This window comes from Miniopterus natalensis, chromosome 2, assembly GCF_054644295.1.
Source record: "Miniopterus natalensis isolate mMinNat1 chromosome 2, mMinNat1.hap1, whole genome shotgun sequence".
Lineage (NCBI taxonomy): Eukaryota > Metazoa > Chordata > Mammalia > Chiroptera > Miniopteridae > Miniopterus > Miniopterus natalensis.
Window position 1 is genome coordinate 53,224 of NC_142082.1, and position 142,297 is coordinate 195,520.

General features: G+C 49.3%; 5 protein-coding genes across 12 annotated transcripts; all 5 read right to left on the reverse strand.

Moving 5' to 3' along the window:
- Positions 1-1,438: 1,438 nt before the first annotated feature.
- LOC148093615 (disintegrin and metalloproteinase domain-containing protein 20-like) lies at positions 1,439-3,667 on the reverse strand. The gene is made up of 3 exons (XM_087815022.1): positions 3,079-3,667; positions 2,044-2,193; positions 1,439-1,551 (listed from the first exon to the last, which is right to left on the reverse strand). The coding sequence occupies exons 1-3, from the start codon at positions 3,665-3,667 to the stop codon at positions 1,439-1,441; spliced, it is 852 nt and encodes a 283-aa protein (XP_087671148.1).
- A 9,830-nt stretch (positions 3,668-13,497) lies between these two features.
- On the reverse strand, positions 13,498-40,565 carry FBXO25 (F-box protein 25). 3 transcript variants are annotated; one of them, XM_087814048.1, is made up of 11 exons: positions 39,654-40,565; positions 36,520-36,623; positions 35,562-35,611; positions 33,108-33,200; positions 25,160-25,253; positions 23,779-23,963; positions 22,177-22,356; positions 21,211-21,354; positions 19,527-19,553; positions 18,566-18,798; positions 13,498-13,918 (listed from the first exon to the last, which is right to left on the reverse strand). In XM_087814048.1, exons 1-10 carry the CDS (start codon positions 39,785-39,787, stop codon positions 18,709-18,711), a joined length of 1,101 nt encoding a protein of 366 aa, XP_087670174.1. In that variant the 5' UTR covers positions 39,788-40,565; the 3' UTR covers positions 13,498-13,918; positions 18,566-18,708. The 3 variants fall into 3 exon arrangements, with proteins under 3 accessions (XP_087670174.1, XP_087670175.1, XP_087670176.1); XM_087814049.1 differs by lacking the exon at positions 19,527-19,553; XM_087814050.1 differs by lacking the exons at positions 13,498-13,918; positions 18,566-18,798; positions 19,527-19,553 and adding an exon at positions 20,107-20,177.
- A 9,516-nt stretch (positions 40,566-50,081) lies between these two features.
- ZNF596 (zinc finger protein 596) lies at positions 50,082-68,041 on the reverse strand. 6 transcript variants are annotated; one of them, XM_016219166.2, is made up of 6 exons: positions 67,998-68,041; positions 58,223-58,305; positions 56,036-56,162; positions 55,237-55,332; positions 53,694-53,782; positions 50,082-53,239 (listed from the first exon to the last, which is right to left on the reverse strand). In XM_016219166.2, exons 2-6 carry the CDS (start codon positions 58,232-58,234, stop codon positions 52,004-52,006), a joined length of 1,560 nt encoding a protein of 519 aa, XP_016074652.2. In that variant the 5' UTR covers positions 58,235-58,305; positions 67,998-68,041; the 3' UTR covers positions 50,082-52,003. The 6 variants fall into 6 exon arrangements, with proteins under 6 accessions (XP_016074652.2, XP_016074651.2, XP_016074653.2 ...); XM_016219165.2 differs by lacking the exon at positions 67,998-68,041 and adding an exon at positions 65,525-66,754; XM_016219167.2 differs by lacking the exon at positions 67,998-68,041 and adding an exon at positions 59,132-59,162.
- A 10,960-nt stretch (positions 68,042-79,001) lies between these two features.
- TDRP (testis development related protein) lies at positions 79,002-97,839 on the reverse strand. Its single transcript, XM_087815023.1, is given in 7 exon segments — positions 79,002-81,487; positions 82,724-82,951; positions 83,565-83,634; positions 86,665-86,749; positions 97,189-97,295; positions 97,298-97,502; positions 97,732-97,839. Coding segments are annotated over 7 exon segments (1,149 nt in total). The 3' UTR covers positions 79,002-81,141.
- Positions 97,840-108,227: 10,388 nt separating this feature from the next.
- On the reverse strand, positions 108,228-125,963 carry ERICH1 (glutamate rich 1). Its single transcript, XM_087814053.1, has 6 exons — positions 125,898-125,963; positions 123,329-123,460; positions 119,818-119,967; positions 112,145-112,564; positions 110,777-110,968; positions 108,228-108,726 (listed from the first exon to the last, which is right to left on the reverse strand). Exons 1-6 carry the CDS (start codon positions 125,917-125,919, stop codon positions 108,653-108,655), a joined length of 990 nt encoding a protein of 329 aa, XP_087670179.1. The 5' UTR covers positions 125,920-125,963; the 3' UTR covers positions 108,228-108,652.
- Between the last annotated feature and the right edge of the window lie 16,334 nt (positions 125,964-142,297).

Consider the following 142,297-nt stretch of genomic DNA (forward strand, 5'->3'; position numbering starts at 1 on the left):
CCTAGTCTTCCTGTGGTCGAAAAGCTCCCACACAGAGAGACCAAGCGCAGTCCAGGCACCTGTGTGCTGAGCTCAGGCTCTCTGACCCCTACATGCCCACCTGTCCCCACTGGTTTCCTTCCTTCTGACAGGCACACCTGGCCCCACGGAGGTTATGATCATCCCCCAGGACCTCCACCCCCAGGTGTCTGCTCCCTGCCACACGGTTCCCTCTTGCTCCTCACTTACTGGGGGGGATGTGGGAACCACCTCCACAGGACCCAGTCATCTACTGTTCAGTTCTCACCAACTCTGACCTAGACCCTGGGCTCCAAGGGCCTGGAGCCCTGCTCACTCTCCCCAGCTCCCTCCACCATGACCAGTCACAGAAGAAAGTGTCAATAAATATGGGGCCAACACGCATCCCAATTTCCTCTCCTAACGACCACCTAACGTGTCTGTCCATCAAGGTCACCCCGGGTCCTTGAATTTGTGGGAATTTTTGGCTTTTAAATTCCACACAATGTACCTGTATTGCATGGAGGAAATATCTAATTTTAAATCTTGCTGTGAAATTTGTTTCATTTTTATTAATTTTACATTACATTAAAAATTAACATAATAGCATTTCTTGGAAAACTGTTCAGACACAGAGGTATGCTGGTTTCCAGCCCCACAGGCCTGTTGTGAAGACGATGTCATGACTCCCCAGGACTTAGGCGCACTCACGGCCCTTCTCTGAAGTGCACAGGCAAGGAGGGGGGGGCCACACGCGCAGGCTCCCCTGAAGGCCAGGGTCCCTGATCTCCACGTCTACCTCATTTCCTGATTGAACAACACTGAATGATCGCAGCCTCCCCACAGGGAACTTTGCTCTCCAGGGTGAAACAGGTGTCACTAGCCAACAATGAAGCCTGGCTCTCAGCCCGCAGCCCCCTGCCACCCCCGGGTGAAACAGGCAGGGTTGGTTGGGAGGAACATACCATTGCCCTGAACCCAACCTGTTTAGAAAAGGAGAGGTTACATGGAGACTGAGGGAAAACTTGGTGCGCAAGGGCACGATTGTGGGGAACTGCCATGAATTGGCCCTAAAGGAACTTGTGACCACTGCCACTAATCCTGAGACATGCATCCACAGGTCAAGAACAGCTGCTGACCAGGTCTCCTCTCCAGGCCCAAGACTTGGGCTCAGTTAGGGCTCCTACAGACTTACAAAAACTATACAGGACACCAACATGTGGCTTTCAAGCTTTAGTTCAGAGTGCTGGGCAGTGAGCTGTCAAAGAGAGCTGGTGTGCAAATGCCCACGCCGCTCGCTCACCCGTGATGAACAGCAGGACCCCTGCAGACACCCAGAAATGTGGGCTTGAGCTCTGCCAGCTGGTTATGGTGACATATCTTTGGGTGTTTCTTCTATGTTGCCTATAGTTGTACAGGGGCCGGAAGGCTGATTGCCTGTTTAGGCTTCATCTTCTTCTGGCACTCCTGGCACTTCTTCCTCTCTTTTCACTCCTTCGACCTCAGAGGTCTTGATAGTTTTCACATTTGTGGCCATTCCGAAGAGGACCGAAGCTAGGAGAGCATACAGGCGACCAAAAACCACTCTCAAATAGATTATGGACATATCACTTGGCCGTACTGACCGCCTTCTTCTTGGAGGGGGACCGCTATCCATACTGCCTCCGGGACCTATGGCTATGCACCGAGGAGGGTCCCAGCCTACATGGCAATGGCAGCGATTTTTACTGTTGCAAACTCCCCTAAAATTGCATCTCGAAGGAGTACAGTTGTACTTTATTGAAGCCACAATACCACTGCAGAGGCCCTCAATACAGAACTTTCCACCACCACAGGGGGCGCCAGTCTTCACAGCACCAACATCAGTTGCTCCTGTCCCGCGGTGTGTACCCACCCCAAAACACATGGTCCCGCTGATCAGAGACTGGTGGAATCCCACGTGGTCCTGCAGCCGAGGCAAATGAGTGACGTTGACACACTGTAGGCGCCCACACTTAACGTCAGGGTCCTTACAACCCAGTATGTACATTGTCCGGGTGAGCTTACAGTGTCCAAATCGGTGGCCCTTTGTGTTGATGCTGTAGCAGGCATCTGGACCGTTCCGAGCACTTGTGCCGAAGATCTCCTTGCAGTGCATGTTGAGGTCAGTACAGTTTCCATGATAGCAGTAGCCGTCTTCAGAACATGGGGTTCCATCTTGCAGATAAACATCCTCAGGACATGTGGGTCTCGACCCGGGGCAGTACTCCGGAAGATCACAGATGTTTTGCATTGATCTGCAGAGCCACCCCGCAGGTGCATTGGTACAGTTTGCGCAGCACCTGCCTGAGTTACAGACACTCCCAGACGTAAGTGTGCAGTCATTGTTGCAGCATTCATTGCTATAACACTGCTTGAAGGATCCACAGTCACACTGCTCATTGTTGTCCACCACGTAGTTTCCACATCGTTCCTCTGTCAGGCTTCTATTAAACCATACGCTTTCCACTTGGAATAGGCAATCTAATTCATTTAACATGAGCTCGATTTGAAAGTCAAAATAGGAACAGTTACTGAATGCATCTGTCAACCCAGGGTATCTGGACATAATGCATGTGGTTCTCCTCTGGCAAATACAATATTCTTTATCATATTTTATACCCATAGTCCTCGCAGTCTTCTGGGTGGCTATAACCCCTATCAATAAAACATGTCTGCCTAGGAAAGCCATAAAGATAATAGCTGTAGAGTCGCAAAAACTGTAGGGAACTGATTCAGCCTGAACGTCATTGGGTGCATCTCTATTCACAATTAAGCCTGTAAATGGACGAAGAGGCTCATAAATCATACGTTGGTAATTCTGAGCAAATCCGCCACCTGGCACTTTATAGTCACGCATATTGGCTGGCTCTCCCTTGTTATAAACGATTAGGACGCTGACATAGTACGTTGTATCAAGACCTCGGAACAAGGAGTTCATTATACTACCTAACTTTATTAGGAATTCGACACATCTTGTCACATTGTTTTGCGCAGTGAAAAGTGAGTGGGCAATCATGAGGCAGCCTCTTATCTTTCCTCGGTGGGATGCGTAGAGCTTACTACTGACCCTGGAGACTAAACTGAAGTTCACCTGAGACGACAAGGGGTGCCTCTCTTCCTTGTGTCCCAGCGGGAACATGGGTCCTATGGCATTGGTGTCTGCCACTATCTGAGAAACTATGTGTTCAAACCTGTGGGAATCCTTCAGGGGTTTGATTTCATAGGCAAGGTCATCCAACTTCATGATACCGTCCAGGCCCCCATAGCACGTGTCCACGGTGACCATGGAAAGAGGGACATCCTCCAGGTAGCCGAGGTAGTAACAGTCCAGAGGGACAAAGGGGTAATCCATCTGCAAGGCTCCCTGGTCATCCTGAGTCATTATCACCAGATCTCGGGGCCAAAACAGTTTCTTTCGCCGCATGTGAATAACATGTCTCTGGCCCCCAAAACTCAGGCTGTAGGAGACCCAGCCTGGAATCCGAACACCTTTGCCAAGGTGCAGCTCTTCCCTGGGAATCACCACCTCGGAGGAGATGTAGCGCCACGAGGGACGACCTTGAGAACTCTGGACTGGAGCCAGCACCACCCAGAGCCCAAGCAGCAAGAGGGGCACCCTCAGGGAGACCGAGCCCTCCACCAGCCTCATGCTCTTGGTGGAGGAGAACCGTCAGCGGGAATGGAGAAAGGGAAGGTCCTCAGTGAAGCCGGGTCCCAACCCTGTGCCTGGCCACTTCCTACCAAGAAGATACTGAAGGAAAACCTACCCTGAGTGGGTCAGCTAAGGGGATTAGGTAACAGTTACAGGGCGTGGCACTGGGTGTGGCTGCACTTGCTTCCAGCAGGGGTGGAGCTGGGGGAGGAGAGGCAGTGTCAGGTGGAAAGAAGAGAGGAGGAGGAAGCAGGGTCAGGTCAGGCTTCCCTAGAGCACCAGCAGATATGCTACATAATTACAGCACAGTAACATTCCCCTTCCCTCAAGCATGTGCGGATATGCTGCATAATTACAGCAGAGTTACATTCCCTGCCAGCTCGCTTTCTCCTTGGCAGGCGGAGCTGGGCTTTGTTAATTTTACCTTCATAGGTGTTCAAATTATTTAATTCTTTAACTACATGTGTCTCATTCTGGTTTACAACTAAGAAGTTTTCAAACTGTGAGCTCCTTCTGATTCCTGCTTGAAGCTCTTTTGGACTTAGTGAGGAAATCACCTCCTAGTGTCCTACCGGATGCTTCCTGAATCAGGAGGCTTTCCTTTTCTTCCCCCATCTGGTGATAACACGAAAGATTTCTGGCCCAGTGGAAACCAAGGGGGTGTTCCCTTGAGCCCTTCTGTGTGGTTCTCGCCTGGCCCTTGAGCATTTCCTCATCTGCATGTGCTGATCAGCTCTCAGCTGAAGAAACAACGGGCCTCTTCTGGTGCTCAATCTGAGGAACTAGTATTTTACAGATTCTTATCCAATTTTATAGCTCTTTAGTAAGGGATGGGAAATTCATGAGCAGGTCGTGGTAGGAAGTGATCATTATTTTCCCCATATAGGGGGGCCAGTTCCCCTTTATTTATAGTGTATTATAGTCACTATTTAAACATAATGTGACCACTGATACATTTTGAGGGTTGTACACAGTTTCTCTCTCTGCTTTCTAGTGTCCTGCTGGCCCCCATTCCTTCCCAGTTCTATGACTTGTGGGTCCTCACAGAGTGCTAACCTCCCCCCTCATACTGTGATGGCGACAGACTCCCTCACTCCCTCTTCACTGTGTCCACGGGGGGTGGAACGTGAGTACCTGGCCTCTCAAAGTCCAAGTAGATTTGCTCTTCCCTCTAGGACACTGTGGACGGGCTGAGCGTTGGCGCCACTTCATGCTCTTGCAGCAGCACGTGAAGTGTGGAGGCTACAGGGTGCCAGCACCCACGGGTACCCGAGTGAAGGGAGAAGCCTCCGCCTTCCACCAGACTCTGATCTCTGACCTCTCATCGCTGATCTCTGATCTCTGGGAGTTGGTGACTTGGCTGGATGAACACGTCAGCAGAAATTAAAGATGCCAGCCCTGTGCGATCTGCTACCTGCCATGCCCTGGAAAGGCCGGTAGAGACACCTTCTGCAATGGAACTTTGGCTGCCCGGAGATGTGTGTGTGTGTGTGTGTGTGTGTGTGTGTGTGTGTGTGTCCCTGAGAGATGCAGTTACAAAGGAATTTGCAACAGAAAAGGAACTGCCATAGCCCTGTAGGCTGGGACCCTCCAAGGTGCCCTCAGCAGGGTGCCCGTGGGAGTGTCAACAGTACAACCTCCAAGAAGAATGTGCTATTTGACACAAAGCCAGTCACCAATACTGTGTTTCTGCCTGATAGGCGCTCTGTAGCAGTGGCCACAAATGCGTGGCTATCAGGGCCACCAACGCTGAGGAAGTGACACACTCTGAGCCTGGATGGGTACTGTCAGCCTTCCTACCCTGGAGAACCACAGGCAGTACGGGGAACGATGGGTCTGTCCCAGCCTGTTGAGAGGATGATCTTGGCAGGAACCTCTGAGGCACCCACCCAGGACCTTGTGGCCCCACCTGGGCCAGGTTGTGCTGCACTGGCTCCTGTGGAATGTCATGACTGCAGACCCCAGCTCAGCAACGACCTTCAGAGGCTTGAACTACAAGGTCAACTTACAGGCAAAGGAGAGAACATGGCAGGCCCAAGGCCACACAGCGCAAGGGGAATGGGGACCTGGGGCTCTGCCCTTATGAGAGTACCAGGGTGGGGAAGCTAGGATTTCGAGGGTGAAGTTAAGGAAGGAGAGTGGGGGTTGGGGGGAGAGGGACAATCAGGGTCCTCAGAGTGAGGGTTCTCTGTTAGAGAGAACATCATCAAACCCACTTATGAGGCAGCATTACCCTGATACCCAACCAGAGAAGGACCCTCCAAGGAAACAGAACTACAGACCCATATCCTTGCTGGAGCCCCGACATGTGCAGCTTCCACCCCAAGCTCAAGACCCCTTCTCCAGGGCCTCAGACCCTTTTCTCTCTTTCTTTAATGTCGCAGGCAAAGTTTCTCTCCTCCTCCGGAGTCTCTGGAGAGCCTGGGTGTAACCAACACCGGGGTCACCTAGAGACGCAGATGTGGAAGGAGACGGCGGCTCCTGCAGGGAACTGGCTGATGCAGCTTAGGGGTCACTGAGCAGTGAGTCTGTCTCCACATGGGATGCCGGGTCCTGGTGTTCGGGGCAGGAGGTGAGGAGGGAAGATGACCAATGGGATGGAAACCCAAACTGGAAGAGTCCCAAGCCTGACCTGGTAACAAGGTGTCCTGTGGAAGCTGGGCATCTTTCACAGAGCTGACCTCATTCACCTGCCTGCTGCTGTCCCCCACCAGGTGACCTGGGAGAGCAGCCTCACCTGAGTCAGCCGACAAAGCACTGCCAATTTCTCCTCCTGCCCTTTCTCTGGTTTGTCCCCTCATGCAGGTTTGGGGTCTTCAAGGGGCTTCAATCTGTGGGCCCGAGAATGGTCACGGGGGACTCTGCTGGGTCTGTCCTCAGGTCTGGCCCAAGGCTCACCACCTGGTAGTGTCTGCAGTGTCCCGGCTGCAGTGGCCGCCACCCAGAGTCCTCTCCAGTCTCAGCCTCAGGATGGGTGGAAGCGAGTCCCAGGGCCCAGGTGGACGCAGACCCACCTCTGAGTGTGTGGGAGTGGCTACAAACCCACATGGCACTTGGTACTGTTTATAGGATAAAGGACAGGACACTGTCTCAATCATCTGAGACTCCTAGACACTACAGCACATGCCCACCCCACATGGAGACCTTCCAGGCCCTCCACATGCAGCCACGAGCTCAAGCCAGGAACTATTTTACCCAGGCCCGAAAGTAGACGCATGCCCTCAACTGACGCTTCCCAACTGCGGCTCTTCTGTCCTCAGGTAGGAAAACTACCAACATAAGTCAGTGCCCTCCACAGCCACACCTGCACAGGTGGAACAGGGACTCCGTGGCCAGGTCAGATGCCCGTGATCAGGACGGGGAAAGGAGACGACCATCTTGATGTTTGTCAGAGACGCTGACCCCTCCCCGAGGCCTGCTTTTCTGGGTCCCCTGTTCCTGTATCAGCACCTGCTTCTGCTTCTGGGGACACACCTTCCCAGTGTCCTCCATGGTCCTGCCCTCAGGGCTCCTGCCTGTGTTCCTGTGAACGGGCACAGGTGCCCACATTCTGGTGCAGCTGGGGTGAGGTGAAGAAGCGTGGGACCTCAGTGAAGGTCTTCTGCAAGGCTCTGGATACACCTTTACCAAGTACTACTTGCACTGAGTGGGACGGGCCCAGGGACAGGGACTTGAGTGGATAGGTGGATTAACCCTAACAGTGGTGGCGCTGGATATGCCCAGAATTTCCAGGGCAGAGTCTCCATGACCGCAGACACGTCCACGAGCACAGCCCATGTGGAGGTGAGCAGCCTGAGAGCCGAGGACACAGCCATGTATTACTGTGCGAGAGGCTTGGTGTGCAGACCCACATCCTGAGCCTGTCACAAACCCGAGGGACAGGGCAGCTGTGCTGGGCTGAGGAGATGACAGGGACCATTAGGTCAAAGGCTTTCTTAGAAAATCAAGTTAAGTAATTTCAGGAAATGTACAACAGGAACATGTATTCACCAATTTTATTGGAAATTTTCATAAACCAATCACGAGCTCAGTAAAACTCAGAGACTCAGAAATGCTGAAGTGCATGAAGCTGATAAAAGCCTTCACAACAAAGTATTTGTGGAATGTAGACTTGCCACCACAGGGTGACTCTGTGTTTAACTCTGTAAAAAATAGTGCAATGTTGCCCTGGCCAATTTGGCTCAGTGGTTAGAGCGCCAGCCTGTGGATGGAAGGGTCACGGGTTCGGTTCCCAGTCAATGGCATGTACCTGGATTGCAGGTTCGATCCAGCCCTGGTTAGGGCGGGTGTGGGAGGCAGCCAATCGACGTGTCTCTGTCACATCACTGTTTCTCTCTCTCTCTCTCAACCCCTCCTTCCCTTCCACTCCACTCTCTCTAAAAATCAATGGAGAAAATATCAACAACCAAAAACTGTCTGCTGTCTCCCACCAGACTGCTTGTCATTTCCACCAGCAAGTGGAAGAGAGTTTTGCTGCTGCATGTCTCTGCCAGGGTTCAGTGTTGTCCACGTGGCTCTTCAGTCATGCTCATGAGTGAGCCGTGGTATCTTGCTGTCTTATTTGCATTTCCATAATGAAAAACCAAGTTCAGCACCTCTTGGCAGCTTCTTCGATGAGGTGTATGGACAGATCGGTGCCCTTTTTAAATTGAATTGTTTTATTTTGTTCATCAGTCTCCTGTTTTACTCATCACGTGAGTTCTTTGTCAAAAACGTGACTTGAAGGCATGCCCTCCAAGTCTGTGCTGGTCTGTTCACTCTGTTCTCAGTGCTTTTCTCAGAATGCAAGTTCTTAACTTTAATGCAGTAAAATTTATTAAATTGTTTTCACAGACAATGTTTTCGGTAGGATATCTAAAAAGTGACTGTGACGCCCTAGCTGGTTTAGCTCGGTGGTTAGGGCGCTGGCCAGGGAATGAAGGGCCCAGGGTTCCATTCCAGCCAAGGGCACGTACGTCGGATGCAGGTTCCATCCCCAGCCCTGGTCCGGACGTGTGCGGGAGGCAACCGATCCATGTCTCTCTCTCCCCTTCCACTCTCTCTGAAAACCAATGGAAAAAATATTCTTGGGTAAGGATTAAAATTAACTAATCAATTAAAAAATTAAAAGTGACTGTGAAGTCCAAGATCACCCAGAATTTCTGCCATGTGTCTGAGCCCAGGACACAACATACAAAGAACATCAACGTAAGTGAGTTGGGATCATTCTGAATTGGAGATTTGTCCTTCATACACCAATCATTTTCTTTCTCTATAAATATTTGAAGTTCTTGCATATTTATTCTATAACTTGGGTAAAGAAACAATTTGTTGCAGATTTTCCAGATCTTTTGCCACTGGGAGCTCTCGGTTTGCTCCTCCACGGCCTTGGTTTCCACCCTCCTCAAATCTCCTCAGCACTAGGAGCACCTGCAGGCTCATCGTCCGTGTTCCTCTCCCCAGCCCTAGAAACAGACGGCTCTTGGATGGACTGCGGCTACTCTGTCGGGCAGGAATGGTATAAGGGACCGAAACCAGGGCATCAGGACAGGGGTGGTGGCATCACCGCCGTCCCGTGTTGTGGTCGCTTTGGAACCCCTTGGCGCTCAGTCCCAGGGGCAGTTGTGTGTACACTAACTCAGGGACATACAGGCACCTGCAGCTATTTCTACATCTAAACTTCGGTACTTAGAGCAGATGGATGTGTCCAAATTGAACCCAGGAACACAGGGACCTCTCTAGCCCTCCGTCCATGTTTGCTGGAACTGTCCATCCCAACAGCAATGGGCCCAGCTCCCACCACAGACCACGCACTCGTGTAACCGTTCAGTTCCAGGGGCTGGTGACATCGGAGCCATGCGCCTGCATCCCTGTTGGTAACCTTCATCAACTGGAACACAGTGCCGACGAACTGTGGCTTAGCTTCTGTCAGACATGCTGGCTCAAGTCCAGAGTTACTTAGCTTGGCACATTCTCACCCCATCTCCTTCCCAGAAGTCTTTTCATAGACTTGTGATTCAATTGGGTACTTTAAAACAGTCTGCGTTCCACTCTGGAAACACCGATCTCCTAAATAATTTTTTAATTCTATACATTCATGTTTCCCTTTGTGCTGTCAAGGAGCATGGTTTTTGACAAATTCATAGTACCATCAGAGTTTCACATGGAAGCTCCACCACCCTTTAAAATGCTCTTTAAAAATCTCTCTCCAGCCCAGTTGGCATGGCTCACCGGTTGTGCATCAACCTAGGATCCAGGAGATCGAGGTTCGATTCCTGGTCAGGGCACATGCCCGAGTTGGGGGCTTGACCCCCAGCAGGGGGCGTGCAAGAGGCAGCCGTCAATGACTCTCATCACTGGTGTTTCTCTCTCTCCCCCTCTCCCTTCTTCTCTGAAAACAAAGGTATTTTTAAGTCTCTCCAAATTCCTGGCAAACGTTGGTCTTTTCACTATATCTATAGTTTTGCCTTGGCAAGAATGCAATATATATATAAAAAGTCATACAGTATGTAACATTGTAAATTCTTTTATTTCGTGTAATTGGATTTCAGTTTCGTTCTTGTGTTCTCAGAGTTTTATTCCTCATGTAAATTCTTTTATTTCGTGTAATTGGATTTCAGTTTCGTTCTTGTGTTCTCAGAGTTTTATTCCTCATTGTTTAAACTGCCTCGTAGAGTTTGGTTCATCAGGTACACAAGAGATGGTCTGTCCACTCACTCAGGTGGAATGTGTGTGCCCTCGGTTTGGATAATTATGGGTGACTCCACGAAGATCATTCACGTGCAGTGTTGTGTGTGCCATGTTCTCAAGTCTGTTAGGTGAATACTGAGTGTGGTATCTGGATCATATAATAAAACTACGCGCTGTTTGTAAGAGTGTTCCTCAGCAGTGACTGTGACGGGAAGGCCGGTCAGCTGACCGGGTCAGGGCACACGCCCGGGTTGCGGGCTCCATCCCCAGTTAGGGTCGTGCAGGAGGCAGCCGATCAATGATGACTCTCTCTTCATTAATGTTTCTCTCTCTCTCTCTCTCTCTCTCCCTCCCCTCCCCTCCTCCTCCATTCCTCTCTCTGAAATCAATAAAGATATATTGATTTCAGAGAGAGGAAGGGAAAGGGGAGAGAGGGAGAAACACCAATGATGAGAGAGTCGGCATTGATGGGCTGCCTCCTGCAAGCTCCCCAGTGGGGATCAAGCCCAAAGCCCAGGAGTGTGCCCTGACCAGGAATCCCACCCTGATCTCCCGAATCCCAGGTCGATGCTCAACCACTGAGCTGCGGCCACTGGGCAGCTCAGCCATTTTCACGTGTAAAGTTCAGTAGTGTCAAGTACATTCACATTGTTGTGAAACAGGTAGATCTCCAGGACTTTTTGTCAACACAAGAAACATTCAAACTTGTACAGAATTTTTATGAGTTTATCTGAGCCAAAATAGTGGCAGTTTTGCAGTTTATTTTATACCTTACAATCAAAGGAAGAGACGGTAATGGGGTTACAGGAAATCCATTGACGGTAGATTAAAGAGGCAGGAGAAAGCAAAGCAGAGAGGTCTCTGAGATTGGATTAAAAACAATGGAGAGATACGTTCTTCTTTTGCATGGGTGGGTCCAGGACAGTAAACAATAACATTTTCAGCACATAGAGATGGTGTGCGGGAAACGAGACAACATGAGGGGCTCTGTGGCCCCTGCTCCCCGAAAAAGGGGATCCCTCCGGCATTCCAAGGTGTGTTATCACAGATGCAAAACGACGACAGACGGGCTTACCTAAGCTGAAAACTGCCCTTTGTCAAGGAAGCTGCAGGCCAGGACGTGACCAGCCAGGACTGACCGCAGTGAGGAGTGTACCTCCCGACCACGCTGTGCGGCTGCTGCGGGTCTCGGCGCCTCGAGGCCCCGCGCGGGCTTCCTGAGCCCTGGGGTTAGCACGCGGCCCCTCTGGTCCACAGGCTGTGTCTTGCGGAACTGAACCTCCGTCCCTACTCAGCAATAACCCCCACTCCCACCCCCCAGGCCCCGCAGCCACCATTCTGCTTCCTGTTTCTACGAATCTGACACCTTTAGATGCCTCATATTATACGTGGAATCCTATAGCATTCGTCTTTTGGTGACTTTGTTTTTTACTGAGTACAGTGTCCTCGAAGTTCACCTCTGATGTGGCATATGTCGGGCTATGTCAGTGTCCCTCCTGTTTACGGCAGAATAATATCACATTGTATGAATATATCACATCTTGTTTATCCATTGATGCACTTGGGTTGCTCCCACCTTTTGACTTTTTGCATTATTTTTGCTATAAGGAATATAAGTCGCGGTGCCGGCGGCGCGGCTCTCAGAGGAGCGTCGGGTCACCACCGGACAGCGCGGAGCGTTCCTGTGTTTGCTCAGGAAGCGCTCCCGGCGTCCCCGAGGCGCCCAGGGTGCCCGTCACGGGGGCTCCTCCCGCCCGCCCTGCCCGCCGCGGGCGACCGCACAGGACCCCTGGCGGGCGGGGCTCAGCGCCCACGTTACCTCAGAACCAACAGCGACGCCCAGGCGCCTGGGGCCGCCTCCACTTCCGCTCTCAGCCACTTCCTCTCCCAGGATCCCCGGTAAATCTCCGCCTCTTCGTAACCGGCGGAGCCTCTGAACGGACGGGGCGGGGCCAGAGGAGACTCAGCCAATCAAGGCCGCTCGCCCGTCTCCACGGCGACCGCGCCGCCCGCTCCCTTCCTGGCTGCTGAGCGCCTCTGCAGAAGGTCCCCGCGGTTTCTGAATCGTGTATAAAAGAATCTAATAAATAAAACAGACTGAAGAAGAAAATAGATCCAGAGACACAGAAGCACGGAACAGACTGATGACTCTCAGCGGGGAGGTGGGGGTGGGGGAGTGGGTGGGGGGAGATTCATCAAAGACCTTATGTGCATAACCTGTAGACGCAAGGCAACTGCGTGGTGAAGGACTGGGGGAGCCGGAGGGGGGGGGGGATCCATGGGGAGAAAAGGGAGGGATATATGTAATACAGCTCAAATAGAGTCAGAGCCGCTACCAAAAGCAAAGGAAGGTGCAGGATCCAGGCGACACACAACTTCACCACATGGGCGGGGAACCAGCAGGCTCAGTGGGCCCTTTCCTGGATCCTAGCACCGGGTGGGGTCCAACGGGTGGTCTTGGGGGAGCATCTTTGGAAGCCTAAGGACTGCACCAAGTAATGCCAATGTAAGAAATCATTCAAACCTGTGAAGATTTTTTGTGAGTTTATTGTAAATGGCATACATGCAATCCACTGGTGATAGATTAGGGAGGTGGGAGAAAGCAAAGCAGGGAAACCTCTGCGATTGGATAAAAAGTACAATGACAAACACATACTTCTTTTACATAGGTGAGTACAGGATAGTTAACAGCAGTGAAGATATCAATAACAATGAGAAGATTCCTGGTCTCTGCTCTATTGCATTCAGGGCCTGGAAATTACTTTGTTTTGCAAAGACATGTGTTAGGTATGTCACCTCAGATGCAAAAGACAACACGTTAATGTGAAAATTAACCTTTGTCAGTGAAAAATACTGCCTCAGGAAAAGGCTACAAACCATAAGACTCCAATTGCTCAAACCGTCTGTCCTCTGGCCACCAGGCCGGTGTTCGAGCGGTGGGAATGAAAGAGACAGACAAAGTTATGGGATCAGGAGGACTGCTCTCTGACAAGGAGCAGCCCCAAATGGCTTCAATGCCTTTAGTATATAGTAAGTGACAATTGGTAATGAGGTGAGGGTGATACAAAGTAGTGCCTTCAAGGCTGCATAAACACTCTTTCAGAGTAAACTCCCTGCCTCCTGCGTGAGCCCAGACCGTGGTAATTTCTTTGTCTCGGCTCCTCATGGGAACTTGTGGGGAGGGTCGAGTCCTTGACTTCAGACCCTCGGGTGACGTGGACCATGTCCAGACACATCACCAGCTCCCAACAGGCCGGAGAAAGGGCTGCTTTACTTTCCCTTCTTGTCCAGGATCGGGAGGGCGAGGCAGTAATTCTAGCTAAAAGAGAATAACTACAAGCTTAAAACTAAAATAACGCCTGGAGAAGATGAACTGGCACCAAAGGTATGAGACATGTCTTCCCTCCAGTCTGTGCAAGCAGACACTCTCAGGTGACTGAGGATCTATCTCCCTTGTGATGTGCAAGGGCCTCAGAGGGACTCCAGAGTACAATTGTAATTAGACTTTGACCCGTCTGGGGAGTGCATATAAGGTTTGGTCGCTCAGCATTCAGGATCCTCAGGGTTGTTTCAGACAGCCTGTGAGAGAAACCGAGGCACGTAAACTGAGCAAGGATGACCATCAGGCTTCGCAGCCCCTGAGAGCCTCCTACACAAGCAGCACACACTGACCCACCACACTGATCCCCAAGGATTCGGCTCACAGCTGTGACCCTCGCACCCACACTCCCGCCATTTAATCCTATCACCCATGTGTTGTTACGATTTCATAGGCCTCGCCTGCCCAAGTGGTCTGTTTAACCTACACTCTCGCAGGCCTCCTTGCTCCAGGAACACTGTTCCATTTGTCACTGGGTTCAAAACTGGACAGGAACCGTTAGACAGGAATCACTTTCTAGGACAGGAAATAGAACCTCCTCTCTTCACCTGTGCCCTAGTGACATTGTAGCGAACATCGCTGGGCTAGCTCTTTATTTTATTTTTAATATGCTTTTATTGATTTCAAAGAGAGGAAAGGAGAGGGAGAGCTAGAAACATCAATGATGAGTCATTGATCGGCTGCCTCCTGCACGCCCCCTGCTGGGGATCGAGCCCCAACCGGAGCACGTGCCCTGACCAGGAATCGAACGTCGAGCTCCTGGATCCTAAGTTGATGCTCAACCACAGAGCCACGCCGGCCGGGCTGGGCTAGCTCTTTAAACTGGCAACTGATAACCTATATCTGGAAGTGTTTAATGCCAAACTCTTTGCAGGAAAAGAATAAAGCCAGTCGTCCTCAACACTGTGGCTTGAAGGACAAGGTTAACTGTGGTCTCTTTCCTCCCTGCATCTTTTCATAACTATGGAATTCCCCCCCCCCCTTCTGCAGACTGCCACACTGTGCAGGCATGGGTGGAGTATTCAAGAGCCACTAGGCACTCGCCACTCCCGTGACTGGATGAGTTGGTCATGGACCAGGGAAGTTTGCACTAGGGACCTTGGGGACTGCAAGACAACGTCCATACACCCAGCAACACTGTGAAATCACACAAGGCCCTTCCCGCAGCTTTTCTCTCTTCGGTCACTAGTTCCAATGGAGACAGACTTTTTGGGTTTTTTTTTTTTAAATATGTATCTTTCTGGATTTCAGAGAGAGGAAGGGAGAGGGAGAGGGAGAGATAGAAACATCAATGATGACATATAGTCATTGATTGGCTGCCTCCTGCACGCCCCTGACTGGGGATCGAGCCTGCAACCCGGGCATGTGCCCTGAACCAGGAATCAAACTGTGATCTCCTGGATCCTAGGTCGACGCTTGACCTCTGAGCCACACCCAGCCAGGCTGGGGAGAGAGATCTTTGCCCTTTGGCTGGAAGGATGTTCTTTTCTTCACTTTCTATTCCGTCCTTTGCGTCTGTAGTTAAACTCAGATGAACTTCTTTGAGCTTTTTGAAATACTCAAGGTAGCGCTAAGGGTTAAGGGCTGAGAGACCCTAGGCTACAGGTCAGGGTCAAGAGAACTAAGAACGAAGGGGGGGGGCTGCTCTTTAACATTCACATTTCTGTTGGAGTTGCTTTGTGAGGGTCTGAACAGGACATGATGCTGGATAAATGAGAGCCTAAAATATTCTGACTTGGAAAATGAGGGACACCTGGCAGTTTCTAATCTTCCTAGACAAGGCCCACAGGGCTCACCCCCGGGGCCAGAGGTGCTGTCTCTGCCTGGCTGCCCAGCTCACAAGCAGGGAGTATGTCCACCCTCCTTGCGACTGGGCATCTGGGACTGTTGGGAGGTCTGCCCTCAGGGCACGAGGAAAGCTCCATATCCCCTGTCTCCCTGGGCTAAAGGGACCCTGCTGTGGTTCTCAAGCAACAGGACCACTGCCCGGACAGCCCAGAGACTAGCAGGGATGCCTCTGACTCTTGGCTGGGAATTTATGTCTCTCCGTAGATGGGGAGCCAGTCCACAGTGTCTCCAGATACCCCACTGGGGTGACATACCCTTGTGGGTGAAATGTGACTGAGTCCCTCAAGCTTTGGTTTTATCTGTTTCTTATTTTTTAACTTATCTTTATTGTTGAAAGTATTAGAGATGTCCTTTTTTCCCATTTACCCCTCGAGCCCGCTCCCTTCCCCTCCCCTGGCCTTCCCCTCACTATTGTCTGTCCCTTACATGCATAAATACTATTGTCTGCCCCTTACATGCATAAATACACAGATCTGCCGGTGAGTCTGCACTTTGGCCCTCATGAGGGCCAGATCACAGAAGATGAAGATGCAGCCAACAGCGGATACTCCTGGCTGGTGAGAAGTGTTTACCTCTTCCCCTGTCCTCTGGCTTCACACATCCCTCCTGTGGCCTGGTGGGAGCCCACCTTCTACATGCTAGATCATGGGTGGGCATAACATAGTTAGCTCTGTGTACTGAGTGGAGTTTGTATGAACAAGGAGCTCCTCCTTAAGGATCAGACGGTGAGGGGGAACAAGTTGGTACAGACACAAAGGAGTGGCTCCTCCCTGTGAGACTCCTGCTCTGAGTGGACAAATGGACTCAGACATATAGATGATAAGTCAGAAAAATATCGTGTGGTCACCATCGACAGTTGAATCTCCATGCAGGATGAAAGAATCCTAACCCTAACAACCCTAGCCCTAACCCTAACAACCCTAGCCCTAGCCCCTAACCCCTAGCCCCAACCCTAAACAACCGTAAATCCTAAACCCCAACCCCTAACCCTAACACCCCTAACAACCCTAACCCTAACCACCCTAACCCTAAACCCTAACAACCCCTGACCCTAACACTAACCCCTAACCACCCTAACCCTAACCACCCTAATCCTAACCACCCTAACCCTAACCACCGTAACCCTAACCCAACCCTCACCCTAATCCCAACCCTACCCTAACCCAAACCCTAACTCTAACAACCCTAACCCTAACCCATAACCCTAAAGCCTAACCTTCACCCTCACCCCTACTCTCACCCTCCCTAACCCTAAACCCTAACCCCTACCCTCACCCTAACCCCTAACCCTCACCCTCTACCCTTATCTTGACCCTGACCCCGGACCCTAGACCCTGACCCCAACCTTAAGCCAAAAACCCTTACCCCTAACCTCTAACTTTAAACCCTACCCTCACTCCCACCCTTGATCTCTGACCCCTGACCCTGACCCTACCCAAGTGCATTGTGGTACAGGACCTAATTATATCTGTGTCATATGGAAACTTCCTACCACAGCGGAAGAGCTGGACTCCTCTACTGACACTGTAACATTATTTCTGGACAAAAACTATGACTTCACAAGATTAATATCCTTTCAAGAAAAAATTAATACAAAATAGTCCAAAACCCCCAAAGTAAAACAAGTAAACACTTCAGGTAATTTAACAAAAACAAAACTAAAAACAAAAACAAATGGCCTCTAAATATGCAACAGAAACATTAATCCTCATAACCCATTCCATGCTAATTAAAATAGCACCAACAGCAAAGGGATAGTCACATTCAACGGTGAACAGTCACATTCAATGTACAATCTCTTAGAAAGAATGTAACAATTTTCATTCTCACGAACTATCTGGAAATATCCCTAAAAACTGTCTGACTCAATCTCTCTTCTCAACTTATAGATTACCTCATGGAGATAAGCAAGTGCACAAAAGTTTATTATAATGATGCTTATCACAGGGTTACTTTGTGAACAGCAAGACCCAGAAACAACCAGATTGCAGACTGTTCCATCTCTGTGATACTGCGTAGCCAATAAAAACCATGTTTCCACAAATGCTTCTGGGGAAAAGACTGGTTATGAAATGAATATGGCATCAAAGATGCTACTTACTGTTCCATGGGAGGCTTAACTCCAAGCACAGATGAAAACACACAATAGTGACTCTCTCCCTATGGCTACCTAGGGGTGATGTCCACATTCTTTCTTGCAAGCAGTTTCCTTTGGGTGGCAAGATTATAATTGATTTTATTTTTATACACCTTTATAGAACTTTTCTAAAATGGACACACATTATTTTAAAAATAAAGCAGTCTTTTAAAGGTTTCAAAGTGTTAAATAAATGTTATCAAAATCACTAACACTACATTTTCAACAAGATGCAAAACTGACGAAGTCAGTAAACATGATTTATTGTCTATAAAAGCAGTTTCAGTACAGAGAAGTCAGGCTGCCCCAGGCCGCTGCTGACTTGTCATTCTCAGTAGTTGTCTGTCCCTCCCCAGGGCTGCTGAGGACACCCAGACGGCCGGCGTCTGTCCAAGAGTGCCCAGGCAGCACGTTGCACAGTCTCAGGCTGTGGCCTGGAGGGCGGCCACACAACTCATACCTTTGCTGGTCACAAACACTTTGCACAATTCACAACCCAATTGCTAAACACCATAACGGACATACAAATATTTCCCTAGGGTCATTCTGCATTTAGAAGAGTCATTTGGTCACAACCAATGTGGTTAAAATACATCTTAAGAAAAATAAACATTCTGTACAATGTATTTACAAGGATTAATCGTCCTGCCCCCCACAATTACTGCAAAACCAGGAAAATATCGTGTGACAGTCAAGCATGTTAATGGCTGTTACTGTCAACTCAACACAGAACACAGGCTTCAAAACCCAGAGTCCTTTTTGAACCATATTTGTAAATACGCAGTTTCAAATTTTTATATGCTCAGAAGAAAATAACTTCTTAAAGAAGGAAGCTGAAGTGATTTCACCTGGATTCCCTTACCGCCTTTCAAAGATGAACAGAGCAGCTCCTACTCGTCCCAGCTTGAAGCCCGGCCTGAGGCAGCACTGAGTCACAGGAACACTGGCTGCAGCTCCAGAAGGACCCATGGGCCCAGCTCTGACGAGATGATGGGGGAGGGCCCTTTAAAACTTGAAGAGGTCGATGAAGTGCTGTGGGGACACGGGCATGAAGCAGCTGTCAGGGTCCGTGGCCGTGCAGGGGTGTCCCGAGTCCTGTGGGAGGAGGGAGAGGGTTACCCAGATCGGACACCGGCTGTTCGTTTAAACGGCCCACAGACCCGTCTCAAAGGCAAGGAGAGTCATGAAAACGGCACAGGCCGTCTCAGTACAGAAACCTCCCAGCAGATTTCTGCTCTAGTAGATGGACAGACAGGTGGCCCAGAGTCCGTCCCCGGCAGCTGGCCCTGCTTAGAGGAAGGAAACTTCTGGGGTTTCTGCCGCCCTCATCCTGGCCATGCTCCCCACCGGCTGCCCCTGGAACCCCGCTGTGCTCCCACAGCAACTGAAGGCCCAGGACTGCACTGAACAGGAAAAATGGGTTTAGTGTGAGGAGGCTGGTGAACCTAAGAGAACAAGGAGCCTGAAGGTCACAGCCCATGGTAGTCAGAGGCCACGTCACGTCAGCATAGCCTCTGGGTGGCTGTGGTTGGGACATGACCACCCAGGTCTGTCCAGTGCCTTTTACCAGAAGGAACTTCACTGGGCATGTCTGGAGCTTCCCCTAAGGCTGGCCTCTCGCTCAAGTGCAGGACTCTGAGGTGTTTCAAGAAAACCCTTTTGTGGTGGCTGAAATAAGCCCGACGGCTGCAGTCTGACTGCAAGTCACAGGTGCAGGCCGTGCGCCTGGCAGCGGAGGCTGCACCCTGGGTGTCGCAGGGTCCCAGGCAGGGCAGGCACGGCAGGGTTAGCCTCGAGCCGGGCGCGTGGAGAGGTGCGGGTACCTTGAACAGCAAAGCAAGGCGGCAGTCCTCGGAGGTGTGCAGACAGATCGGAAGGAGAGCGGGGGAAGGAAAGGAGACAGGTTAGGAGGAGCTGGCTGACACACGCCATTTGTGACAACCACCGAAACCACCAGGTAACACGTGGGCAGTAACAGTGTTACTGACAGCGCAAGACACCAGCAAATGCCCCCACGACACGCCCCTCAAAGACAGTCCTCAGAGCAGGACCCACGCTTCATTTCCCTCTGAGTCTCAACTGACCAGCCACGAGTGCAGTAACACCTGACCCTCGGGGTGCTCCCTGGGAGGACCCGAGGCAGAGCTGACATTTCCACGTAGAGCTAACCCTGGAGAATGTGGAAAGTCATTCGCGGCTGTCGTGGTCCCATCAGCCACCATGGAAACTCCGCTCACGTGGGAACCAGGCCCAGCACTGAGGATGACCACGCGTGGCAGTGACAGCGAGGGATCCACTATCCTCAGGGCCTCTCTATCCTCAGAGTCTGCTGCACACGGCGAGTGTGGCGCCAGCAGCAGCCTCGTCGCCTCCTGACCACGTGTTTCTGGGTTGTGTCCTCTCCCTTGTGCTGGACTTGACCTCCCACTGTTCTGTGCAGGACGCTGTCCAGGCTGGCAGCTGGATCATCGGATCTGTGATGTCCACAAGGACAGTGTCACCCAATGACACATTTCTCAAAAGGTGTTCAGGTCATTAAGCCGCACAGAACTAAACAAACAACTGTAGTGTTTACAGGTAGAAGGCCGAGGCCCCACCCCGAGGAAGGGGCGGGTGGGCCTGTAGGATGCCCGTGGGTCAGGCTCACACTAGCCTTCCCAGTGTCACCCTTTTCCCAGTGAAATATCACACCGAGCACATTCAGCACTAGCCCTAACCCTAACCCAAGGCAAACCATGGACAGCGTTCCAGGAGAGACGAAGCTGACGTGTGAAGCAGTTTGCCTGAGCGTGGGGAACTTGTCTTTATCAGACATAGACAGTGGAGAGTAAGGCAGGAACAGGGGAGTCTCGGGAGGAGGGTTCCTAATACCCTGAACAGGGAAAGTGCCACAGATAGTGTCCACATTTAGGTTTCTCACTGAGTTAGACTTGTTGATAAGCAGTCAGTGTCTGATTAAGTGTTGACCAAATGAGAAAATGCATGTTTACTTTAAAGCCTCTGATTCATGTGTGGAGCTGAGAGAAGCCCTGGGAGGCACCCTAGGGTGGGACAGTCCCGTAGAAGCTCCAGACGGCAGCCGGGACGGCTGCGGGGTGAAGGCCAGGTCTGGGGAAACAGATGAGCGGAGGTAGGTCTTCCTCTTTCTCAGGGTAAGGGTGGGAGAAGCCGTTAGCCAGGAAGCTGCATCCGCCCAGGATGGGGGCCTGAGGGCACCAGGCAGGCCTGCCCACCTCACGCCCCTCGGGACATGCCCCCACATGCTGCAGTCACCACAGGGGGACAGTCATCCAAGGGCGGGCAGTGGTCTAACGTCTGGTTTTCAACAGCTCTGACTCAAACCACAGGACACGTTCTGCATTCATGAACCTACCCCTGCCCGGTGTCTGGTGACAGACATCCCATCACCCTCTCATCACACAGAATTTCCCATGTTTTAACCACTGCGGTTAAAGTACAGAGAACTGCCCCGCCCCAGCCTGCACACCCACGCCCTGCGGGTGGTACCTTCCAGAAGAGGGTGCTGCAGTGCCGGCAGAAGTGCAGGGTGTCCCCGTAGTGCTCTCGCGCCGGGTAGCACTTCCGCAGCGCAAAGTACATCAGCTTCCACTCGACGTGACCGTTTTCCGAGAGGATCAGGTGTCTACAGAACTGGACACACGCAGTTCTGTCAGAATCAGCGGATGGTTTTCACAGCGTAGGGTTAGGTGCAAAACTATTAAAAGAGGCAGGTAGTGCATGACATGTTCAATTGCTGGAATTAAACTCACCTGGATCAAATCAAAAGGGCCAATCAAATACACCACGTGTCCCTACTAGGGGACCCATGCAGCCATACACAGATTTAAGTATTTGGATCTGGCATGATGCCCATGATATACTATTAAGTTTAAAAATAGGTCTAAGCACTAAGCCAGACACCTGAAACTAATATAATACTGTATGTCAACTGTAATGGAAAAATAAATTTAAGAACGTAGTAAGTTACACACATCCTATATCTGATATGGGCACGGGGGCTGCCCTCACCCCACACCCGAGGGTCAGAGGGCAGCACAGGCTCTAACCCTGGAGGCAGGAAAGCAGGGGCCTGGCGGCTGTGCTGGGTCTGACGGTGCAGGAATACACGCAGGGAGGAAGCGGAGAGCGGCATGCTGCCTGCTGGTCAGAGAAACCAAGGCTCAGGGAGGCGGCAGACTATAGAGGACACAAGTGGACTGAATCTGACTCACCATACGGGGGAAAAGACAGGAAGCCGGTGACTGCAACACACTACGCTTTCGACACAGGGAAGAAAACTGGGTCCTGTTCTGTTTCCTTTTGGGTTATATTAGACTCACAGTTCTTTTTAAGTATCACAAAAAATAAACCATACAAGCTATGGAAGGAAACCACAGCAATCTTCATAAATTCTGATTATTTCCGATGCTGCAGCTCTGCACCTGTGGGGCTGGGAGGGACCACCACACTCACCTGCTTCTCAGCAAAGTGATACTGACACAGCGTCTTCCACAGCCGCCTGTCCTCGCTGAGCGTGCGCAGCATGGGGCTCACCTGGCCCAGGGTCACAATGTCCCAGCCATCGGAGAGCCGGTACAAGATGTTGTTGAGCATGTGCAGGGGCAGGTCACTGAGCGTGAGGCCCTGGTTCACCTGCGAGAACCGGGACAGGACCCACGGCCGCCTCAGGCACCAGAATCTTAACAGCCAAGGAGACTGGTCTAACACCTCCCTGAACCCCATCCTCCGTGGTGCGTGAATCCAGCATCAGTGACCCCACGCCCTTCTCTCCGCAGCCAAGGCGGTGCTGGCCACATAGGGACAGCCAGCAAGAGGAGGAGCCAGAGTGGCATGAGGCTGCTCAGTGGTGACAGCTCCTCCCCAACCCGTCTGCACGAGCGAGATTCATTTACTGGACAATGACACTCAGGGGACACCTGGGAAATGTCAGGTGCTGAGGACTCGTCAGGAGACCACCGAGATGTGGTCAGGCTGTGCAATGGGCTCTGGGCTCCTCTGCTCTTGGCCCGGGACAGCCCATTGTCCACGGACATAGATTAGTCTGTCACTGAGGTCCCCACTAGCTTAAATCTCTGTGATTTCAAATTTATGAGCCACACCCTCCCTCACAGAAGCTGGTGAGTGAACACATTTGTCCCTCAGGAAAGCTGACACCATGTGTATGCTGGTCAGAGGGCAGTCAGAGGGGCCTGTGCCATACAGGGGACAGAAGGCCAGCCTAGGCTCATACCTTGTCCCTCACTGTCTGCAAGAGCCTCCTATGGACAGACAGTAGATATCTGCTTGGTCCCACCCAGCTCTGGCCCGTCGCCTGCTGCTGTCGCTGGGCGTCTGCCCCGTACCCCTGCCCAGGCAGAAGTCTCCCCAGCTGGCCAGACAATCAGCCCTGCACACAGCTGGCTCCCATCTAGTGCCTCTTCTCTTCTATGCCCCTGGACCAGGGACACTAGTGGAGGAATTAATGCCTCATTTGGTCCCAAGAGCATGGGGTGTGGAATGGGAACAGGGAGCCTTCACTCTGTCCTCTCATGGCTTCTGTCACCGTGCTCGCTGTGGAAATCCTTTCTCAGTGCATCAGAGAAACACTGCAGAGGCGTCAAGGCCCCATTTGTCTCCTCCAGGGCCTTGGGCTGCGCGTGACATGGGGCCTGCCATGGGGACAGTTCTGGACGTGACGGCATGACTGCCATATGCATCAGCTCAGTCCCTGTCAGCAACATGTGCATCTACCCCCACGCGGAGAGAGCAAGGACGGGAGTGCTCATCCTGCAAAAGCAACAGCAAAGGGGATGGAGAACTATGCAGGAACGGAGCCCTGATTTACTATGTCATTTGAGCCCAAACAACCTAATTTCCTTTAAAGGTGAAGTAGTATACTGCCTCATCGCCCACAGAATCAGCCCTTCCCAGCAGCAACTATAGCCCACTAGAGGCTCTCTGGTTATATACACCTTAAACCAACTTGATTAGCACTACGAAGGGTAAGGAAAAGAATCGCTCCCAGAGCTGTGACAATCTGTAGAAGAGGTCATGACCTTCGTGATAAATTCATACCTGAGTCATCTGAAGGTTCTGCAGCTGCTGCTGCCAGGTAAGGATCGTTTCTAAGCGGCAAACCCAAATGTTGATGTTCCCCACCAGCACGGACTTGCCCACCCCTCTAATGAGGATGCAGAGGGTGGAGCTCAGGTCTTGGAGAAGGTCTCTGATGAGCCGAGGGTTCTGGTGATCATCAAGAACTGGAACAAACACAAGCAAAACTACAATGGGCACAATCCACCTGTTAAAAAGGACCGAGTCCCACACCCCAAGTGTCATTCACAGATAAGATGTGGTACATGCACACAGCGGACTGTCACTCAGCCTCAGAAAGGAAGAAAGTCCTGCCACATGCTGCCACGTGGGTGAGCCCTGAAAACACGATGCTAAGGGAAAGGAGCCAGACAGAAGGACAGGCGCTGTGTGACTCTCCCTGCGTGAGGACCTAGACAAAGACAGAGGAGATGGTGGTGCCAGGGGTGAGAGAGGGTGGAGTGAGTGCCTAATGGGGACAAAGGTTTAGTGGGAAGATGAGACAGTTCTGGAGATGGAGGTGATGGTAGCACAAGTGTGAACGTGCTTAATGCCTCTGCACTTAAGCTTAAGTAAAATTGTTAATTTTATACTATGAATATTTTGCCACAATAAAAACAATAATCTAATTTCACTGCAACCCCAAATTGGCATTTCTGAGATATTGCAAATATGATGTAATTAAAAAAAATTTTTAAATGTTTCCTGACTTTTTTTGGGGGTCAAATATATATTTTGTCACAAAAAGAACTGATGTTTAAAAATGGCCATACACAGTCACAAACTCATATACAAGGTGTCCCCAAAAACGTATACACACACTTTGAATAATTATAAAGGCAGTATTTATTAAAATACATTTCATTTTCAAAACTGAGCTATAAGCTGTTAAGGTGTGTATACATTTTTTAGGACTACCTGCATATGCATAAAAGTTCCACTTATTAGACACCATCAATCAATATAAATGTTAAATTAAAAGAAAATTACAGGTTTATTTGATGCTAAAGCAACTAAGCCCCAATTCTCATGATAATACAAACATTATACGGCTAAAGTGACCTGTGACTGGCTAACCATAAAAAGGTAAAGTATCTTTCCACTTTTCTTTTTTGTTAGAATATTACAACAAAGTATTTCTTATTATAATAGATCCCCTCGTATGCAAAAGAAACTTTAAAAAAGTAAACAAGTCACTGAGAATGAAGACCTGAGGGACCCCGTACAACTGTGTAGACACTATCACATTATTAGACACTACTGTTTGACAACACTCAGACTGGGGGACCAAAAAGAAAATCCCTCTCCTTACACTAAATTTCATTAAGATTCAGACGATGAAAAAGATCGGTCATCCTCTTACCCTTTTGAACGATTTTATCCAAAATGTTGAAGTAATTCTTTTGTGCCACACCACTCAATGAAGTTAACTGGGATTTTGCAATTAGCTGCAATAGCTTAAAAGAAAGAGGGAAAAAGCTAAGCGTAAATCTACTTCACATGGAAACATAAACACAGTGAACGACAGCCAGCACAGTGGAGAACAAGTGACAGGAGGGACGGGCGCCTCGTGTTCTCCTACTTAGCCGTCCCTGAGCCACATGTGTGGCTGCTGGTGTTGCCCAACCTGACCTGAGTCTGAAACATCCACTCACATCTTCCTGTCAATTCCTGCACAACCTTGGCTACGTCTGGCAGCCTTACAGGTACTTTAGAATCTGCAGGTGACACTGCCTCCTAGCGTCTGCAAGTGGAGCCTTCATCCTTCCTTCACTTCTCCCCGTTGCCTCCGCTGTTTCCAGAGGAAAAAAGACGCTGACTCACATGCTCAGAGCCATGCTGGCTGAGGTCAACAGTAGCACTGTAACCATGACAATCACATGTAGTCTCGGGGAAAATCCTTCGGCCACTTCTAACACATTTAGGTAGAGTGTTCCCCACCTGCAGTGACTGCAGACGGCCCTGCAGCGCACTGGCCAGACCAGATGAGAGCCCACCCACACTCCTGCAGAAACACACGGCTGAAGCATCAGTCCTACTCCTTAATCCTTCCCCTATCAGCTATGTGTCCTTAAATGTCCTTGTCTGACCATCATGACAATGCTGAGTAATGCCCCTTCTCTCCCACCTACGTTTAGAACCAATAAGAGACAAAGAATTCAGAGATTAATTCTGAATTAATGAAGGCTGGACCTCGATGTGCCTGAGATGTGTCTGCAGCCCGTTGGGCTTCTGAGGATGGACGCTCAAGAGACTCACCGCCCAGCTGTGTGAGTTGTTTAATTACCAAAACCTCCCCAAGCCAGCCTCTGATTCAGACACTCAAGCATGAGGGAAACAGACCAGAACCTGCAAACACATTTTACTCTGCTCCTCAAAGGGATGAGGAAAGGGAGGTTTCACAGCCCTATTCTCACCCAAGAAGTGAGTTACTCTCAGAGTCTAGAGTTACTCTAATGCAGCAGTTCTCAGAGTGCTGCTGCCCAGGAACCCAAAGTCAAAGTTGCTTCTCCAGTGTCACTGATACACTAGTGGGACCAGACACTGTCATTACTCTCACCCTCGTAGGTGTGTGATGATGTGTCTCGGGGGCTTCATGACATGCAACCTCGAGGCAGACCTGAGGATTGAGGGTCTTCTATGTAGCACACATTAAGGTCTGCAAAGATGTAAAATGCCACCTTTGTTTTTAAATAAACAGAAATATTTTTAAAAGTATTTTAACTTCTATATGGTAAAGATTCATAGATATAACTAACAGAACCAGGATCTCTTTGGAGTCTAAGTTCACAGTGAAAGGGTCACAGAGCCCCAGTCTGAGAACTGCGGCTCCAATGGCTGGTCCCTCCCACCATCAACATAAACTACAGGTTTCTAACATCATGATGTAAAACTCCTTCAAAAAAAAAAAAGACATCGCTAGACAGCAGGGGTCAGCATGGCTGTCTGAGCTAGTGACCCAGGGACCTAGGAGGGTGGTGGGCCCCACCCAGGACCCCACCCGAGTGCAAACTCAGCACACGGGGGTGGAGGTGTTATTAGCAGGTGACCAGGTGAATTTTAGGTTAAAACAATAATTAAAATAAATGGGCAAAAGAAACAATTTACAAAGAAAATAGAACCAGATACTAGCGTCTATTTGGATATACAAAACATAATCTCTTAGAGAGTTAATAAAAATTAATGCAAATATTGAAGGAGATTCTTACATCTCTCTTTAACTTTGAAAGTTTTAAGGAAGGGTGTGGGAGAGGTAAATAACAGAACCATCGCCTTGTTTCACAGATAAGCAGAAAAGTTACACCCTTCAAACAGAGACCCTGCAGTTTTCTGCCAACAGGATATTTACAAAAATCACTCAAGAAAATGGCCACAAAGGAAAATGTAACACACTGCAAAGAAGTAGAGATCTTACAGGACAAAATCTCTGATGCTCATGTAATAAAGCCAGAACTAAATGGAAGCTAAATGAAACCATATCGTTTGGGACTCAAGGTACTTCCTGAACAGCCTCGAACCACACCTATGTTTATGACGGTGACAGGAGCTGGCAGAAAGGTGTAGACAGGTGACGAGTGACGTGCTGGTTTCTATTTTTAGTTAGCCTTACAGAACACGGGAAGTGCATCCTTCACTGGACAGACAGTTCAACTGTTCAAGCTCCTCTAGGTTTTTAAACCCACGATGAACAAAAACAAGAAGGACTATGAACATGGGCTGTCTGAAGGACACGACGTGATCAGCCATCTAACTTTCAAAACACCCCTTGGAGGCAGGTGCTACTACCCAGGTCACAAAGGAGAAAACCAAGGACCAGGGAGATGAAGAAGATGGCTTGAAAGTCACACAGCTCAAAGCGTGGAGCCAGGACAGGAACACAGGTGGTACCAGAGTCTGCACCGTCTGCCCGCCAGGTGTCTTCTGCCCATCATGTGCCAGTCAGTGCCTGGTGAGTAGTTTATGACAGCATCAATGATCTGACATTTGATTACTTCATTTTAGAAAGTTTTCTCAATTTTACTGCATTTAACAGAAAGGAAAAAATAAATGAATGTGACCTAAACTCTACACTAGCGGAAACCTCTCAACTAGATGTTCCGAAGCCCAAGCAGAACCATTCATGCCCAAACCTTGGTCACAAGCTCTGCAGGTGCTTTATTCCTGGGAGAGCTTGACAGTCTGATGACTCCACAGCCTGTGACCCCTGGGCCTCTGCCGAAGGTTACAGGACATCACACCACAGTCGGAGTCAGGCTGCATTAAAAACGACTTTCCCATTTTGGGAACTAGCCACGCAGATGGTCTGTGAGACGTGATTCCTACTTCTTGGATTGTCCCTTTTCTCCACCCTCCTGGGAATTGACAGCCCATGTGACTCTTGCCTTATTTACCGACTCCTAGCACTGGCAGAGAGAACATTATTTTAGGCCCTGGCAAGTTGCTCAGTTGGTTAGAGTGTCATCCCGATACACCAAGATTGTGGGTTCGACCCCTGGTCAGGGAACATACAAGAATCAACCAATGATGCGTAAATAAGCGAAACAACAAATCTATGTTTCTCTCTCTCCCCCTTCCTCTTTCTCTCTGATAATCGATAAAAGAAGAAAGACTGGTGAAGTTTATATAAACTGAATTGCTGCACAATTTGTAAGTTTAGTGTTGATGAAAGAATTCTTGGTTGCTGAGTCACACTCCAAGGTGACAGGATAAACATGCTGGAAGCTGAAGAAAAACAAAGAGGGTCCTGGGTGCTCCAGACCCTGACTAACAACATTTTGAATCCCTAAGTGACCTGGGTACTCGCCTAAAGAACTGGCTTTTGCTGGCGTGCCATCAACTGAACAAAGGCTGCCCTCCACCATAGCCATGGTGCTCACACCAGCCAAACACAGCCGCCCACCACGACCATCAACTTAGGTTGTTTCTCTCAAACACATCAGAGCTACATGTGACCTGCTGAGGTCAAGCTGACCAGCTGGCTGAAGAGCACTTCCCTCGACTGTAGGCAGGTCCCACACTGTGGAGTCTTGATTTCCTCCTTTCCCCTCACTTTCAAGGGCATTAACATATCTCACTGGTGCACTTCGTCCCAGCACTTTTAAGGGGAAAAATGACTGGGGTAGCGGCCAATTCTTGATTCAACAGTAAAAAAGTTTCTTTAAAAATTAAACATGTCTTTTTGTGCTAAGGAACTCTCGTGAACAATCTGTTTTACAATAAAGAATGAACTTGCTTCATTTCCAAAGACCAAGTTCTCTTGCAAAGGAGAGGTGCCTGCAGGTTTAGTAAACATCCGGCAACATGGGATCATGCGACGGTCCTGCCTCCCAGTTCAAGCTGCCAAAAGAACTTGTGGAGCACACTTGATGGTAGGAAGTGGGGCGACTCACAAAACAAAGTGTGCAAATGGGGCTCGTTCTCCATCCTTTTGTTCATTCCAGGAAGAACAGGTATTTTCAGGTCCTGCGTGAAGTAAATGACCACAGGACAGTGACTCTGCCCACAACTGGGTCCCTTCAAAGTTCAACACAGCCAGTGGAAGCTTGATGAGCAACAGGACGGGAATTCTAAGATTCCCTGAACTTGGCCACTACTTTAAAATGTCATATGACACATTTAAGCAAGTCACTGGATTCCCGAGAGGAAAAGTTGATAAAATGATGAAAATCTTAACAGGAGCACTTCTCTGTTGTCAGGACAACGGTGCTCCTCCCGAGACCTGACATCTCTGTCGACTCTGTCTCTTGGTACGTGACAGTTTGCACACAGCTGCTCCCCTTTGTCTAAATCACCTCCCGAGCTCATTCAAATGTACTGCCAGGTACAGAGCAGTGTTCCACCGGCTCCTGTGACGTCAGTGTCATGTCCTACCAGACGTCAGAGGTGAGGAGGCCACCATCCCTCAGTAAAGAAATGAGAGAGGGGTACCTTCCAGCCCCACCCACCGCCTCCAGGCAGGCCGTCCTGATAATCTCCATTTCTAGCTCCTCACTGTGCACCTTGGAGTAAGCTGTCGACGCTACACAGTCCTTGCGAGAAACTAGGAAAGTTTCAAAGTCTTCAAATAACCAGATAGTCTAGTCAATGTGTCTTTTTGTTGTTTGCATCGCTTCGTTGTTTAAAGGTTCCATGAAACACCTGGAAAACAGGGAGGAGTTCAACTCCAAAAGCGAGTAACGTTGGCAACACAGCTCTGGAACTAAAGGAACCAAGGCAGTGAGTCTCTGGAGAACGTAAGGAGCTGGTACAGGTGAGGCAGTGAGGAGACAAGTGACCCCCACCTGGGCAGAGAGGCAGCCTGGAGCCAAGTGCACTCCCTCCACAGGGCCTGTCCTGGTGCTGGGGGCATCACAGTGCAGAGCTAAACGCATCCCCGCTCTGCGAGCTCTTGCTCCAAAGGGAGTCAGACGGCTTGTGCTCTGAACAAAGATCAGACCAGCACATGGTCAGCTGGCAGCCAAGGACGGGCAGAGGCTGCTGCTGTCCTGCCCTGTGGTCAGGACACTCTGTCAGGAGTACCCATCAGATGGAGTGATGTTGAGAGGTCCCTGTGGCAGTGACCCGGAGCTGGCCTGTGACAGCCTCGGACCACGCCCCTAAAACCTGAGTCTTCTCCACTGAGGACCTGTCAGTGTGGTTTCCCTAACACATGTGACCAGTGTTAGGTGGGAAGTGTCACTGGAATTTAATTTCCTGACAATGTGTTTGGAATGACAGCGGACCCGGCACGGGACCTGGCTGCTCACGTGGGGCGGAGCAACCGCCCTCCTGTGTCCAACACCAGCATGGCCAGCACCACACAAGGAATGAGGACATTGCCATGAACTCTTCCCCAAACACTGCTGAAACCATTTATAATACTAACTTTTATTCAGAAACTACATATAACTATTGATTAGTCTCATTTTAAAGTTGCTAGTTTTAGATGAATGAAAGTCCTTTGTATAAAACGTTAACTGAAAAACACATGCTATTGGTATTTTCATATAAGTTCTTAGGGAAGTATTACAGAGACCACTGAAGACAGGAAAACTCTGTCAGGTGTTTAGAAAATGCTTCTCCACCCCTTGTTCACAGCTCTGCTAAGACCAGTTATGAGACACAGGCAGTCCCCTTGCTGAGGACTGAGAAGAGCTGTGAGAACCCTCGGGGCTGCAGGGCACTGGAGTCGAACACACAGGCCGCTCCCCACACAACCCTGTGCTGCAGCACTCAGGCCCCACCGCCCAGAGATAATGAGGACCAGGGCGGGATGTCCAAGCCAATCCACAGGTGGAAAGAGAACACTGACAGGAAGCAGAATGGCAGGTGTGGGAGGGGTGGGAGCAGGCAGGTGGCCCTGAATAGAGCATCACTGGGGGCTGGCCGGCTTCTGTTGGTCTTTGCTCTTAACAGAAGGTGGACATCAGCAATCAGGGTTTGGAAGGGACTTTGGTGGCTTGTGAAGGGTGTTTTAAGGAGCAGGAGGCAGCAGAGGGAGGAGGGAGAGGTGACATGATCTCCAGGAGGGATACAGGTGAACGCAGCACTGCTACAGGTAGGACAGCTTCCGTGGGTCCCAGACATAATACATGGAATTTTATAGTTCTGTATTTTACATGTATTAGAAAACAACCAGCACAAAAAAAAACCTATAATTTCACAGGTATTATTGTCTAAAGTGAGGTTAAAGTAGGCATTTCCATTTTAAAAGCTGTCTGAAGAAAGTCTCCTCAGTAAGTAATTGCAGGGCATGGACAGGACAGAAAATCACCAGGTAGCTCAGGTGACAGGATCAGTGACACCGGTGTCCATTATGTCCTCAGTGGCCAGGAGCTTGACTCCGTCTCCAGACCCTCCAAACCAGACCCAGGCTCCCCTCCCCCTCAAAGAATGAACCCGAGCGTGATAAGACGATGAAAGTGACATGTAGAACATCCACCGTAAAACAGATCCATGAGGACACGTGCTTCCCGGCTACTGAATTATTGACAGTTTCAACAAGACCAAGTCCAGTGTCAGTTTAAGCAATGGAGACCCATGTCATGTGTCTGCACAGAACTCAGGAGGCGGCCTCCAAGCAGCACCCCGCTCGGTACCAAAGGAGCCCCCATACCCATCCTGGTAACCAGGAAACCAGCTAAGACCTAACTAAACAGGTAAAACTGCCTCAGGCTTGAGGTTACCTACTCCCCAAGTTTGTTCTCATAAGACTTTTTTATCTCTCAGGTATTAATGGAAAATTTTAATCAAGATAAATATTTTGTAATTGGTACTAAAACCTTGACCCTAAGCACAAATGTACACCCATGTGGGGTTTTGCCCAGGAAACATATGCATTGCATTCTTTGACAATGGGGGGAGTCCTTAAAAAACAGATTCTACATGCCAGTGATGTCATTTGACAAACCGGTAAGATTCTAACCCGGCCAAGTCATTTCATAATCCCTCCACCACAGAAAAATGAAGAATACAGAATCTCATCAGTGCAGTTTTCCTTAATCAAACCTGCCTTCCTTAGAAAGAAAAGCTTCAGTTCTGTAAGAGAGAAAAGCAGGTCTACCTATTTGCTAGACTGAAAATTCTTTATGATCACAACCAGACTGTGATTTTTTTTTATTGCTGACACTATTACAGAGGTCCCCATTGTCCACCGTCCCCTGCTCTGGCCTTCGCCACACTGCTGTGTCTATGGGCTAATCTCTCCACCTTCTTTCCTCCAGTCCCTCCCACCCCCTCCCCTCTGACATCCATCAGCCTGTTCCTAGTAACACTTCCACTACCTAAAAGCCACAACAGGGAAAGTCTTTCCAAACCCAACAGCTGCAGGAGCCATCAGTTCCTGCTCACCTGTAATAGCAGGGAGGTGAAGAAACCACAGAGCAGGTAACCACACAAGTAAGAGCAAACTGTACATGGCTAAGAGCCTTTCTTTTTGAATGTAGGCCAAGATACAAACTTCTACACAGGTATCGGTAACACAGCTGGCTCTTGTGAGCTCTATGCTGTGCTAGTTTCCTGTTCTCTGCTCACTTGCATTCCCTGGGAGCAGGGCTCTGCTGGACACTCGAAATAGGAAACACAGGTGAGTCAGGTAAACCCACAAAGGACCATCTGCTTCCCTCATCTCCTGCAGTGCCAGGCACGGACATGTGGTTCAGAGAAGTCTCCTAAAAGCGCGGGAGGCCGACTGGTCCCACCAGAGCGCAGAGCCCGCCCCCCGAGCGACACCAGCCTATTTTCTCCTGAACCCCTCCTACACAGCCAGTAAGCGCAGGGTTATGCAGTTGCCCAAAGCAACATGAGTGTTTCACTCACAGCGAGATACTCACTCTGACCACATAACTGAACCTGCGGACGTCCTGGACGGCACTGGAGAAGTCCAGGCGGGTGAAGGCCTCCCCAAGAGTGCAGTAGCCGTGCCGCTGGAAGACAAGCAATATGTCAGCTGCGAGGCAGCCCCTCAGGCAAATGGACGGATGCTTGCTGCAAGTGAGTCTGTGCTCAATGGCTTTTAAATGTTGGCAAAGGACATTCTCTTCATTATGATTAGCACACATTTAGTGAGAGTTGAGTAAAATCACACCATGCTGATTAGTCACTCAAGCAGCATCAGGACAGGACGCAGGGACACTCTCACACCACTGTGGACAGACGACAAAGATATGCTTACTAAGCACCTCGCCCATTTCTTCTGTGGAACACATTTGGTGGGTGGGCAAATTAGGCCTAAAACCATAAAATAAGTGGGAATATTCTCGCCTACACAGCAGCAAACACGGACACCAGGCGCTCGGCACAGTCAAAAGTCCACTACAAATACATGGCTGAGAACAAGGCCCCTCTGCCCGCAGGTCTGCAAGTCGGCCCAACACTCAGGGCCAAGGCTGCAGGAGGGGCTCTGCAACCAGTGGCGGGAGGCGGTGGCATATGACTTCGGGAGAAGGGCCTGCCTAGCACCCACCCTGGGAAGCTGGTAATTAGACCCACAGGTCCAGGAGTCAAAGAAAACAAATGAACACACGTCATTGTTTTTAAGAGTGGAAACAGTGTTCTCCTGTAGACAGTTTTCTCTAATGATGCACCTGTATTCCAACTGGTTTGCACAGATGGGTTTGTACATTAGGTTTCAGGCATCACTTTAAACTCCATCTTTGTATTTGAAACACAAAGATATAGAAAGATATTTTCAATTCAGAGTCATGGGTCAGGTAAACTGGGGAACAATCACGGAAAACCACAGCAGTGGCAGGAGAGGGTCTAGGAGAGGAGGCTCGCCTTAGGCTCAGATAAAAGACGCACAGGAAAGGCTCTGTGGTTTGTGCCCAAGCCCCAAGAGCAGTCCTAATGTGTCCACAAACCAACAAAACTCATTTATTTAAAACAGTCAATACATATTTTTACTGAATGTACTATGTGCAAAGTATTTTCCTTGGGGCTGTGGGGGAAGCAGAGCTTAATTAGACAAAATCTGCGCTCAATCACAGCTGGTATTTCCACTTTAATGTCTTCTCAGTGAACAGAACCCTAAGTGCTGGTGTAGAGACTCCTTTCCAGGTAGTCCCCCATCTCACAACAGCCTCTTCTTTTGGGGGGAATTAAATCTGATTCATAGAGCAAATAACAAATAGCATGTCTGAACCACATGCACTTGCCCTTCTCATGGGGGCCTGGAACCATGCAGGTGGGTGCTCAGAGGCTGCAGGAGGCCACAGTCAGCCATGTGATAGGCAGCAGAGATAACTGGTCCACCCAGGTGAGCAGCCAGCAGAGATGATGCAGAGACAGTTGCGAAAGAAGGGGCAGCTCTCAGTTCCAGTCCTGCTCCCTCCCTCAGCCCGGCTACAACTTTGCTCCTCAGATCCTCGGATCCACAGATCCAAGTAAGACCCACAGACTACGTTGGTTCTCTTTTCTGTAATCAGTGTGGTGGCACAGAACAAGTGAAATGTTTAAGCCTTAAATAAGCTCACACGACATTAGATTCTGCCAAACGTCTTCTAACGGAGCATCAGACTGTGAGCTAAGGGCCAGAGTCCTTTTGGGCCCACTCAACAACGTTAACAGTCACCAAACAGGTCATATAAGTTCTGCCTTAGAGCCTAATCCTTAAGCTTCCAGGAAGCTAGGCTAGTTTCAGAACATCCATTATTAACAGTTCTGGAACAGTTAACTCATGCTAACGGAATAGATACTAAACAATTACTCCCTAAATTATTCCCCCCAGTGGCTACAAAATAAGGCAAGTGCTGAGTTTCTCAGACTGAAAATGCAAGTGAGCTTCCCAGATACCAGGGAGAGAAAAAGGAAAGACATGGCTGAGGTGAGCGGACCATACATGTCTCCAACTTGTCCAAAGAAAGGAGGGGAAAGGTTCAAACTGCTCTTGGCTGATACATAGTTAATTACGAATGTCCCATTAGCTCCTCGACATGTTAAATGAGGGTTTACAAAGGTTCTCACCATCCCAACATAGGAGACCTATGACAGCTCCCTACTAGCACTGAAGCTCAGCATTAACAGCTTTCGGTGGGAGGTGGACAGGAAATATCAAACTACCTAGGGGCCCACCCTGTTCCGCTGATTCAGGTTTGTACCAGGGGCACTGACCATACACACGTGCACACGCTCATACACAAGAGTCACTGTCTCAAAGATCCCCTATGTCTCCATCTGTCAGAGTGAACCACAGGTTTGATGCTGCAAAAGAAGTAATATATTTAATGAGATATTACAGTCAACAGAAACAACATAACATGTACACTTACTTACAAGAGAATACTTACTTCTCTTGTGCTTTCTTTATGGACATAGATCCATTTCTCACGATAAAAACCTAGAACAAAAATTAACTTTGTTTTTAAAATCTGGTGATTCATTTCAAAATGAAGATTTCCAGGAACTTAAAATAATCGCATGTTAATTAAATTATCTGATGTACAGCTAGAAGACGCTTTTACTTGTTAAACGTAAACAGAATTCTTTGTTTCCTAACATCAATTTAAGAGGTGCTGAAACATAACTCTACATAAAAAATGATTTTAGACAGTACAAACTCTTGGTAACTTAGAAGAAAATTAGTGTTACTAATGACTGTAGTAATATGAAAACATAAGTCATTATAAAAACACAATTATTAACAAATTATTATGTAATTAATAAAAACTTCTATTCTTCTGTCAGTACTTCTGTACTGTATTCAATTCAAGTAAATTTTTCATGTAATTAAATCCCAAAGCTTTAAGGGTCATGATGACTACCCCCACAAGGCCTGTCTTCCCTCAGCAGATGAACACAAGAGAGCACTTCTCATGGCTCAGGGTAGTGCACAGTGCAGAGCAGGACTGAACAGGTGAGTGGCTGCCTCCAGGCCCCTCCCTCCTACCCAGGTGCTAACCCAGCTCTAACCATGTTCATGTCCTGCTCTGAACAGCAGCGTCTCCTGCAACACAAGTCCAAAGTCATGACCCCTCAGGTTTGGCCTCACTGCCTGGGAATGTACTGATGGTGACCACCATTCATTCACTCACTCAGATGTGCAGGCTCTTTTGTGGGTTTTACTATATCTTTGTTTTGTTTTTGCAAATCTTACTAAGAGAATGGTTGATCACTAGGTCTATGGGCCACACTGGAGAACTCTGGGTAAGACACCTCCGTCTCACCTCTCCTAAGAGCATGTGAGAGCAATTTAGTGTGCAAACATACTCAAGCAAAACATACAATTTTTAATGAAAACAATCTTACACTGAGCACTGCTGTCATCTCTGAAATGATCCTTTTTCCGTTTTTTGGGGGCATATCCATGCTCTTCACTGGGGAATAGGTCTTCATCTTCACTACTTAAGAGTCTGAAATAAAGATACGTTTTGTTAAAATATCTTTACAGGGATATCTTCATTTGGCTTTTCATTTTTAAAAATGATAATAAAAATCTGGTTTGCAATTTAGGAGATCAAAATAAAAACCATGTCAAATTCTGAAAGCAAGAAGTTAATTTTCAAAGCAACACATCACAATTTGATATTATACAACTGATGTCTAATATATTCTTTTTGTTTTGAGAAACCTAAGATTTATCCTGGTTCTTTTGAGAATGGTATTTCAGGAAGTGCTGAACATGTTTTAGAGTGTCCCACAGGTTTTGACAGGCTCAACCAACACAGTTTCAGACTTCAAGATGCTTTGTTGAAAGAGGGAGATTATAAACAAAGTATAAACACTCTGGAAAAAAGTTAATGTGCCAGTATGATACCCGATATGACTAATAATTTGCCTCATCCCTGATCCAATGTAGTGTAAACACTGGCCTTAAATGACACGTTAGACCCATGGACTCAACAGACATACAGCATTTTCCATCCAAAACCAAGACAGCACACCTTCTGCTGAAGTGCACATGGAACATTTTCCAGGGCAGATCATATGCTGGGCCACAAAGCAAGTCTTTAAAAAGTTGAGATCGAAATTATATCAAGCACCTTTTCTGACCACGATGGTATGAACTAGAAAACAATTATAAGAATGAAATGGGAAACATCACAGAATGTGGAGATTAAACAATATGCTATTGAACAACCAGTGTGACAGACAGGAAATCAAAAAAGAAATTTAAAAGTACCCTGAGAGGAATGAAAATGAAATACACCAAAACTTATGGGATGCAGCAAAAGCAGTTCTAACAAGGGGGTTCACAGTGATAAATGCCTAGTCAAGAAACAAGAAAGTTTTCAAATAAGCACCCTAACATTACACCTCAAGGAACTAAGAAAATAACAAGGAAATAAAGATCAGAGCAAAAATAAACGAGAGACAAAAAAACCTACAGTAGAAAAGACCAATGAAACTAGGAGCTGTTTTTAAATAAATAAACAAACAAACAAAACCAGCAGACACCTAGCTAGACTCACCAAGAGAAGAAATAAGCCTCAACTTCAGAAATGAAGGGCGATGGTGCAACTCACACCAGGAAATAGGAAGGGTCCTAAGCACCTACATGAACAAGCCGCACAACTGAGAACAAACAGCTCAGCCCCAGGCACACAACCTACCATCACTGACCCGTGAACAGAAATGTGAACAGACTGACACTAACCTCCCAACAAACCAAGGCCAGGGCCAGGTCCGTTCCTCGTGGATTCTACCAAACACAAAGAATTCCTATCAGTGCTTCCCGAGCTCTCCAGGAGCTCAGTGAGCCTCACCCACTGCAGACCCAGGATTGCTTCCTTGCTTTCCCTCCACAGCTTCTCCAAATGTCTCACCTCACTTCAGTCCTTAGCAGTTGCAAGGATATTTCTTCTGAAGCAAATGTGTTTTCATTCCTTTTGTTTGGTAAATAAATACAGGGCTTGTTCATTCTTGCCTATTTTATTTCTTTTCACTCTTTCACAACCTGAAATCCATTTTAAAAACTGTAAATAATCTACATTTCTTCTGTGCAGAACAGGATCTCTGCTGAAAAAGAACTTCAACTCCTCCTACTACGAATGTCAAGGCTTCGATGTTCCTGCTGGTTTATAACAGACATAAAACAAAGCCAGAGACAGACCTTCTGATCCAAATGGAATCACCACCATTGAACAGGCAGTAACACAAATGCCATGAAACACACAGGACTGGTCTCACCTTGTGCCAACTTTCTAAGTCACATTTTTCTTTCTGGTCACTGAAGAAAAAAATATAAGGAAAGCCATCTGGGCTTTTACGGAAAGCTGTAACAACACTAAAGATCCTGAGAGAAAAACACCAACTTAACTACATAACAGTGCAGGAAAGTCTCGTCTAGGCACTGTGGCCTCGGGAGCACAGCTCTCATTTCAAGGGCCAGAAGATCCCATGCGTTCTCTGTCCCTCATGTTGACCAGAGACTGGTTTTGCATTTTTGTAAGGGAACCAAAAATGCAGTTTCTTTTCTTTTTTCCTTGGGGGACCTGCAATTTTATAATGTTTTTTTAAGAGAATTCCACTAATGGGAAATCTGGGACGACTAGAGTTGAGGACAGTTCTCGGGGACTCCCAGATTTACAATCACCTCCACTGCTATGCCCACCAAGAACCAAATAACCGAAATAAATCTTAAATATTCAAATCTGGATAGGAAATTGAATGTCTAATGAGATGTAAATAAAATGATGCAATAAAGTTGTAATACATTAAATGCAAAGGGGAAGCCTCAGAGCATCCCCTCAGGCAGAGTTGAGTGCGGCATGCCAGCGCTGGCGCCTTCACTAGTCCAGCGCTCACAGGAGATGGGCATGTCTCTCCACCCTCCTCCACAGAACCCCCCACAGCCCTGAAACCTGATGGGAAATGCCACGAATACCTCACAGACCGTGTCCAGACACTGCTCTCCAACGCCTCTCCTTCACCAAGTCACACAGTTCCTGCAACAGCTCTGTGAACAGCGCCATCTCCCCACCAAGACCTCAGTCGGGTCACCCTGGGACAGCCAAATTCCCCAAACATGCCAACGGAAACCTGCCCAGCCAGCGCTTCCGAAAACCAGCCTGTGCCCTGTGACCCCTTAAAACTTCCCTGGACCCTGGGTCCAGGAGACAGGTTGAAGCCTTGCCCATATCCTTGCTGGCTGACTTCACAACAAAGCCTTTTCTTTTCTCATAAGCTGGTGCCATAGTGTTGGCTTCTGTGAGCCTCAGGCAGTGAGCCCTCACTTGGGAACAAGAGCAGCAGCTGCATGTGGGCACCAGGCAACCCGCTGGCTCAGACCTTCGACAAATAACTTCTTTCCTCACACCAGCCTGTGTGGGCAAATCTCAGCCAGACGACAAGTTTCAGAGCTTTGCAGCAACGTGAAAAATAAATAAAACCATAAATGCTAAGCAGGCTCTTAAATGGTGCCCTGCTTAGCTCTGGCATACGTGCTGTGGTCCACGCTGTGCTGGTTCTCCTCTCTGTCCAGCCCCTCGCTCCAAGGTTCACATCTTTTCCAGCCGTCTTCCGTTTTAATCCAACTCCATCCAGGGGATCTCCAGTCCTGACCCAGAAATGGCATAGTTCTACAAAAACAGTTGATTTATGTTAAAAAGGTATGTGTAATTGGCAAGTTTCTTTTCACTTAGAACATTTATTCATTAATCTTTAAAAAGTATGCTGCCTAGACACTGGTGATAAAACGGTGAAGATAACGGTGCCTCAGTTGTACTAAAATGACCAGACAGTATGCGCACTGGTGGACTTACTAGCTCGATGCTGCACAGGCCACGAAGGGCTGAGTACAGGACACATCCAGGCTCACAGCTCAAGAGGGAGAGGGAGAGGGAGAGCAGGGTGCCTTCCCCAAATGGAACTCTCTTCTGCAGAAATTAGAAGCAACACAAATGAAGCATATTCATGTCCATCAACTGTACTTTGTTTGATCTGGTTGAAGCCTAAATGAGAGCAGTGGGAGGGGCTGGGAGTGAGAGTGGAGAAGTGATGGAGGACAGTCAAGGCAGAGGGGTCCTAGGGCGTAGAAAGGAACTTCCAGGCGAGTGATTAGGTCACGCCTGAGCTTTATAAAGAAATCAGGGTTACACCTGGAGAAAATATAGTTAGGACTAGAGGCTACTGAGTGCTGGCCTCTGAACAGTGAGAGGGTGTGGCTGCAACTGGAACAGCGAGAAGAAGAAACACTGCAGCGGTCAGGCACTCGCAATCAGGGCTTCTACCTATGTGCTCCCTCGGCTCTCCCACTGACTCCAAGGGAAACAAACGACAGTGTTCTGAGCTACCCTAGGAAAAGGACCGGGGCAGGGAGCAGCGCCAGATTGGCTGGATGTGTGAGGTGAGGGATAGAGGTGTCGGTTTCAGTTTTGGATGTGCCTGGCAGGCTTCCTATGCCTACGGTGACAGGCACTACAGTAGACTCCAGTTATAAAAATTATGCTTTAAAAAAGATGAAACATGCTATCACCTTCATAAAGCTTATAAACAGGTGAGCGCAAGACCTCGAATACTAGCTCTCCCACTGCCTTGCGGTGCTTTTCTCTGGCCAGTGGTTCTCAACCCTGCTGAGCATTAAGTCTTGGAAACTTTTAAAAATTACAAGTGCTTGGCCCCATCCCAGACCAATTCTATGAGTATCTGTGGTGATGGCTACATTTTTTTTAAGGTCCACCAGTGACTCTCCTGCACAGTGAGGGCTAAGGATGGCCCAGGTGTTCACATTACTGGTTCAGAACCTCACAGCCCCAGAAGGGCTTCCTGACCACCTGACCCAACACTCCCCGTGCTGCTAGAGTGTTCCCTCCCATGTCTCTCAGCCAGGACCCAGTGATGGCCCAGTAGTAAGTGCTGTCTAGAACACTTACACGTTTACTGTATGATTTCTTCCAAGAAAGCACAATGTCTTGTTCAACTCTGTGACCCAATTACCTTGAACAATGCCAGGCACACAACAGGAGCTCGGTAACGCTGAATGAACACATGCCCTATAGATCCATGGCCCAGAAGAGAGAGTAAGGCTGGAAAGCAGGACAGGAAAAGAGTAGCGCGAGCCAAGGAAACAACTCTAAGGGACACTGACATTTAGGTGACAAGCAGATGAAGATAAGCCAAGAAAGGAAACTGAAAAGAGACATACAGGTGGGGGAGCAAGTTAGGTGTCAAGACAACAATGTATTTTAAGAAAGAAACGATGTACAAAGAGGAAAATGCTATAAAGAAGCCAGTACTGTAAGAATTGAAAAGTATACATTGAATTTAGCTACAAAACAGTAGCTGATAACTCAACAGTTTCAATGAAGTAATATGTTATATTAATCTAATGTCCCAAAGTAGACTTGGCATATTTCACTAATGTGGACTATTTATAGAGTACATGAGAGATGAAAATGTTCCAATACCATCTCCCAACTATACTTAGTATAACTAACAAAGGTTATTCAATAGGCATTTGTAATGGTTTAGATAAGACAAAAATTTTCAGAAGGAAATTATAAGTCTTCAACAATAATGCTGGGTCAACTACAAGTGCTCAGTTCCTGAAATGATAGATGAAATGTATGATGAAGTAATTTTCCTTTGTACCAAGAGGATCGCAAGACCTTCCTAACCTAGTCTGCAAGCAGAACACATTTTCCCGTCATATATTATTTTAAATTCTTGCTGTAGAAGATACTTAAAAATTACTCCTTAAATCTTAACGCTTTTTTGACAAGCCTCCTCTTGCAGACTTGTTTCACAACCTGGTCACCCTAAAATGCAAAAGCCACCACCCATGCCCAGCCAATCTGCAGGATTATCTAAGACTGCTTCCAACAGCATGCATCTGATTTTTTATTTTCATGAAGCTTCAGTTATAGGCCAGACAACACTCTACAAAGTCCCATGATGTAACAGGTGATTCTTAAATGGCAAATTTAATCTCATAAAAAACATACATGAGAAAAATGTCTTTTAAGACCATCTTTGACTGGTGTCAAAGTGTTTCTCAGTATCATTCTGTGGATTCAGCATTCTGTGATTTAAAGAAACAAATCAAGTGGCAACGGTGCAGAATATTGCTCAACAGACCAAATACAGGATTACTCTAACGAAAAACAGGTAAGCACAGGCCAAATGCACTACTGTGCTATGTGCACCTTCCATTAGGGTGCACCCTCTAGCTGAGAAACTAAAGAACAGTAGCAGCAATATAAATGAGAAAGCCCACACACACAAAGTAATAATACACGCAAATATACGTAAAACATATAAAAATACATACACATGTGCAATTTTCTAACGTGGGTACTGAATGAGTAGTAGAGAATCACTGAAAGAAATTCAGAGAAAAAAAGCACGTGACCTGGGAAAACACTGAAGAGAACAGGACATGGGCTTGGCCTTAAAGCTCCGTAAGACCTCAAGTGAATGGAGGGCAAGGACAAAGCACCAATCACAGAGGGGGTGGGTGAAAAAATACGCAGATAGCAACGCATGTCCCTCGTGACTCCCGTGGGAATGATGAGCAGAACAGGTTGGCTGAACCGAGAAATCTACAGGAAGGCTGGCAGGTAAACGCCAAGAAGGCGACTGGAAGCCAGATCACAGACAATGCTAGTATCAAAGGCGCTTGGACTTTACTCTCTAAACAATGAAAAGCTACCAAGCTATGTAGCAACATTTGCAGTAGCTGTTTTGAGAATTACTTGCCAGGGATGGCAGGACAGATAAAATGGGAAAACAAGCAGAAAGAACTAATTAGGCAAGAGGAACTGCTTGCCGACACCTCCGCTAATACAATATTCTAAAACTTTATGACAGACCAACTTTGTACTCAGCTATTCAGAGACAATGTCCATTACTTAATACACTTATGTTCAGGCCTCATAAGCAAACCCACTAACAGAGTTTCCACTGTAGAAAGTCAGCTTGGTGTTCCCAGTAAGACAGTCGATTCCTTCACAACTACCAAAATGCTAAAGATAATTCATTTTGACTTTAAAACTCTTTGGAAATGAATACAGCTGGCCTGAATTTTTCAGCTGCTGAGTGTTTGTATTTCCTTGGGTTGGAAGAAGCAAAATGCATCTAAATGGACCACAGAAATAAATGTAGTACATTTCTGAGGTTTTTATTTTCAACAGAGGAAAATACTTGTCTTACTGTAGATGAATGCATTCCATAGATTTGTCACGTTATGCTGTTTGGATTACAATAAAGTTTTATTTTAAAGTATAATGTCATACAGATCACGAACTAAAAAGCGCAGACTTCATAAGCACAGTAATTCTACAACAAAAACAAAAAAACATGGGCTGTGGGGAGGGGAACAAAGACAAATTTCATCTGAAAGGCCTGTCTCAAATTTTCAAAAATATTCCCAGTCTGAGGCGTCTAACTTTGCAATTCAGTAAACATCAGTCAACTTTTAGAATGAAGATGACCCATCACTTTTTTGAGAATTAACGTATCTGTTCTGCCAAAGACCTAATTGCTAGGGTTTTATAAGTTTACTTTAATTAAAATTACCTTGTTTTGAGAATTTCAAAATGCAAAAATAAAAACTAGAAATTACTCTTGAAAATTAAATGTATAAAAGCAACTTTTCAAAGGGTGGCACCTCAGCTGTCAAACAGCTGGTACAGTTAACAATCTTATGCACATTTTATGCCAACTGATGAGAGCGAGCACATGCGCCAAACTAAAGCACACCTTCCCTTCCTCTATACTTCAGGTGGCAGAAGAGAGGGTGGAGCTGCAGGACATGCCTCACCAAGTTCATGTGCAGTGGAAATTCCTGACACGAGAGAGTCAGACTCATCCGGAAAGGTCTTTCCTTCCACAAGCATACTATTTGTTAACTAATGCAAATAACAGCAAACATATGTTAGATCTTCCTGGGGGCCGGCATTACTCTAACAATTTACCTGTATGATCTCCCTACAAGGTAGGAAATGTTCTCACCCCCATTTTACAGGGTTAATTCTCCATTCTGTAGGTGAAGAAACTGAGGCAGAGTTGCCTGTCACTCCACGGTCAATGCTGTCGCTGTATTTGTGTAGCAGCAGCTCCTGAACGCCCCCTGAAACAGTGTCATAAAACTGCAGTGTGTTTTTTTACATCATTTACCTGGTATTACACAGGTCACCAAAAATAACCTGAAGTAAGGATTGATTTAAATACAAAAACAATAAGACAAGGAAAACCAGACAGGAAACATAACTCTAACAAACTTCAAAAGGCTACATATATTTTGCTATTTGTTTTTAAATTAGATAGAAAGGAAACTGAGTAACCTTACAGCAGTTATGAAACAATAAAGACTGTAAGTGCTGAACAAGAGCTAGGCTATAAATATACTAAAAACAGAACGAAAGGTTCTGAGGACGGTAACAGTAAGGCACCTTCAGAGGAAAAATTGGCAAAGAAGTTCCCCCCCATTTTGTTCTGGCCACCATGGCCAGAAGAATATACCTAAGGAACTAACAGTACAGGTAGAACAAGATCCCTACTGTACAGGACAAGGCCCGACAAGCCAGCCCAATAATCACCGCCCCCGCCCGAGTTCCCATAGAAAGAACAAACCAGTCACGCTCCGCTCCGGCCAAGCATAACCTCATAACTCATTGTAAGACATTGTGTTTAAATCGTTCCTTTTGTGTTGCTAAAGGTTCCCCCTTGTTTCCTGTACCAAAAGCTGACAGCCTGACAGATTGTTGGAAACCCCTTTCCCGCAGTGCCTTTGTGGTTACTGAGCATAAAGTGAGAAGAACTGAGGGTCAGGGCTGCAGTTCGGCTCTCACATGGGTGAGACGCCGCAACTGTAGCCACTGGCCAGCTAATAAAGGCTCCAAAATTCAATCACAAACTCTGGTGGTCGTCTGTCGCGGGTGACCCCAGAACAATTTGTAGTTTTTTATCACAAATTTTGAAAAAATAAATTTTAATTGTCCTAAGAAGCAGTGACTGGTCCTCAACTGGATGAGCACTTGACCTTTCTTAATGCTTTGCTTTCCTTACAAAATTTCCAAGTAATTTACAGTCAAACAATCTAGGGTCAAATGTGAATATGGATTGTAAGAGCAAAAGAATTCGATCAAGAAAGAACATCAAGAAATGGCAAACTCGGGGTTCACTGCGGGGGGCCTGAGAGGTCACCACAGACGCTTCAAGGAGCGGAGAGCGTTTACAACGCGGGAGGGATGGAGTGTGAAAAAATAAAAGAAACTGCGTTTCCTGACCGAGGCGGTATTGTAGGTGCTTCGCGGGGGAGGAAGCGACGCTCCCGAATCCCGCGCTTTCGGGACGAGCTCGCACGAGCCGGGGAGGGACGGAAAGGTCCAAGCGGGGCTCCCGGCCCGGGACGCAACATTCGGACCCTCAGCTGCCGGAACCCCCGCGGAGAGGGCGGAGCTGCGACCGCGAGACGGAGGCGGGGGGACCGGAGACCGGCCCAGAGCGGCCCCGGGGACAAGGGTTCCCAGTCGGGGCTGGCGGGCGGGGTGGACGGCGGGAAGGAGGGGCCACCGGCCCGCGCAGCGAGCGGGGCCCACGGCGTGGGGACACCCGGGCTCCTCGGACGCCGGGCGGAGGGCCGGTCGCGGAAGGTGGGCCGAGCATGCGCAGGGGACCCCACCTGGCGCACCCACGGTCTGATTCCCAAAACAAGCGCGCACCTGGAGCTGCTACACCCTGTCCCTACCTGCGCGCCAAAAGCCCGAGCCCCACCTGGAGTGCGGACTCCCGCGGCGTCCCGCTGACCGCGCCGGCGCGTCCTGGCCTATTGCCGGAAGTCGCTGCGGAAAGCCCCGCCCTCAATCGCGCTGATTGGCCGGCGCCCTCCGCGCGACCTTGTTACCACCCAAGTCTGGAGGCAGACGGCGCGGGCATGCGCAGTAGGCAGCCCTAGCCTTTTTCCCCGTTCCCGGGGCCCGCGCAGAGCGGAGAAACCGGACATGCGCAGTAGGCCCGCGTGGGCGGTATGTGGCGAACGTCCGTGTACCCTGCGTGGGGCAGCAAAGGGGCCCCTGGAGCCTGATGACCGCCCGGACTGCGGTCAGAGGCAGATGCAGGGATTCCCAGCGTAGCTGAGTTTCCAACCCAACCGCTGAAACCCGGAAACCACCAGGACTTCAGCTCAGCTGGGATTGGCTTTCAGACCTCCCGCGCTCCTGGTTGTCTTTCATAGGTAGGTTTGCGGCTCAAGTGCTTTCTATTTACAAGCAATTCAGAATATTGGTCACATCCTTCTAGAAGGTTGCCCTTCATAGCAGGAACTGTCACCTGCATTCACGGCCACAGGGCAGGTTCCCAACCAGAAGATGCTGCCCCCTTGAGACTTCGGTGAGTCTGGAGATACGGTGGTGGTCGCCTGGGAGACGTGCTGCTGCCATCTAGTGGACAGAAGCTGGAGGGGCTGCTGAGCCCTGCGTGCCCAGGACAGCCCCAGACGTCGGCGCCGTCCAGTGGAAACAACCCAATGTTAAATTTTTTGGTGGCTGTAGTCGCAGTAAAAAAAAAAAAAGTGAATTAATGTTCATAATATATTTTACTAAATCCAAAATATAATTATTCCAACATGTGCTCAAAATATAGAAGATGGAATGTTTTCCAGTTTCATACTGTTGGCATCATGAAGCACCAATATCTGGTTAAAAATTTACAAAGAAAAGGAAACGTACCAGAAACACCCTAAATAAAATACTATGAAGGACTTCTACAAGCTGGTCAGGGCAAGTGCAGGCATATAAGGCTGCTTCACATAGAATAATTAAAGCTTTTATTATTATTATTTAGACATTTTGAAATATAACAATGGTCAATATCCTTATAAAAAAGAAAACATCTGGCTACATTAAAGATTTAACCACATAAAACTTTAAATCTTTATGGATCCCAAAAACCGTAAAGAAAATTAGAAGACAAAACAAACAAAACCCTGAATATTTTTGGTCTCCATGGTAGAAATAGTTATTAACATACCAAAAGCTCTTTCTGTAAGTATTCAGTTGCATGAAAAAATTGTAAGGAAAACAAACAATTCACCAAATATGAAATAAAAATTCCAAAGGTGCACATGAAATATTTTAACCTCTCAAACATAAAACAATAGTGAGATTTACTGTCTCTCACACTGGAGAAAGGTTAAGTGGTGGCAGTGCTCCGGGTGGGGAACGAGAAACTGACCCACTCGGCACGGGCACCCTGCGACCTTCAGGTGAGCAGCTGGCATGATCACTGCACAGCCACATAATTCTGCCAGTCTTTCATTCTAGGAATGTACTCTAGGAAATTAATATAATTGCACATACAGCATCTGCCAAAAGGAGTTTACAACCATGGGAGAGATGGAGCAGAAGATCCAGGAGTGTGTCATCTGTTGGATGGAATTTGTTCACAGAGACCCCATTCGATCTCTGCCATGCATGTACCTGTACCACGTGGACTGCATGAGAGCCACCACCTGTACATGTCCCACTGCACGTGGCCAGTGGACACAGTGCAGCCTTAGTCCTAGGAAATGGACTGAGCCAGGATCTCTGGTCTGATTTCAAGTGAATCGCCATCTTTAGAGATTTTGATCTTTTGTCACCGAGCCCAAATAGCCAGGAATTAAGAATTCAGGTCATCACGGTTTCCTTAAAATCCCTGAAGGGACTCGGATGCCAGAGGACAATTTTTGGTATTTTACAAATGTAGGAGAAAAGGAGGTGGTATTTTTATGTGAAACCTTGACCAAGTGCTCAAACACACCACTGTATCGCCCTGGCCAGTGTGGCTCCGTTGGTGGGGTGTTGTCTACTGCACTGAAAGGCTGCCAGTTCCATTCCTGGTCCAGGTACATGCCTGGGTTGCAGGCTTGATCCCCAGTGGTGGGCATGAAGCAGGCAGGCCATCTAGATGTTTCCCTCTCCCTTCCTCGCTCTAAAAATCAATAATCATTAAAAACATCACTGTCTCATTATTCCTGTACCTAGAAATTGTGAAGCGTTACAGCAGCTGTACATTTGTATGGTATGTTGAAAGTTAGGAAAGACAAGCGTTGTCTTTTTTCCTAAATGGAAAATACTTTCTTCTCTCCCACGCAAATAAATGCGTATCTTAAGCTGCTGGCATTTGGGTCAAGGTTTCACTAAAAGGTATGTTTTCTAAAACTGAACTCGAATGAGACCAAATATGTATAAAAGAAAAACATTACTTTCAAAATACCCTTCAAAATGGTCGTCTTTGTTCCCCATCGTTTAAAGAGATGTTTAACTTTTTTCCAATCAAGGAAGCGGTGGTGTGTCCCAGGGGAAGAAAGCCCTGACTAGGCTGAATGCCTGTGTAGTCAGGGTGTGTCCATGGAATTCAGCTGTGATGAGGTTTTCCTTTGTCTCACTTTCCCAAAGCTGGACAGTGCACTTTGGTGGAAGACCAGTGAGCTCCTTCCCTGTGGACTGTGCATCCGAATGTAGCTGGCCGTGCTGTGCCCTGCCATTCGGGGGTCTGATAAGTTCTGCATTAAACTAAAGGTCAGCCAGCTTCACTCTGTTCCCCTTGTACAAGTCTTATCAAGGTTCAGTTTTCTACCAAAACAGTAACTTAATATTTTATTTCCCCATTAATTTCATCTCCCATGTTACGTTATGATGCAGGGATTTTAAGGGGTAACTGTGCACAATGGATGCTGTTGATCCCACCAAACTAAGTCATTGAACTAATCAACTGTTTCATGAAATACATTCTAATGTCACTTGGTTGACAACCCAGTTATATGGAGACAACCAAAGTTAGTCATTAGCAAAAAGTCAGTTTTCTTATACTTAACCATGGGCAATGGGAGCTCCCCACACCCTGCGGCCCCCCTTTTTCCATTTTGGTTGGCATGAGACTGGGGAGACAAGCCCGGGTCAAAGAGGGTGTGGCCAGAGAGGCCTGACCCTGGAATGTGCAAAGGTAGTGTGGAGCTTCCACCCAGTGGTGTAGGGCCTAGTAGGGGTGGGGCTTTAAAAGGTGTGGCTGATATAACAGGCCCATGCCTCCTCTGCCTTACCAAAGGTATTTCTGGGTCTGCCCCTCATTCCTCCAACAACACATATCACCTTAGATTTTTGCCTTTGGATTGCTGCTTATAAGTGGTTTTAGTTCTTCCCCCTAGTAGAGAACTTAGCATCCTTAATCCACAAACTTACCAAGCTTTCAACCATAAATCTCCGTCACTCAGCCCCCTATCTTTTGCCTAAACTCAAGAACTCTCCCACTCAGTGCTGCAATCACTGATGCCCACACGTCCCTAATCTCTGAACCATTCAGATCCTGGGATCTAGTTTCCTATTGATAAGGACCTGGCCCCTCCTATCTCAAGTCGCATCAGGGCCCACAGGCATGACTCCACTGGTGCTCAAGGGGTGATGACTGGTGACCTGATGCCAGGTGGACAATGCCAGGTGGACAATGCCTCTCGCCCCATGCACCCTCTGAAAAGACAATGACCACACTTACCACAACATCCTCTCAGCACATGCAAACCCTGAGACACAGTCCAAATGACACACAAAACGTAAGTGTTCCACACTAAACACATACTTTCAGAGCCCATAAAGACCTTTACCCTCTAAGTCACATGAACACCAAGGAAGCACACCTATATGCAGATCAGGTAATGACCATGTGCCCTCTAAAGTCACTAAAGGAAAGCCCAGCTGTGCTAAAGCATTTCACACTTTAGCAGCAACAGGGAGACATATGGCAGAGGAACAAAATGTGTGCCGACTTTCATCAGGGCCAGCAGTGCTATATGGTAAAAGGGACAGGTGATGACAAAGGTGCTGCATAGGGGTGTTCGACACAATTGCATCAGCAAAACATTAAGTTAGGGAAGTATAGATAATTAAACCAGATTCCCATGAGAAAGCATCAAGGTTTTAATGTGAGTCCATGTTGTTGGTTGTGGACAATTTTTCCCATATATAGTCATTATTATTGTCAAAATTCTGATTTAAATATTTTATATATTAAAAATAGGGGTAAATCATTCTCTCATTTAAAATATTTCAATAAACATAACACTAATATTACAGTTAGAACATGATTTTGTATCCTGTATGTTTTAGTTCACATTTAATATTTTATAACTGACCCAAACACATGTATTCATACCAGCATAAGAAAACTGGAATTTAACCAACTTATGTAATTTTTACCACCAATTAATACTTGCATTTTTTCAGTATTAAGCATTTTAATTTGACCTTATTATTTCTTCCAAAATTCTGCATTCAACATTCCCAAAGTGCTACAATTGTGCATTTTATCCTACATGTTTTCAGTAACAAATCTGTGGCAAAATTATGAATTTTTTGCTGAATTGTACACTTAATAGTTCTAGAACTTTTTCCACTCTAAAATTTCTAATGTGAAATCTGCCTAAAGGTTTATCCACTTTCTCAGTGTGAGATTAGTGCTAAGTAATGAGAAGTCACTGAAAAGATTCCTTCATTTGTGACACTGTTTCACAAGTGTTGGTTAGTAACATTTTACCACTTTTCATTGAGTAACTTTTTCAGCATAGATTATCTCCTAATCTTCAAAAGACTTTGCCCTCCTAGCAGTGGATTTTTTCCACTTATTTATTGTTTTAGCAGTTAAACTGACACTAAATTTTCTTGTGCACACCAAGAGTGGTGCTAAATTGAGTAGTGCACAATGATTACAGAGCTAGAATCTCTCTCCTGTGCAGTTTACTAATTTGTTTAATGGAGCAATTATAAATCAAGGTATATCTACATTGATTAGATACATAAAATTTCTCTGACATGTGATTTCTCCCATTCCCCCCCCCCCCCCCAAGCACTCATGGGTTAGATTTATTAACTAAATCTTTTACCTAGCTGACAGATCTGAGATTCTGGTTCCTGCTCTGTCACTTCTAAGGGAGGACACAGCAGGATCTTGTAAAAGCACTTGCCCAGAGAACATCTCAGGGCACTAAGGGTCTGATTCATGCCAGCTGGCTTCACCTTAATCAAGTTAGCAGCATGCACTTGTTCTCATACCATGCCCACCCTCCTCCTGCTTAGTCCCAGCTGAGACTCAGGGTTTGGGCTGACAGATTTTCATTCGAGTCTTGATTCAGATCTCACTGATGTTTAGAAGTGGGTCCTGGTTCCTGACTGGGATCAGCTCCCAGCTGAGAACTTACTTACATGGAGTATGGTCAAACTGTGTGGTGGTGGCAGGAGCCATGAAGGAACTCATGTCGGCTCCAGCTCTTGGATGGAGTCCTGGCTCTGGACAGGAACGAGGGGTGGGGTCAACCCCAGGTTGCATTCAGAGCCAGTCCAAGTCTCACCATGATGCAGTCAATGGGGTACATCACACAGTGCTCCAGAATCCCTGCCACAGTGCCCACCACCCTGTGTGTGGTGACAGTGGCTCTAGCCAGCAGTGCCTTGTGGTCCAGGCTGCAGTCCAGATCCTGTTGTAATGGGGGCCTGCAAGCCCCAGCCTCCCTGTTCACCAGTCCCCTGACCCACACCCTGCTGCAGCCACCTGCTCTGCTTCCCCACCACCACCATCACCACACTGCAGGCACCACACCTAACTTCATCCGCCAGGGCCAGCCTCCAATTTCTCCATTTTGTTTAAGAGAACTGCGAACAAAGACCCGTACACACTCATTCCTTTACAATCTGAGTCCTCCAGGTCAGTCCACACATAGGGCTTCCCTCCATCTTGAATTAACTTCGGCTGAATGAAATAAGGATGAATAAAGGCTCTTCCACACTGATTACAAACTGGTGTGTTTTCAATGTGTGAGTCCTCAAGAGTGTTTAGAATTTGAAACAATGAGTGGTGAATCTTCCACATTTATAATCTTTACAGTGTGAGTTTTCCCATGTTGTCTAAGGTTAAAATATTTGCTGAAGGCCTTTCCACATAGATAACATTCGTATGGTTTCTCTCCAGTGTGAATTCTCTTATGCAGTCCAAAGTTATAGCTTCTATTGAAGGCTTTACCACATACATTGCATTCATATGGTTTCTCACCAGTGTGAGTTCTTTCATGTCTTCTAAGGACAGAAGAGTGATTGAAGGCTTTCCCACATAGATGACATTCATATGGCTTCTCTCCAGTGTGAGTTCTCTCATGTCGTTTAAGAACAGAAGAATCAGTGAAGGCTTTCCAACATAAATGACATTCATATGGTTTCTCTCCAGTATGAGTTCTCTTGTGTCGTCTAAGGACAGAAGAATCAGTGAAGGCTTTTCCACATTGATGACATTCATACGGTTTCTCTCCAGTGTGAGTTCTCTCATGTTTTCTCAGGTGAGAACAATGAGTAAAGGCCTTCCCACATAGATGACACTCATGTGGTTTCTCTCGATTGTGAGTTCTCTCATGTTGTCTAAGGTAAGACGTTTTACTGAATGCCTTCCCACATAAATGACACCCATATGGTTTCTCTCCAAAGTGAGTTCTTTCATGTTTTATAAGGTCAGAACAATGAGTAAAGGCTTTTCCACATAGATGACATCCATGTGGTTTCTCTCGAGTGTGAATCATCTCATGTCGTCTAAGGTTATAACTTTTACTGAAGGCTTTCCCACACAGATGACATCCATATGGTTTCTCTCCAAAGTGAATTCTTTCGTGTTTTCTAAGGTCAGAACAATGAGTGAAGGCCTTTCCACACAGATGACATCCATGTGGTTTCACTCCAGTGTGAATCATCTCATGTCGTCTACGGTTAGAACCTTTACTGAAGGCTTTCCCACATACATGACATTTAAATGTCTTCTCTCCATCTTCAGTATTATTGTGTTGTCTAACAGCAGAGTGTTGAATCAAAGCATTCCCACGTTGACACTCATACAATTTACTTCTAGCATCAATTTGTTTATGTTGATTAAAGTAACTGATCACTTTTCTAAATTCTTGTATGATATGGGGTTTCTTTCCGACGTGAGGTATCACATACTGAGCCAATGTTAAGATTTCAGTACAATTTTCTCCCAAATCATTACATTCAAAAGGATCTTGAGTGTAAAATCTCTGCTTTTTGAAAGGAAATGAGAGACAAAGTTTTACCCACATTTATTCATTCCTTCATTCATTTCTCTACATGTAAATTCTAGAGCAATCACTCAGTGATAGGTTCCAGTTAAAACTGTTCCTATTAGTTATATAAACATGAGGTTTTATTCTCCCACATGCATAAAGATTTTCTCTTGTGGCATCCCAACTGCAGAGATACCTGATTAACTTTTAGATGTTATGTTTCAAAGATTAGGCACATAAGCAAGAATTATACAATCATGTGTTTATAAGACCTCATGTTATGGTTCTGACTACAGTTTGACTTATTCCCTAAAACCAAACTAAGGAAAACTTTCTGCTGCGAGAGCCCTTGATACCAACTCTAATTAGTCAGGTAATTGTGCCAAACTCATAACTTATTTAATTCCCAGGTCTTTATTTGGAAGAACAGGTTCACACCCATAAAGCTTACCACTGCACTGATTAGGGATGTGTCCTTGTAGAAATGTTGAGTAGATATCAATTCTTGTTTCTCAAAATCATCTCTTCTATGTGAAATGACTGGAAAAAAGTTGTTTACAGCTGCATTAGGGGGATTAAACTGTTGAAGAGACCCAATGCCCATTTCAGTATGTTTCAAATATTAACACATAAATGGGAAAGCATGTCAAATTAAGGAATACTCTAAGAAACACAGACTACAGACGTCAACAACTGACATTTTCTGGACTAGAATATAAGAAAAATAAAACGAAGATGGCAAGTTGGGGAGAAAAAGAAAGCAATAATCTTCATAGAAAAGGTCTACGAAAAGGGACATTTTGTGAATGTAAAAAACAAAAGTAACATCACTTTTATTGACAAGTCTGGGACACAATAGACAGTGTCACAGAACGACAAAATAAGACAGTCCCAAGACAGTGGAGTGTAAAATGACAGCAGGCAAGTTAATACTCTTTAGCCTTATCCTTGTCCTTAGCACTATCTGTTCCAACCTCTTCCCAGTCCTTATCAAGGACAGCCATGTCCTCATGAGCCTCAGAAAACTCTCCTTCCTCCATTCCCTGACCCAGGTACCAGTGAACAAAGGCACACATGACATACAAGGTCAAACCTGTGGTCCAGGGAAGTGCCCTCAGCAACAGCTGTGACATTTCTGTGGTATTGCTTAGCAAACATATATCTCACTGTATTTTAGCCAGATCTCCACCAGGTACCACAGTGAGAGGCTGCTAATTAATGCTAACTTAAAAACCAGTGGGGCACCAACCCACAAACTGGATCATATAATTAGTCTGGATGGTGGCAATGGCAGCACTGACATCTTGGGGAACTGTATCACCAAAGTAGAATAGGCAGCAAGCCAGGTATTTGCCACGGCAATGATTAAATCTCACCATCTGGCTGGCTGGCTCAAAGCACACATTGGTGATCTCTACTACAGAAAGCTGTTCACAGTAAGCTGCTTTCTTCACAGAGATGACAGGCATGTGTAGCCAGAGGAAAGAGGATTCAGGGCTACGGCACCAGTTCAGTCTGAAATTCTGTAAGATCATTCAGGGCTCCATCAAACACGAGAGAAGCAGTGAGCACACGACCTGGCTACTAAAGTGGTTAAGGTTAATGTAGGTTGAGTCCTCAATATTGAGGTTTCTACAACAGATGTCATAGATGGCCTTGTTGTCAACCATGAAAGCATAATCAGTGCTCCAGGGTAGTGTGGGTGTTGAAGATGGAGTTATAGGGCTCAACTACAGCTATGGAAATCGAGGGTGGAGTGGTGAGGGTAAACAGAGAACCCCAATAAGTACATGAATATGTACTTCCCTAAAGATAATGAGAAACACTTGACTAGAAGTTGATACCTGCAAGGTATAACGACATCTTAGGGATTTGTCCCCTACATTTTAAAAAACATCACTAACCTGAGATATCTTCATTTAATCATTCTTAGGGCCCACTCACTTACTGACCGGGCCCCTTCTCTTACTGAAGCACAGCTTCTGGGAGCTCACCTGGACTCTGGCCTTGCAGAACACCAATCCCTTCTCTTGAAAGTTGCTCTTCCTCCTTCAAATGGGAAATCACATCTGATTTGTAGAGTTGACTGCCTGTTTGTAGGAAAGTGATATGTGGATTCTGAGTTCTGTGCTGATCACAGTACATGACCATCAATACAGGGTCAACTAGTGGGAAGGAATAAGACACCTCTGAAGGTCAGCCCACAAGAGAGTCCTGAAAGTAACAAAGGTAGTTCCTCACCAGCACAATGACAGCTCTTGAACTTGTTCCAAAAGATAGTAAGGGCCTATCACTGCTGATGTTCATACCCAAGTTCAAAGACAGACTGCAGAATCATCAATATTTTTATTCAGTGAGAAAATACAAGTTTTCACAGTGCTTGACGATTATAGCCCAAAAAATCTAATAGACACTTGTACCAGGAAAAAAATCTGATTTCTATGTGGAAAACAACCTGTCTTCCTATTTTTAATACTGTGTTCTGATCTAAGCACAGTCCCTGTGGCAAAATCATTTTTAAAAAAAAAAATCAATACATGTACTTCCCCATTCAAAAATGGTGAGTTTCCACCACTGAGAGTTGGAAATTGAGTAGCAAGTAAGACATGAAATTGTGTCAGGAAGATTACATTCTACTAAAATTACAAAATAAATATAAATAAAAAGTAAAGAAACTTGTTGTAAGGTAGGTGTGAGAATTAGGAAAGAATCAAGACAAAGTTTGGAATAAAAATGGGAAAGCTTTTTGAGTGAATAAATGCATACATACATAATACATATTAAGAGACTCACCAATCGAGACCAGATGACTGATGCTCTCCAGCATTACATCTGTGAAGAGCTTTCTTTGTGATGTGTCCAGCAGGGCCCACTCTTCCTGGGTGAAGTCTACAGCTACATCCTCGAAGGACACTGCTTCCTAAAACATTATGGGCATTGTTTCAGACAGGGCAATGACTGCCAATCTCCATGGGAGAATGGTGCAGGTAGGTCACTAAGGAAGAGGTGCCTGAGTGTATAGAGAGTTAAAACAGTATTATGGGTTCGGTCATGTCATCTCATTGCTGACCTGGACAACTGACTTTCAGATATAACCACAGTAAGTATATAAAATTTCATTATAAAGAATTATCACGAGATGTGGTGTAATATAACCTGGAGATACCCCAATAAACTTGTAATTATGACTCCAAATCATGATTACAAAATTTGTACTTGAAAATGTATAATTAAAACAATCATCTCCACCAATTTCAAGGGAACCTACAGCTCGTCACAAGGACTACAGTGCCCACGACCTGCCCCTTTCTAACCATGACTACGGTCAGACTATTTTTTTTTTTTTTTTAAATATATCTTTATTGATTCCAGAGAGAGGAAAGGAAAGGGAGAGAGAGATAGAAACATCAATGATGAGAGAGTCATTGATTGAGCCCACAACCAGGGCATGTGCCCTGACCGGGAATCAAACCCTGATTGCCTGGATCCCAGGTTGACACTCAACCGCTGAGCCACGCCTGGCCGGGCCAGACTATTCTTTATCGCTCAGTTTCCTCATCAATGAGCAGGTTAATGGTAGTTATGAATATTTTAAGATCCAATGAGCACGTGTACAGTGGTAACTGCCTAGCAAACATTAAAAACAAGCTCCATGCTTATTATTATTCAATAAATAACAAAGGATATTGAAGCAATGTCCAGAATTCTGCAAAACTGAACATATTTCATACAGGACTTGGGAATCAGCAGGAGCAGCCTTTTATCTCCACACAACTCAGATGTTTGTTACAAAGTATAAAGATAAATGGTTCAGCAGCACAAGCCAGAGACTCTGAGACTTCTGTTCTAAAGGACAGTAGTATCCTGGCTCTTCCTATGGTCTGAGGCCACTGTTTCTCAATGTTTCTGGGACATCCAAATACCAGTTGTCACCATTTTTGTTTCTTCATCTTGTCTCTATTCGAGCATACCTGAAGCCACCTGATTATTCTGGCATCTTTAATTCATCAAAAACTTCCACCGGGCCTTACGTTTTACTCGACCTTTTATACTCTTCCTGAATCACAACCCAAATTAAGCAAACAATACTCCCTATGCACTGCCTCTGCTTAATCAAATTCGAAAAAAGGGGACATAACAAAAAGAAAATTCATGATTTGGGATATGAGTAATAATGAGAATTTTAGTTTTCCTTCTTAGATTTCAAAATAGCCCTGGCCAGTTTGGATCAGTGGTTAGAGCGTCGGCTGCAGACTGAAGGGTCTCGGGTTCGATTCTGGTCAAGGGCACGTACCTCAGTTGCAGGCTTGATCCCCGGCCCTGGTCGGGGCACGTGCAGGAGGCAACCAATAGTGTCTCTCTCTCATCAATGTTTCTCTCTCTCTCTCCCTTGCACTCTCTGAAAAGCAATGGAAAAAATACCCTCAAATGAGGATTAAAAAAAGCACAAATATATTCTATCAAAGCTTTTAAGAGGTTTGAAATTGAAAAAAATAAATGACTCCTCACTGCCTTTTCTGGCATAACTGTTATTTGTTTTCCCGCAACACTAATCAGCACTGCTGCCAGCACCTGTACCGCTGGCCGACTGAGCTCAGCTGTGGAAACACCTGCCGCCTCTTCTGGCTACAGTGCTTTGCTCCTCCCTCATCTGTCACCGACAATCACCTCAATCCTAAGGCCATTACAGTTAATAATATGGCTAATGTGTAAGGCCATGAATGAGATGAGAAAATAAAACCTTTCTAATCTCTCCTGTAAATACACGGCATTAACAGAGGTTGGAATACCTTAATGTTGAGAAAGAGATTACCATATGTCCTTGACCCAACACGACCGTTCCAGAGTGCTGGGGAAACTTAACTGAAACTCAGATCATTGAAAAATCTCGAGTATACTTACTACATCAATGCCTGTAGGAGAAATACACACATATACTGGCAATGGAGACGCATTTCAGTAGAGTAACTCCCAACTCACTTGTGACTCCATTGTCACTGGCTCAGCTGACAACTGTCTTCTGGATTTTCATTGACACGCAGTCTAAGCAACAGGAGGGAAAGCTGAGGGAGGAGAAAGAAGCTGTGAAACTTCATTATGTACAATGACCCAACTGTCATGAAGCCCCAATGCTTCACCTGGAAGCAGCCCCCAGCCCAACCAATAGAAACAGCAGTGTTTGTTAAGATAAATAGTGGGAGAGCTCTCCTCTACCAGGGTCAAAAGAAGATAAAAATACCTTCAATTTAAAGAGGAGTGTGAAAATCATGAGTTTTGTAAGCTAATTAACCCATGGTGTTCAGAATTTTTTAATTCCCTCTTGATGCCAAAACACAGAGATCCCTGACTCATGTCACATGTGTCCCCACCTCCAGTAAACACTGTAAAATTTCTCAGGCTTAATTATTCTTAGTTTGTACACAATGTTTCTCCAACTCCATCCTGCCCTCTGGTGCCTCAATCCACTCCTACTATTTCCTGTCCTTGGCATTCCAGATACTATTGTCATGAATCATTTTGTCTCCTTCAAGTGAGGTTTCCAGGAATATCAATCCCTCAACACTCACTTTTAGATTTGTCATGCATGAATTTGTTTATGAACCAAGAAAATTAGGAATATATCTTATGATATGGTTAATCAATTCAGTGACTTATTCCATTTATACTAGGGGTGGGGAACATCTGGCCCGTGGGCCAAAATATATTTGTCTGGCCCTGCCAAGGCAACCGCAGGCAGAACTCGAAATTCAATAAATCTAGCAGCTTTTTTCACAGTTAATTTTTAAGTAGATAATTTTGTATGGCTCACAAATGATGTTACAAATATCCAAATGGCCCTTGGCAAAAAAAAGGTTCTCCACCCGATTTAGGGGAATGAATGTCACTGACCTTGCAAACTTATCCCTGAAGATCCCCTGTATCAGATAATAATGTCAGTTGAATAGAACTACTATCAAGATCAACAATCTTCACAGGGCAGTAGGCTTGTAAGATATAGAATGAAGGAATTTTTAGAGAAAATTTCATTGCTCCATCTGATATATTAGAAAAGTGGTAGCTGAAACCCTGCCCTTTACCTGTCATATTAGCTGCAACTTCCCTTAATTTCATTATTTCAGTGTGTCTGAGATAGCATTTATGAAGTATAAACCCTCCTAAAACAGCAATAATAATTATGTGCACTTCATGGACAAATGATAGTGAGTCATAACAGAAACAGGTTTAACTCACCCATTTGTGACCTGTAACAGTAAAGTTTTAGTAAATGTGATTCTGTGCTTAGAGATGTACATACATTTGCTTATTTATTCCTCAAAATAACCCTGCTGTTTATGGTTCATTTATCAGTGTAATAAATGACATGATCAGAGGTTCAGAAAACTTTGGTAATGCTACAAAAATCACATGCATATAAGCATGCACAATGCACATAAGCACACATTAGAGAGGGACACAAGTATAATTTGAATTTGCCTCCACCCGCCTTCTAAGCTCAAATTCTTTAAGGGTTACACACCGTATCTGGACTTTAGCTGGAATAGTACCTTTAATATTAAAATTCACAGGCCTATGCCCTGGGTGGGTGGCTCAATTGTTTGGAGTGTTGTCCCATGTACCAAAAAAGGTTGTGAGTTCAATTCCTGCTCAGGGCCCATACCTAGGTTTCAGGTTTGATCCCCAGTTGGGATGCATACAGGGGGCAACCAAGTGATGTTTCTCTCTCACATTAACATTTCTCCCCCACTTCCTCTCTCTCTAAAAATCAATAAAAATATATCCTCGGGTGACAATAAAAGGAAAACTCTAAGGCACCACTGTTTTTGCAATGTACTCTCATTCTTGCTTTTTCAACTAAAAGTATTTCCCATGCCCATGTTCTGTACCACATGGCAACCCCCGCATTGCCCCAATTCCCAGACATCAGCCTCCAACCTCATTTCTACTGCCCAGTTTAACTCAGCTACCCATTTCAATAGGTATTTACCAAGACCAACATTTTTCCTATATCCTACTGATTATTTACCACATCTGCTGAAGGAGACCCCCAACACAAAGTATCTCCAAGTATCTGCCTGTTCCACCAGGACTGTCTCTGACTGCAGAGGAGTCTCACCTCACAGTGGTTTCAAAATGTCATGTCTTGGTAATTAACCAATCTTTCATGCTCCCAAAATATTTCTAACTTTCTCCATGCCTTTAAATTCACACACTCTCACACTCCCCTCAGTTTCAATAGATGAGATATCTCCTATTTGTAAGTTGACAAGTTACCTAGGTTTATCAGAAAATGCATCAATGTTCCTGTATTTATACCCTTTAGTTACTCCTCCTATTAAGTCAAAGAGCTCTTCTCCTCCTGGCTAAGTCTAAGGTCTCAAATAGGACCACTTTCTCTTCCGTTTTGTCAGGAACCTTGTATTACTGATTTAAATGTATGTTTTCCTTACAAGCAACTTCTCCCTCTTGTTACAGTGTATCCCATCATTTAAACCCATCAAATCTAATCGTTAAACTAAAACCTCCTCTGAACTACTTCCTCTTGTGATCCTTCTCTCCGCTCCTGTCTTTACAATCCAACTAAAAGCTGAAGGTGCAGTTGCCTTAAGCTCACATCCCCTCACCATCTGGCTAGTATCACCACCAATAACATCTGCATAAATAAATGCAATGTATGTACCTCAGGCTTTTACTGGGAACCAAGTAAGTGTGATATAACCTCTTTTGGGGACATACTTTCCCCTAGGTTTCTCTAACCCTGTCTACTGATGGTCGTCAAGCTAATCTGCTCATTCCGACTCCCTACCACCTAAGAACTTGAGCAGTACTGTTGGCAGATCTCAAGACTCCACGCTAACCCTCCATCCCTCCCACTTGCACACACGGCCCTGGCTCTCACACGCTTACTCAGTTGCTTCCACTCCTTCCATTACTATTTCCAAACTGAAAGTGACAACACTCATGTCTGAGCTCCATTTCTGAGCTCTTCATCTCTATTTCTAAACCAACATGCACTTAAAGTGAAATATGTCTCAGGACATTAGCTCCCACTCCCCTATTACCCTTTATCTAGTGTACAATCTCTTTAACGTCTCCACCAGATATCTGAAGTTTGAAATGTCATATACTCAGAACATAACAAACACTATATAGTATTGCTATCATTCCTACACTGTTCACAATTATCCTTCATTTCCACCCAAATTCACAAATACAATTTCCCACCCCATACTTACTTATTCAACCTCAGTTTGAATGTCAATTCCTAAGAGATCCCCTCACTCAACTCCCAACAAAATTAACACTTCCCTTCGCAAAAATTCATTTATAAAATAAAGGAGGTCTGTCCCTTCTAGTGAAAATAATCTCTAGTACTCACCAGAATCCAAACAGACAGAAAATCTAGTGAAGCCAAATCTTTATTGAGGATGCTGCCACAACATTCCAGAGTTCAGAGCTTCTTTCTCTCTAGAAAATGCACCATTCTGATGGTAGGCTCTCTTTTAATGGAGCTGATAACCACATTAGCATTGTAATCTAAAGAATCTAATTAATCTAAAGAACAAATCGAGCAAATCTATCAATACCTCTGTAAGGAAGCATTTTCCTTCTTATGTAAGCCAAGTAAATTAAGAAAAACAAATTATATCATTTAATTCTGTATTTCTTCTAAGAGTTTCAAAGGCAAACTTCATGCCTTTCCCCAGAAACTGTACTATCCTATGGATTTTGGTAGTTCTGGGCAGTACTGTAGAGAGTTGCAGCAGGAAAATCTATTCTGCTCTTTATTTGTAGGAGAATTTGTACGCTACCAACATATTCTCAGGCTGTGGGCATCAGTCTGACTCTGTATAAATATAAAATAATTATATATTCAAGGAAAATATTTTTCAGGATTTAGAATGTGCATTTTTACTACAAAGCAAGGAACAGTCTGTACACTGCTGGTCTCTTCAATTCAGATTTAGGTAATGTCCCAAGAACTGTAAAACTCTACAATCTTCAAAATATTAGATATTCCCAAACTTTTTTAAATCCTCACCTGATATGTTTTTTAATTGATTTTTTGAGAGAGAGGAAGGGAGAGGGAGAGAGCCAGAAACATCAATCAGTTGCCTCCCATACGCACCCTGCCCAGGGACCGAACATGCAACCTGGGTATGCACCCTGACCAGGAATCACACCCGAGACCCTTTGGGGCATAAGACAACACTTCAAATGAGCCACACAGTCCAGGGCTATTTCATTTTTTTAAATTGTAGTAAAATATATAAAATTTACCATCTTAACCATTTTTAAGTATATATTTAGTGGTGTGAAACACATTCATACTGTTGTGCAGCATCCATCTTCAGGACTCTTTTTATTGTGTAAACTGGAACGCTGAACCCATTAAACAACTCCCCATTACTCCTGCCTTCCAGCCCCTGGCAACCACCATTCTACTTTCTATCTCTGAATAGGATATTTTTAAACTGATGTTTCAAAGAAAATTAAACATATAAATGCCTCACATTTCTTTATAGAAGGTGATACTATTTCTGAAGAAAAATTAAGTGGTATTATTTCTGTTTTAGGTATAGGCATTTCATCCCATAGAAATACTCTTATTTTCTTTTTAAAATTACTATTTTTTAAATATGTCTTTATTGATTTCAAAGGGAGGAAAGGAGAGGGGGAGAGAGAGACAGAAACATCAATGATGAGAGAGTCATTGATCGGCTGCAGCCCACAAGCAGGGCATGTGCCCTGACCGGGAATCGAACTCCGATCGCCTGGATCCTAGGTCGATGCTCAACTGCTGAGCCATGCCTGGCCGGGCAAAATTACTTTTGACAGTAAAAAAGTTTTACTATTTATTAGTCATGTAGTAAACCTGTAAGTAATCAAGAATTTAACTTTCACGTATCTACGGTATGTTTTGCCTTTTCAGCCTATTTACTCCAACATTCTTGAGGCAAGTGATGATCTCATTTTGTCATAATGCATATCTTTCAGATCAAATCAGACTTAAGGCTGTATCAGGGAGTGAAATTATACTGAATAAAGCTGGGAGAAAATCTGCCCTCATGGGGTTAAAAATCTATTTTAGAAGAGATTATTTAAAGAAATAATGACAAAAATACTCTGTGTACATATACTCAAGTATTTCATTTGTGAAGGTGGGAAAGCTCTCGTGAAATCAATGTATAATTTATCTGGCACTTAAAAAATTTATTTGGGAAAAGACAGAAAATTTTGCAGAGATAAAAATAGGTTCAGAGGTTTGTTTTTGTTTTCAGGAAACAGAATAATACCGTGGATACATGACAAGATACATGTGCTCCAGGAAGTGAGAACACATACTAGAGGGCAGTTGAGTATTGATCTGAACTGGAGAAGGTGGCACACAAATAGAGCTTAGGGCCCAGCAGTCATTGTAATAAGACTGATCCTTCTCATAAAGCTAGTGGGAACCCACTGGAGAACAGAAAGAAAGTGGTAGGAATAGATCTGTGTTTGTAAAGGAGGCTTTGGCTGGAGAATGGAGTAAAACGATTCAGAAATGTTTGATGAATTATAAGAATTAGATGATAGTTGCCCAGCAGGTGTGGTTCAATGGTTGAGTGTCCACCTTGGGAACCAGGAGGTCAGTTTGATTCCTGGTCAGGACACATGTCCGGGGTTGTGAGAGCGACACCCAGTTCCCTGGTGGGCGTTGTGCAGGAGGCATCCAATCAATGATGTTTCTCTCTCTGTGCCCCTCTCCCTTCCTCTCTTTCTAAAAATCCGTTTAAAAAAATTAGATGACGGTTGTCTGGTATAACGTGTTGGTAGTGAAATTGTGATGGAGCAGGTGAAAGAGTAAGAGAGCAACAGAAAAGGAGATACAAAGAAAACAACTATTTTGTTATTTTATCATATATTATTGAGCAATGATTACATGAATCAGAGTTAGTGCTAAAGGTTGGGCATGCGGTAAAGAAAAAAAGATTATATTCCACCCCCTTCATGCATTTAAAGTCAAATAAATAATAAGTTACAATGCTATGCTAGTATATAAACCGAAAGACATGTTAGCAAAGGACTAAACTATATTTGGCTGGGCACAGTGTAAAGAAGCCCTGCCTAAGGCCTGTCTAAATGCACTTAAAAATTATCAGGAGGGAACAAAAGTAGGAAGTATCCTAGAAATCAATGCTGGGTAATAGAGGCTGAGAGAGAAGAAATAAAGTTGCTCAAGGTGGAAATAGCATCCCTGATAAGATGAACACACTAATGACTGACTGCAGTCAGTTGTATGGGGTGAGAGAAGGTTTACACCAAAAACTGCTACTACCAGTTTGAAGTCTCTGAGTGATAGTTAAGGCAAAAATTTTCAGTGACTTTAAAAATATTTAGAAACCAAGAGAAGGAAAAAGGAAACATGAGTTTTTTGGCTTTTGAAATTTTCACAAGTTAGCAGACATTAATAAAAGTTAAAAGAATAAAAAGATTAAATAAATTAACAGAATAAAACGAAAAACTTGACAAAAATCAGTATATATTTGACAAAGAAACCAAGGAATTAGAAAGTACTCATGAAAAGATAACACTGGCAATTAAAACAGCACTTATTTATTTAAAAGCAATAATTTAAAGTATAAGAAAAATGGGAAGAATTCTATTCTTATTAATTTCTATGTGTTGAATAAACTGATTCATTTCCAAGGAAATGCCATGAATAGTAACTCACAAATAAGAACAATCAGATTAGGCAGTTTTAATATGTACGTTATATATAAAAATCTCCAAAATGTATTTGTGAGAGTTCTCTAAATAAGTAAGGGAAATTGCTCTGAAGGGGAAAAAGGAGTCTGTTCTCCTTGGTCCATTAGGCTGAGCAAAATATACATACACACAGAAAAAGTCGCAGACTGTATCAACAATCTTCCCTGAGAACATTTTACAAAAAAATATTAATAAAAGTTTAGCCATTCAGCTATTGATTTTAGCCATTGGCTAGTACTGCCATGGTTAAATACTACTGCAACACTGTCAACTGGAGTTACTGCAGTAAGGAAAGGATGATTCAATACTAGGAAACCTATTACTTTCATACAATAATTTTTTAAAAAAGATCACATCAACAGACCTTTGGAAAAGTTTCTGATCTTTAAAAATAATTGAAAACCTTCACACAGTGGGGAATAATTCTTGTTAATCGAAACAACCGCAGCACACATATTTAGCAGTAAACAAAGAAGCAGTTCCACTAAAGATTAAGGCTGAAAAGGGGGCTCCGCCTGGGATGCTGCCACTCACCAAAGCAGAAAACGCTGAGTCAGGACCAGAGGAAGAGCAGGAAAGAAAGGAGATACAATATGGTGTTGAAGAGCTGGAATTGCATTTATTCTCAGATGATATGCAAACTGCACACTCAAGAAAAATAGAGTAATCTATTGTAACTATCACACTTAAAAATATTCTTATAAGTGAACAAACTATTCTGAATATACTGAAATCAATATTTCCTGTTAGTAACAATAATTTTAAAACTAAGCAAACAAACAATCAGTTTCTACTTACAACACCAAACAGTGTAACTCCCATCTGAAAAAAATTGGCAGACCTACGTAAAGAAATTTTAGGACTTTTTGAGGACATAAAAATGACATGTAAAAAGCCTGCCAAAGCAAAGTCTTACACTAGAGGAATGGTGACCAAAACCTTAGTAACTGCATAAGTTTGGTGCAACCCATATTTAAAAGTCACATGCAGAATTTCACATAAAATGTGACCATTATCCTAAAAGTCAATTTTTACTCAATTTTTATTTTAGGTGGAAAATACAGACAAAATAACCTTAAAAAGGTCAAATTACATCTGAACCTGTATTATGTGAAACTTTAATACAAGACAAAACCTTCTGCACAGCAAAACAGCCTCAGAACACAAAGGAACCCCACGGTTTGAAAGAACATATTTGCCAAGGATGTATCTGATAAGGGGCTAAATTCCAAAGTGTACAAAGAACTCATACAACTCAACAAGAGGAAGACAAACAATCCAATTAAAAAATGGGCAAAGGGACTGCATAGACACTTCTCCAAAGAGGACATACAGATGGCCAAGACATATGAAAAAATGCTCAACGTCACTAATCATCAGAAAGATGCAAATTAAAACCACAATGAAGTACCACTTCATTCCTGTAAGAATGGCTGCCATAAACAAATCAACAAATGACATGTGCTGGTGAGGGAGTGGAGAAAGGGGAGCCCTGGTGCACTGCTGGTGGGAATGCAGACTGGTGCAGCCACTATGCAAAGCCCGGAGGTTCCTCAAAAAATTAAAAATGGAGCTGCCTTTTGACCGAGTGATCCCACTTCTAGGCATATATCCTAAGAATCCTGAAACACTAATCAGAAAGAACATATGCACCCCTGTGTTCACAGCAGCACAATTTACAATAGCTAGGATCTGGAAACAGCCCAAGTGCCCATCAGGAGATGAGCGGATAGAATAGCTGTGGGACATCTACACCATGGAATACTACGCAAAGGAGAAAAAAAGAAGGATCTTGTACCCTTTGGGACAGTATGGAAGGACCTGGAGAATATTATGCTAAGCGAAATAAGTCAGGCAGAGAAAGACAAATATTGCATGATCTCACTTATCTATGGAATGTAAAGAACTTAATAAACTGGACAGAAATGATTCAATGACATGGAAGCATAGATCAGACTGACAAATCTCAGAGGGACAGAGGGGGGCGGGTGGGTGGAGGGGGACAGAGTAACCAAAGAATTTATATTCATATATGCACAACCCAAGGAACACAGAGAATGCTGTGGTGAGGGACTGGGGACGGGGGTGGGGCGGGGTGAGGTGGAGGGGTCAATGGGGAGAAAAAGGGAGACATCTGTAATACTTTGAAAAACAAATAAAAATTTAAAAAGAGCTTTGTTCCACGAAAAAAAAAAAGACAAGTTAAACATTCTTAAACGATATAGTATTAGTATTGAATGCAACATAATATAGTATGAAATAGGTGACACCTTCCGAAGGCAAACAAAAAGGCAAAGGGCATGAAAGAAGGATTTTGGTTTTATCACATGAACATTGCAAGACCAAAGCAAGCCGAGGCGTGGGAGTGTCCGCGTGCGCGCCGGTGCAGGAATAACCCGCAAACCACGGAACGCGGCCTCGATGCGCACCGAGGAGCGCCGCCCGCCACCGCCCTCCAGTTTGCCCTTCCCAAGCCCTCACGCTCCGGGTCCTAGCTCGCCTCTCTTTTCTCCCCGTGCCCCGTCGACACGCACGGGGTGGGCTCCAGCGGCCCTCGGCCCTCGCCGGGGGACACCGGACAGGCGAGCGCGTCCCGGCTGCGCGGCCACAGCGGGGCTGGGACCGGACGGGGCGTCGGAGCAGCGCGCCCCTCGCCTGCCGGGCAGAGGCCCACGCAGGCCGCGACCGCGAAAGGGGTTTGGGGGGCGGGCGAGGGCGGCACGGGGTCCCGGGGCTGCCCTGAGGGGCGAAGGAGGAATGAAGCGAGAAACTCCGTTCGAAGCGGGAACTGGACACTGCGCGGGGAAGGGGCGGCCTCCGAGCAACAGGAACCGGAACCGGAACTGACCCGAGGCGGAGTCGGAGCGCTCGGCGTCGGCGCCCCTCGGGGCAGCGGGGACTCCCGGCCAGCGGGACGGGTGCGTGAGGGAGCCTGTGACCCCCACTAGGACCCCGAGCCCCGGGCGTGGAGGACGGACTTAAACCTCAGAGCACAGAGCCCACTCACCGGACAGGGACTTCCGCTCGGGGAAACCCCCTCCTGCGCCCACAGGAAATTATGCGGAGGGGCGGGGCCTCTGCCAGGAAGAGGAGGGCCGGGGACGTCGCGACGGCGAGATGGGGCGGGGCCTGCGGGGGCGGGGCCAGGCAGAGCCTCCCAGAGCGGGGCGAGGCCGGGCCGGGCCGGACCGGGCCGGGGGCGCGCCCCGAGGGGCGGGGCCTGCACCTGCCGCCCGCCCGCGCCGCCGGCTGCCCCGCTGCAGCCCGCACACAGTCTCCTGGATCCGGCAGGGGCGTCGCCGCGGAGCCGGGGCGCCAGGGCCGCTGCCTCCCGACGCAGAGGCGGGTGTTCAGCGGGTCCCAGGTAGGAGCTGAGGCTCTGGGGCCGTGTGTCTTGAGCGCTGACAGGTTGAACGGTTTCAGGCGGCCTCTGTTTTCCGCGCGGTGCCGCGCGAGCCGAGCGCCGTCCTCACCGCCTCGGGGCTGGGCCCTGACAGGTGCACGTGGGGAGACGCGGGCCCACGGCCGCCGGCAGGCGGAAACCGACCGGAGGCCCGCGTGGCCCTGAAGCTCCCGCCGCAGGACCGCGTGGGTCGTGAGCAGCCTGCTCGCCGAGCCTCTCCGGGCGCACGCCCGGGGCTCGTGCCCGAGGGCGAGGGGGCGGCCCCGCTGGAGCCCCGCGGGGCGGGAGGAGGCGGTGCAGCTGGGAGCCGGGCGGCGCGCCTGCCCCGCGAGGGGACGGGCCCTTGGGCGCCGCCACGTGCCCGGGGCGCTCCCAAGAGGCGACGCAGCGTGGAAGCAGAGTCCCGAGGGTGCGGGGCACCCAGGAAGACAGTCTGGGTGACAGGAGGTCCCGTGAAAGGGCTGTGCGCGGGCAGGAGGGTCGAGCGGAGCAGCGGGCCTCAGGCTGTAGGGGCGCTCGTGCGCGCTCAGGGAGCTGACCTAGCGCCACGGACGCTGACCACGAGGGAGGGGCCTGCGCCGCGTTAGGAACCGGCCTTTGTCTCGTCAGCTGTGCTCTTTCCGTTTTCCTCTTCACCATGATCCCCTATGCACTGAACAGCGCGGGGCCTGTGTCCACCCGAGATGAGCGCGAAGGACACGGGGTGGCCCCTTCCTCCTGCACCTTCTCCGGGGGATCCCTAACCTGCGAGGCGCGTCGCTGCTGTTGGTCAGGAGCCCTGGACCTGGGGCTGTTGGGCTCCTGCTGCCTGAAATGCTCCAGGGAGCATCGGCGTGGCAGTTTCTTTTATGAATCTGGAACTGAGGAGGAAGCGTAGGGACGACGCGAGCGCGGCCGGAGTGGGTGACGGGGCATCAGACTGCTCACCCCGGGGACGCCGGGGCGGCCGGAGCACTTCCGACCTGTTCGTGGAGATGCGTGAGGCAAAGAGAAGTCTGTTACTAAAGAAGTTATGTGCCTGGGTTTCACTCTCCACCAAGACCCACTCAATTAGGACTTTATGATCAGATCACAAACAGGCTATTCTCCATAAAACCCCTTTTTTGTCCACACTGTATATCTTCCTTAGCCAGGTGTTTGAGATCTTTACCCATTTTTATTGGGGTTGTTTGTTTTATAGTCCTTTATGCATTTGGAGCAGAAATCTTGTATCAGATATGTGTTTTGCAAAGATTTCCTCCCAGGATGTGGCTTGTCTTTTTATTTTTTGAACAAGTTATTTTTCAGAGTATTTTTTTAAGTTTATAAAGTCTACGTGATTATTTTATTTCTTCTGCATGTCCACAACTATATCTGCTTCCTGGCTGTTTTCATTTAAATGAGCCACTAAAACCTAAAGTAATGCACAAGAGATGGGTCTAGTCTTGAGGCCAGAGCGGGATCCAGGTGGAGGTGAGAGGCAGAGCCCGGACAAAGGTGTGAGCTGGTCTGGACATGAGACAAACAGCAGCCTGGGACTAGAGGTGAGAAGCTGGGCAGGGACTAGGCTCTGCCCACAATCAGGTGAGGTGGCCCTAAACTGTAGAGCCTCCATGCCGGTGGTGGGACTTGGTTGTGAGACCTGGGGCGAGACCAAATGTGAGGTGAGCAAGGGGGCCTAGAGCAAATTAGATGGGAAAGTGAGGGGGCCTTGAGGTGAGCAGTGGTAGGGAGCAGGTACAGCCAGCCTGTGAAGACCAGCAAAGAGCACCTGGACTGTTTCTGGGGTCAAGTCTCAGGTGCCAATTTAAGTGAGCAATTCCTATGGGACCCCCTTTCTGTGAGTACATTCTCTAGACCAGACACCGAATTTACCAGTGCACAACTTCTGGTCCCGGTTTACTTTTGAGCATTTGGGGTCCAACCTTACTGACTCTCAGGAGCAGAGCCGAGTCTTAAGCCAAGGTCTTTCAGCAATGAATGCTGTAAGCTATAAAAATGAGAAATTTATCAGTAACAAAACAAAGACCCTAAGAAGTTTATTCCCTGTCAAAAAGAACATTGCTTGTAAATGGCAGACCCAGGCTCAGATCAATTTTAGAGACCAAAAGCTTAGGAGTTTCCTCTATCAGAACTGCTGTAACTGCACACTAAGTACAAATTGGAAAGGGAGCGATTTTAGACTAAACAATTAGAAAGAATCCTACTCCCCCCTCCCCTGACTGTCAAGAGACCAAACTGGGTGAGCAAAAAAAGGCTTCTGGTGTCGTCACCACAACAATCTAGGTTATTATAATTATTTAAACTATCCCATGTTTTCCTGTAGTACTTTTTTTTTTTTTAATGAAAGTGACTTTGTTTGTTGCAGCTAACTTAAACATACAGGAAAATAAAATTAATTCAAAATCCTACCCCAAGAGGTAAGAATTGCTTTCGTGTTAAGTACAGACCCTTCCAGATGACTGTCGTGCACATTTCCTTTCTATTTTCTGTGGATTTATTTACTATTCTAGGTTCCTAGGATGGGTGTAAAACTTGTAAATTTTCAGCTTTTCCGTTTTCCTAATATGTGCACTTAAGACTGCACATTTTTCTTTAAGTTTCAATATGTAATATTTTTATTATCATTCAGTTATAATTATTTTCTAACTCTAATTTATTTAGGGGGTTAATTAGAAGTGTATTTTATAACTTCTAAATATAAGGACTTTCTAGTCAATTTTATTGCTGATTTTTAGACTAAACGCAAGAGCAAGAAACATGCTTTATATAATTTTAATCCTTTCCAGTTTGTTGAAACTTGCTTCATAGCACAACAGGGTCGCCTTTACAAATGTTCCAAATGTGACTCTCTTCTGCCATCTCCTGTGCGTCTTGGGAATAACACCTTAGTGCCCGTCAGCATGAAAAGATGAATAAGTTTCTATTATGAACGTTGAATTTGATTTGCTGCTCATGTTAATTTTTTTATATCATGTTCAGGGTTGAGGCGGGGGCGGGGTTAGGGCTGGGTGGGGTTGGTCTCCTGAGTCTCCGCACAGGAGCCGCGCGTTACCATTTTCTCAGAGCGTGTTCGTTCCCGTGCAAAGGGGCAGGAACGGTGGGCGTGTTACCTGGAGGCCAGATTACTCCTGAATTTTCATAATCGACCTGGCACATCTCAATTTGGCTTATTTGTGGAGGGACAAGTATTTCGATTAAAAATATCATTTAATTATTTTAAAATTTATGCCAAAGTGGAAGGAACTGTGCAGGGGACAGGACACCCTGCCACTAACATGCCAGAGCCGCCGCCACCTCTGCGGCACGTGTCCGGGCGAACGGCTGTTTCAAAGCCACGTTGCAGACGTAACTAAGCGCTTAGCGGGCACCACAGACAGACAACCGGACAACTGGCCCCTAGCGGCTTCCAGAACGCGTTTCCAGAGGCGGGCCCTCCCCTGCCTACCTACAAAACCCGCAACCCCTACTCCAGGTTCCTCCAGCGGCACGAGCCCGGTGCCTCCCGCCTTCCGGGTGTCCGTCTGTCCTTTGAGCGGTTTCTCACTGCTCCCACGAAGCCCGCACACAGCACGCGCACTGCGCCCCGCGGCTGCGTGGGCGCCTCGCCATGCGGACTGTGCGGGAGGCAGGCCCTCGCTCCGGGTGGGTGTGCGCGTGCGTGTGCGTGAGTGCGCGTCCCTGGGTGTGCGCGTGCGTGGGTCGCGTCCCTGGGTGTGCGCGTGCGTGTGCGTGAGTGCGCGTCCCTGGGTGTGCGCGTGCGTGGGTCGCGTCCCTGGGTGTGCGCGTGCGCATGCGCGTGCGTGGGTCGCGTTCCTGGGTGTGCGCGTGCGTGTGCCTGGGTCAGTCCGCCCCTCCCACGCGCCAGCCACTCTTTCTGGCCGCCCGTGAGGCCGCCGCCGCCCGCTGCTCTGCGCAGGCTCAGACGCGCACCGTCCACTCGGATCGCAGTGCCCGCGGCGCAGTTTCTCCGTCAACGTCCCCGCGCGTCGGGGGTGCTTGAGGCCCTTACAGCCTCCGCGCTGGGTCGCGGTTCTCCTGCCGGGCGGTGAAGGGTTGGATCTCATGCGCACAGGTCCCCGCAGCCGCTCTGTCCTGTCGGACTGTCCGTGTGGACAGACGGATTTCTGTCGTTAGAAATCAGTGTCAGCGTGGTTTCCTTCCAGAATTGCAGATGATATTTTTACTTAATGAGGAAGGTTGGGTAAAATTTCAGCTTTCAAAACAAGGGGTTATTATTGATTCCTCTGGAATTACTGAGTTTAATATAATTTTCTTACGAATTCAAAATTCGTGTTGTAGTTTTAGGGAAATGCATATGATTTTTAAAGTGCATTTTAGATAAATTAACTAGTTTTAAGAAAGCTGAACAAATCCGGAAGGGGGAGGCACAGGAAAAACCGTTCGCTTTTAATTTGTTTGAGAAGTCATGTTTTCAAGCAGGGACAGGGCTTCAAACGCTGTCCCCTGGAGGCTTCGGCCTGGCCCTGCAGGCGGGTCGCAGGGGAAGCCAGGAGCTGCTGCGGCGAGAAACCTTCAAAGCTCAGCGCAGGAGGCCCTGAGGAAGCCCCTTCCCGCCCGCCGGGCGCAGAAACCAGCGCAGGGGGTCCTGTCCCAGCGCCCGCCCCGAGGAGACAGGAGACTCGGTGGGGGGGCTATGCCCTGATATTTGCTGTGACTCTCAGTGTATATTTGAGAAGTGTCTTCAAAAAGGCACACAATGCCACGTGCAGATGATGTGTCATGGGCTGTATACTGGAGCCTGTACGGTTTTGTTAACCAATGTCAGCCCAATAAACTCAATTAACAAAGTAATGAGATAAAGATTGGAAATATTGGACTGAACTATTGAAATAGGAATAATTGCCTAAAAGTAGAATTATGGGTAGTGTTTGAAGTTTTTTGTGTATTGGCTTAAGAGAACTTTTCCCAAGGTAAACAAGTACAAAAAGACAACAGTACCTAACTTTTTAAATGGAAACTGTCAGGTGCGCAGAAGAGAAGAGAAAGACCCGTAAATGGCCTGTTGGGGAGGGACAGCCGACCAGCCCTGTGTTCATGGCCCTCTGGTTAAGAATGGTTTTACCTTGTTACATGGTGAAAAAATTAAGAAGAATAAACTATGACACACAAAAAGTGCATGGAACGCGTGTGACCAAAGAGTTGTAACTATGAACATACACGAACCAAACAGCTGAATAAATGACGTAACACTGAGGAGGAAGCCCAGCTCCCCATAACTGGGAGGTGGCCCACAGTCTTGACTAGGGGCCACGTTCGCCGTCCGATCAGTCGGCTTCGTACCCAGTAACAGGAGGATGGGAAACATCACTGCAACTGGTGGAGGGACAGCCCCTTTCTGATGAGGCTGAGTGGCAGGGACAGGAGGAAACACTTGGTGTCCTGCAGGCCAGCGCCACATGCAGTGTGACAGACAAGCCTTTCCTCCCAGACAGGATGCGGCAGGGCACACACTCACCACCTCCACTCAACACAGCACCAAGGCCCAGCCAGACAGTGAGGAAAGAAAACAAAAAGCATCCAGACTGGAAAGGAAGAGGTAAAATTATCTATTTGCAGGTGACAGTGTCTTATTTGTAGAAAACCTCAAAGAGTCTACAAAAAACACACAAAAACAGCATATCACTTGTGTCTCTATACACTAACAATAAGAAATATGAAAAGTAAACTTAGAAAATTCCATTTGTAATAGCAACAAAAAGCATAAAATACTTAAGAATAAACCTAACCAAGGAGGCTCAAGAGTTGTACACAGAAAACTACAAACGTTGTGGAAGGAAAGACACAGGTAAATGGAAAGATGTCTGTGCTCAGGGAACGGGAGACTTTATATGATCATGGTGCCACCACCCAAAGCATCAATGGCGCCAGTGGGATCCCCATCAAAACCACAGCAGCATCTTTTTTTTTTTTTTAGAATAGAAAAATCCATCCTAAACTTCATGTGGCATCTCGAGGAACCCCAGATGGAGGCAGCATACCTCCTGACCTCGGAATCCACTACGAAGCCACAGGAATCAAACAGGTTATCCCTGCCTAAGGACAGACACACGGACCAATGAAACAGAGTGGAGAGCCCAGAAGTAAAACCTCACGGATGTGGTCTAATGTCAGTAAGGGTGCGAGACTGCTCAGTGGGGAAGGGACAGTCTTATCAACAGTGGTGCTGGGAAAGTAACACCCACATGCAGAAAAATGAAGCTGGACCCTCGCCTTATGCCATATGCAAAACTAGCTCAGAGCGGACCAAAGACCTAAAACCATAAACTCTTAGAAGAAAATGGGCAGGAAGCTTCAGCATTGGATTTGGCAATTATTTCTCGGATATCATGTAAAAAAAACAGCCAACAAAAGAAAAAATAGAGAAACTGGGCCACATCAAAATAAAAAACCCCTGTGTGTCAGGGGACGCAGTCAGCAGAGTGAAAAGGCAACTTGTACACGGGAGAAAATATTTGCAAATCAAATATCTGACAAGGAGCTAATGTCCAGAATATATAACACCCGAAACACCATACAAGTCGATTAAAAATGGGCAGAACACTTGAACAGACATTTCCCCAAATAAGAAAGACAAAAGACCAATAAGCACTGAATGAAAAGATGCTCAACATCAGTAATCATCAGGGAAATGCAAGTCAAAACCAGTGAGATACCCCCTCACACCTGTCAGAAGGGCGATTATCAAAAAGACAGATCAGTGCTGGTGATCGTCAGGGCCTGGAAGCCTCTTCTGTCTGTGCCTTCTGTGAATCTCTGTCTGCCCCCCGCTCACCACCGGCCTGCATCACCATGCCCCATAGCAAGTAAAGTAAGTGAGGACACACACACTTCACTGGCAGGCCACACCCTCTGTGTGACCGTGGTGTTCACACCAAGCCCTGTGGTTCCTCACCAGGGGCCTATACCACACCACACACAGCTTCGGACAACAGTGAGGGGCTGTTTCAGGGCTGAGTTTAGAGCTGGGAGCACGCTTGCCTCTCGGCAGAGGTTCTGAAACCTGGTGTCACCCATAGCGTGGACCCTGAGCCCTGGGCCTGCAGGAGGGTCCTGTGGGGTGGGGGCTGCTCAGTGGGCTGGACCTGTCCCCTCCTGCCCCCCACTTTCACCACCTCCCTTGTCCTCCAGCTTTCCCCGTAGGAACTGGAAGCCTGGTGCAGCCCAGAGCTTATGTCGTTGGCAGAAACCAGGGAAGGAAGGTTTGTGGGGAGACAGGCAGGAGATGACACCAGGACATGAACCCCCTTTTCTGTTTATCTGGGGAACATCCTGTCAGCCCTGGTCCCTGCCTGAGAAGCTGGCATCTATTTGGTCCTGTGGGCAGCTACACCAGGGATGTAGGGCAGTCAGGCACGGAGGAAGGAAGCCAAGGATTTGGCCCCGATCTTTTTGAGGGAGCAGGCCTCCCCCGACATGGTCCCCACAGGTCACTGACACCTGTCACTCTGCGTCCCCTGGGGCCTGGGACCACATTCTGGGGGACGGGACAAAGTGTCCGTCAGGCCTGCCCTCTGTCACCAGGACCAGGTACTGATGAAGTGGAGGCTTCTGGAAGGAGCCTTAGTCTGATGGGGACACAGACCCCCCTACCTGCATGGATGCCTGGTCAGTGGATGGGACCGGGCAGGAAGGGGAGCTCACTGGTCACCGGCCTCCTGTGGTGGGGGTGGGAGCACACACGATGACAGCATGGCCTTGGTGAGGCTCAGGATGGGCCCATAAACATTCTATGGAAGAGCCCTGCCCCCATCTGTCCAGAACCAGTGAGAGGGAGCCCAAGAAAGGACCCGCCGAGGACAAGCTGGCCCTAAGACCTCACACTCCCAAGGGCCTAGAGCATAGAGATGAAGTCACCACAGTCCTTCATCCTAACAGAATTAAAACACAGGTATGCTGTCCCTTCATTTCCCTTGTGGGTTTGAGGAGAGGGGTGGGGTACACCTTCCCCCTGTGGTGGGCTTGTTGGGTCGGCAGGTCACTGATGACATGGCAGTCACCAAATCCAGTGTTTTAATGAGCTGCATGAGCCTGCTTGTATTTTTTAAAAGCAGATTGCAAGAACACAGCTAGCCGCCCTTGTCACACCCTAAGGAACCTCCTGCTCTGAGGTGTCCCCCTGGTGTCCTGGGTCCCTCCGCTGGGATTGTGATGCAGGAGGGTGCACATTTAACCTGTGCACGCTCAGGGCATGTGGCTGGGCGCTGTCCCTGTCACTGAGCCTGCACACGCTGGCCCAGGTCCTGACCGACAGCCATGGAGCTGTGAGCACTCTCCTGTCCTTGATGCCCAGAGGCCATGTTAAAGTCAGAGCATGCAGTTCCAGGGATACCACATAAGGTCAGGCCTGTGGCTCCAGAGGGATTCCTAGCAGCCCAGGCTGCCAGGACAGCAATTTCCACAGAGCTCGACCTGCACGTGCCATGTGTGCAGGTTCTTGTACATGTCCAGCCCAGACGAAGTAGTGTCAGAATCGGGCGGACTTGCACAAAATCCCTCTCATGGACACAGTTTTCCTTCCCTGGGGCTCTGGGAAAGGGGCATTAAATGTTCATAAGCCTTAGAGGCTGACACAAGTAAATAAATCATCATTAAAACCTAAACTGCTCCCAGTGACACCCAAGGAAACTGCTCCATTCAGTAAACAGTTTAGAGGAAGTTGGGGGGAACTTTCACACCAACTAACAATGGTGGCCTTAGCTCAGCCTGTGGCCGTCAGCTCCCATCCATGTCTGCGGCTTCCTCTCCCTCCATGGAGCCACATGGGTGGGTGGGAGCGGGCAGAGGCCCAGGGTGACCTGCGCTCCGAACAGGAGCCCCCAGTGCTGCCCCTCCTGAGAGGAGAAAGTTAGGAAAAGCAACACAAAGCAGCTGCCACTGGAACCACGTTTCCTACAGAAGACACTGGATCTGCTGTGCTCTTTCATGGGGGGGGGCAGAACTGAACCCACAGATCAGGTCACACTCGCAGCCACCACAGGGCCCTAGCATCCCAGGAGGTGAGCGCTGTCACCTCGCTGCTGTGCACGAGGACACCAGCCCACAGATGACACTTGGTGCACACGACACCTGGAGCTGGGCGTGGACCCATCCCCACCCCCAGGGAATCGAACACATGCTGTTGTCAGCAGGTGGGGCCCGTGGAGGTGGTCAGGGTAGGTGAGGCCACGGGGGCCTGTGATGGGGTCACTGTCCCTACAAGGGGAGGAGGCAGCCATGTCTGCCATGTGAGGGAGGGCACAGCGAGAAGGCGCCATCTGTGAACGAGGAGCGAGCCTCCCGCCTCCAGGACGGTGAGAAACAACTGGTTTAAGCCACACCAGTGCAGCCGAGTGAAGGCACAGGTAGGGACACAGGTGTGCTCAGGTGCAAGGCGGGGCTCGCAGTCACCCTCTCCTGTGGTGGTTCCTGCACATGTCCCTCAGCTCCCAGCCTCACCCTGCTGGTGGCTCCTCCCAGCACAGCTCCTGCCCAGAGGGAGGGCCCTTCCTGGGCCCCAGACGTACTCAAATCTTACAGGATGACGACAGGAAAACGGTGACTATGAGCCTATGGTGAAGGCAGATTGCAGGGAAGATAATTAGGAGGGGCTAAGTTGACCCATAACAGGAAAGAGCCACAGTGTAGAGAGGTGACTGAGATCACCGATGCTCACCTGGAAAATCCAGTGCTGGGGGAGGGAGAGCACCCAGGCCGCAACCTTCAGCACTAACTTCTCTAGTGCAGGGGACTCACGTGGCTGATGCAGGGAGGGCCACGCTGTGAGCATGGCCTCTCAGAAGACCTAGCACAGCACAGCGCACAGGGTGTCGAGTCCCAGAGAGCCCGGGGAGAGCCCAGTGAACCCTAACGTGAGGCAGAGGCTGTCCAGCCCCACCCAGCTCTGCTGCTGTACATCTCTACTGAGTGTCCTCGATGTGCAGGTGTCACTTGTGTCTCCACCTGCCTTTGGGTTAGAGTTGAAATTCAAGACTAACTTAAGATGAGGAAAACGCGCCTGTTCAGTGGGTTGGAAAGGCTGTGGCCAGAACGAGCAGCCTGGCAGGTGAGGGTATGGGCAGGGCCCAGGGTCCTCGGTGATGGGTCAACAGATGAGGCCTCCAGAGCCCAGCGAGGGAAAAGCAGAGGCAGAAACAGCTGCCCAGGACTTCTGCCCACTGGTCCCCGCCTGTCCAGAAGTTCCTACCTGCGGCCACGAGACATTACCCAGTTCTTACAGAAAGTTAATATTCTTCTCGGGCCACTGCTTCTGAAAAACTTTTCTCTAACAGAGACAATCTTCCTGAAAGGTGAGGGTGAGTAAATTGAACTATCACTGGTATGTCCATTGTTTTCCAGCCAGTGCTGGGAGACTCACTCAAGGCCCCAATGCATGAAATAACTGAGTCAAATAAAAACCTGGAGCCGCAGCACCGCAGCAGAGGCAGCTCAGAGCATACACCTGACAGCTCAGGCTGAAACTGGTCATTCATTTATGAAACACCTACAGGTGTTGTTTGCATTTAAAAACAGGGTTTACAGTGTTGAGAAGTGTCGTGAGCCCTGAGATTGACGTCACCATAAGCAACGACCTCCTCATAAGTACCGATAATCATGCCAACAACAAAGGACAATATTCTGATACTTTTATTTTTAAAAAACCTCAGCATTAAGGATGAATTTTACCTTCCCTAAAGCCATCACTTTCGTATTAAAAAAATAATAAAACATCAGAAGGAGCAGACAGCCTGCTCTTCACACAGTTAAGTGGTTTGTACACAGAATTCAAACAAAAAACTCTAAATCAAAACAATTTCTCTCAACCTATGAACAAAAAATTGCTTGGGTGAATTATTTTTCCCCTGAAGCACACCAATATTTATATTAAAACCCACAAACACAGCTATTTTCACTTAGGTACAACAGAAGTTCATTTGCATAAATGTTTGTAGATCTGAAGTGTTATTTACAGTCCACATTCCAACCCCAATCCGGCTTTTCTTCTCACTTTAAGAACTGATGCTACGAACAGCTGTTCTGCCAGCCATGGGTCCCAGGTGTACTGCCGAGGTCAGGGACAGGCACTCAGTGTCACAGCAGCTGGTCACAGGGTCACAGGACTCCTGAAGCTCGGGCAGTGTCCCCACCTCCACGCACTGAACTCCCTCCCTGTGCTTGGGACAGGCCTTGCCGAGGACACTGGCATGAAGCAGGGCAGGTGTATGTCTACACCCGTGGTGAGTTTCTTAGGGGCCTGGGGGCTACCGTCTGTGTACTGCACTGTTCACCTGAGGAAGCGAGAGTTCTCAACCCTGCTCTTTCACTAAAAGTACGAACCTTCCCCTGCACCACAGAACAGAACCCCCAACGTGTCACAGTCGCAACACCACTTAAAACGTGTCCTTGTTCAAGGCTTAGTCAAGTAAACTTCTTGTTCTATTAAAAAAAAAACGGGTGGATCAATAGACAGACGGTTGACAGGTGAGAGAGATGTAGACAGGTGATGGATAGATGGTTTATAGACAAGTGATTGGCAGACACAGATGTAGACCAATGGGTGATGGTCAGATGGATGACAGACAGACAGACACGAGGTGTCCCACAGGAGTGAAACAAACACCTGCTTATGTGGACCGGCACAGAGTGCGCCCTGAGCAATGGGAGGATAGTGTTCTTTACAAGAGGGATACAGTGTAACCGAAGGCTCTTGTTTGTAACCAAAAAAACCCACGATACCTTTTCTTTCAAACCCACCTAAGATGGATTCGTGGGCCACACACGGGTGAGAGCTGTCCTGGGACCCTGACGCGGGGTCACGCTGCCAGGGACAAAATGCTCACACACCAGCCAGAACACAACTCCTCAGGGATCCAAAGGCAATCGCAATAAGTATCTCATTTTGAAAACAAAATCCTGGGTATTACAGAAAAGAGGCACTTCCAGTATTTTATATTTAGTTTCAACCCTATAATGAGCAAGTTAATATTTTCCAAACAAAATTTGATATCAAGTTACTAAAATTGACCCACACTTTATAGCATTCTTTAATCTCTAATCAAAAAAGGACAGCACATTTTTAGAAGAAAATAAAGATCAATATTAAAAAGTCCAGCAGTAAAAATAAAACCTCTAAATAAGCAGCACCGTCTCCACCCGCCGCAGGTGAAGATGCCTTTCTGCAGATGGCAGCGTCTCCTGCTTCATCAAATGTAACCTCTGCTCTAGAACCTGATTTGCTAACATATTTTTAATTTAATGAGAGAAAACTTGATTTTCCAGATTAAACACGATGTGACACAACCTTTGCAAGACTCACTGCACACCTGGCTGGCGGATGTCTGTCGCAGCAGCTACATCCGGTATCACTGACAGCACCCACCACTCCACGCGGGAGCCACTGCGACAGGAAGCAAACCGCTGCAGCTGGGGTGGCTGGGAGTCCTGTCTGGTACCTTAGGGGACAGCATCTGAAACCCGCATCTCCAGCGTTGGGAACGCAGACACACAGGCGCGAGCGATTCTGCAGGAAGGCAGCCATGAGCGAGCACTGAGCATCGCCGGGCGACCACAGTGTTTGGGAATTCCTATCCCAGCGTGTGAGATGAAATACAGGCAGAGTAGATGCCACTCTTAAATCTGGAAAGACTAAGAACTTGACAGACTCGTAAAATCACCCTGATACACAAACTAAGAATCTGAAAGAAATGAAACAAAGCCGCAACATTAGGCAAATTTTGGTGTGAAACACTTGGGATGGTGAGCCCGACAGTCACTCAAGCTCCTCCCAGTTATCCGTGAGGTGGCCTCGGCTCTGGCGACGAATGCTGACCAGCTTCCCGGCCGACCTGAGGCTCCAGCGCGAGCTGCTCCCAGGGCCGGCCAGGCTGGTGTACTTGCTGGAGCCCTTGGTGCCCTCCTCCCAGCCCGGGCCAGACGGTCGGTCACTCAGGGGGTCGCCCGACTCGGCTGCCATGTCTTCAAGAGCAAGCTTTGGGGGCTCCCAGCCTTCAATCTCGTCTGGCTTCTTAGACTGTATGTTCTGCTTTAAAACCAAATTGTCCCAAAACCCAGGCTTCTTCTCTGTCTTCAGCTCCTCTCTCAGTCGCACGCTGGTTCTACAGGGGACAAGAGTTGAGTTTGGGTGATGCAAGGGCCTCAAATTCTGTCCGTTTTATAAAGTTTTTTCCTGAAACAACTTAAATTGTGTAGAAAGCTAACATAAATCTGTGTACAACTTTAACAGCACAGTTAACAAGGAGAAATTAGTCCCTACATGTTACTGAGGAAACCTGTAAGCCACGTTTACGACCCGACACATGGAATTACACACAGAGCCGGTTCTCAGATGGGAGACACAACTGGGTGCTCACATGTCTGAGCAAAGGAAGGAGGGAACCAGGGTCCAGATTCAAGGATGGGGGTTATTCTATGTATCCAACCGGTTTCCACAGGGTCCCATCCAGCATGCTCATTTCCAGCAGTTAGTTAGGTAGTTTGCTGAAAATAGAAATTCAGAAGCCCATCTACCACAGGAAGGAAAGGAAGGCGACCATGGTGGGGACAGATCACTCACGACCACAGAGCCAGTGGCCACAGGCCCCACAATCTGATGGGCTCCCAATACCTCAACCAGGCCGCACCTCAGAGAGGCTCATTTAACTGGATGGAAGGGCCAGGACACAGTTATTTCTTCAAGGCCCTGGGAGACCTGACACCAAGGGGACAGACGTACAGGTCCTCACTGATGGCGAGGCCACACCCTGCCCGGTGATGCCCAGACAGCTCGTCCTCACAAGCAGTTCTTCACACCGAGGCCCCAGATTCTCCCTCTTATCACACCCAGGCCATTGTTGGTCCCACTAGGTCATCACTGAAGGTATATTTTCATCTTTAAATACACTTTTTAAAATTTCAAAATATTTAAAATAAACTAGCAGCAATATGTCAGTTTACATATATTCAATTTTCTAACATCTTTATATCCTTTGCATTTTTAACGGGTTTTTCCCCCTAGAATTTCTGAAACTACTGACCCTCTAATGCCAACTGGAGCCTAGTCTAGGGCTGCAGGTTCAGGTGCCACCAGGAGGCCGCGAGCTGGTCTGAGAAACTCTCTCCTTTCCACAGTCCCGAGTGCTCAGCTGCCTCCTGACTTTCACACTGAACCACGTTTTCTCTCCTTGCCTCCCATCCCCGCTGACTCTCAGGGGGAGGGAACTCTCGCTGTCACCTGTCTGGCCCTGCTGTCCCCACGTGACAGAGCAACTCGAGACAAGGACAGCGATGAGGGTGGGGACCGACTGGCCCTTCGGGGGGACCGCGCCCCTCCCCCTGCATCCTTCGGAACTTACCCTCTGGACTTGGGAGACTTGCATCTTCCCAGCAGGTGCTGTTCATCGTCGTTATTAAACAGTGAAGCCACTTCGTTCCAACCTCGGAAACCTGCTCCCTGCGCGTAATAAAAGGTTAAGAAGATCAAGTATGACGTAGTAAATAAAAAGATCACAGTTTTGTAATAAAATCCATGGAGCTGAAACCTAGAAAAGAAACTGGGCAGCTGTCTTCTCCCCTTAGGATACCTGCACATTTTGTCCCCTCAGCTGCAGGTGACCTCAGCTGTCCATGCTGTGAGGACAGCATTGCGGCAACAGGTGGCCCATGGCCACACTCCTCCCACCCAGGCTGGGAAAGTGAAACTGTGACACAGGGTGGGGCTGTGACGCAGGGCAGGGGTCCCTGCAGGCATCAGACGGCCCCCCCAACCCCCATGGCAAGACTATGCCGAGGAAATAGAGCATCTTGTTCACCGAGACACCGGTTTTGTGCAACTCCCTCGTTTCTGTGGTCAGAGTGCATCCTGTGACGAGTGCGCAGCATCTCAGACCCAGAGAAATGCACTGGTTAGAGCAGGGACTGGATGAAAAGGAGAGAAACTCTGGAAAGTCCTGTTAGGTGCCTCCTGCAGGAGCCAATTCCACATCCTGGGGTCCAAGTCACTCTGCGAGATGGTTTTCTCTTTTGGGAGAAGAGAAACCTCCCATGGGCAGACCTAGTTTTAAAGCACTTTGCAAAGTTCGTAATGCAACATGAAGTAAAGGGTACCGAGGACTGAGCGGAGGCTGCACATCGAGGTCGCAGGAGACCATCTGCTGGAACAGAAAGCAGCTCAGCACAGTGACCTCCTGAGGTCACCCGGTGGCCCAGGATCTAGGGTGCTGCCACCCAGGGCCAGGCTTGCCGACGGGCAGTCCCAGTTGAGGACCTGGCAGATGGAAGCTGTGAACAGCTAACAGCCCTGGTTCTATTGCAAGGCCCAGATGCGTGAGGAGCAAGTTCCGCAGAGCTAGGGCAGGGGTGTGTGGAGTTCAGGGCCAGGAGCCTGCCAGGCCCACCCTGCACTCTGTCTGGGCAGCCCCACGGGTGGCCCTGCCCTCACAGAGACAGGCCAACCACAGCAGCAGCTGGGAGCCGTGGTTACACCCTCGTGCGCCTGTGACAAAGCTCCCACCTGTGCCCCAGGCTGCCGGGCACTCCTGCTCCAGACACTGATCAAAATACAGACTTTACCAGAGCAAGAAAGATGACATGAAACTTAGTGGTGATAAACGGAAATATTATACTATCTCTGAGAAGCAGAAACTAATGTAAAGGACAACTGATGTAACACCAGGCTCCAGGCAGCCCCTGTGCCCACATCCCTGTGGGCACCACCCCCTCCAGATCCCACCTAAGCCCACCTAAGTTAGCACTTTAACATAAGCTATTTAATGTGTATACTTGTTAAGGCATTTAAGTTCATAGGTCAGGAATTAAATAAAAAATATTTGTTAGGCCAGGCATCCCAATATTATTAGGAAAATTATCATTCCACGGAATGACGTTTGTGGAGCTCAGCTTCAGGGCCTGTCTCCACTGGGTGTGAGAGGTGTGGCCCCATGTGTGACAGGCTCACGTGAACTATGTGGCAGCGTCCCAAAAGTCACTGCATGTTCACACACTCCCTTGTGTGGCTGAAAGACAGTGAGCATGAGTGGAATCAGCTCCGTAAAATCCGAGGCCCACACTCTGTAACAGAAGACCCTGTGGACAAAAAAGGGGGTTCTATGGAAAGTGACCTCATGGTGAACTGATCATAAATTCCCAAGTGTGCAGGTCATGGTGGTCCCCACGCCCTAGGCATGTAGCTTCTTCAATAAAAGTCTTATATTTGCCGTAAGCCAGCTTTGTCCATTGTTTCTGTGCATCTAGGTTAACACACCTTTGAAATAAGCTGTAACCAACCAGAGAGCACAGAATCTTAACTTCCTGTAACCCATCCCTGCCAGGCTCCCTCCGCCTCCATGGAATCTTCCTCATGTCCCCTCCTAAATCCAGATGCATGAAGGAAGCTGTAAAACTGTCATCCTCTTGAACATTTCAGATCTTGCTCCTGAAATGTCTCATCACTTTGGCTCAAATAAACCCATAAAAACCCTCCATAGGTTTGGGCATTTTCTACACCAACAACTAACTGCAGGATGTCTCTACTGGAGGGGCTTTGAAGGGCTAAGTATCGTGTGTCGAAGCTGCTTCAGTGAAGAGCACCCAGCTTCACCGTCTGGGGTGACGCAGTGACGGGGGGCCTTGGGCACCTGTCCTCCTCTGCCTGGAGACTTCGGCGATGGCACAGAGGAGCGAGCAGCCTCCCGTGGACGGTCCAGTGTGGCTCAAAGAACACTGTGAGCCAGGCCAGGCTGAGGCTTCTACAAGGTCATAAAACAGCCTGGCTTTCTTTCTAACCACTGTGTCAGATCTCACAATAATCTTACATTTAAACTCTGAGTATATAAAACTGGTTCCATAGCCCAGCTCAGGCAGCTGGGTCACCCTTCGAAACCTGAGTCTAGGCTCTCTTATCAGACTGGAACGCTCAGGCTGCTGGGGCCTTTGCCAGCACCCAGGTGCAGAGTGGGAAGGACCATGACCTCCCAGCACTGAGGACACCTGGGATGCAAGGGGCGCCCTCCTCCAGAGCTCGTCTGTGCAGGCGACCCAGCCACACACCAGGCATACACAGCCACAGAGGTGACGTGAAGAGGGGAAGCCCCCGTCCCACTGCATGCGGGCCTGGCTTGACTGCATCCAACACAGGGACCAGCATCAGTTACTATCGAGAGCATAAAGCCAGGAGCACCAAGGCCTCACCACCCCCCAGACCAGGACAGAGGGAGCGCTCCCGTGGGCCCTTCTGAGCTTGGGCGGGGTTGGTGTCTGTCCAGCAGACAGGCTGCTCCATGGAACAGACAGACAGACAAAGCGAGAACGTGGCCGAGGCCGCTCATTCCAAGTACGCATCAGGGAACTGCTCTCACTGACGGTACGGCGCTTAGTAACCACTGAAAACGTGACAATGGTTCTGACTGACCACCAGCTACACTTTGGTTATTTGGTTACTTGGTCACTTGTCCAACACCCTAACCACGTGACGTAAGCTCTAAGTCATTCCTGCTAACAGAGGGCAGAGAGGTCCCTGAGTCAGAGCCTGTGAGGAAAACCCACTTAGCAGTCCCAAAGGATGCAGCACCTAAGCCTGTCAGAGAGTAGGTCAGACACTTGTGTCCCACCCAGGTGAGGACCTGGGTGAAGGGGCTCACGGGCCACAGGGACTGGCAGGAAATGACCAGCAAGTGGTGCACGCAAATCCCAAACGCAAGGTGCCCACTTCTCTGTGTCCTGACCAGGGGAGGGGCAAGCGGGCTCCATGAGGGTGCTAATCCCATCACTGGAGGCGGAACCCTCTCGACCTCACCACCACCCACAGGCCCTGCCTCCTCACCCACCACACGGGGGTGGGATTCAATGTGTGAATCTGTGGACACAGACGTTCCGTTCGAAGCACTAGCTGTGTTTATTATCTACCAAGAATGTATGCCCCTTGAGTTGTCACCTAGAACATGGGCACAGTCACACCTCTCTTGACTTGCCTTCCTACCCGAGCCACAAAGACGGGAGTGATCTGAATGACTATTTTCTCCATTCTCAGGGAGACACAAGCTGGGCAATTCTAGAAGCACAGAAGGGAAGTTAATTCACTTCAAATCATGTGTAAACTTCAAAAAGCAACCGTGTATGGAAGGAACTTGCAGGTGAGGCGGCCAGGCCAGGCCAGTGGTTTTGGGGGAAGGGCAGGGGGATGCAACCAGGCAGGGGCACCTGAAGGCCTAAGGACAGAAAGCCAGTGGCTGCCCCGCAACATGGTCTGTCCCCCTTGTCCCACACGGAGGAAGCAGGCAGAGGGTTCAGAGGGGCTGACCGGGGCAGAGGAGGTCAGAGTTCACTAAATGGTAGTAAGTGCATGGAGGCAACAGAGAGATGTCACTGGATGGAAAATGAAGGTGTGGTTACGAGACAGTCAACATATTAACAGTCTCATACAATTCTCACGGGAAAAGCAAGAGCATGGCTGAGAATTTTCAGGAGTTAAAGGCAGAGAGAGTGGTCGCACAGAGCCCACGGCCAGTCTGGAACGACCTTTAGCCCTCAGGACACAGGGTGACAGAGCAATGCCAATGCAGAAAAACGCGAGAAAACCAACGACAGCATCACAAAACCCAGCTTGTCGGCAAACACCTGCTCAGAAACAGACCAGAATGAAACGCAGCTTCAAAGTGCTGAGGGGAAATCACTGTGCGTCCAGAATTCTGTGCCACAGAGAAAACCAGGAGGCACACTTGTGGGTCCCTCTGATGCTACAAAAAGCCTTGTCCCAGAGGCGCTGGCTGTGAAACTCAGAGCAAAGGAAGCAGCTCCCACGGTGTCATCTGGAGAGCAACAAGGGAAAACAGGCACCAAGCCTGGGAATGCGGAGCCCACCTCCTGAGAACCAGCTCGAACGCGAGGGGCAACTTCAGAGCAGAATCACGGTGGGGAAGGGGACTGCTTCTCTTAATCACAAACTTTATGGTTCCTTGTAAAATTTTTTTATTGATTTTTGGAGATAGAGAGGAAGGGAGAGAGATAAAAACATCAATTTGTTGTTCCACCTATTGGTGCACTCATTGGTTGATTTTTGTATGTGCCCTGATGGCAATCGAACCCACAACCTTGGTGTATCGGGAAGATGCTCCAACCAACTGAGAATCCCTGCCAGGGCCCTTGTGAATTTGAAAAACAAAAACACACACAAAAAACCCCAAAAAACCAAAGCAAAATACTAGGAAAAACTGCAACATATAATGATAAAAACCCAATGTCCTCAACATGAAGTTTTATGAAACAAAAAAAAGGCCACGTAGAAAAAGGGGCAAAACGTAAGAAAACACAGGAATCTTCTGATGTGGAAAGTATCTTTGTGTTTCTAGGAGAAACCTGGCTCGTTCCTCCACATGAGACCGGCTCAGCTTCCTGCCCAGTTCAGGTTGTCTCTGCAATTTTAATGTGTCAGCAGACACAGGGAAAGGACTCGTGCCTGAGCCTGACCTGGTGCCACAGAGCAAGGGAAACTGGTGGCTTCAAAGGCAAAAAGGGGTCTTTGTTATCATTTAAACAGCTTCCAGGCAGCAAAACCACTCTGCCCGGGGCCCAATGAAGGCTCATCACTGCCTAGTTGCATAATCCCTCACCTGCCAGGTGCCCTTGGGAGCTGTGATTTCTGTAAAAGATCTCAGGGGCACAGGACTGGCCTTGAAAGCCCTCTGGGCTCCTCGGATTCGCCTCACGTGCAGCAGACACTGTGTTCGGGGATGTGCCCTTTTTCCTCTGGTTTTCCTTTTCCTGTCCAACGCTGGACGCAGCAATGAAGTGTTTATTAAGTCCTGAAGCCAGGAAAAAGTCGGAGAGAGGGAGTCCCCAGTGGGTTTATTTACCAAGTGAGCAGAGAACAGGTCTCCTCCAGTTCACACGACGTCACACACTCAGACCCAGTTCACACGATGTCACCCACACTCGGTCCTGTGGTTCACACTTGTGCACTTTCAGGAGTCAGAGGTCATCATTCCAGCCACACAGGACTTGTCAGTTCCCCACCGACCATCTGAGTTAACCGATTTCTCTGTCCCGGGCCATTTATTTCAGAACAGTCACTGTAAAGCTCTAGGTGTTGTTTAGCTTCTAACGCAGCAAAAACGGGCTCCCAGAGTCAGTGACAAGACAGAAAAGGAGATGCTCCTGCTGGTGCTCGTTTCAGAACCCAAACTAATAAATCCACTCAGAACCTTTAAGCTGCATTTTTTATCATTTCCCACCTGAAAAACTTCTACCTTATGTCCTTTTAAAATATCCATTTGAAAACTAAATGGCAAACTGTATATTAATAGTGGTAATTACTTATTTAGAGCAGGACTTGGGCAGTGTGGAAAAGGAAATTTTTACCTCCCACAACAAATTTTTAACGCACTCTTTCAATGAAATAAAAATTAAACTCTTAATGACGTAATATCTCACTTATGTAAGACTATAAATTATAACCTGTATGCCTGATAAAAACAAACACATTAACACATGTGGGAAACTGCACTGATCTGAAATAGAAAACCGCAAACACACCACTTAGCCAACAGGGCTCCAGCGTACAACCCAGCTGCACCTTCCTGGCTACAAATGCTCCTGTTGAACTTGATCACAAGTATGGAAAGGACTAATGTGGTAAATGCACTAGCCATCTGTACCAACCCATGCATATGCATACCTATCAGTATTAATTGGCTTTAATAACATATGCCAGCCCTCCTGGAAACCTTGGGGGTGGGAGAGTCTTCACCAGGAAGGCTGCTGCGGTGTGGCTGTGTCCCCCAAAATTCACTTGTCTAAACACTACCCCCCAAGGTGATGGCATGATGAGGCAAGGCCTTTGGGAGGTGATCAGGTCATGAGGGTGGAGCCCTCCTGAATGCAACTTGTGCCCTTGTAAAGGACCCCGATCTCCCAGCCCACGTCTGGTGAGGACAGAGTCCCTGTGAGACGTCTGCAGCAGGGAACAGGGTCCTCCCACAACTGTGGGGGATGAACGTCTGTTGTTTAAACCTCCTAGTCTGCGTATTTTGTTCTAGCAACCAGAATGGACTAAGACAAAGATACTTAAAATTTCTCTTCTGTTTCTAAGAACCTGGAAGATTCAATCCCAATTAAGAAGCAAAATCCATTATTTTGCCAACCAAACTCCAAAATACAGGAATTTTTTGGCTTTAAATATTTCAGAGATAAATGTCACCTGTTGCCAGAAGCCAATGGAAAATTCCATCTACTACCCACATTCTACGGCGTTCCATTCTATGCATGCAGCACACTGTATCCATTCATCCTCTGGTGGGCAATATAGCTTCTCTTCTACCTGCTGCTCCTAAATAATTCAGGTAAAAAGGAGGCACATAAACGGTTTCACACACACACTTTCGCCTCCTAATTCACCAGGGAGCAGCTCTCCTCCCCTAGGAAGGCTTCCATCAACACACTCATTATTACAACACTTAAGCTCAGTAAAAACAAAAGCAAACTGTGCTATTTGTTATATTGGAATTTGAGCCAAAACACAATTTTGTAAATGCTTTCCTAAGGCACTGATTGTTGAAGCTGTAGTATTTTTTAATACAAACAGGAATATTAGAAAAATGGTGTTGCAAATTTATAATCTGTAATATAAGAGAAACAGTGTAGCAAAAAGTTTAAACTCAGAGAAATGTGGATTCAAATTCTTGTTATATGACTTCACAAAGCTTTTTAACTCCTCTAAGTTTCTCAAGTGTAAAATACAGTGGAGTGTCCTTATCAGAGGCAGGCATGCTGTGAAAGTCTCCTCAATCACCGAATTAACACATCTTGACTTACTGCTCTCGTGGGAAATAAAGGTCCAGTTCCCTCGAGCCTCTGGTCACAAAATGTTCGTCGGCCTATCAACAGCTAACCTGTCTCACATGTTTACGTGCAGACACCTTGTTAACATTCACGGCTGACTCATCAGCACTGAACTCAGGGCCAACACATGTAACTCGGCCAGAACAAAGCCTCCCCAACAAGTGTTTCCTCCATCAGACACACACACCATGGCCTCCGGCCCTCAGGGCAGCTGGACGGCACGTCAGCACTAAGCTTGGGGGTCATTTGAAACAGCAAAGTCACCAAATGTGAAAATCATGGCACTAAGGCTGCAGAGAGGATGTGGCTCAGTGTGACAGCAGACAACAGGGATGAGGGCCGTGGGCAACCTTGACTGGACATGGGCCCTCATGGCCACTGTGTGTGTCCACGATGACCGTGAAGCCACCACAGCTCTGGACTGGGGTGAATCTGAAAACACAGAATCTACAAAGAACCACGACTGCAGCTACCCATCCCGGGGTTATCGTGAGGCTAACCCACAGTACACCTGCCGTAACTGCTGCCAGAACTGGTGAAAGGACTCCAGGCACCTTTCAAAGGTCAGGACCAGTTACTTACCATGAGCCACTTCATTCCAAAGATAAACTTTTGCACAGAGCACTGCACTCCCGTCTACAACATGATCACACTGAACTGCGGATTTCTTTAAGAAACACAGACCAGGAGCTCCTGGGCACCCGCCCTCATCAAATCCATGCGCCTAGCTCCCTGTCTCCCACCCAGACCACTGGGTCCCCTCCTCACCTCAGTTTCTATAATAAGCCAGTCTTCCCTTAAAGCAGCCCAGCAGACGTTTAGGGCAGAAACTTCAGTTTGTCTGATGGTGCACAGAACCCAAGAGGAGCTTGCTCACTGGGGGTGCAGAGCAGACAGGAAACCACAGGGCAGACGCTGCTCCTGCAGCCCCTTGTCTGGGTCTGTCTCATCCTCAAACGGCTGATAAAAGCCTTCCTGAGCTTCTGTCTTGGGTCTGAGTCCTAAAGCCAGGGCTTACTAGCCCTACATGTACACCTACCCCCCCCAGCCCAGACAGGGCAGAGTAGGCCACGGTTCCCAGTAGAGGCAGAATAAATACCTCATGGCCTCGCCTCACGGGGACAAAGTGCTCCTGTGAGGAAGGTGTGAGCCGGGGAGGCCAGCTGGCCCGTCCAGCCTTAGAACAGGCAGGGGAGTGAGACACTGTGATCAGTGGGATTCACATGTCAAAACCCAGTCATCTAACTCAAATGTCCTGCGTTTTTAGTCATTTTTAGAAAGGAAGGGAAAGGAGGAGGGGGAAACACATGAGAGAGCAACATCGATCACCTGCCTCCCGCACCCCCCACTGGGATCGAGGCCACAGCCCGGGCATGCACTTCGACCGGAAATCAAGTCTGCGACCCTTTTGTGTGGGGGATGACGGTCTAACCACTGAGCCGCACTGGCCAGGGCGCTAATGCAAAACGTTTAGGAGGCATTTCATTGGGGGCATCCCTGTCCCACAAGCAGGAGAAGCCTCAAGACCCGTTTCCCGATGAGTGACCAACCCGGGAGGAAGCGAGTGTGCAGACTTCCTTTTCCTGCCCTCCCCTGAAATAACTCAGTTACACTTGACAGAATGGTTTTGCTGATGAAATACCTGATTTAGCTCCTATGAGTGTCCAGTAAGACAAACCATTTACAGAAGCATTTTCTTACCCAAAACAAAACCTGTATCTAGAAACGAACCGGATGTCTGGCTGGAGGACTCCACACATCTTTCCCTGAGTTCGCTCAGCACTCTGCACTCGGCTGTGACAGTGTCTGCCACCCGCTGGTGGCGGGGCCAAAGATCCTGTGTCAGGCCCTTCCTCTCCCAAGTCACGACCGGTAGGCAACAGTCACTCTCTGGGAGTCAGGGACGGAATAGTGAACAAAAATCCTTTTTCTGTGGAGCTTTCAATCTAGAATCTCTATGACCCTTAAGACGACAAAAACTGCTAAATGCTACCAAACGTGTGAAAGGCAACAGGTTCACTGGACTCCAGTTGTCCCGACATTTAGGACACGTCACTACCTCTCACGTCACCCGCTGGCTGAGTCAACATGGAGACAAGGACACTCTGGGGCCTCAGCAGAGATCTCAGGGTCAACACCAGTCAGACTGTCCAGGAAGCGGGCACACGGGAGCCTGACTGGTTCGGTCAAGGAGAGTCTTTGTCACCACCTGGCAGCTGTGTGGCCTTCCCATGTCACCCTCCTGCTCCGTGACGGCTTTCTGCATCCAGAAAACGGTGACACCACGTCAAGGGCTCCTACTGATGCCCAAGCTCAGCAGATGATAAACGTCAGCATTAGCTCATCCTTTCCCCAACCTCACAGCAAAAAAGCAAAGCTGAAGCCTGGCCAGGCACGTGCTCGCAAAAGGTCACAGACTAACAAGTCAGAGGTATGACTCGATCCAGGTACACCCTCTGACCTCCACATCTACTCTCCTAGGCTGTGTGCTCATGGGGATGAGGCAGTAATTTTAACTGCAGTGTAATACGTCTAAGGGTGATCCCTGGACTGGTGGGAAGTTTTTAGAAGTCTTCATTGGGACTTACAAACCCATGAAAAGTTATCCACTTATCATCCCTCAGACCTAAGATTCTGCAAACATTCTGCACCATCTGTGTGGGGGAGCCGGTGTGCCCGACATTCCCACGTTGCTGTGAGAGGCGCTGGTGCAGCCCCTGGGAGCCACTGAGAGACAGCTACCACGTTACACAGGGAGACACTCCTGAGCTCAGGAGACACTCCTATAAGTTTATCCTCAGGTGTGTGGTTGTAACAGACCAGAAATAACCTAATGGTCACCATAGGGGAGCAGTTTTTTCAGTCTATGCATCCACGGTACTTAAACACACATATACGAGCGTGGAGAAGCTCTTCCTGTATCAAAGTCCAAACTACCTCTTCCCCATACACCTTCCCCCGACCCGAGAATTTGAAGCCTTGGACTGTTTGTTTTCTGAACTTGGGAGCTCAGATGAGGCCCCAGCTTTCCAGTTAACCCACACCTTCCCTCCAACACACCGATGTGACCCCAACCTCCCGCTCAGAGCTCTCACAAAGATGAGTCTGTGTCACCACACAAGGGTTCACTGCCCCGATGCTTCCAATTTCCAGGGCAGGCTGAAAAACTCATGAAATGTTCACTGAGCTGTTTTGGGGGGAATGTCTACAGAATACATCTAAGCCTTTTAAAATTTTAACATGAAAATATGCCAAAAATTCCCTGAGGTTTATTTTTAAGGCATTAATGTAAGCTGGCTAGATCCTGGTGCATTCCAGCTGGAAACCCAGGAGCCCCCGTCTCAAGGGCACAAGTGGCAAACCTACCTGCACGTATCACCTTCTCCAGCTGCACAGAATGCTGAGGGCAGAGGGGGAGCAGCGGCAACCTCAGGGCCATCGGGAGAGGCCCGAGGAGATGGGCATTTAATGTTACTCAGCCTGAACGATGGCTCTCCAGCTGCAGGGCTGAACCTGGGTGTGTGACACACAGTACTGAGGGAACGAGGGTCAGAAGCGTCCACCACGGGAAAGCAAATGTGTGACATGACACTGCACTTACGTGTATACACAAATGTTTCATGGGTGCAAACAATGTAACAAGACTTCTCCTGGAGAAGAAGTTCAGGCCTAACATTTAATATCCAGGGATCTTCTACCATATGCACAGAAGTTTTGTTTTTCAAAATAAACATTAAATTCATTAAAACTTACCAGTCTCTGTTATTAAATAATTGCAGTGAATGTTTCCCCTTATAAACCTCACTTTGTTACTTTAATACAAAGTAGATGTGGATTCATGACAATAAAAAAAAAAAGTTCAACAGCCTAAAGAAGCTCAGAGAAATTTATTTTCTACAGTGTTAAATCTCTTTTAGTAACAATGAAGCGTTCCTTGATGCAAATGATGATTCTGAATGCCTCACATTTCAAACTTATTAGACCCTAACATTGAGCTACTTTCTTTTTCAAAAACAACACAGGTTATAGCCGTGTGATCCGATTTTCAAGGAAGGTGAACACACCAGATCTGAACGCAAACTAAATGCCTTTCAAGAATGAGGGGAAGTGTGCTCTGGCCTGTGAGTCTGACAGAGTCGGCTGAGCTACCTGGGCCGGTGGGACTGAGAGACTGAAGGTGAGAACTGAGAACCACCTTCCAGTAAGACACAGAGCCTAACACATTCGGCTCATCCTTCTCACGCACTAATTCCTGCTTCCTTCAACTTCAAAATAAAATTTTGTAGGCAGAAGTTTCATAGTAGACGTCATGAATTGTCAAATTTAATTATAACAGAAACTGGCTTTGGGATAAAGACCAATCCTCCAGAAGGAATTAACTAAATTTAGAGTATGACTAACCTGTCATGTTTTTTTTTAAAATCTGTTTTTCTATAGCAAAGTTTTTTCAAAACATTAAAATATAGATACCCTTCATAAAGTAAAAACCACCCAGTCAAATGTCACTCCCAGAAGATAACAGGAGAAAATCTAGATGACTTTCGTGGTGGCGATGACTTTTTAGATACAACACCAAAGAAATGATCCATGAAAGAAATAATTGATAGTCTTAACTTCATTAAAAGTAAAAACCTCTACTCTGAAAATGACACTGTCAAGAGGCAAAGACGACAAGCCACAGGAGAAAATATCTGGAAAAGACATGTCTGATAAAGCACTGTTATCCAAAACGTACAAAGAATCCTTAAAATTCAACAATAAAAAAACAAGTAACTAGTTTAATTAAAAATGGGCCAAAGACTGTAACAAACACTTCACCAAAGAAGAGGTAAGCGCAGGGAAAGATGTTCGTCATCATATGTTATCAGGGAAATGCAAATTTAAACCACAATGAGCCACCACTACACGCTTACTGGGAAGACCAAAATCGAGGCCCTGACCACACCCAATGCCAGGCGGACATGGAGCTGCAGGAGCCTCACTCACTGCTGGTGGGAACGCAGAGGGTACAGCCACTTAAGAAGACAGCTCGGCTGTTTCTCACAAGTTAAACCTACTCTTATCGTGCAACCCAGCAAGTGCACTCCTTGGTATGTGTCCATCAGAGTTAAAAACTAACCTCCGCACAAAACCTGCACAGATGTCTCTAGCAGCTTCATTCATAGTTGCCAAAACGCATAAGCAACCAAGACGTCCTTCTGTAAGTAATGGATAAACTGTGGTCCATCCAAATAATGGTATATTATTCAGCTAAAAACAAATGAACTCTCAAACCATGAAAAGAAATGGAGGAAACTTAAAATGCATGTGACTAAGTGACAGGAGCCAATCTAAAAAGGCTACACACTGTGTGATTCCAAACCTAGGACGTTCTGGAAAAGGCAAAACCATGGAGACAATAAACTGATCAGTGACTGCCAGGGACTAGAGAGGAAGAGATGAGTAAATGGAAGGAGGTTCTTAGGGCAGTGGAACCATGTGGTACTATAATCCTGGATGCAGTTCATGTTACATTTGTCAAAATCTGTTCAATGCAGCCTGCCAAGAGCGACCTCTAATTAAAGATGGCTCTGTGACGAGGACCATCCAAATGGGACGTTGGTAGTGGGGGAAGCTGTGCATGTGGGGACAGGGGGTATCTATGGGAACTCTGCATCTTCCACTCAATTTTGCTGGGTATCTAAAAAATAATCTATTAAAACACACACACAAAATATAGTTAGCAAAAGGACATAGACAACAATTCTGAAAACTAGAAGATCAGGAAAAAAAACACTTTAATATTTGTTACTAATGGTTGAATCCAGGTGGAGTACATGTTGCTGTTCCATCTCCTGTTCTTCCAACTTTTCCTTATGTTAGGAAATTTTCAAAGTAAAACAAGAGGAAATAGCACAGGTTTTAGGATTCATCAGAAAAAATAAAAGCAGAGCATATAGAGGGTCAATTAAAAAATTTAGAGAGTTCATCCAAACAAGATCAAGAACAGTTAGAGTATTAAATAACTCCGTAGCCACACGTAAATTCTCATCATTCTATTTAAGACAGTTGCTGTTTAGAGTAACCAAAAAATTTTTATATCTAAGAAATGAAAACTCGGGTAAGCACTAATACCAGCAAAAAGTAATTTCTGAAAGAAGTTCAGATAGGAACCAAATTTAAAGGCTTAATCTAATTAACTGACTACCAGAAGCAATCAACGAACTATTTACAAGTCCTGAGAAAGCTACAAATCGTCTATATCAGCTTTAATGGCAGCAGTAATTTCCAAACATTTAACAAAAAATAAATTTTCTGACCACCTTCAAGAGAGGGACAGACAGCACTGAAGGTCTGCCCTGAATTCCACAGCACAAGACGTGAACACGCGAATGCGCATCGGAAAAAAGAGGGGGGAGGGGCGGAGAGGGCAACGCACAGGATCCACTGGGGTCTTTTTAATTAACAAATTCTGAGCATTCCAAGCATGTCTCTGAACCTGTAGGGCCAGTGTCTGAATTTTCTGTAGAAAGGTCATCTGCCTTCTTCCTATGGGCAATCAAAGGTTTAAGAAAAGGAAATAGCTGTTTTCCAAACAAGTGTTTCGCCCACTTGGCACGCGGCTGTGGTCGCGGACAGCCCTCTGGTCCCCGCGGGCGGGTACCGCTCCCAGGGAGCCAGGACTTGCCCGCAATTCCGCCCCGCGTGGGGGACATGCCCAGGTCCCGGGCAGCTTCCACTCTGCAGGAGGCCACAGCCACGGGCAAGCGTCGCGGGTGCCCTGTCCCCTGCCCCGCGTTCCGGGCCCCGCGTGGGGTGGTCGACACCGACGGCGGCGGCGGGCCCCGCACCAGCCCCGGACGCTGACCGACGGCGGGGCCGGGCGGCACCTGCGCACCGCCACCTGCGCGCCCCTCGCCGCGCGCCGCCCTCCGGCGCAACCTCACTCGCGCGCCGCCGTCCGCGCGGCCCCGCCTCACCTGCGCGGCCCCCTCGCGCCCCCTCCCACCTGCGCTGCGGCGGCGTCGGCGGCGCGCGGCGGCTCCCCCCGCAGGCCGTCCTCCTCCTCGGGGGGCTCGTCCAGCAGCACCCGGCTGCGGCTCAGCTTCCACATGCTCGGTCAGGGGCCGGCGCCCGCGCGTCCGTGCGCCCTGTCCGGCCGGCCCGCAGCGCGCGGAAGCCCGGGCGGCGGCTCTTGCGGGGCCGGGACCCTGCGAGGGGGCGGGGCCGGGCGGAGACGGGCGGGCGGGGCCACACCACCCTCCCGGGCCCGGACCCGCCCTGCGCCCCCCCACCGGCTCCCGACCCGCCTCGGGTCCCCACCTGCACTCGGAACGGGGTCCCCGCCCCAACGAGGCCCCCAGCCCCCGTCCCGGACCCCGCGCCCCAGGACCCGGTCCCGGACCCGAACCCACCCCCGCCAATCCCCGGCCAGGCCGCCCCGGCCCCCACCCGGGACCCCGCCCCACGGCCAGGCCCCGCCCCGACCGGGCCACCCAGGAGGAGGCCTCGCCCCACCGCCTCCCCGCCCCCACCCCGGCCGACCCCTCACCCTGGCGTGGGGTGCGGCCCAGTCCCGGGGCTTGGCGCGGGGGGCGGGGCACTCGGGCTCCGGTCTCCAAGGCAACGGCCGCGAGCCGCGAGGCGGGCTAGTGCGCATGCCCACAGCCGGCTCGGGGCTGGGGCGGCCGCCGGGAGCTGGAGACGCGGCCGCTGGAAGGTACCCGGACGCCGCAGGCCGGTGACCCCTGTGTCCTTGGAACGAGGTCCACCCGTGCGCAGGGCCTCGGTGCACCTGTGGACGACGCTGGGGCCTCAGGTGTCCGGCGGTGCCTGCGCCCCGGACACGCAGCCTCCCTGCAGACCAGCCGGGCTCGGGCTCGGCGGTCACCGTGCGCCGAGGGCCCCAGACCCAAGCCAAGGGGCTTCTGGGGTTTGGGAGGCGGGACGCTGGGGTATGGGCGCCTGCAAGTGTGCCGTGCGCCCCAGAATGTCCAGCCGGCAGGTGCGTCCGATGCACGAGCATCTGCGACCTCGGCTCGGCCCAAATAGGGGGGTGGCCTGTGTCCACACCTACGAGAGGAGAAGGACTGGCCTTGTAAGTATCCACGTTCAACTCTGGGGTCCGAGGAAAAGGGAGCAGGGCAGCGACACTCGGCCAGGACGAAGCCCCGCACGCAGACACCCTGGAACAGGCAGCGCGTGGCGGACGCCGTGGTCGCCCCAGTCCTGAGGCCCACGCCACGGGGCAGCCGTCCCGGCGGAAAAGGAAGCTTAAAGCACTTTGCGGGGGCCCTGAGCGAACAGAGGCGAGACGCGCCCACGCGGCGCGGTGCAGGGGCCCGAAGTCTCCAGTTGCTGCTCCTTCCGCTGAGGCTGCGCTTGTCGCGGGGAACGGGAGGCCCGCAGCCGGCCTGCAGCAGGCGCTCTTGCCACCGAGCGTCCAGCCCGAGACGCACCTCGCGAACCCTAAAGCACAAGGTGACTTTTATTTCGCGTCTCGGAAAAGAGCCAAACAATAAAATACAAAAGGACATTCAACTCCATTATAATAAGAAAAGTGAAAAGTAACATGAAGTGCCCTTTTCCCACCTATCAATGTGGCAAAGATTTGTAAAGCGCATCCAGTGTTGGGACCAGAGCCGGAGGCGGCCCTGGCTGGTGTGACAATTGGTTGGGTGTGTCCAGTGCACAGAAGGGTTGAGGGTTCCATGCCCAGGAGGCAGCTGATTGATGTTTTGCTTTCACATCCATGTTTCTCTCTTTCCCTCTCCCTTCCTCTGTCTCCAAAAAAATCAATAAAAAAAAATCTTTTAAAAACCCAAAAAACTATTGGAGGCAAATTGGATCCATTTGCATGTATCAAATTTTAATGTGTACACCCTCCTGCCAAGCAAACTAACTTCTACAGAGAAACTTTTTACCTGATATACGTCAATATTGCTTATGTTCTCACTGTATACTCATGTTACCTGAGTAATTTAAAAATACATTTATAAAGAGATCGCAGAACTGTATGCTTCTGTAAACATTTTTCTTATGTATTGTAACTACTACTACTAAAAAAAAAAAATCAAATGTACCTTTGGGTTTTTCCAGAAGTGATCAGCAGCAAAACTTTTAAAATGAAGAAAGGCTCTGAGTTTGTGGGAGAGACAGACCTGCAGGAGCCCCAAGCACAGACCAGTGGTGACAGGCATGGAGCCCTCACAGGGTGAGTGGTTAGGGTCTGGAAGGGGCCAAGGGGCTGAGTGGGATAAGCCAGACTTTAAATATCAGCCAGACACATGGAAAGCAAGACGTCTCACATTCCCAGTGAGTTACAGGGATCCTGAGATAAGCCATCCCACCCACAGGACCCCAAATAGCTCTGGACCCACCAAGCACAAGTATCACAAACTGATGAAAACCACAGAACACCTACTAAAAAATACTCCACCCAGTAATAAAATATAAGAACTCCTTTTTTATGCTGATACATAAGAATGTTAAAATCTATATAGATACCTTCTCAAACCAGGTCCAGTAAATTTAGCCTCTGGGCTTAAAAGGCTTACAGGACGGAATACATGGACAGGCAGTGGTTACAGGACCACTCCCAACACATGATGCATCTAATGAACTCGTACATGGGGTCCATTGTCAAAGATTCTGCAGGCACAACATGGATACAGTAAAAAACTGTGAAATAAGTTACAAAACAAGCCAGGATCCAAACACACAGCCTTTGAGGACACTCACTACAAACAAAACAGGGAAAACCAATTCACACACATCAACAAATAACATGGATCTTGTTACTCAGGCAGAGAGCCTGTGCCCAGACCCCTGGCTTCCCTGCCATCTGGCACAGCAGTATTTCTGTACATTTAAAATTTTCATTGTAAATTAAATTGTAACCTCCCGCAAATATGCAGTAATGCCAGGCTCGCTATCCTATGTCCAAAAGCTAAATTCTGGAATATTTTAAACAAAATTTTGCATTGTTTCTAGGGGAGGGGGGTTTCCGGCATTCTGCAATCCTGAGAAGCACCTCTCATGATTTCTAGAAATTTGAGCACTTATGAATTTTGTAAAGTTATGTGACACTTGTTAAAGTTAGTAAGAAACACACTTTACACAATCCGGTGTCAAAAATACAACCCTATACATAGAATTCATTTCTGGACATGGTTAAAGAACTTCCATTTACTGAACCCTTTCTTAGAAGAAGCTACACATTTTAACCTGACTTACCCTTATTGGCTAATAGAACCCCTGAAAATTCACTGGTATAGAAAGTCTAACTTTTTAAAAACTATGTTTTTATTGATTTTAGAAAGAGAGGAAGGGAGAGGGAGAGAGAAACACCGATGTCGATAGGCTACCTCCTGCACACCCCCTACTGGGGACTGAACCCGAAACGGGGCATGTGCCCTGAAGGGAAATCAACGGGCCACCTCTCCGTGCACTGGAGGACTCTTAACCAACTGACCCACCCGGCCAGGGCTACTTCTCTTATTCTTAATGTTAAAAACCCTGCAGTAACCCCAGTGACCGTACCCAGACCTACATAATGATGGTAAGTGTATAAAGCTTACATTCCTGAAATTAAACATGATGCACACAGTAAATATCACCAACAGTCACATGTATGACTGTGTGAAATTTATGTTCCGGCTCTTTACCTTCCTATGTTTTTCAAATTAAAAAGTTTCTTGAGCGGGGCCAGCATGGCTCAGTGGTTGAGCATCCACCTATGATATAGGAGATCGAGGTTCAGTTCCGGGTCAGGGCACATGCCTGGGTTGCGGACTCGATCCCTAGTAGGGGATGTGCAGGAGGCAGCCAATCAATGACTCTCATCATTGATGTTTCTCTCTCTCCCTCTCTCCCTCTCCCTGAAATCAATAAAGGCATATTAAAAAAAAAAAAAGTTACTTGGCAAATATAGTTGTGCCCTTCGAAGTACCAGCTGTGACTTTGGGTGGGTCCTCACCCTCTCAGATGGGAATGAGGACCCTGGATCGGTCCAGGGGGAGAGGGGAGAGGAGAGGGGAGGGGACGGCTGCCTCCCAGAGCATGCTGGGAGGCTTTGGGGCAGTGACTGAGCCTCTCTGAGCCTCTCTACCACAGAGAAGGCTCCCCCGCGCAGCCTCTCGCTGTCAGACATGCCACGTGCAAGCTGGGCTTTAGTCAGAACTCGTTTATCGGTCACAAGCAGGCCCTGTGTGAGGAACATTCTCAACCCAACTCCAGTCCAGCTACTCAGGGCCCTGACCTCTAGGCCTGACTTTATCTATGTCCTGTCCAGCCAGTGTCAGCAAGAACCCTGCTGAGTCAGACCCCTGCCTGCTATCTCATCTGAGACCTCACACCCTCCCCTGGTGAGTCTGGTCACCAGGCTGCCTCCAGTGGGAAACCTGTTGGGTCAGTTTGGCCAGAACTCCTTTGACCCATGATGTTTCCTCCCACCTGCTCCTGGGCCCTAGGCACCCCCCTCCCCCCCCCCCCCGTGCTCAGGGTGAGCCCACCCCGGGCAGCCCTGGCACAAGTCACTCTGAGTGAGGGCTTGGTCTTAAGCACAGGTGCTCACACAGTGTTGCTTCCCCATCAGGGCAGCATTCACCCCTCAGGCCTAAAACTGAGCAGAAAGCACAGAAAGAGTGAGCCCCCACCTGCCCCTGCCATCTCCACCCAGGACACTCACTCTTCTCGGGCTGGTGGTCCCCTCCACTGCCAGTCACTATCCCTCTCTGACACCAGACGAAACTCAGTGCCTTGTCACTAATTCCTGCTTCCTCCTGAGGACGCGATAGGAGCAAAATACAGCATAAAATACCGAGAACAGTGAACCCACTGGCCCTTCCTCAGCTGCTCAGTATCTTAACTAACAAGGGTCATATTTGTTTCCTTTTAAATTAAAATTACTTTGAAGGTTATTCCATATTTAAATAATTATATTTATATACTTTTAAAATGTGGAACCTGAAGCTCATAAACAGACGCATTTTTAAAGCCTATAACCTGTAATCACAGAGAGAACAGCGGAGTTGACCCCAGCAGGGGCAGCCAGCCTGGAATGCAGGCTCCCCAATCTCTGTGGCTCTGGGAAAATCAGACCATCCCTTGTCCCTCAGTTTCCTCACCTGTAAGGTGAAGTAATGATAGTTCTTACCTCAAGGGGTAGCTGGGAGACCTTAAAATCCCACCTGCTATGAAGTAGGTGATCAGTAAACCTGAGCTCCTAGAATCAGTGTCAGAAAACCTGCAGAGTCCGACAGTCAGCAGCCAACCCAGCACAGGAGCCAGTCCTCCGAGTGCTGCGAGAGCAGAAAGAGGTGGGGAACGCTGCAGAGCAGGGAATTCTGCTGGGGGCCTGCCCTGTGGCCATGTCCCCCCCCCCCACCAGTCTCTGGGGACCTTCCCTTGACCTGTATGCCCTGCCTGCAAACCACCTCCCGGGACACCGTCCACCAGGGGCTTCCAGAGCCAGACTCGGTTTGTCCTGCAGACGTCCTGCCATCTGCACATTCCAGGAGCATTAATCTATCAGCTCTCTAATCTGTAGCTGACTGTGTCACCCCCTTACCACCCTGAGTCTGAGCTTCTGGAAACCTACTTGTGTCTCGGAGTGAGATAATTATGCCCATAGAACTGCAGTGCGAAGGCAGCCGGAACCTAAGCACATCCACTTTGCCTTCCCCACCTTTGAGGAGATTCCTAGGTTTCCGCTGGGTGACAGGACGCAGAGCTGTTTGCCCTGTGACTGGGTGTGGTCGCTTTATAAACCTCTGGGTGGGTTTCATAGTCACGAAGGGGGGGTGTGAACAATGGTCTGGACAGCAAGCAGACTTATTTCACACTTGTCCTCGGCGCTGTGGTTACCTTGGTGCACAGCCACTGTGTCTAGCGGCAGAGGCCTCTCGCCCTGATGCCTGACCCCCCAGTGTCCTGTCTGAGAAGACAAGGAAGTTGAGCCGCGTCAGTCAGAGCGATCAGACTTTGTCTCAGAGAACGGGGACTCTGCAAGGCTCAGCTTCACCATCTCCCGGCACCCTCTGCTCCTGCCTGGGGCTGGGGCTATTCTGGGGTGGCTGCCCCATGGTGGCTTCAGCCAGGAGCCCCGTCCTTTCCAGCCCCTGGGAGATGGAGGGGGGGAGTCCTGTGGCTTTCGCCAGTTCTGAGGGTCAGCAGGACAGCTAAATCAGCTCTGGAGTCTGACACTCAGAACTTCCTGAGTGTGGCCTGGGGCACCAGGCTGTGGAGGAGCACAGGCTTTGGGAGCTCCCTGTCATCAACGACCCTCCTGCCCCCCTTCCTCGTCCGAGGTGAGAGGGACGAAAGAAAGAATTCTCAGGGCAGAAAGTGTTCAGTTCACCGAATGCCACCACGAGCTGCTGGAGCTGTGGGGACTCATCGTGACCTGTCACCCGGGGCTGTGGAAGCATCCTTCACTGAAACCCAAGTCGGTAACTAGAAATGGGGCTTCCAAACCCCAAAAATGAGGAGCTGATCAGAAAAACAACCACGAGGAATCGGTCACGGGCATTTAGCCACCAACGCACAGGGACGTGGTGGGACGAAGAGGATCCTGAGAAACCCTGGGAGCAGCAAAGCCAGGGCCTGTCTCCCACCCGGGCCTCAGCCCTGCTGACCAGCAGTGACCAGCGCTGCAGGGTATCTGACCTCAGTGGACATCCAGCCGCGCTAAGCTCATTGTGCCTGGCCATTCCGGAGCCTTTTCCTTCCTTCCTCAGGGAGTGGGGATGTTTTGGTCTAGGGAGGGGAGAGGTACTGTTTCCAGTTGAAGGAAGTGCAGTTATTACTAAAATCCCTGATGCTGAGTTTCCCCAGACAGTAGCTGTGAGAGGGAAGCATTCATTTTGTGTTAGACAGAAACTGGCTGGCACAGCAACATTCAGAGAGTTGTACCACACAGAGCCAGGGGAGGGGTCCTCTCGGGCCCCCACTTCCTCATCTAGACAGACGCGACTGGAGTCTGTGCCACAGCCCCACCCCTCTCCATTTCCTGAAGGATCTCCTGTCTCGGGCTCCGAAGCCCGTTCCCAGAGTCTGTGAAATGTAGCTGAACTCTAGCAATTTGAAGACAAGAACAGAGATTTAGGGAAAGAGGAGTTTAGATAAGACTCAGCATCTAAATAAAAAGGCACGCAGGCAGCACTCCAGCCTGGGGTGAGGGACTAGGTGGGAAAACAGGGTTCCTCTGTGAGGCCCAGGCCTCGAAGTCACACCCTTCGCTTCCCCGAGGGCCTCAATATTCAGGACGCTGAACCACAGCCCAAGTTAAAGTTCAAGCCCCTTAGGAAGAGGAGGGAGATGCCTGTGGGGACATTCGTCCTGTCCCAGGAGCAATGGGCAGGATGTGGTCAGTGCAGACCAGGCTGTGAGAACCCACAGTCAGATGGGCAAAAAGCAAAACGTGTAACTTAAAAACCGGCTCTGACAGAAAGGAGACAGGAAAGGACACCCGAGCGCAACACTGTTCATGCAAATTTAAAACAGCCGCACAGATCACGCTGCCCCTTCTAAGGAGAGACACCCGGCCTGGCACCGGGGTGAACAGTGGGGTCCCTGGGAGGGGGGCCTGACTGCCACTGAAGTCAGAGAGAAAAGGAAGTGGGCAGAAAGGGGTGGGCGGGCACCTGGAGCAGAGTGTTTTAATTCACCCCAAACAAGCAGCTGGGACTCCAGCGATTGCTGTGACCCCGTGACTGCCTGTCTGCACCCTGCAAAGTGAGCTGCCCCCCGTCCCACGAACAGGGCAAACTGCTTTTATGTTTTACATTTTGAACACTCTGGAGAGAAGGCTCCTTGAGCGATTGAAAGTGGTCATCTTATGTTTGGATGCTGTGGAGAAAACCTGACCGACTTCTGAGATGAAAACGGACCGCGAGGGGGAGAGGAAACAGTGGCGTTCCTGCCACGCCCTAGACTCTCCAGCAGGGAGGCTTCTGCCGACAAGCTCTGAGGGCCCTGAGGTCAGCTCCACGGGATGGGCTCTGAGGGCCGGTGGGGGGAGGGGGGGCAGCTCCACGGGCATTTGGGCTGATGTCCAGGCAGATCTGCACCCGGGGCAAATGGGAAAAGCTCAGCAGGAAGATTTGCTGAGTTCATTCTGAAGCTCCCACTGAGAACAGATGTCCCATCTGTGCAGCACTCAGAATCCTGGCCAGGTGACGGCGTTCCTGAATCCACACAGACCCACGACTTCAGACATGTCAAGGGCACTTAAAAGTCTAGTCGCCAAGATTTGGGGAGAGGAGAAAGCGTGTCTGTGTCTGTTTTCCGGGAGTTTCTTCAGGGAAACTGGGCATTTAGCTGGAGTAACAGGCAGGCCCTTGACCGTTGATAAGGGCTGTGCTTACAGTGGCTTCTGAAAAATGTGAGGACTCAGGTGGCTCTATGCTGAGTGTTCCCAGCTTCCTCGGCCAGAAGTGAGGTCTCCTTTTATGCTTCAACCCTCTCAAGGCCAAGAACAGATACTCAGACAGGCACCTGCCCGTTTGTGGAATGTTCTCCAACCCACAGGGTGGTGACCCTGTGGCAGGACCACCTGGGACGGTCAGGACAGCCGCTCGCTGTCCCTGGGAGCCTCTTCCTGGCACCACTGACCACCACGCGGGTCCCCTGCCTGCAGCGGGTGCCCAGCAGCTCTGGGCTGCCCAGACACGAGGGGCGTCTATCAGAGTGGAAGGCAGACGCTGGAGGCGTGCATGGTAACAAGGGCAGCCGTCCACATGCTGAGCCTCATCCATGTCTAACTCTCCAACTCCCCACAAAGCAGGTGATAGTTTCCCTGCAAGAGACAGAAGGCAGAGGGTCAGTCATTTGACCCAGATCAAGGTCAGGAAGTAGCTGACGGCGCCCAGGTCCAATCTGAGAGGGTGGTGCCCATGGGTACGCAGAGCAGCCTCTCAGGATTTCACACACAGAAAGTCCCCAAAAGCTGCTTATTCAAATGAGTAATCTGCTCTTAGTCCTGTGAAGACAAAGCAGCGTTTACAACAGACAAAAGATAAGCAGTTAGATGACCTGTCATGTTGTCTCCGAGAACACATTGAACAGTCAACTCCTCAATTCCTGAGCCAAGTGGAGCGACTCTGAGTGACCGAGCTGGACTGTGACCCTCTCCTCGAGGACTGTCCTCATTGGCTGATCACATTGGACACGCAGCGCTGGCTCCAGGAGGCATCTCCTGGTCATTCCGCTGCTTGTTAGAAGTTTACATGGTGCTGTGTGCTGAGTGGTGACCATGTCCACACACAAACCCACCTGGTGACCCCTGGCCACCCGGGGAGCTGTCGAGTGGCCGGGGGAAGGTGAACCCGTAAGGCCACTCACAACAGAGGGACATGTCCTCACCGACCACATGGACGGCTCCTCGAGAGGCGAGCAAGGGGCAGCGGGAGGTTGAGGAAAGGGAGAGAGTTTCCAGAAGGTCTGGGCTGAGGGCCAAACACCCGGAGGTGGGTCCCTTAGAGGCGTGGCCACCCGCCCACCCTGTGGGAAGGCTCCAGTAATTCAAGGACAGCACCAACTGGGTGTCATGGGATGGGGATCACAGAGCTGAGGTGACAAGGACAGAAGACCCAGTGCCACCCACACAGTAACCTGTTGCCACTGCCCTCAGGTTTGCAAGGAGAGTGGCTCCAGCTCAGCTTGTGGTAAACAAGGAATCAAACGGGGTCCCTTCCATGTGTGACCCTCATACGAACCCCCTCCTCCCAGCGTTTGCTGTGAACATGGCGGGCCTACAGAGACCTTGCAGTGACAGCACAGCCTTTCACCCTTGGCTCGCTTCCCGTTTCATCTCCCCATGTGTCCAGACGCCTCGTTTCTCCCCCTCCTTCGTGAGGCCTTCCAAGTGCGTTCCCCGAGCAGGACCCCACACTCGGGACCTGCCTCCCACTCAACTCTGGGAAACACCTTTGTGGTACTGGTTTGGCTCTTACTTCCTGGATCTGACACCAGAAGCCCAGGAAACAGGGAAAAACAGATAAATTACAAACATCTGTGTGTCAAAGTACAGCACCAAGGGAATGAAAAAGCCAAGCCACAGATGGGAGAAAATGTTTCCAAATCACACATCTGACAAGGGATCAATATCCAAAATGTATAAAACTCTCATAATTCACCAGCAAAAAACAAATCGCCCAGATCAGAGGGCGGTGAGGTCACAAGCATTTCTGCAAGAGGTGGCGGCCCAGCAGCAGAGAGGGTGTCCATTTCTCCCATTGGGACAGGAACCAGGCTAGCATGAGAACCACTCCCACTCCCCAGAGGACAGAAGCAGTGTCGAGAGGAGGCAGGGAATTCAATGCGCACGGGGCTGGTGGACTGTACACGGTGCCGCCGCGGTGGACATCTGGCTGCTCCTCAGAAAGTTAACAAGAGTCACCAGGTGACCCCGCAGTTTTCCCAGATAAATGAGAACAAACGACCACACAGGATTCCCCGCGTGATGTTCATGGCGGCACCGCTCACAACAGGGAAACGGGAAACCAGTGTCCAACAGCAATGGGAAACAAGGGGCCTCTCACATATCGCAGCTAGTCAGCCGTAAAGAGAGACGTTATGCCTGGCCAGTGTGGCTCAGCGGTTGAGCATCGACCTAGGATCCAGGAGATCGTGGTTCGGTTCCCGGTCAGGGCACATGCCCGGGTTGCAGAATCGATCCCTAGTTGGAGGCGTGCAGGAGGCAGCCGATCAATGACTCTCTCATCATTGATGTTTCAACTCGCTTTCCCCCTCTCCCCTCCTCTCTCTGAAATCAATAAAGACATTTAAAAAAAAAAAGAGAGGGCGACAGAGACGTTGGCACACAGTGCGAACATGCTTAATGCCCTAGATCGTAAATGGTTAGGGTGGTAAATTTCATGTGTGTGCCCTTTACCACAATAGAAAACACCTTCCCAGGTGAGCCAACGCCCTCCAAAGTGTTGAACGAATCTCGAGACATTGCTGCCTGGTGGCCACTCCCTGACGAGGGCCGAGGGCTGGGCCCTTGGAAACATAAATGAGAATCAAACCACTTAAACCACAGCATTTTCACACCCGCAAGGCATTCTCAAAACAGAGATGTTCAGATACAGGGCGGTTTAAAACTTTATAAAAATACACAACGTCTTCAAACTATACAGTTCACTCAACTTAACAGAGTGAGTGCTTTTAAATTTTTACAGGAATTAAAAAACAGAACCACTGGGCAGTAAATTCAAGACACATGCAATTTTTAAATGGAGACTTGCAGTCTTATCCCCATTTCTCACGCGGAGCCTCAGCCGACATCTTCCTGACACGTGGATACAGAGAAGGTGACACAGCAGGACTGTCCGCAGGGGTCCAGGGGGGTCACTGAGAAAACCGAGGGAACGTCACTGTCTTTGTGAAGAGGGGTAACTCGGCCCCCTTCCTCTCTGTCGCTTATGTTTTCCAGTCGCGTCAGCTCTTCTCAGGTACATGTTCTGACTTTACTGACTGTTTTTCTCAGGGAGGACATGGGTGATCCAGTAATTAAAGAAAGCAGAGACCACTCTGGCATGGTCTGCAAGGCAGGAACAAAACCAGAACAAACAAAACAAACAGAAACATTATACTTTAGTATCTGTGTATATGAGGCTTTGGGCCCAAAGGGATCACTGAAATAACGGAACGAAATGCAGCTTTGGTACAAAGACGGCACCAACAGTGACATCCACACTGCAGATCACAGGGCGTCACAAATACAGCAAAAGGGTGGACAGACTCTATATTTGTATTTTACTTGGGCACAAGCTCCTCAGGCTCGTGAGTCCTGGGACCAGCTGCAGAAGGTCACGACACGACACGACACACTCAATGTCTGAGCCAAAGAGAGCCACATACAAACTGAAATGCGATGTCAGCGATGAACAAACTGGCCAGAAGCCAAGTAGAAGTCTAACTCCAGGTTTGGTGCTGGGACAGCACAGCATTCAGATTTCACAGGAAGGTCCTGTGATGTCACCTGTCCCCTCACTGTCCTGGGGAGGCTCACAGCCCCAGGGAAGACTTGTCACATCCTGCAGACAGTCAGCCCAGCTGGTAAGAGGAATGGGGGTTCCTGGGAGGCTCTGTCACAGGGCCCGACTGAATCTGGCAAGACCGGACCCCAGAGGGCACTCTTGGCTCCCTGCATCTGGCTCAGACCCTGGGCTGCCCGAAGAGCTGCTCATCAGAGGCAGGGACCCGGGCCTCCGCCAACCCCAAACGACGCGCACAGTAAGAGGCAGACTCTTGCCTCCCTCTGCGCCCCGCAGCCACACTGCTGTGATCTCTCCTGTTTAAGATACGGCCTCGGGGCCACTCCCCTCCTGTCCCCTCCTTGTCATCCCTCCCCACTGCCCCTTCTCCCCTCTCTGGACCACCCTGATCAACCTGGTGATCTTTCCAATTCAAGCGCTGCCCTCTGACACCTGCTCAGCTGGCAAACCTGCAGATCCTATTGGGAACCTTCCCAGGTCTGACCGCCCTGCGACAGTGACCACACTGGGACAACAGCCCTCCCTCAGTCTCAGCACGATGGGAAATCTTGCCAAGTGCAGTCAGACCCTGTGCCAGAGCCTCCCCAGAACCCCCCTTCCTCTCAGAATAAGAAACTCACGCGACCTTGGGGCCCACGTGACAGTCCCTGTCACTGTCTGACAGCCTCTGCACTGGCTGCAGGACACCACCGCCTGCCTTCTCCTCTCCAAGGCCACATCTCTCTGGGACGTGTGACAGGTTCTGTATTTTCTGTCCCTGCGCCAGACGTAAGCACCAAAGGCCAGGGTTCCTTGCTAATCCCGGAGGAGAATGTGCCGGCCTGGGGCCACTGCCTGGTCACTGAGTCACCCGTCCACCCTGCCATCCACTTGCCAGTCACCAGGGCCCAGAGGACTGCTTTCCTGACTCAGCTGATTTGCTGTCGGCGAACCTCAGTCCTGACTTCAGCTGTACTGAGGTTTCTGAGGAACGAGACCCTGCGTTAACGGAAAGTGGGCCACGTGTCTGCTCGGGGTCAGGCACAGCCCTGTGTGGCTGCCGTGGCTACACAAGCCCTGGTTTCTGATGTGCAGTGTCTGCGGATTTCTGTGGCCTAAATATTCCCACCGTGGCCCACTGCAAGTACCAGTGTGAGTCACCACCTCGGTGTTGGGAAGACATGCCCGGTCGACTCTGGCACACTGGGTTTGCACAGAATGGTACTTGATAAAGGTCAGGTAACTGCACAGAAAAACCTTCTCCTCCACTCTGCTTCCAACTGTGGGGCTCAGCCAGGCATCCTGGCACACCAGGGGACAGAATGCTGACCCACTCCCCATCCAGCAGGGGGGAAGGAAAAGGGAAGCAGAAATGAATTCTTTCACCTCTATAAACTATTGAAAACTTGGCCCTAAGTGCTGGTAGCTCCCAGCACTGGAAATTGGACACACAAGTGTTTCTGCACATCTCACGTAAACTGTTTTTAGAGCAGAATGCTCCTCCATGGACCCCTTCTCCAGGCCACACATGTCCCCTTGTGCTCTGACTTGTGACCCCCGTGCTGGAGCAACCCCTGGGCAGTGTCCTGGTGACAAGTACCTGGTGGCACGTACCTGGCGGCATGGTGCAGTGCTCTGTGAACACCTGCAGGGCACGCTGCAGTTTGCCAGGATCCTGTAGGAGCAGCAGTGTCTTCAGGTGGTGCAGGGCCAGCAGGTCTGAGGGGGGCAGGCTGCATGCTGCCAGGCTCTTTAGCAGCTCCTCAGTGGCTTCTAGGAAGGCTGGGTCCGAATCCTTGAAGACACCTAGACAAAGGCAGGGCCGCACAGAGATGTACTTTATTTTTCTTGTAAACTGAAGACCAGCTTTCATTCCTTAAGGAGAGAACAGTTTCTACTTGAAGGAAACATTGGGACATAAAAGCCTCTACGAGAGGTGATCAGAGTAGAGCTCTGAGCAGTAAACAAATGAACACGCTGCTCAGGGCACTGAAGCCTGGTGTCTGCCCCCAGATCCAATCAGGAAAACAGCCTCCATGCATCACATGACCAGGTGTCACGGGCAGGTACACAAGGCAAGGACACCGAGCTCTGAGATGGGCCAGGTCTCTAAGCAGCAAGGAGAGCAGGGACACGCAGCCTGGCCGCTGTTGCTGTGAGGACAGCGGGTCCTCTCCTGTGTCACCATCCCCACCACTGACACAGGTGTGGTTCTGCATCATCCTGCCTGCAGTTCACAGAGCTCTTTGAATCTCTGGCTTTATGGCCTTTATCGACTTTGAAAAACTCCCAAGTCTCATCTCCTTAAACATCCTTGCCTCGGGGCCCCAGGCACACATGCGAGCCTTCCTGTCACCCACCCGTCTGCACTCCCACCCTTTCTCTCCTCCTGTGTTTCCCACCCTGTCCTTCTCCCTCCTTTATTCTGGCTCTGCCTGTGGCCAGTCTTCCCAGTTACTAATTCTCTTTTGTGCTGGATCCAATCTGCTATTTAAACTCAATCTTGAGTCTTTATTTGTTGGTGTTTTTTTTTTTCAGATCTAGGGTTTCCATTCTGTTACCTTAATAGGTTCAAGTTAACTGGTGAAATTCTCCAATTTCTCCCTCTCTTCCCCCCTATGTTTCTGAACATCTTGCTCACAGCTACTTTAATTAAAATTCCTTATCTGATAACACCCGGCACTAGTCTTTTCTTTAGAAACATAGCTGATTCCAACATATTCCAAAATCAACGTCAGGGTAATGGGGACAAGGTCACATGAGCAGCCAGGACACTGTGGCCTTCACGTGGGTCTCCTGCTCTGTCCTGAGCTCACTGCTGGTCAGGTCATGGTGAGAACATCAATATTCTTATTTTTGCCTCAAAAGTAATGGTTATTTTGAATACGGAGTACCTTAAACATTTAATATTATACCTCTATTGGCTTATTTTCCCAAATCAGCAGAAGCTATTATTCAAAAGAAAAACAGGAAAGAACATACCGTCATAGAAATACATCTCCTGGGTTGACTTCAGAAAATCGAGGATGCCCTCTGCCTTCCCCTCGGAGCCTTCCTCACCGTGCCCCTCGGCCCCGGAGATGCCCCCGCCGGCCCCCTCGCAGCTGGCCCCCGGCTCGAGGCTGCCCTCCCCGGGCTCGTACAGGAAGCTGACACCGGAGGCTCTCTGCAGTGAGCCAGCTGCTCGTTTCCGTTCCACTTGCTGTTTCTTTCTCAGTTTCCTTCTCTTACTTTTGCTAATTGTGGGGCCATCTCTGTGCCGTGGCTGCAGTTCTTGCGAGAGACTCTGCTGTTGCTCTAATTCTGCATGTTCTACGTGGACACTGTTGGGATGCTGACGTTTCTTCTTCGATTTATGCTTTCTGATTCTTCTTCTCTTTCGCTGAGCAGGAGGATCCTGATCTATGAAAACAAAAATTCAAATACAACAATTTTCTTTATAATGGAACCACAACAAACACATTAGCGCAAATACGTTTCCCATTAGGATCTTGTCATTTTATTACAAAATGAACTGAAAATATTTACTTAAGTGGTTCAAAACTGAATCTCAACTAATTACACTGCCAAGGATTCTGAGACTTACAATAAAATTTTCTTAGAAAAGCCTTGTCAGAGTGTGAACCTGAGGAAAAAGGACACCTACTAAGAGGGCTGGTGGCTCACCAGGCTCAAATTTATAAAGCAGAGCCCAGCCCTGGCTGGTGTGGCTCAGTCGGCTGAGCTCCAGCCTGTGCACCAAAGGTCGCGGTTGGGTTCCCGGTCAGGGCCCCTTCCCGGGGCTGCGGGCGCCACCCCTCGCCGGGCGTGCAGGGGGCAGCCCATCCATGTTCCTCTCGCACATGGATGTTTCTCTCTCTCCCTCCCTCCCTCTAAAAATCAATACAATTATCTCTTAACAGCCTCCACCCCCGAAAAAAACAAAACAGCAGGCCCAGCAGCCGCGCTGCACAGGGGCCCCTGCGCCCGCCCGGGAGCCCGCACGCGCCCGTTTCAACCCACAGGACCCAGCTTTCCCCGCAGGGGCTGTGCGGCCCTAGCCAGCCAGTGGCCCATTCTGACCAATCAGAGGCCTCACTTGCACGAGGACCAATCAGGGAGCAGGGGCGGGGCTCCGCCTGCGTGAGCACGGCCGCAGGTCCGGAAGCGCGTCCCACGCAGGAGGCTGTTCCCGGCTGAGCTGAGACGGCGCGTGTCTGGCAGGAGCGGAGCGGAGCGGAGCGGAGCCGCCCGCCGCGGGCCACAGCAGACGGGCACCGAGGGACCCAGCCAGCGGAGCAGCAGGCAGCAGAGCGAGCGGAGGGGCCGCCGGAGGGCTCGCACCGGCCGGGCTGCATCCCCGCTGGCCGCGTGGGGGCGTCTCCTCCCCACGCCCCGAGGCTCCTGCGGGGTCGCACCAAGGACGCGGTGCAGAGACGCGCGGCTACAGTCGGACGTGCGCTGCGCTTTCAAGGGTGTAGGAGTCGTGGCAGGTTTTTGGGGAGTCACGTTTTATTCCTAGTCACCCCAACCGACCAGCCAGGGCTGTAACGCAGCGCGAGACACAGCTGCGCGAGCTGCGGCCACTCCGCTGTGGCTCAAGGCCGGCTCGCCCCTCGGTGCAGCCCGGCCTGACCACGGTGCCGCTGCGGCCACCGCCGTTGAAAGCAAAGCAGAGGCCTGAACTTTCCCGAGGCCCTGCCCCACCTGATGCCAGACATTGCGGCCCCACCCAGCGCCTCCCAGGTTTCGTCAGTTGGTCGGAGGAGTCACCGAGAGAGGAAGCCCGCGGACATGACGGCGCGCAGGTGGCGCTGTCCCAACCTGGCACCGCGGTGCCCTGGGGTCCTCGGATGGAAGGAAACGCGTGAACCAAGCACGGCTGGACGGCCCCACTGCCCAGACGTCCCAGAGGGCACGGGACGACTGAATCTTCAGTCCTCTCCCTCCTGTCCAAGGGCCCTGCCCGCACACGGGCTCTTCCCCAGTGAGGTGCCCACGCGCCACCGGGCCCTGGCCTCACCTGCAGTCTGGTCCAGACCCTCGCCCGGAGCACAGGAGGTGCCGCCTCCACCCCACTGTGCAGCCCAGCGCCCCGCATCCACAACCTCCCCTCCCCGCGCCACCTGCTTCAGACTCAAGTATGAGCCAAGCTACAGAAACTCTATATTAGGGGACCAGGGGTTTGACTATTTATAATCTGAGCTCACTAATCTTGAAAAGCTGCCATCCCCAAAACATACCTTTCCTTTCACATATGCTAACTTCAAAAATAACCAGTTTGTCAAAATTCTCTGCCACTGTTTGGCACCTATGTACCGATGAAGTTCTGTAGTGGAAACAGACACCAAAATAGCCACAATCCAGAGCATCCCAACGCTCACAGCTGTGCCATGTCACATTCAAATGAACTAAGTATTTTAAAGGAAAAAGAGTTTTATTCTGGATTCAACACTAAGGCTACAAATGCACGTGATAATCACCCTCAGTACTGATGTGCTCCAGGTGCTAAGTAAAAAGTAGTAACTTACATTTAACCCTGATCTAAACCATGCACACGAAGGTCAGCTGCTAAAATATGACTCCTGATGCTTCAGATTACTTTAATATGCTGTTTGCCTAAAATTCAGGACACTTTGTACTAACACATACTGATTACACACATTTAGCAAGGTCAGACCTGTGGCCTCACAGACGCATGTCCACAAACCGGGCTTGTAGAGAGAAGCCCGTCCAGGTCTGGGAAGGCCAGCACGGAGCAGAGCCTGGTGCAGAGCTGTGGGGCCAGGGCGTGGCCAGGAGGAGCCAAGCCAGGGAGGAGGGATGCTGTGTATGGCTTGGCCTCGAAGATGAACTTGACCAGGAGGTACAAGTATGGAGGATGGGCTGGGCAGCACTGAGGACAGAACCTTCTTACCAAGTGGCTCTGGTGACGGCAGACTCTGAGGATGGGATGCTGGGCCAAGCCTAGAGCGCAGGAGACTTTACTTTTAAAAATGGATTCTCTCTTTTCTAGTTGGCTCCAAATACCTACAGCAGTAATATCCAGAGAGCACAAGGAGAACTGTGACAACTGGACACAGTGACTTGTCCTGTGGCTTTGCTTCAGCTCCAGGATGTAATTTAGCTTTAAGTCCAAATAACACTGAAAGAGAGGGTGGGGCAAAAGTAGGTTTACAGTTGTGAGTATTGAAACAGTTTATTCTTATTATTTATTATTGCATTTTTTTCCATGTGTACAACCGTAACCTACTTTTGCCCATCCTGTATGGCACCTCGTGTTATAAAGGAGGGCTGGTTAAAAAGCAGCATCGTTTGCCATGACTGAGCCGGATGCTTGGGAAGCAGAGAGGTCACTGGCTGCTACACTGAGCCCCCACCTGTGAGCAGGTTGTGAGTGGTGACCCACATGCTGTTCAGTAACCTCGACATCAGCCCCGGCACACTTGTCTGTCAGGTTCGACACTGATGTATCTCCAAGACATCACAGTCCAAGCAAGCGTGCCAGGCAGGGACTGTCCCTAGTCAGCAGAGGACAGCGAGCACTCTGCCTGGGCTCTGGCTGCATTTGATGAAAACTGCACCTCTTTGGTACAATGAGCTGAACTGCCCAGTGAGGCACCACGATGGTCAGTCTCAGAGGCCTCCAACGCCACAGAGCAGGGTTTCTCCAGCCCAGACAGCCAACAACACCTGAAATGGCTGCCTTGGAACCAAGGCCCAGATCTGTCCTGCACACACTTACTACTTCTACTTCAGTGGGTGCCTGCTATTAGAATAACCCTGACGGCTCCCCGTAGATGACTTGATTTAATGACTGCTTGGCGTGACCACAAAAGCCGTGTCAGCACAGTGCAGGCACTGTGATCTTGAACCAGGAGGGTGACAGACACTTGCCTCTCAGCTTGTCTTCATAAATCATCCCTGTACTTGGCTCACCCACTACTGACTGGAGACAGAGCTCCAGCAGGCACGGGCCCTGGGAGTGAACACCCACACCGCCCAGGTGCCCAGGCCGTGCCGGAACCCAGCTTGGTGGCAGCATATATGAGTTTGCCAGTCCAGCATCATCACCTTCTCCAAGGGGCCAGGAAGCCCCATGGTCACCAGTGGGGCTGAAACCCGCTCTGCTGCAGCCTGGGGAGTCAGGGCCAAGCTGGGGTGAGGAGGGAAGGACAGGGACAACCAAGACACCAGACAGAGGCAGGCCCATGTTTTCAGTGAGGCTGAGGAAGGAGCCCTGAGGATGGCAGGTCTCAGAAACACTGAGGGTGGACATAGGTCAACACGTGACAATGGATGGGAGGGCCTGATCAGGAGCAGGGCTCTGGGTCATCACTCAGCACAATAAAAAATGTGGACTGAGATGGGCCGGGAGCCCCGAGGCTCGGGACCCTCAGGAGGCTGATTCAGGAGGATGGTGAGTTCACAGCAGTGGCCATAGAAGGGATGTGAGTGACAGGAGAAGCTGCTGAAAGCCAAAGGCTCTTGGGACCCTCGTTACCAATGGTTGGGGACGTGCGTGCACTGGACCCCACTTTTGACCATGAAGGAGAAAGTAGCCGGACAATGGCAAGAGCCTCCGGTGAGAAGGTCGCAGTGCGACGGGAAACATGCTGTCATCACACTGGTGTTAACAGAGAGCACATAAAATGTGCTGTAGTAAGTGACAAAAGTGGGTGCTGTCATGCAACACACAGAGATGCATCCTAGGAAAGGTCACGGGGAAGGGGGGCAGTTCCATCAGGTGTCATAACTGACAGGTTTACAGCAAGGCCAGCAGAGGTGGGGGTTGGGGGCTGAGGCAGGCAGTCCCCCAGCAGGGGGCACTGTGAAGCAGACCTCTAGGAACAGTCCCCACTTTTGCAAGCTTGGCTTCTGAGGCACCCAGTAGCCTCCAGGGAAGGTGTGCAAGTAAGTGAGGGTGCTCTATGGTGGTGCCATTAGCCGGGGTGTGGTCCACCTGGCCTGCAAAGAAGGCACAAGGAAGTCCTGCAGGGAAGAATCATCCACCCCAAACGTGGTAGTGTTGCTGGTAAGAAACTGGGGTCTGGAAAGATGAGTCAGGTACTGAGTCAAGACCACGGTAGGCAGGAATTGGGTCTATTATAAAGTGTTTTAAAAAATAATCAAGGGTAAGTAACAGATAATTCAAGAAATGGCATAGGACTTAAAAGGGTAAAGCTATTTTAAAAGATGGATCTATACCTTCTAAGGAAATACATTTAGATGGGTCAGATGCTGCATATAAAATCTGAAGTAAGGAGGCCTAGGGGCACCCCTGCTCACCATTCCAGCTGCTCCCACACTTCTCTGGAGTCCAGGCTGCTCACCCCACTGGGGGAGTCTTTCCTCCCTGGTTTGTTCTATTTTAAGAAAATTAGCTCCTCTACCTCGGATGTGCAAATATCACTTCCCATTGTGTTCTTTTGTCTTTCAGCCTTGTTTATAGTGCCTTTTGCCATAAAAAAGTTTAAAGTTCTACATAGTGAAGTCTGTACGTTAAGCTCTTAGGTTTAGGAAAAATTTCCCTCATGTACAAATTTTTCTCACCTGGAATGTAAGAGGTATACTGCCCACAGGATCAGCTAAAACGTAAGAGACTGGAAATGTCCAGGCTGTGGGGAAAGTGCACTTCCTTGGACTGCCCTCAGGAGGGTGAGCCGGCTGGGCGTTCCAGAGGACAGTCTGTAAACAAGCCTAAATCCAGAAGCATGCTGCTGAGGTGTGTGGTGCTCAACACTCCCACTTCCGAAATCTGCCTAACCTCCGCAGGCAAAGCACAGATCCTCACTGAAGCACCAAGGAAACTTCTGGATGCTTTGGGGGGGGGGGAGGGTAGTTATAAACAAGTTGCTTTCATAAAATAGATTTCTGCTTTTTTAAAAAGTGATATAAATAAATCTATATGCACTGAAAAGGAAAATCCTGCATAACACACTGAAAGAAAATGCAGTTATAATACCATATGTGAACCAGGCACAATCTCTGTAAAGTCTACGTACTATATGCACAAGGAGGCACAGACACTGCGTGTAGCATGCACTGGGCTGCGGGCCTTGGGGGAGTGTTCCTTCCTGTCATCTTCTATAAAATTGGCCTTTTCTGTACATTTCTGTTGGAAGAAGAGTTCTTTTCATTTGAAAAATAATCCCCAGGTCGGAGTGCACAGGAAAGGCCCTCTCTTCTGAAGATGACCCGCTTTTCAGTTGATGAAACCGAGGTTCTATGAGGAAGTCTCAGAACCTGTGCTGTTCAAAGAGGAAAGAACACCCCCCTGCAACCACCCTCAGGCACCATCACCTCTCCCTGATGACAGTCCCTGGAAAAGACAACACCACCCTGAAGGTTCTTAGCACTGACTGCTCCCGTGAACCCGGCAACATAGGAAGAAATAAATTAACAGAAAGTTTTTGCCTAACGAACAGTTTATAAAAATGCAACTTATAATGATGTTGTAGTCAAAGTTATAAAAGTTACCACTAACTCTGCCAGGTTACCATGGCAATTTAAATGGAATCAATCCTAATCACTCAATTCCCATTTTCTTTACATTTTGGAGAAATTGCTCTCCTCTAACTAACACACTGTCAGAGCAGAAGCCAGCACCAGGCCCATCCTAGCCACCTTCCTGGAAGAGGCGGCACCGAGTTCACGGAACAGGAAAAGTGACAGTTGGTATGGGCTGGGAGCACAGTTTATAAGAGATACATGTGCCAGTTGGCACTGTCACTGTCCCATTTCCCATGAGGAGGTCACTAGCTCGGTCCCTGGGAAGTGGCACCTGGTCTTGGGATAGACTGACGTGCTCTCAGCAGGGGCCCTGCACAGACCTGCCTGAGGGTCCTAAGCAGAGCAGAGTGCAGGTGGTGCCTGGGGGAGTGCGGCACACTTTTATTGAATATACAAAGAACATGGTGAGCATGCTCCCCAAAGCAATTTATCTTCATGAAAACAGTTCACTATTGAATGATATAATCTATTTATCTAATAATTACATTCTAAAGATTTTCAACTGGGCTTGAAAAAATGAATACATTACTCCTAGCAACCCCATTTTCAGTTTTGTGGTTTCTGATCCTTTAATTAGGAAGTCAGAAAGACCAATGAGCTAGAAAATCGTATTTTCTTAATATTCAAATTAATTAAGGTTTGAGTATAGAGTTTCTCAGTTTACACAGGCTAAGATTTTATTTGAAAATCCACATCCCTCTGAAGGAAGTTTTGGAATAATGACTTAGAGAAAAAGCTGCCATTTCACTTCGTAAGGTACACCTTCCTGTGCAGAATTGGCCCTGCGCCCGGAGACAGGACAGTCAACAACAGAGCAGATACAGACAGTAGTTCCATTTCCCACAAGAGATGCAAAATAAGCTGTTCCCATGATTACAAAATTCATATAACATCCCAGACATTTAGAAAAAATGGGAGAATCAAGAAAAAAGTTCTACTAAACCAAGACAAGCACAGCTGAGAGTATCATGCATTTAACACCAGGGGTCTCGTTAACAAATGCAGCTAAAATCACACTCTGACTTCAAGTCTCCCATTTAAAGGGCTGCAAACCACGCCCAAACCACTGTGTGGCTGTGCAGGGACAGGCTCACCCTCTCTAATTATGAATTTAGATAAAATCGATGCACAAATCTAGAAACTGGAAAACCATGCTTTTTCACCTTCCGCATCATCACTGCTGCACGAGCTCTGGGAATCCGAGCTCTGGGAATCCGTGCGGCTGAGCAGCTCTGGCGGAGCAGGAACATAGCCCTCAGGAGGCAAAGCCACGGTGTAGAGCCGCCGGCCAGGAGGGGTCCCAGTGCCACCACCTGCAGGAGAAAACGGGAACAGGGACCAGTCAACACTGCAGGTGTCATCAGACACTGACCTCCATCCAACCACATTCTCGAGGGCCTGACATCAGTGAGCTCAATAAAACTCAGCCACTGTTGCAACACTGACTTCAATACGCCAAGCATGTCGCCAGGAGAGCAAGTCAACTATACATTCAGCTGGGAACAAGGAAGGCTCCACGATTATTTAAGTTCACATTAGGTTACTTACTATGCTAACTTCTAGGTTATTATGACATAAAAACATAACTAATTAATGAGTAGAAAGCAGAAAATACTCCACATAACACACTCCGTCATTATCATAACATGAATCTCAACAATTTGGTTGCATAATCTTCTGGACCTTTCTCTCCATGTCTGCTAACAATCCATGTACAGTGTGTGTGTGTGTACACATAGACACATAGATGCACATGTCTCAGTGGGATCACGCTCCATATTTACTGTAAAACATTTATACATCATAACTTGCATGTTATATGTATACTATCATTCAAGAGTGAATATTATGATAAAATAATATGTTGATATATTTAAATCTACATAGTCGTTTAATGGCTACATAATAACCCACGTAATTGGCAAATGATAACTTAAATCAGTCTTAAATTTTATGCATGGAGGTCCATTCTGAATTTCCAGGGTCAGAAACAGCTGCTGCAACCACCCTTGCTGTAGGTAACTGCACACTCATCCACTCAGGTCCTTCAGATGAATCCCTGGGACGACTGCCGGGCAGAGTGAGCCTGGCCTTTCTGACACACTGTCAGGAGGGGCCGTGAGATGCTGCCTTCTCCACACACTCTTCAACACAGAGCAGCATCAATCCTTTCAATCTTCATATTTCATTAAAAATATGGCAAAGTAAACCTTGTAGGTAACAAACACAAGCAGGTGTCACTGCTGGACTTTATTTATTGCTCCTGCTGTCTTCCCACAGCTGGCGTCTTTTTCAGAATCATTGACACAAGGGCCTTCCCTCCACGCTACACCCTGACCAAGGGCACCCATGTCCTCCCACCTCCCAAAGCCATTGCGAGTCTTTTCTTTCCCTCTCCCCCACTCCCTCTCATCAATTTTTCTTCTCCAGTCAAAATTTCAGCATGTGAAAACATGCAGTACTTTCTCCAATCTTAAAACAAGCCCATGGTTCCCTCTCCCCATGCACTCCATCAGCACCTCCCGACCCTGACTCCTATCCCACTGGAACCCACCCATGAGCTTCTAGTCACAGGCTTCCAAGTTTTGCCCAACACACAAAATCAGTACTTCTCTGTCACAGTTAACAGTTAATTACATCACCAAGACTTAAAAACACACACACAATTTCTGACTTCACTGTTTCATCCAGTTTCCCGCACCTGCCCTCTAGGTACCTTTTTTGTTTCTGTTAAAACACATTCCTGACTGTTCTTTTAGCAAGGTGTGTGGGTGGTAAACTGCCTCGTGCTTTGTAGAAATGAGCATATCCTGAGAGGATTCTACTTACTGTTTACTGAATAGGTGCTACAATGACAGCTCGAGGTGCACAGGCGTGTGGGGAAAGCTGCCCCTTTCCGAGGCAGATCGTGTTATCACGTCCTCAGGCGTTCAGCCCTGCAGGCCACTTGTGTGTGCCACCAACACGCACCCTTCGCCAGCTGTACACACTGCCTCTGCCCCTCCCCTATGATGCCCTGGCTCGACCCTTCCTGTGGACACTGCCGCCTTGTCCAGGATGAGTGTGCCATTCGTTCTCCATCCAGCCAGTCTCCTGTGGACAGACATGCAGACATTCCCCAAGCTCCTGCTATTCTGAGCAATGATGTAAAGAATAACCTTGAACACGCCTGTTCCCGCACCTGGAATGTCATGTACACATAAAATCACTGCAGATGTGACTGCCCAACACTGGTGTGCACCTGTAACCTGGGTGGGTGAATTCAGGCTGCCTTTCATGGACCTAGGAAGTTATACTTCCAATGGCCAGGCCTGAGTGCTCGCCCACCATTCCCGACATTAGCAAATTTCTGATCTGTGACAATCTGACTTGTGAAAGATGTGGTCCCGACAGTCTTCATTCGTGCTTCGTGGCACCAACATATCAGACACCGTGTTAACGCTGAAAGGGTTGTGTGCATCCTCTCTGTGAATTCCTGTCACTCTCCTGAGCTCTGCTCATTTTCTCACTGGCACATGAGCTCTTTTATATGAAGGAAATGCGCCCTTTGTCAGTACCGAGAGCTGCTGGTACTGACAGTAACTTTCCTAATTTATTATTTGCCTTCTGACTTTGCTACTAGTAATTTCTTGCCATGCAGAATTTTAAGTTTTATAAGGCACACTTATAATCTTCCACCTTGTGCTCCTGGGGTGTATGGACCCCACAGGGACAAACTCCCAGCTTCTTCTAGTCTCTTATAGTTTCAATCCTTTAGATGTAAACCCAGCCTCCCTTCGAGGTGAAGTGTGGCTCCAGAGCATTCTCCCCAGAGAGCAGTGCAGATGCCCCTCCATGTGTGATACTGTCCAGCAGAGCCTGCTACCACAGAAATGTTCCAAATCTGTGCGTCCAACCCACCGACCACTGGCCTCAAGTGGTTCTCAGGCTTCATACAGCCAGTGTGACTGAGAAGTGAGTTTTTAGTTTCAGTTAATTGTTTTAAACTTAAACAGCCTTATTATTGGTGAACAGTCACCATTAAAGCTGTTGAGTTAGAAGAGGGGAAAAAATGCAAGCAGACACTAAACACAACATTTCCAGATGATCAAGAACATGGATTCAGTGAGATTCCCAGAACTGGCAATCGCAGGGGCGGGCTGCTCCTGGTGTGGGACAGCATGCCCCTCCACAGCACCCGCCACCTGAACAGCCACACTCGCTCCTGGGCAGAAAGGGACTGTCCCACAGCTCCAGTGCTGAGACTCCAACAATAGACATTTATTTCTCAGTCCTGGGGCTGGAAGTTCGAGATCCAGGTGTGGGCAGGGCTAATCCCCCGAGGCTTCCTCCCCGTGTCCCAAGCCCCTCATCTTAAAGGGATACCAGTCATACTAGATTAGGACCCGCCCTGATGGCCTCACTTAACCTTCATCTCCTCTTTAAACCCCATCTCTAAACACAGTCACATTCTGAGGTTCTGGGGCTGGGACTCCAACATGTGGATTTTGGAGGACAGACTTCAGCCTCTGACAGGCACATTCTTTGAAAAGTGAAACCACAGTTAACAGCAGCCATTTATCCTTCAGGATGAGCCAGGCAATCATGTTTTTATCTGACTAGTTTGTAGACGTGGATGGCTACGATGGAACCGTCTGTGTGTCTGTGACTCCTTGTTACCTATAAGCCCCTTACCTGCCAACGGGGGGATGGGCCTGCATTTCACTCTCTCAGGAGGGGTTTCGCAGGTCGTGGGCAGAGATGCTGTCTTTTCTTGGTCATGTGGATCATGAGGAAAAAGTCTCTTCAGCACCTTTTCAACAAACACTAAAATGCAACCAATTGACAAAAACAGAAGAGAGAAAGAAAAAGGAATTACTTAAGGCAGTTTTATTATTTAAATCGCATATAAAGTTTATTTAAAACAAAGACATATTCTAATATTAACACCAGAAAACAAAGTGACTGTCTCCACAGGACCCTTGGCCACCTACAGCTGACCACCACCCCAAGGCCCCCTGGGCTGGGGTGCCCAAGTTGTGTTCAGAGGAGAAGCCAGCCTGGGATTCCTTTGGGTGTCTGTACATTATAAAGGCCAGACCTAACGCTCTTGAAGTTCCATCCCGGAAATGCCCATTTCCACTAGACCTGCACTCTCCCATGTGGATGAATCCAGTCAAAGCCCACCGGTTCTGGGAGGAGAGAGCTCTCACGGGGCCATGGCCCATGGGTGGGGCTCGCCCTGGCATGCGCTGTCCCTGTCTGGCAGAACCTCAGGCTCTGGGGCTCCTCATCAGGGAAAGCAGACGAGCTGGGGTTCAGAACACCATCCAGCAAACGCCACCTGCCAAGCAGGCATAGGGTGCTCTCCTCGCCTCTGGCCACTCCCCCCACTTCAGGACCACCCTTCATGAAACCAAATCCAGCTCTTCAGACACAAGGCTGGTCACTTACTGCTCCAGCTGCTCTCCTAGGAAGCAAAGGTTACCAACACAAACCAAGGCCAGCTCTCAGCTGCTCCCTCCCCCAGGGGGACAGTCCTGACAACATCCCCAGGTACCGAGTCAGATTATGCCAGTTACAGCAGAGTCTGCCATTTCCGGGCACCTTCTGGGCTTGTCTTTCCCTCCATAAAGTGGCCAGCACACCTCCTGGGCAGGGGCACTGCAGGACGGACAGAGGACATGTCACTGGTCTAGCTGCACAGACCACAGGATGGCCTCTGAGGACAGAGCGCAGGCTCACACCTGGACTCTCCGGCAGGTACACATTTTGCTCAGCATCACACTCCCTTATGCACTTGACCTCCTGCTCAAAGGCTGCCACCTCTGCCAGTGGCCTGAGTTCCAACAGCAGGCACCCCGAGGTCCCACAGTACCTGGTGTGTCAACTGAACGTGCCTCTCCTACCCCACACCTGTGCCCCTGCCCGTCTCCCTGGTCAGGGCACCACTGCTCTGGGCCAGCCCCTGCTCTTCCCCCATGTTCCAGCAATGTTCCCACACTGCTGGCCTGCCTTCAGGGTGGGCCCCAGGGTGGGGCTCTCCCCTGCCCCCTGTGAGCACAGGGCCGCATCCTGGCACCAGGAGCAGCTCCAGGCTCCCCGTGTACTTATTCTGCTGGTCAATACGCAGGTCTCCTTCAGCTGCCACAATGTGAAGCACAAAGTCTTTTAAAAGAACATGGTTTCAATTGTTGAAAGTAAGTTTTAAAGGGCAACATGTAATGAGCAGTTAAATGACCAATAATTACCTTCCACCATCTAGTATGGCTGGGAGGTTCGCTGGTGAGTCTCCCTTCACCCAGCATTTGAGGCCACACAGTGGATGCTGCCATGGGGAACGAGGCTCTGTGGGACGCTGAACCCTTGAACTTAATGTCTGAACAGCCGTCCCCTGAAACAAACCGGCACTGGTGCTGAACACCACCTTTGCATCTCTGAGGACCGTGTGGCCGCGGGGCACTGGCGCAGTCTCCTATCACTGACAGTTCTCACTTTACTTAAACAGAAATAACCGGCAATTTTAGAACAAAAAGTTTATCGTATAGCCCCCTAAACCTTCACTGCTCCTTCAAGCATCCAGTTATGAACGAAACAAGTGCCCTGCGACCTGCCCGGCAGTTTCCCATAAACATGGACTTCATTCTGGAGCCAAGAGGCCTCCCGCTGGGCCCCTGCTCCCTGGTTCACGGTAAAAGCGGAGCAGAAATGAGACGAGTTGTCCAGGACACTGGGCACAGCGAGGCATCGCTTCCAAAAGGCATGTGTCCCTTCTGGTTCTTTGCAACGCGCCCTCTCCTGTGTGTCCGTGTGTGTCTGTGTCTGTGTGTTTCCCATGTGTCCGTGTGTCTTCCCCTGTGTGTCCGTGTGTGTTTCCCGTGTGTCCCCCATGTGTGTGTCTGTGTCTGTGTGTTTCCCATGTGTCCGTGTGTCTTCCCCTGTGTGTCCGTGTGTGTTTCCCGTGTGTCCCCCATGTGTGTGTCTGTGTCTGTGTGTTTCCCATGTGTCCGTGTGTCTTCCCCTGTGTTTCCCGCGTGTCCGTGTGTCCCGCGTGTGCCCCACAGCAGATGTGAGCCTAGAAATAAGGTGGAGGTAAAAAGTCTCTTCTGTCCTAATCTCCACGGGCTCACACACAGAACAAAGCAGAGAAGGGCTGGGTGCGGGTCCTGCAGGCAGCTGGTGTCCCGCAGCTCAGCCCAGGCACCGCGCGGCCCCCGCAGCCCCGCCCGCGCCCCGCGCCCCGCGCCCCGCGCCCCCCGCCTACCGCGCCTCCGCGCCGCCGCCATGCGGGTCCCACGACCCGGAGCCCCCCGGGGCCCCGTTCCCAGCGCCGCTTCCGTATCCGCCCCTTTAGGCCCGCCCACAACAGCAGGCGTGTCCAATCCAGACCCAGGGTCTCTGCGGTTGGTGCCCATCAGCCGCGCTGCGGCTCCGGATTGGCTCTTGAGGGACCTATGGGCGCGGCCTCCGGGGCCCTGGCTCCGCGCACGCTCAGAGGGAAGTGACTGAATTCCGGGTGCGCGGGCCGGGCTGCGGGGGTCCGGGGGCGAGAGGGGCCTTTGGGCGGGGTCAGCGGGACGCCCGCTGGGTCGAGGCGGGAGCCTTGGGAGGGGCCTGCTCGGCGCCCACCTGCCGGGCGTCCGCGGCTCCGCGGGCCGTGGGCCGGGGGTCCCTGCCGGAGCCGGCGCCCGCGCCCGCCCGAGGCCCCTCCCGCGGCCCCCCCTGGACCTGGGCTGACTGGGCGCCTCCCCGTCCGCGCCGTGGGCACCGCGTCTGTGAGCGTGTCGAGCAGCGCCCTGGATGCCGGGTGCCCCCGGGGTGGTGACAGTGTGGAGCGAGGGGCCGGCACGTCGCAGGGAGCTGGAGCCGGGAGAAATGCCGGCGGGAGGGGCCGGGGTGCAGGGACGGGGCGGTCAGAGCCGCGGAGAGGGATCGAGGCGGGACAGCAGCGTCCCCGGCCCCTCGGGGCGGTGTCCCGGGCGCAGCCGAGGCGGGTGCGGGGAGAGCGGGCTCGGGGTTGCGCCCGGCCGGCCGGGGAGGGGCCTCCGCTCTGCGTTTTCCGGAGGGAGAGGGAATCGGGGCCGGGTCTGGACGAGTGAAACCGCCGGACCCCTGAAAGGAGCCCGCGCCCTGGACCCGCGCGGGTGCCGAGGCGCACGGAGCCCTCGTCCTCGGCGACACGGACCTGGGGCGGGCGAGGGCGGCTGTGCGAGGAGGCCGTGGGTCTTGGACGGATCCGAAGACGAAGCAAAGATTCGGGACGGACCGGGCGTGGGGTCTGGAGACGGGAGCGCGAGCGGCCCCCAGGACGGGGCGCCCCGAGGCTCCTCCCGCGGGCGGGGCGCGGCGAGTCCTGAAGCCGAGTCAGAGTCAGCGTTTGCCTCGAGTGAGACTGCGGGTAAGGTGAGGACTGATCTCAAGTGGACTTGTCAAGTGCAGGCTGTTAGTAGCCTTGATTGCAGTAATTTTGCTGGAGTGGCGGAGGCAAAAGCTCCGTGGGAATTCAATAGGGAATCTCAGGAGACAGGCTTAAGATGCTGAATGTGGATCACTCTCTGCTGGGATTGGGAAGTGGGCCAGTAGCTGGAGGGCTTTTAAAGACAGAACAGACACACCACATACACAGCCAATTTACATATGAAGTACCTGACCAAGCTGAGACTGAAAAATGAGCAGTGGAACACAAATGTTGTGATTAAAAATGGGCCAAAGACCTTAACAGACAAAGAAGACCCAGATGGTAAACGAGCCCATGAAAGGATGCGCCACAGCATGTCTTCAGGCAAATGCAAGTGAAAACCGCAATGAGCCACCACTACCAACCTATTAGGCCAAAATCCAGGCACTGACCACACCCAATGCTGGGAGGACAGGAGCTGCAGGAGCCTCACTCACTGCTGGTGGGAACGCAGATGGTGCCGCCACTTAGGAAGACAGCTCGGCTGTTTCTTACAAAACTAAACGTACTCTTCCCATGCAACCAGCAAACCACGTGAGGTGAAAACTTACGTCCACAGAAAAACCTGCACATGATAATAGCGGCTTCGTTCATAGTTTCCAGAACTTGGAAGCAACTAATATATCCTTTCAGTAGGCGATGGATAGATAAACTGTGGGACAACCAGACAATGGAATATTATTCAGCTAAAAAGAAATGAGCTATGAAGCCAGGAAAAGTCATGGAGGAACCCAAAATGCATGTGACTGACAGAAGCCAATCTGAAAGCCTACACACTGTGTGACTCCAACTCTGTGACATCCTGGAAAAGACAAAACTGTGGAGATAGGTGACAGATCAGTGGTTGCCATGGGGTTGGGGGGAGGGACGAACAGGAGGAGCCCAGAGGGTTTAGAGCAGTGGATCTACTCTGCATAGTACGGCACGATGGACACAGGTCATCACACATTTGTCGAAATCCACAGGATGTACAACACAGAGCGACCCTGATGTACTCTGGGTGAGGATGACATGTCAGTGCAGGTCCATCAGTGGTGACAAATGTCCCACCTGGTGGCGATGTTGACAGTGGGGAGGCTGTGTGTTCGGGGGGTCAGGGATGTGTGGGAAATCTCTGTGCCTTTACCTCAATTTTGCTGTGACCCTAAAACTGCTCTAAAATATAGAGTATTTTAAAAAGCGAGTGGTGCATAAGAGAGGAAGTCCATGCTGGAAAATGTCCTTGGTGAGGCTGCATGTAAACTTTCTCTCCTTCAAACCCCTGCCAGCCCTCAAGCCAACTCTGGACTTTCTGACCACACAACATCTTCCCAGGATGTTTTCCTGCAGCCCCATTTCTTTAATCTCTTTTACACCCAAACTTCCTGAAAAGTCAGTCTGCACTGTGTCATCTTCCATGGACTCTGTTCCCCAGTGTGTTTGGCATCCACCAGTGCTGTACCTGCTCCTGCTGAGGTCACGAGGGTTCCATGCCACCAGTCCCAGGGCTTGTACCAGGGTTCACACACTGCTCAGTGGTCTCCCAGGGGCACCACCTGCCCATCTGCAGAGCCAGGCCTGGGACTCACTGTGCTCTCCTCCCTGCCTTGTCCCTCACAACCCCTCCAGAAAAGTAACACCCAGTGTATTCTACCTACAACACCTCCCACTCCCGCTGTCTAGTTCACATCTTCATGGTCACTAAACTAGTTCTCCAGGCATTTCAAATTCAATCTCCTCCATTCCACACTTGTTCCCTCACTCCTAACTGCCTCCATCTCTTAGAGCAGCTACGATGATCTTTTAGAACTCTCATTACCATTCAAAAGTCTATGAATATAATCACACTTACAAGCTAAAGAAAAACCACATAATAGACGCAGAAAAAGCACTGGACATAATTCAACAAAATCCAAAGTTCATGATAAAAGCACCCACCCAAGTGGGAAGAGGGAGCAGCTTCAACTTGATAAAGGACATCTGCAAAACCCCACAGCTGACATCACACTGACTGATGAGAAACCAGATGCTCCCTTCAGCCATCACAGCCCCTCCCACCACTCCTTCCCCACATCAGACTGGAAGTCTTGGCTAATGCAATATGACTAAAAAGAGAAATAAAAGATATATAGATTGGGAAGGGAGAAATAAAACTCTCTTTGTCCATGAGTGACATGATTATCTGTGTAGAACATCTTATTTCCCTGCTCAAAATCCTACATCAAATTTCATTGTGTCCAGGGTAAAGTCCAGAGCCCTTAAACGTCCTTTAACCCCCCTGACAGGCACTGCAGACATTCACACTACTTCCCTTGCTCACGCTGTCCTGGTTCCTCCAACTCTTGGTTGCACCAAGTTCTTCCACCCCCCACATCTTCAGCCTGCTCTTCTGCCTAGCAGCCCTCCCCTCACTCTTCCTGCCTGAGTCCCACTCCTGCTCTGGCAGAAGTGTATGTCTGACATCATTCTGGTTCCGAATAGTCCCCTTGCCCTCTGCTGGCACCCCAAACCCTGCTGGTCGGCCTCCTGACTTCCTTTAAAGCTCTGGGAGCTGCTCAGCCAGAGGAACCGGGGGTAGGGGGTGGGAGTGGGAGCCAGACAAAAAAGGTCCACCTTCCAACCTTCAGGGTGCATTCACCCTGGGTCCTTCCGGGAGCCCCGGCCAGTCTGAGCCCCCGTTGTCCACAAGGGTGGCCAGCTTGAAAATGCATCCATGACCGTTTCCTCTCTCCAGTTTCCTGGGCCAACCTTCCAAACAACTGCCTGCACCCAAATCCACACCTCAGAACCTGCTTTTAGAGAACCCAGAGGGAGATGAAGATTTAATTATGACCTCCAAGGGCTGTTTCCTGATACCACGAGCTGCCCGGCTGTGCTTGTAACATTCTCCAGTAACACCCTGTATCTTTCCTTTCGGGAAGCAGTTGTAATTTGTAATTATGTTACTGTGTTATTTTGAAAAATGACTCCCGAGATGGAGGACTCCACTGCCAGTGGCTGTTTCTCTGTTTCTTCTGCTCACACTTGGAGAGCATACACGGCACCCACCGTAGTTTGGTGACTTGTGTTGTGCTGTGGGATGGACAAGTAAACAAACGGATCTCAAGAAGCATGGGACGAACATGGAGAGGAAAGTAAAGGGAAAGTAAATTTAAAAAACTGATCTAGAGTCTGGATTTTGGGGTGCAGTCGGCACACACAATCCCCTGGGTTTTGGCCGTGGAGAAAAAACTGTAGGACACTTGAAACAAAGTTCAGTTGTGGCAGGTTCTTTGCTTCATCCCGTATCCACGCACCTCAGCTCTCAGCACTTTTCTGGGAAAATAAACTGCAGCTGATTGATATGAGCAACGATTAGGTGTAGAAATCTCCGGGAGACAGGCTTTGGTGGAAGATCCTGGAATTTCTAGACAGGATCGCTGTGCCCCGTTCCGAGTGGTGTGATCTCCTGGCCTCTCTCCCTGCTCGAATCCCTGGCCATTTTCCCTGAGAAATTTCATCTTGGTGCTTTTCCTTCTGTCAGCTTTCGCGTCTTTCGTCTCATTTGAACTTCCCCACAGCCCAGTCAGAGACGCGAGAAGCCTCCCATTGCCGAGCTATGAGCTATTAAAACCGTGGCTGTGCCGGGCGGGGCTGGCTCCGCGGTTGGGCATCGACCTGGGATCCAGGAGATCCGATTCCCGGGCGGGGCACCCGCCTGGGCTGCGGGCTCGATCCCCAGTCGGGGGCATGCGGGAGGCAGCCGACCCGTGACTCTCACCATTGACGTTTCTACCTCTCCCTCTTCCTGCCTTTCTCTGAAATAAAGATATATTTTTTAAAAAATAGGAGTGAAGCTATAGCAGAAAGGAGATCCTCACGGTGGTGACTTGTTAAAAAAAGTCGGGGGTGTCTCGTGGTCCACTGTCAGTGACTGCCCGCCGCTCGCGCATGAAAGGGCCCCGGCTCGCAGGCACAGCGACTTTCCTTCCCGCCCCGCACCCGATCTGGGAAGGGCATCCCCACGGATTTAATTACAGTCTATCAAATGCGGACAACGCCGCGACATTGTCCAGATCGCTGCAGGTTGTCCACACAACTTGACTGAATTAATTCCCCTTCCTAGTCCTCCGGCTGCGTGGCCTGTATGCTGCTGGCTGGCAGTGCGGGCACGCAGGCGCCGGCGCGGGTGGCGCTCGCCGCCTCTGGGGACGTGGCGGGTCCCCCTCACCGGTGAACACAGGAAGGTGCGCGGCGACGAGGGGGAGGCTCGGCTAGGGGCACCCGCAGCAGCAGGATGCATGGTCCTCCTGCCGCGGGAGCATTTGGACGTGGAGGAGACTTCACCTCGTCCACAAATCCGTCGCACGAATGCGCCCGCGCACCACTCTCCGCGTCCAGAGCGGGCTGCACCTGCCCAGGTGCTCAGGTGCTTGTGGCATCCGCGGCAACTTCCCAGCGCTTCCGGCATCTGCTCCGGCGCAGCCCGGGGGCCGCGGGCGGACCGCCGGGCTTGCCCCGGACACCTCGAGCCCCCGCCGTCCCCGCGTGACCGGCCGCTCCCGGCGCAACAGTTGGCGGACCAGGAGGTCCGCGCGCTCCCGGTGTCAGCCGTGCGCGCCGGCCGGGGCGGGACGAGAAGGGCGGCGGGGGTCCCGCCCGGGGCCCGCGCTACCCCCGCGCGGCCCGGCTGCTCCCCAGGTGCCGCCGCACGCCGGCCGCCCCCCAGTGCGCGGGGCCTCCCCGGGCGCCCAGTGCGCAGGCGCCGCCGGGAGGACCGACCGTGCGCCGGGCTCGAGCGCGGTCGGAGCGCGCGGCGGCGGCGGCGGCGGCGGCGGCGGCGGCGGCGGACCCGCTTGCGCGCAGGCTGACTGACGGACCAGCGGACAGACACGCCGACCCGCGAGCCGCCGTCCGGCCGGAGGGGCCGGGTCGCCATGAGTCTCTGCACCTGCTGACACGGAGCGCCGAGGATGTCCGCGCTGAGGAAGGTGCGAGCCGCCGGGGCCGCGTAGCCCGCGCGGGGACCGGGTGCGGGGACGGGGCGCGGGAGCCGTCGGGAGCGCGGGGTCCCGGGCTGGGCAGGCGGCCTCCCCGCACCCGGGCCCCGCGGACGCGGGGCTGTGACATGCGCTCGGCCCGGCCGAGACCGGGCGAGGGGCTGCGCGCGGGTGGTCGCGGGTGGAGCGGACCCGCTGGAAGGGGCGCGGAGCGGGCGGCCCGAGCTGCGCGCGGGGGTCGGGCGGGCGCGGCCCGGGTCGCCGTGCGGGCGGGTGGCCGCGGCGCGGGGGGCGGCGGAGCGCGTCGCGAGGGGGTGGCCGCCGCCCGCTCTCCGCGTGCGAGCGCGAGCTCGGGGGCTTTTTCGGGCGGTTGCTAAGCGAGGCGCTCGCGGCGCAGGGTTTTGTCACCAAGCCTCCCCCGGCAGCGGCTGTTCTGCTCTCGCTCGCTCGCTAACGATCGCGCAGAAATAACGGGATGTGACTGTCGCAGCCGCGCGGCGCGGGCGGGGGCCGGCGGGCAGGTGGCGGTGCGGGTGGTGGCCGGGGCGCGAGGCGCGGAGCGAGAGGACGGGGCGGGGCGGCACCGCGCGGAGCGTAGGCGGAGGGGCGACCCGGCGGAGACCCCCGGGGGCAGGAGGGGGGGCAGGTGCGGGGGCGCCCGGCCCGTGGCGATTCTCGCGGAAACTCAGAAGCTCCCGCCCTTCCCGGGGCTCCTCTCACTTCTCAGCTAACGTGGCTCCAGCCTCCTGCCGTCGCGCCCCCAATGAATGGCCGGGCCGGGACTGGGGACGCGGGACCTAAGCCGCTGCCCCGCGCGGGTTGGAGCAGAGCGCCCGCCTCCCGCCTCCCGCCTCCCGCCGTCAGCTCCGCGGGCGCGGCTGGGGCGCTGTGGCAGCTGGCGTGGCGCGCGGGTCCCCTCCGCTCGCGGGGACGGGCGGCTGCGGGACGCGGGGGGACCTCAGACAGGCTGCCCCGCGGGCCTCCCTCTGGGCCGGGGTTTGCTCCCAGTATCCAGCTCCGGGAGCCCCGGGGGCACCTGACGGCAACCTGGGACTTCACGACTTGTTTGCAGTGGTGACTCAGTTGTACCAGGTGGAACGTCACCTGCCTGTGGGCGAGGCCTGGCGGAGTCCCCGCGGGTCTCAGAGCGACGTGGCAGGACCGGCCCCTCCCCACGCCGTGGAGGGAGCACTTTAGATTGAGGTTAATGAGCATTATACCTTTTCCATTTTACTCTATATTCTTGGCGAAAGGTAATAGGTAATTAAAGAGAGAAATGATGAAGTGAAAAAAATGATAATTTTGGCAGGTCAAGTTGTTACTCTGGTGTTTTAAAAAAATGCCATTTATCAGGATTTTCCAGTAGCAAATTGTCTTGTGCATGCAGCTGGGTGACTCACAGGTTTGGCTCTGGTAGTAATTGGAGTGTGAGTGCTGTTTCCTTTTAGATGGTGTGACTTTTTCATTGCCGGGAAGAGAACAGATTAGAATGTTTTGTGTCCCACATCTGGCAACCTGGCTGGTGGGCTGTGGAAAGACTGTTTGTCAGGCACATCTGGGCTGTGAGAGTTATGGACCCCCCGATCCACAGAGGTAAGGAAGAGCCTGGCCCAAGCACCCCTGCCTTTTCTGTCCCCACATCAGGCACGGTCCCATCAGGAGCCCCATGAACGTGGGACTGATTCTCAGGGAAGCTGCTTCTCCTTTGCTGTCCTACAGAATGTCCTGTTTTCTGGTGGAGAGGTCAGTGAGCTCTGTTATGTCCAATCTTCACATTGCAGTTCAGGATAAAGGGTACAGGCTTAGTGAGAAAAGTGGATCCTTGATCAATCACAGTGATGAAGTCACTGGAATTAAAGTCTCTCGGCACAAAGATTTTTCTCAGATGAGCTTTCTAAGTCAGCTTTTCATACTGTTAGTCACTGTTACCTCCCCTTCCAAAGAGCTTTGCACTTACAGCCTAATTATCTAAAGTGCTCAAGACAGAAATAAACGTGTATTTACCAATATTTTTATGGTTTTAAATATTTACAGTTGTTTTAAGTGTTTACAGTTGTATGTGAAACAATTTCTTCTTATGTTATTACTTATTAATTATTCTATTATTTTCTATACAAACAACTGTAAACCTACTTTTGCTCCACCCTGTATTTTCAATAATTTTTTTAGGCCTCAGGTTACTTGTAAGTAGATGATTTAATAACTTGGTTTTTGTTTTGTTTTTACAGAATTTAAATTATTTCTCCCCCGTGACATAAATATGTCACCCTATGGTAATTATTGGTTCTCTGATTTCTATATCATCTTCAAAATTGTAGAAATTGCAAATTAAATATAAAAAGCAAAAAAGTGCTTTGCAGAATTTGAGTCATATTGGTGGCCATACAACCGGGATCCATGCAGTCCTGACGCTAAGGGTTCTAGTATTCTTAACGTTGTCAGGGGACCTGCTCTCTAACAGAGTGCCTTCTGGATGTGCCCACGTGATGAAGCTGGGAGACGCTGCAATTCTTTATAACTATATTCCAGGAAGACGTCATGATTTCTCAGCCATCCAACAGGGTGAATGATGTACACTCTGATTATAAATTTTAAAGGGAAATTAATTAGATGCATTACTTACTGACCGTTAGAGTGGATGTGCCTGGTCGTTCGCTGGATACAATAAAAATAGCCGTGATTCATCGTTTTGGGCAGATGGGAGTCATATTTAGAGCGTTGCCAGCATGTCAGCTTAGAGAATCACAGGCTTCCACACAGGAAGTTAGTAGGCAAAGCAGGCTATGCACTTAAAAATCTTTCTTAATCAACCAGTTTTTCGTACGAGTTATTTTTATCACGTAACCACATTCCTAGCTGATCACCACCGTTTAAAATGTGTTCTGTGTGTGCAGAGAGGGAGCGTGGTCATTCGTGTTTATGACAAAAGCATGTGTGTTTAAGGAGCTGAGCGTTCCGGGCTTCGGCTGCGACGGGGTGGGGTCGCAGGACGTGCAGATTCCAGGGTACATCCTGCATCTGCTGTGAGAAGATCACCCACCTTTACAGTCACCTTTCCAAACACCGGGCATGGAGTCAGTGTTAACCTTCTCTGCAGAGGCGGTGGGAGTTCACCTGTAAAAGCATGGTTTCCCTTTCCGTGTCCTTGTTCCATGCACTGGCCTCAGCTGCGGTCGTCGAGCTTCTCCCAGGCAGCGACCGCGGCCCACCATTCTCCCGAACTTCAGCCCATTCCTTTGCTGTGCTGACATTTCCCACGAAGGCACCGCTGAGTTTCTCTGAAGTGAACAGCCTCTCGGGTTGCTGCCAGCAGCTTTCCAGGCTGGGAGTCAGTTAGGTTTGTTCCTGAGCCATCTGTCTTTCCCGGTGCATCTTCAAGGACCCGTTTCGGTGGCTTCTGTTGTGTTTGCCATCACCCACACCTACCCTCCCGGGACAGCTGTACACCAAGGTCTTTGGAGAGCCACCCCTGCCCACTCATAGGGCTTGGCTGTGGTGGGTGCCCTATTTAGAGGGAGTCGCCGAACCCCATCCTTCTCTCCAGAGAACCGGTGTCAGTGACATGACATTTCAGTTAGTCAGGAGTGGCATGTGCCTCTTGAGGATGGAACGCTTTAGGAAGTGAAGCTAAGACATGGCCTGGAGGGGTTGGTCGCCTGTGTGGGGGACAGCAGGCCTGGCTGTGGGGAGCCTGCCAAGTCCATGATGCTGATGCAGAAGCCCTGAGTCAGGTCGTGCCTGAAACCATCACTACTGCTTGACTTTTCGTTGTGTGAACTGAGAAACTCCTCCCTTGGAACTGAGTTTTCTGTCCCCGATGACCCGATAGATGTACTGTGTTTAGTTTCTCCACAGATTTCCACTTTAAGGTCTCACTGTGGGGAAAGACTTATGGATCTTCAGGTGATACTTTTGTCTGGTATACCTTTGTGTGTATCCACAGGAAAAAAAATATTGTTAAAATGGGATAAATAGTTGCAACTGGCCCATCCATAAAATTGTAGCACAAATTAAAAAGCTAACTTTGTAAATCTAATTGTGTTTAACAGATGTGCCATATCTACACAGGAGAAAACAATACTGAAACAATGATCCCCTAGGGCCCGTAAGGTATACACTTTAAGCCAGGCAATATAAAATTATCCTCTGTGCTTAATTAAAATTTCTCCTACTGTTTTCTGTGTGACACCAGCCAGCAGCTTCTTGCATCAGCAGTGCAGGCTCCAGGTGCTGCCCTGGAGTCAGGTGGCCTGGGCAGCCGTGCGTTACCTGGCAATTTGTTTGACCTCAGTGTATGCCAGTTCCATCAACACTGGAAGGAGACAGGTACAATGTTAATCCATAGGGCTGTCACGAGGCTTAAATGAATCGATGCAGGAAAGCGTTTGCAACAGTGTCCATAGCAAATGCTCAATGAGTGTCAATTATTTTTATTATGGGGCCCAGTTTGAGCCATGCTGCATTGGAAGTAATCAAGCCATTCTCCAAATTCTCATAAAACTTAGATATTGATTATTTCTAGTCTTTTTTTATGTGTCTGTTTTGTCACCTCTTTTCAAAAAGTTTTGACCCAACATAATCACAAAAAGACAAGGCCATAAATGTTAATAAAATAGAAATAGGCAATTAGAGCAAACACATATGATAACCATGAGGGTTAGCACAGTTCTTTGGGCATTAAATTTGACTCTAAGTTTGCTGGAAGCCAAGTCAACAAAAACCAAAACCACAAGTCCTCACTTGGCCATTTCATTGGGGTGGATGCTCGTACTTTGTTTTTTGGTTTAGAAGATGCTCTCATGGTGGACTCATATGATATGCGACAGGTGCAGACACAGACGTGTTTTTGGAGTGCAGTGTTGTAATCGACTTTGAAAGAAACCAAAAGCAAAGTGAAGCATCTGGAGGCTGCAGGGTGCAGTGGCCTTTCCCTTGTGTTTGCCCATCACTTCCTTGATCAGAGGGTGAACTGTGGGCCCAGGAGGAGGGCCTGTATGTCTTCACACCACCCCACCCGTGGTGGTGGCGCGTTCACACGTGGCTGCGCATTGTGTGTCCTGGGGACAGCTCGGATCTCTTAGGTCTCATGGCGCTTCCTGTTTCCCACAGCGCTCTCGTGTAAAGGCCTCCAAACCTGTCTCAGCGGCGGCGGGTGACCTGCTGTCCCACATGTGGCAGCACCTGGAGGCATGAGAGCTGCTGCCACCAGCCATTCCCACTTCCCCTCTGCCTGTCTCCCTCCCCGCTCCGAGGGCCTCAGCCCGCAGCGAGCTCAGGAGCTGCCTCAGGAACGTCCCCGCCCCCTGCGCTCGGGGAGGTGACTTTCTCTGTGCACTTGCTTCAGGGTGACACCTGAGGCCAACTGTGATGCGCCCTTTACTGTGTCCCCATTTTAGTGACAGCTTCTGGGGGAGGGGACCTGGTCTTGTGCGTGGGTGGGTTCTGGCGCAGGAGTCTCATCTGTCTGTCTGTCTGTCCTCGTGAACTTGCAAGCCCCCCAGCAGGGTGCTGGGGGTTCCCCAACTGGACCTCCCATGATAGTCATCGCTGTGCCCCGCCCGGAGTCCACGCTGTCCCCTCGCAGCCTGTCACTGCGCTTCTCCGCTGCCTGATGGCCGTGCGGACGCAGACACACTGCCACTCACTGTAGTTTTCTTCTCTGAATTTCCCACACTTACTTTTCCACGCCTCGCTAAGCTGCGACTCCGCTGTGGCCCATTTCCCAGCTGTTCTATCCTGTGGTCCCTGTGCCTCTGGTTGGGGACGTCCTGTGGGAGATGACTGTTTGTGCTGACCACCCTCCTGGGTGCCAGGCGCTGTCCTTGGTGCCGAGGACAGACAAGGACGGGGCAGATGCGATGGTCTCAGGTTCTGTCACAGTGTTTGGGGTCATGTTACACAGTAACTACCTGAGCGGACAGGTGAATCCACACCAGCTAATGCCTGGTAAGCACAGGACGAGGTCCCTCGTTCCGTGTCCCCCCACAGCTTCTCTGGCTGTGTGCGAGGTGGCTAGACGGGAACCTCACGAGCGCATCCCTGGGGCCGTGTGCCTTTGTTAATGCTCTGTAACGTGAAACCTCTGGCTCTTTAAAAATAATTTCCCAACGTTCTCTGTAATATTTTTACAGGTTCTGGACATATTTCTGAAAATCTATTTTCTGACTCTTGTAAACTTAGTGTGGAATCTACACTATGATAAGTGAGAAATTTGCACAAGCTGTTGAATGCTGTATTTTCAAACTTTTGCTGTGGCCCCGTCACCATTCACTCCTGGGTCTACCACATAATGTTCCTGATTGTCACTGTAATTAGACTCCAAGTTTTATTTTTATTGTGAAAGTTGGGTTATGCAGCTCTTTAAACGAACCAAACAGTATTCTTTAGTGTTCAGTGTGCTTATTCCTTGATGATATTTTAATAAGAGTCCCGTCACTCAATTAACCAGTCCCAGCAATTTCACTTCTGGGAAACTGTCCTACGGAAATAATCATGAATTTACAGGAACTTGGCCAGACGGATGTCCACTCCAGCTTTGTTTCATAGTATTGGAAAGTACCAACAACAGGAGATGGGAAAAATTTATTATGATACAGTCATGTTATAAAAAGACGTGCGTCCATTAAGCAGAGGCAAGTTAAACATTTAGTGCTGCAACTGCAGAAAGGTGCTCAGACTACGCTTAGTTAAGACAGCAGGACACGAAACACCATGCCCGCGTGGTCCCGTTTCCCTGAAACACTGAGTGGGGAGCAGAGAGGTGACTGCGACGGGACGGGACTGATGTCCCCGCCCCAGGGAGGGGCCTGTCTAACCTGGCGGCTTCTCCACCCGCCCCTCAGGCAAGGCGGCTTCCCACAGCCTCCGACCACCTGACCCGGTGCCCTCGGCCTTCCTCCCAGCCTCTCTCCTGCGAGCTGCTGGGAAGAGCAGCCTGGAGTCGGGTGTAATGTGCTCCCCATACGCATGGTGCCTCCCTCCCTCTCTCCCAGCCCCCCACATGGCACTTCGTTGGGGAGCCCATCCCACCCCTCCAGTGCCCATGTCTCCCCAGTTACCACCTGATGTACCATGTGATGTACTTAGTTTTTATTGCGTCGTCCCTGCCAGTAATGACGACAGCACTCACTGTGTGCCAGGAAGTGAGGCTGGTACGGGGTTTAAGGTGACGGGTAGGGTCTGATGGAGCCTGGGTTTGCAGCTGCTGCCCCAGTGCCTCTTCCTGGGATACCTGCTCTGTGGTCACTGCCCTGTGCCCAGCTCCGAAACCACTGGTGGGTCCAGGTGTTAGGTCAGTAGGTGCTGAGTGGGTGACGGTGGACCAGGTGCCATCAGTGTTCATCTCTGAATGCTGAGATTGACAGTCATTTTTGTTTTTGTTTTTTTTTCTCTTTGCATCAGAACCGTTTGCCTCAGGTTATAGCAAGTCCCCTGGTTAAGGAAGCGACTTAACCAGGACTGTCTGAGGGCTCCCATAGTAAAGGATCGCGGGCAGGATGCCATCAGGGAGCCTGGCTTTCATCACCTTTGTGCTCTGTGGTCTTCACTGTGTTGAACGAACCCTTCATGTTGCCTGTGGTCATCACCATTCAGGATTGTCACTCAGATGTGACAACAGCCAGGGAGGAAGAGGAGCTGTCCCTCTGGCTGGGCCTGCTGGCTGCCGTAACAAGGGCCCTCATTCGTGTCTGGATGTGACGGGTAGAGGCTGGTATCTAGCTTATGTGCAGTCAGAATAGGTCTCCTTGGTCAGCAGCAGCTGTCCCCAGACTGGTCTGGGCTCCACCGTCTTTGGAGGAGAATTCCAGGGTCCCTGAGCTCCTCGTCATCTGGCTGGGGGAAGTTGTGGGCCTGACCTAGAAGCACACAGCCCCTCACCCTGTGCCCCTGGCCTCTTCCACCTGCACGAGGGCACGATACAGAGCCCTGCGGGCCCTGGGAGAGGAGGAGAGGGTTTGTGATTAACTGATGTTTCTGCGGAACCGTCCACGTCATTTTCAGAGTGGAGAGACCTGCCTGAGTTCCTGCCCCATCATGTCTAAACCAGCTACTAGTAAGAACAGTGGAGCCATTGTTTGGGTTTAGACCAACCTTCACCCTCCCGTGGGCTGAGCTGTGCCTGGTTCCCCGAGGCGTAGAAATTGGGAGGGGATGGCTGCTTGGCCACCTGCCAGCAGTGCCCATCACACTGCTATAATGAATTTATACATCACCCAGGGCATATAGCGGTTTTGTAATTTAATAGTATCTTAACAGACTTGTTTATGCTTTCATCCACTGAAAGATTGTAAAGATATTGTAAAGCAAGTAGGGAAAGAAAACACACTAAACCACTAGTCTAACCTTGGTCTGTCACAGTACCTTCCTCACCCTATGGCGTTCACTGGCTGGTCACAAGTCCCAGAAACACACCCCAGCTGACTCGAGCAAGACAGAGCCCATCAGAGGGACCTGGACCGGCTCACTGACCAGATAGGAAAGCCGCAGAACCATCAGGAAGACAGCAGTGTGGCCAGTAGTGGGAAGTGCTGGGGCCTCGCTTGTCATCACGCAGAGGATCAGCCTCCATGGAATCAGTGCAGCTCCCGTCATGTGCTGTTTTAGCCCCAGAAGTGCAGGGCCCCTGGGTGGAGGGTGACAGGACCATGAGGACCGTCACCTGCAAACACCAGTCTTCTCCTGTGACCCCTCACCTGGCCGTCCCCCAGCAGAGCACTGGGTCTAGGCCATGGAGAGGTGAGAGGTAATGCCCTCACCTTACAGTATCATCTTACAGTGTGTCCGAGCATTTTTAGAGAACACACTTACGCACATACAGAATACAGGCCCACAGTTTATGAACTTAGCCGCTTCGCTAGGACGCTCGGGTTACTGAGTGGCCACAGCACACAGGCCGTTCTGACATTCCTGTAACACTTTTGCACAACCTTTGGTTACTGTTTTATAGTTGAGCTCCAACTGGACTGACCTACCAAGGTTCCCTTGGCTCCCAGGTCTGCTACCTGCTGTTACAGTTATTACACTTCTTGAAACTCTTGTCCCCGGGATACATTGTATCCTTTCCCAGCACGATTGGCGATTGGAGGCTGGCAGGGCTCCTTTCATGAGCCTCTTCCTTTTTTCTTTCTGGTCATCCAATCTGCTAAATATTTAGAAACAACGGAGAAGCACAAATTAATGACCAGAAAGTCACCACTAATCCCATGACCTAGAAATAATTATACTTGTTTGTTTTCCATTTTATTCTTCTTATTTTTTAAACCAGAATTGGGTAGGATCCTGCTTTTTTCACTTTATTTTTTTTCCAAGAATTTTCCCATATTTCGACAACTTGATTTTAATTAAGGTATAATATTTCAGGGTACAGCGTTATCTAATCATTTCCTGTGTATCAGCATCTAAGCTTCTTATAAACATTTTTGGCCATTATTCTGCAATTAATATATTTTTCTATATATTTTTTTAAAATCTAGCCCAGCCGGGCATGGCTCAGCAGTTGAGTGTCGACCTAGGATCCAGGCGATCGGGGTTCGATTCCAGGTCAGGGCACATGCCCGGGTAGTGGGCTCCATCTGCAGTTGGGGGCCTGCAGGAGGCAGCCGATCGGTGACTCTCTCATCATTGATGTTTCTGTCTTTCTCTCTGCCTCTCCTTTCCTCTCTCTGAAATCAATAAAGACATATTTAAAAAATAAATAAATGAAACAAAATCTAGATAATTTTTCTATAGTAAATTCCTAGAAACAGAATTATTGGACTAATGGATATAGCTAGTTTGTTAGGGCTGCTGAAATAAATTATCACAAAGTGGGCTTAAAACAACAGAAATGCATCCTCTCTAAAGTCTAGGCCAGAAGTCGAAATTGGGGTGTCCCAGACCAGCACCTTCCAGAGGGTCCCAGGAGGGGCCTTCCTGCCTCGTCCTCCTTCTGGTGTCTCACCCAGCGTCCTTGGCTTGTGACACGTCACTGTCACTTCTGTCCCTGCCTCCCGTTTTCTGGTGGCTTATCCACCTCTGTCTCCTTTCCCCTTGCCTCTCAAATCTGCCATGCGAGGGTTCTTGTCCTTGGATCTAAGACCCAGTCCAGGATCCCCACCCTCAGGATTCTTAATTTAATCACATTTGCAAAGAGCTCTTTTCCAAACAAGGTCACATCCGTAGACTCAGGGATTTGGGGTGGCTGTGCCTGGGGGTCACCACAGTGGGTACGAAGATTCCCTTGAAACTGCTGCCCAGCAGCCTTTCGAG

Excerpts from the sequence above, each read along its gene's own strand:
- LOC148093615 (XM_087815022.1), bottom strand. The coding sequence starts at position 3,667 with ATGAGGCTGGTGGAGGGCTCGGTCTCCCTGAGGGTGCCCCTCTTGCTG. Across the intron at positions 2,194-3,078 it reads TTTAGTCTCCAGGGTCAGTA|ATGGAACCCCATGTTCTGAA; the intron begins GTAAGCTCTACG and ends TTTATCTGCAAG. Across the intron at positions 1,552-2,043 it reads GGGCCACCGATTTGGACACT|CTTCGGTCCTCTTCGGAATG; the intron begins GTAAGCTCACCC and ends ATGCTCTCCTAG.
- FBXO25 (XM_087814048.1), bottom strand. The coding sequence starts at position 39,787 with ATGCCATTTCTGGGTCAGGACTGGAGATCCCCTGGATGGAGTTGGATT. Across the intron at positions 21,355-22,176 it reads ATCACTTTGCTGAGAAGCAG|TTCTGTAGACACCTGATCCT; the intron begins GTGAGTGTGGTG and ends GCGTGTGTCCAG. Across the intron at positions 19,554-21,210 it reads GCAGCACCCTCTTCTGGAAG|GACTGCCGCCTTGCTTTGCT; the intron begins GTACCACCCGCA and ends CACACCTCCGAG.
- ZNF596 (XM_016219166.2), bottom strand. Across the intron at positions 55,333-56,035 it reads CAGTCATCTGGTCTCGATTG|GCAGTCAACTCTACAAATCA; the intron begins GTGAGTCTCTTA and ends TCCTACAAACAG. Across the intron at positions 53,240-53,693 it reads CATCCCTAATCAGTGCAGTG|CAGAGATTTTACACTCAAGA; the intron begins GTAAGCTTTATG and ends CCTTTCAAAAAG.
- ERICH1 (XM_087814053.1), bottom strand. The coding sequence starts at position 125,919 with ATGGCGGCGGCGCGGAGGCGCG. Across the intron at positions 112,565-119,817 it reads CAGCAGTGATGATGCGGAAG|ATCAGGATCCTCCTGCTCAG; the intron begins GTGAAAAAGCAT and ends TTGTTTTCATAG. Across the intron at positions 108,727-110,776 it reads GCACTGCACCATGCCGCCAG|ACCATGCCAGAGTGGTCTCT; the intron begins GTACGTGCCACC and ends CCTGCCTTGCAG.